The sequence below is a fragment of the Rhinopithecus roxellana genome, chromosome 12 (assembly GCF_007565055.1).
Source record: "Rhinopithecus roxellana isolate Shanxi Qingling chromosome 12, ASM756505v1, whole genome shotgun sequence".
Taxonomy (NCBI): domain Eukaryota; kingdom Metazoa; phylum Chordata; class Mammalia; order Primates; family Cercopithecidae; genus Rhinopithecus; species Rhinopithecus roxellana.
In genome coordinates this window covers 88,466,535-88,598,336 of record NC_044560.1, presented here as the reverse complement: position 1 = coordinate 88,598,336, position 131,802 = coordinate 88,466,535, and the positions used below count along the sequence as shown (strand labels likewise).

General features: G+C 48.2%; 2 protein-coding genes across 7 annotated transcripts; one reads left to right on the top strand and one right to left on the bottom strand.

Moving 5' to 3' along the window:
• Positions 1-12,637: 12,637 nt before the first annotated feature.
• MEAF6 (MYST/Esa1 associated factor 6) lies at positions 12,638-34,150 on the top strand. Of its 3 annotated transcripts, none has more exons than XM_030942289.1 (7): positions 12,638-12,795; positions 13,925-14,040; positions 17,861-17,948; positions 18,079-18,124; positions 25,677-25,869; positions 30,858-30,891; positions 32,623-34,150. In XM_030942289.1, the coding sequence occupies exons 1-7, from the start codon at positions 12,706-12,708 to the stop codon at positions 32,629-32,631; spliced, it is 576 nt and encodes a 191-aa protein (XP_030798149.1). In that variant the 5' UTR covers positions 12,638-12,705; the 3' UTR covers positions 32,632-34,150. The 3 variants fall into 3 exon arrangements, with proteins under 3 accessions (XP_030798149.1, XP_030798150.1, XP_030798151.1); XM_030942290.1 differs by lacking the exons at positions 30,858-30,891; positions 32,623-34,150 and adding exons at positions 30,042-30,071; positions 30,177-30,204; XM_030942291.1 differs by lacking the exons at positions 30,858-30,891; positions 32,623-34,150 and adding an exon at positions 30,177-30,843.
• Positions 34,151-42,598: 8,448 nt separating this feature from the next.
• ZC3H12A (zinc finger CCCH-type containing 12A) lies at positions 42,599-52,394 on the bottom strand. 4 transcript variants are annotated; one of them, XM_030942287.1, is made up of 7 exons: positions 52,275-52,394; positions 50,995-51,478; positions 46,524-46,663; positions 45,126-45,360; positions 44,430-44,536; positions 44,048-44,233; positions 42,599-43,954 (listed from the first exon to the last, which is right to left on the bottom strand). In XM_030942287.1, exons 2-7 carry the CDS (start codon positions 51,441-51,443, stop codon positions 43,359-43,361), a joined length of 1,713 nt encoding a protein of 570 aa, XP_030798147.1. In that variant the 5' UTR covers positions 51,444-51,478; positions 52,275-52,394; the 3' UTR covers positions 42,599-43,358. The 4 variants fall into 4 exon arrangements, with proteins under 4 accessions (XP_030798147.1, XP_030798146.1, XP_010350969.1 ...); XM_030942286.1 differs by having other exon boundaries at positions 42,599-44,233; positions 52,275-52,393; XM_010352667.2 differs by having other exon boundaries at positions 42,599-44,233; positions 50,995-51,481; positions 52,275-52,387.
• Between the last annotated feature and the right edge of the window lie 79,408 nt (positions 52,395-131,802).

The window sequence follows — 131,802 nt, the reverse complement described above, 5'->3', positions numbered from 1 at the left end:
GCTCATGCATGTAATCCCAGCAGTTTGGGAGGCCTAAGCAGGCAGATCACCTACAGTTGGGAGTTCGAGACGAGCCTGACCAACATGGAGAAACCCTGTCTCTACTAAAAATACAAAATTAGCTGGGTGTGGTGGCTCATGCCTATAATCAGGCAGGAGAATCACTTGAACCCAGGAGGCAGAGCTTGCGGTAAACCAAGATTACGCCATTGTACTCCAGCCTGGGCAACAAGAGCGAAACTCTATCTCAAAAAAAAAAAAAAGAAAGACTTGTGAGAGTCTCTTCCACGAAAAGCAATCTCGGTCTTGGTCTATAGTTGATTACAAATGCTTTTGGAGAAGAATTCAAAACAACAGCTGTGAATAAGAACAACTTAGAGTAGTCTTGGTTAAAATCTGATGAAAGTTCCCAGTTGGCAGGAAAATGCAGTTATGATTTTTACAAGCAGCATTTAAGATAACAGCCAGAACCATGAATGACAACATCACGTGAGGATTATCAGACTTTTATAAATGTTATATAATCTTTAGAACACTCACATTAATAACATACCCATACAAATATAACTTTAGATAAAGTTTAACATGACAAAATTATAACTGATGACGTTAGATTTATATGAATTTACATACTTTTGAAACACTGATATCAATAATATGCTTATAAATTTAACTTAAAGAAGATCCAGGTTGCTCTGCCTATGTAGTAGCCATTCTTTTATTCCAAAAAAAAAAAAGATCCAGCATCACTTATTTGACAATTCCTCCCATGAAATTAACCAAATAAATCTAATCATTTATTATCTGTACAAGTTGAGAGTTACATTCTTTGAGGTTCTCCAGGGGCCCAACTGGAAAAATCCCAAAGTTAATCCGACATCAGAAAAACTTAATCTAAGATTTTGATACTAAAAAAGCCTGCCAAAGATGTCAAAAGGTTAAAAATAATCAAAACAGAATCACAGGTCACTGTAAAATAATACTCACTTAACTATAGTGAAAATCAAAATATTTCAAAAGCAATACAGAAGTTACATGGATAAAAAAACCTTAACCCTTTTAAAGCTCAGTTTTCCAAAGTAATCAAAAACCTAATAAAGACAATGCAGGGGCTGGGTGCAGTGGCTCACACCTGTAATCCCAGCACTTTTGGAGGCCAAGGTGGGTGGATCACTTGAGGCCAGGAGTTTGAGACCAGCTTGGACAACATGGCAAAAACCCGTCTCCACTTAAAAAAAAATACAAAAATTATCCCAGCTACTTTGGAAGCTGTGGCAGGAGAATTGCTTGAACCCTGGAGGCGGAGGTCGCAGTAAGCCAAGATTGCACCACTGAACTCCAGTCTGGGTGACAGAGCGAGACTTCATCTCAAAAAAAGAAAAAAGGCAATGCAGGAATTATCTTGATAAAATGTAACGTCTTTTTTTTTTTTTTTTTTTTTAGGCCAGTTACCAGAAAGGTAAAGAAAAACTTCCTGCAGTGGAAATACTTTTCCATATGTCCATATGGGAAGCCCATTTAGGTACCCTGAAAGTCAAACCTGATGGAAAAGGCACTTGAATTTAATTAGACACAGGAAGAATGAGTCCAGTGTTTTAAGTGTACATTATTTTATTAGAGGAATGTATATGAGAGGAAGGTAAGCTAGAAAAGTAATACTGTAAGCAGGAGAGTACAGGGCTCTTAGTAACAGCGTGGGACATTTCCTGGTTACATGGAACAATTCAGACACATCAAGAAAAGCCAAGAGTACAGAATCCAGTTAAACCGTAAGAAAACCCTGCTTTTCTAGACCTTCAAGAGAAACATTTCAACATCAGACCATAACAGCAGACTTAGGAGAAAAAAAAGTTACAGGAATTGACAGGTTGAAGGAGACTGTTAGCACCTCAGCCAAGCGTAAAGCTATACCTTTGCAAGTTGAGAAAAACAGAAGGCAGTGATATATGACCTGAAAAGCACATGCAGTATGGTACAGCAAACGTTGAGCTTCTGAAATTTAAATCTGAGAAGTCTAAAAAGGCAAAATTTTACCTAACACAGCTGGGTGTGGTGGCTCACACCTGTAGTCCTAGCTACTTAGGAGACTGACGTGGGAGGATTGCTTGAGCCCAGGAGTTCAAGGCTGCAGCGAGCTATGATTGTGCCACTGCATTTCGGCCTGGGCAACAGAACAAGACCAATCTCTAAATAAATAAATAAGTAAATAAAGTACATATATATGTATAAAGAAATAAAATTATCAATCAGAATGAAAAAGACAGCATTTTTTTTTTTTTTTTTTGGTTCTTTTTCTCAGTAGACACAGGGTCTTGCTATGTCACCCAGGCTGGTCATAAGCAAAGACAGCATTTTCAATCTGAAACTAGGGAAATTAATTTTTAAATTTATTTAATTAATTATTAAAAAAAATTTTTTTTTGAGATGGAGTTTTGGTCTTGTCGCCCAGGCTGGAGTACAGCTGTGTGATCTCAGCTCACGGCAACCTCTACCTCCCACGTTCAAGCGATTCTCCTGCCTCAGCCTCCCAAATAACTGGGAATTCAGGCGCCCACCACCACGCCTGGCTAATTTTTTTTGTATTTTTAGTACAGACAGGGTTTCATCATGTTGGCCAGGCTGGTCTCCAATTCCTGACCTCAAGAGATCCACCTGCCTCAGCCTCTCGAAGTGCTGGAATCACAGGCATGAGCCACTGCCCCCAGCCTATTTATTTATTTTTTTGAGACGGAGTCTCGCCCTGTCACCCAGGCTGGAGTGCAGTGGCGTGATCTCGGCTCACTGTAATCCCTGCCTCCCAGGTTCAAGCACCTCCTGTCTCAGTCTCCCGAGTAGCTGGGAATCCAGGCGCCCACCACCACGCCCGGTCAATTTTTGTATTGTTAATAGAGAGGGGGTTTCACCCATATTGGTGAGGCTGGTCTTGAATTCCTGACCTCAGGTGATCCACACGCCTCAGTCTCCCAAAGTGCTGGGATTACAGGTATGAGCCACTGTGCCCGGCCTATTTATTTTTTTGCGATAGGGTCTTGCTCTGTCACCCAGGCTGGAGTGCAGTGGTGCAACCATGGTTCATGGCAACCCCCGCCTCCCAGGCTCAAGTGATCCTCCTACCTGAGCCTCCCAGGTTACTGGTACTACAGGGGTGTACGACCACACTCAACTAATTTCTTCATGTTTCATAAAGACACAGTCTTCCTGTGTTCCCAGGGCTGGTCTTGAACTACTGGGCTCAAGCGATACTCCCAAAGTGCTGGGATTACAGGTGTGAGCCACCACAGCTGGCCTGGGAAATTAATTAGATGTAAGGAAGAAATAGAAACTCTATAGTTTAGGAGATGGCTGTTGTAGAACTAGATTTCAGAGTTAAAAATCAAAAGTTCTTGCTATTTTACCAAGAGTAAATTAAATCAGTACTTTAAGAAAATCTTGTTGTTTCAACATAGGGGACCAAATTTTTTTTTTTTTTTTTTTTTTTTTTTTTTTTTTTTTTTTTTTTGAGGCGGAGTCTCCCTCTGTCGCCCGGACTGGAGTGCAGTGGCCGGTTCTCAGCTCACTGCAAGCTCCGCCTCCGGGTTTACGCCATTCTCCTGCCTCAGCCTCCCGAGTAGCTGGGACTACAGGCGCCCGCCACCTCGCCCGGCTAGTTTTTGTATTTTTAGTTGAGACGGGGTTTCACCGTGTTAGCCAGGATGGTCTCGATCTCCTGACCTCGTGATCCGCCCGTCTCGGCCTCCCAAAGTGCTGGGATTACAGGCTTGAGCCACCGCACCCGGCCCCCAAATTTTTTTTTAGTTTTGTATTAATATATTTTTGATGTGAAACCTTGATCTGGGCTGGGTGCAGTGGCTCACACCTGTAATCCCAACACTTTGGGAGGCTGAGGCGGGTGGATTACTTGAGCTCAGGAGTTCGAGACTAGCTTGGCCAACATGGCGAAACCCCATCTTTAATAAAAGTACAAAAATTAGCCAGGCATGGTGGTGGGTGCCTGGATTCCCAGCTACTTGGGGAGGCTGAGGCAGGAGAATCACTTGAACACGGGAGGTGGAGGTTGCAGTGAGCCAAGATAGTACCATTGCACTCTAGACTGGGTGACAGAGCAAGACTCCACCTAAAAAAAAAAAAAAAAAAAAAAGGAAAGCTCAATCTTTTTTTTTTTCTTCCCCTAGGCTGGTATTGGACTCGTGGCCTCAAATAATGTTCCCACCTTAGCCTCCAAAGTAGCTGAAATTACACCCTAAGACTGGTTGAATTGGATAGAAAAGAAAAAAAAAAAAATAAGTACCCTTGAATTAGTAACAAATCTATCCGTTGCTGGTCTGGTTTGCTTGAGTAGCTGGGCATGGTGGCGCGTACCTGTAGTTCCAGCTACTAGGGAGGCTGAGGCAGGAGAATCACTCGAACCCAGGAGGCAGAGGTTGCAGTGAGCCGAGATCGCGCCACTGCACTCCATCCAGCCTGGCGACAGAGCGAGACTCCATCTCAAAAAAAAAAAAAAAAAAAAAAGTAGGCAGAAAAAATTGAGAGAAAAAACTTAGAAGATTCTCTATGTTAACTCTATAGTTGTAGGTTTTTCAAATAATGACCATCTGAGCTCTGAATTTTCCTTCCTGTAATTGCCCAATCATTTAAAAATGTGAGTAAGAACAAGCCATAATATATAGCCAGCTGGAGTTCCTGAAAACCTAGCTTGCTTTAATATTTTAGAATCTCATTTCATTTCTTATTAATCTCTGGAGAGCAAAGAAAATCCTGTAAATCCTGTCAGGCATTATCAGAAGTTTAGACCAGTGTTTTACATGGTGGCAACTGCCCCAGTGGCTTTTTCTTTCTTTTCTTTTCTTTTTTCTTTTTTTTTTTTTTTTTTGGCACAAGGTCTCAGTTGCCTAGGATGGATTGTAGGGGTGTAATTATAGCTCACTGCGGTCTCTAACTTCTGGGTCAAGCAATCCTCCTGCCTCAGCCTCCTAAGTAGCTAGGATTACAGGTGTGTGGCACCATTCCCAGCTAATTTTTTAAAAATTTTGGCCAGGTGCAGTGTCTCATGCCTGTAATCCCAGCATTTTGGGAGGCTGAGGTAGGTGGATTACTTGAGGTCAGGAGTTTGAGACTAGCCTGGTCAATATGGTGCAACCCTGTCTCTACAAAATACAAAAATTAGCCAGGCATGGTGGTGTGTACTTGTAATCTCAGCTGCTTTGGAGGCTGAGGCAGGAGAATTGCTTGAACCCGGGAGGCAGAGGTTGCAGTGAGCTGAGGTCGTGCTACTGCACTCCAGCCTGGGCAACAGATCAAGACTCCATTTCAAAAAAAAAAAAATTTTTTTTTTTGAAAAAAATGGGAGATGGGATCTTGCTTTGTTGCCCAGTTTGGTCTTGAGCTTCTGGCCTCAAGCTATCCTCTTGTCTTAGCCTCCGAAAGTGCCAGGATTACAGGCATCATCTGCCATGCCTGGCCCAAAGTAACTTTTTGTTTTATTTTATTTATTTATTTGAGACTGAGTTTCACTCTTATTGCCCAGGCTGGAGTACAATGGCACAATCTTGGCTCACTGCAACCTCCACCTCCCAAGTTCAAGTGATTCTCTTGCCTCAGCCTCCTGAGTAGCTGGGATTACAGGTGTGTGCCACCAGGCCTGGCTAATTTTTGTATTTGGTAGAGACAGGGTTTTACCATAGTGATCAGGCTGGTCTCGAACTCCTGACCTCAAGTGATCCACCTGCCTTGGCCTCCCAAAGTGCTGGGATTATAGGAGTGAGCCACCGCACCCAGCCTATTTTTTTTTTTTTTTTAAGAAAGTGAAAAAATAAAAGAATGGCTACTCCATAGGCAGGACACCCCCTTTTAATTGGCCATCCGGTAACCACCATCCAGAATGTTTATTTTTGCCACCAGAAGATTTTCAGAAGCAAGCAAAGGACAAGAGTCAAAATCAAATCAAAAGAAACCAAGATAAGTGTATTCACAAAAATGTTAACCTAGGCTGGAAGATCAAACAAAATATCAGATTAGGTGCACAAACCAGAAAAGATACGCCTCACAGACAGAAGGTAAATTTCTGTAGAAACCAAGATTAATCAATTCAGAAAGACACTTGTCTTTATATCAGAAAGGACTTACCAGAAAAGATAAAAAGGTCTTTTATCATCCCAGGAGGAACCTATGGTCCAAAACGGATCCTAAACCATGTCAAAAGTCTGTACCACAGGAAAGAGACTCAGCCTGAGAGAAGGGTAGAAAAGGTGCGCTATTGAAGCAGAGATCTCAGAGTTCAAATGTATACTGCATACCAGTTCCAAAGATTGCTGATTCCTTCCTGTAGTGATACTGTTCAGATCTCACTTTCGACACCATATATGTCAACTTAAGTAAAAAACAGAGACACGCTTTCTAAAGGAAAAGATGTTTATTTGTGAATAGAGCATTGAAATGGGAATATGCATGCTACAAGTAGCCGATGTGTGTATTTAGGGAGGTAATGAAAAACAAACCTTTTTTTTTGTTTTGCTTTGTTTTGTTTTGTTTTTTTGAGGTTAAGAGTGAGGTTTTTCTTCTTCTTTTTTTTTTATGATGGAGTCTCACTCTTTCTCCCAGGCTGGAGTCCAGAGGCATGATCAGCTCACTGCAACCTCCACCTCCTAGGTTCAAGCGACTCCCCCGCTTCAGCCTCCCAAGTAGCTGGGACTACAGGCACACGCCACTACGCCCAGCTAATTTTTGTATTTTTAGTAGAGGTGGTGTTTCACCATGTTGGCCAGGCTCGTCTCAAACTCCTGACCTCAGGTGATTCAAGTGATTCACCCGCCTCAGCCTCCCAAAGTGTTGGGATAACAGGCGTGAGCCACTGAGCCTCGCCTTTTTTTTTTTTTTTTTTTTTTTTTTTTTTGACAGAGTCTTGCTCTGTCGCCTGGGCTGGAGTGCAGTGGCGTGATCTTGGCTCACTGCAACCTCTGCCTCCCAGGTTCCAAGGATTCTCCTGCCTCAGGCTCCTGAGTAGCTGGGATTACAGGCACGTACCCCCACGCCAGGATAAGTTTTGTTTTTTTAGTGGAGACGGGGGTCTCACCATGTCAGCCAACCTGATCTCGAACTCCTGACCTCATGATCTGCCCACCTTGGCCTCCCAAAGTGCTGGGATTACAGGCATGAACCACTGTGCCTGGCCAACAGCGGAGGTTTCATAGGTGAAAGAAAGAGATAAGCTCCCTCCTGCAGAGAGGGGTCCCAAACAGGGCTTCCTGACAAATCTTTTTAAAGGAAAAAATAATAATTACATAATGGTTTTGAAACAGTTATCCTGGTTACAAACATCAATAACGAAGGTGATGCCAGTCTGAGGTCAGACAGGAAGTTAGTTGCTGGGCAGATTTTTTTGCAGAAATATTTTTCTGTGTGGAAGACTACAATGTCCACTGTGCTACACTGTAGTTTTCGTAGAGTATTTTTTATTATCAGGCATACAAGTGTGAAAACCCTGTCTTCATAGTCATCCCTGGCTCTACTCGTCAGGGTTTTCTTAACATTTGTGACTCCATTTTGATTCTGACAACTTTCACAACATTAATACATTTACTTTCTTGAGGAAGATATATATATATATCTTTCTGGCCAGGCATGGTGGCTCACATCTGTAATCCCAGCACTTTGGGAGGCCAAGGTGGGCGGATCACCTGCATTCGGGAGTTTGAGACCAGCCTGACCAACATGGAGAAATCTTGTCTCTACTAAAAATACAAAATTAGCCGGGCATGGTGCCACATATGCCTGTAATCCCAGCTACTTGGGAGGCTGAGGCAGGAGAATCACTTGAACCCAGGAGGTGGAGTTTGCAGTGAGCCGAGATCAAGCCATTTCACTCCAGCCTGGGCAACAAGAGCAAAACTCTGTCTCAAAAAAAAAAAAAAAAAAAAAAATATATATATATATATATATATATATATATTCTTACTAAGTGTTTCTACATTTTTCCTCTGAAGATACAGTTATATTTTTTAAGCATGTAAGAAAACAAGTCACCATAGGTAAGAAGCAGCAGAAATCACACAGACTTCAGATACACACTGACTTCAGATTCTTGAATTATAAGACAGTATAAAATGTTCACGATTACTATTTTTCTAATTTAAAAGAAGTTTAGAGGTGAGGTTTTGCTATGTTGCCCAGGCTAGATTTGAACCCCCGGGCTCAAGTAATCCTCCTCCTGCAGCCTCCTGTGTAGCTAGGATTACAGGTGTGCACAACTGGCACCTAGCCATGTTACTATTTTCAAAGAAATAAATGAACTCGAAAATATCCACAGGTAACAGTTATGGGAATAAGTGAAATGGGAGTTATTTAGAAGACCAAGAAGAAGTTTCAGAAATGAAAAGTATAGTAACTGTAAACCCATCAATCAATGACTTTAACAGCAGATTAGTGCAGCTTCAGGGAGAATTAGTGAACTAATAGAACTAATGGATAAGAATAAATTATCTATCCACATTCTTTTTTTTTTTTTTTTTTTTTGAGACGGAGTTTCTCTCTTATTGCCCAGAGTGCAATGGCACGATCTCGGCTCACTGCACCCTCCGCCTCCGGGGTTCAAGCAATTCTTCTGCCTCAGCCTCCTGAGTAGCTGGGACTACAGGCGTGCACCACCATGCCTGGCTAATTTTTGTATTTTTAGTAGAGACGGGATTTCTCCATGTTGGCCAGGCCAGTCTCGAACTCCCGACCTCAGGTGATCCACCCGCCTCGGCCTCCCAAAGTGCTGGGATTACAGACATGAGCTACCGCACTTGGCCTCATTTTCTTTTTTTTGAAACGGAGTTTTGCTCTTTTTGCCCAGGCTGAAGTGCAATGGTGTGATCTTGGCTCACTGCAACCTCTGCCTCCCAGGTTCAAGTGATTCTCCTGCCTTAGCTTCCCATGTAGCTGGGATTACAGGCACGTGCCACCACGCCCGGCTAATTTTTGTATTTTTAGTAGAGACGGAGTTTCACCATGTTGCCCAGGCTGGTCTTGAACTCCTGACATCAGGTGATCTGCTCGCCTCGGTCTCCCAAAGTGTTGTGATTACAGGCACTACAGGCATGAACCACCGCCTGGCCTTTTTTTTTTCTCTGTCGCCCAGGCCGAAGTGCAGTGGTGCAATCTCAGCTCACTGCAACCTCCACCTCCTGGGTTCAAGCGATTCTCCTGCCTCAGCCTCCCAAGTAGCTGGGATTACAGGCGCCCACCACCCTGCCCTGCTAATTTTTGTATTTTTAATAGAGACAGGGTTTCACCATGTTGACTGGCCTGATCTCAAACTCCTGACCTCAGGCAATCCACTCGCCTCGGCCTCCCAAAGTGCTGGGATTACAGGTGTGGACCACCATGCCCGGCCTATGCACATTAATTTAACTTAGATGAATGGACCAATTCCTTGAAAACTATAAACTACCTTGTTATGGCTTGGATGTTTTGTTTCCTCCAAATCTCATGTTGAAAGTGGTCCCCAGTGTTGGAGGTGGGGCCTGGTGGGAGGAATTTAGGTTATGGGGGTGGATTCCTCATGAGGGGCTTGGTGCTTTCCCCACAGTAAGGAGTTCCTACAAGATCTGGTTGTTAAAAAGCGCCTGGAACTTCCTCTTCTCTCTTTGCTCCCTCTCTTGCCATGTGACACACTGGTTCCCCTTCACTTTTGTCCATGGTTGTAAATTTGCTGAGGCCCTCACCTAGAAGCGTGCACAACTATGAGCCAAATACGTCTCTTTATAACACAGTCTCAGGTATTCCTTTACAGCAATGCAGAACAAACTAATACAGGAAATTGGAATGGGAGGAGTGGGGGATTGCTATAAAGATACCTGAAGATGTGGAAGCGGCTTTGGAACTGGGTAACAGAGAGGGTTTGGAAGAGTCTGAAGGGCTCAGAAGAAGTCAAGGATACAAAGAAAAGTTTGGAACTTTGGATGGTGGGTACTGGTCACAGTGAGCTGAGATTGTGCCATTGCACTCCGTGACAAGAGCGAAATTCTGTCTCAAAAATAAGAAAAAGAAATATTGTAAAGAAATGCATAGTTTGGCAGTTCTTTTTTAATATGAAGCTGGATTTAGTGTGAAGCCAAATTTCACATCTGTGCTTGCATTGCTTCACACTATGTTTACTGTTTTGCATGGATAGTGCTGGCACTGGAGTACTTAATGGTCATGTGCCTAGAGTGAATTTCTTGATTTTGCAGTATCTTTGGTGATACTGGTGGACTTAAGGATATTGAATTGTGTGTTAGGAATAAAATATTCCTTATGTCAAGTTTTGGAGGGCTCTGGGTAACACTGTAGCCTCCAGGGTAGATTGAGTAGGAAAAATTTAGGGTTGGTTTCCTGTTTGTTTTTGTTTCTAATTTTCATTCGTTTGCTGTTTATTCTCCTCTGGGCCTTGCTTGTGTGTGTGTGTGTGTGTGTGTGTATATATATATATATATATATCTCTTCTTCGCCTTTTGGCTAAGATCAAGTGTGTATTCACATATAAAAGCCATGATTTTTTTTTTTTTTTAGTTTCTATTGGAAGGCTTTTATTTGGTTTTGTGAATAGTTACTTTGCTTCCCATGCGTTTCTAGCAGGTCATCATTTGTTCAGGCCCCCAGGAATTGGTGGAGCACACCAGCTTGTCTCGCTCTGTCCCCTAGGCTGGAATGCAGTGGTGCAATCTCCGCTCACTGCAAGCTCCGCCTCCCGGGTTCACGCCATTCTCCTGCCTCAGCCTCCCGAGTAGCTGGGACTACAGGCGCCGGCCACCACGCCCGGCTTTTTTTTTTTTTTTTTTTTTTTTTTTTAAGAGACGGGGTTTCACCGTGTTAGCCAGGATGGTCTTGATCTCCTGACCTTGTGATCTGCCCATCTCGGCCTCCCAAAGTACTGGGATTGCAGGCGTGAGCCACCACGCCCGGCATGCATTCCTCTTAAAACAGGGAACAAGTCAAGGATGTTTAATGTTATCACTTTTATTTAACAGACTACTGGAAGTCTGCACAATAAGGAAGAAAAAGAAAAAGAAGTCAGCTTAGAAAGAAAAAAAAAAAAACTCCCTATTTGCAGATGTAATTATTATCTATGTAAAAAATTCCAAGGAATCTATACAAAACCCCCCTAAAATTAGTAAGGAAGTTCAGCAAGATGGCAGGTTACAAGATCCGCACACGAAACCAGTTATTCAGAATGCAGCACAGAGGGACAAAAAGATGGAAAATATAGACGGTAGGTTAAAAATAAAGGTTTCTTTTTTTTTTTTTTTTTGAGGCGGAGTCTCGCTCTGTCGCCCCGACTGGAGTGCAGTGGCCGGATCTCAGCTCACTGCAAGCTCCGCCTCCCGGGTTTACGCCATTCTCCTGCCTCAGCCTCCCGAGTAGCTGGGACTACAGGCGCCCGCCACCTCGCCCGGCTAGTTTTTGTATTTTTAGTAGAGAGGGGGTTTCACTGTGTTAGTCAGGATGGTCTCGATCTCCTGACCTCGTGATCCGCCCGTCTCGGCCTCCCAAAGTGCTGGGATTACAGGCTTGAGCCACCGCGCCCGGCAGGGTTTCTTATGTTCGAGTTTCAGAAGGAGAGAGAATATAAGACAGGCATCTGAAGAAAAATGACTGCGATTTCCCAAAACTGGTGGAAGATACCAACCCACAGATTATAGAAATCCAAAGACTTCCAAGCAAGAAACAAAACAAAAAGAAAAAATATCTCACTTAGACTTATGATAGTGAAATTGCAGAACAGTGAAAGATGGAGAGCTGAGGAGGGAGAAATCAACAGGGGCCAAGTGAAAAACAACGTTTACATCTTGGACTTAACGATAAAAGCGAATTCGTACTTGCACAGTCATTGGCACCTGCCAAACCCCTTACACACATTAGCTGATTTACTCCTCACAGCAACTGTATTAAGTAGATTCTATTACTGCTTTCATTTTACAGATGAGGGAGTTGAGATTTGGTTATTTACCCAAAGGGGACACTTTATCGATGTAGCGATAGGATTTTGAACAAGGGAGTTCTCGCTCCAGTTTTGTGCCCTTAACCACTACACATACTTGTTTCTCCAAAGGGCAATGGGAAAATGGGAAGCCACTGAAAGGCTTTAAACAGGGGAGTGATAACATTTGTTTCTGGAAGATCCCGGCACCACTGTGGATAGTGGATTTAATGGGGCTAAAGGTGGAAATAAAGCAGCTGTTGGAATAATGTAGCCCCAAACAGGGAGGGCCTGAATGAACTAGGAAGGTGGCAAAAGGCGCAGGCACAAGCAAATGGATTCGCGAGCTCTTCCGGAGTCGAATCCACAGGGCTTGACCTGGGATCGCCTTTTACTCTGGGTGCAGAGTGAGGAAAACCGGGTTTCTGACGCAGGCAATTCGGTGGATAGTGAAACTCATTCACTGAAGTGGACTGAGGCGGGACGCACAGGAGACTCGGAGGCCTGAGGACGAGCTAGGCTTTGGACACGGTCGATTCGTGGCGTCTGTAAAGCCGGCGGCCAGCCGAGGGGCAGGAAACGGCATAAAGGGCAGAGCATCTCTGGAGCTCTCCGAGAAGGATCTTCCAGAGTCCCGGCCGCAGCGCAGCCCTGCGCGGCGCTGCACGCGCCTCCGGAAGCCGCGCGCGCAGGCGCAGTGTGGGGGGCGCCCCCTGGCGGCGCAGGGACCGCCCCCAACCTCGCGCCGCCGCCGCCCGCCTCAGCCCAACATGGCGATGCACAACAAGGCGGCGCCGCCGCAGATCCCGGACACCCGGCGGGAGCTGGCGGAGCTCGTGAAGCGGAAGCAGGAGCTGGCGGTGAGGGGCTAGGACCGGGGTTGCCCGGCATGGGGCTCCGCGCCCGCCCCGCCTCCAGGCCCCAAGCCCGGCCGCGCCAGGCCGTTCGTTACTCCGGGGGCGCGGCGCGGCGCGGCGGGCTGGGTGCTCGGCGGCCTGAGGCTGGGTGCGCATTCTGCGGCCCGCCGGCGGTTCAGCTTCCCGGCTGTGGGAATCCGGAGCTAGGAGGGAGCTGGGAGTGCGGGAGGGGGAGGGGCAGCGGCAGCCGCAGGAGGGGGCGTGGAGGGAGGACGGTGCCGGTGCTCGGGACTCGGGGAGAGGGCGCTAGGAAGGGCGAGCGTCCATGAGCCGCGGGGGTGGGCGAGGCGGGCGAGTCCGTGATCTTTGCAGGGTGGGGGTGGGGAAGGAGGCTAGTATGGGAGGGGGACCGAGTCACCCCGTCTGGACTTTGGAGGATGGTGGGGAGCGTGTTCTTTTTGGTACTAGGAGTAGATCCGTTGAATGGAGGCTTTTGATAGACAGGGTTGTGATGTGTTTGGGAATGTCTAGAAGGTGACAGGCGAGGGAGAAGAACACATTCTGGAGAATTCGGAATTGTGACAGACACCCTAGGCCCAATGCACCCTGGTGGCTAAGCTCTTCCTGCCCCCGCGTCTCGGCTTGGGCACCCCGGAGGCCCCTCTCACCTGAAGCTGCCCTTCCAGGTTTCCATAGCAACTGGCAACCCGGTGCCGGCGGCCTCTCTGAGCCTGCGGGGAGGGGAGCGAGTTGACGCTGAAAGGCTGCTCACCCTTACCTCTCCTGGTAGCGATACCTTTTGTGCGTGGGAGTGGACATCGCCCAAGTTCTGCTTTAGCCTGGGTTCTTGACTCCTGGTTTCCGTGAATCCTCTAAAGTATATGCAAAATTTCACGTGTGTGTGTATTTTTCTGGGGACGTGCTTTATACATTCAGGGGTCCATCACACCCAAAGGTCTAGACTGTCTTAGTCCTAAACGGCTGTTTCTCCCCATATCATCCATCTCTCCACAGGGTGATTTAGTGTGGACAAGCTTGCGTTTACAAATCTAATATCAGGATTTCATTTTGGTCAGACTTAAGTGTTTGCATTTAAAAGGCGTTATTCGTGTCCTTGTTTTTCATCTCTCAGGAAACACTGGCAAACTTGGAGCGACAGATCTATGCTTTTGAGGGAAGCTACCTGGAAGACACTCAGATGTATGGCAATATTATTCGTGGCTGGGATCGGTATCTGACCAACCAAAAGTGAGTGTCGAAAGCCTGTAGTGTTCCTATTGTGTGTGTTTGTAGGACTGTATGCTCTTAGTAGCAAGTTTGCTAGAGGCAATAATAAGGTGGTGGTGTGGTCTGGACTTGAACTCTTGGACTCTGGCTCAGGCACTGCCTCACTGAATAATCTTAGACAAAGCTCACATCTGTAAAATAGCAAAAGTTGGGCCTATGGCACAGGGTTGTGTGAGGCTTAAATACAGCATATGACAATATCTTTACACGACATCACTCTATTAAATTTTTTACACATTTTAATCAGTCATGAGTTCTACCCTCACAGTATTTTTCTTTTCTTTTTTTCTTTTTCCTCCTGAGTAGCTGGGATTACAGGCGCATGCCACCATGCCTAGCTAATTTTTTTATTTTTAGTAGAGACGAGGTTTCTCCATGTTGGCCCAGCTGGTCTTGAACTCCTGACCTCAGGTGATCTGCTGCCTTGGCCTCCCAAAGTGCTGGGATTATAGGTGTGAGCCACCATGCCTGGCCACTTTTCTTTTTTCTAAGAGACAGGGTCTCATGCTGTCGTCCAGGCTGGAGTGCAGTTAGCACCATCTTGTTCACTGCAGCCTCTAACTCCCGGGCTGAAATGATCCTCCCACCTCAGCCTTCCAATTAGCTGGGACTACGGGCACACAATACTGCACCTGACTAATTAAAAACATTTTTTTTTTTGTAGAAGTGGAGTCTCACTTAGTTGCCCAGGCAGGCCTGGAACTCCTGGTTTCAAGCAATCCTCCTGCCTCAGGTTCTCAGTGTTGGAATTAAAGGGGTGAGCCACCACGCCCAACTGACCCTCACAATTTTTGCCATACCTGTGTGCCAGCTGTACCACTGCTTGCTTAGTAATATTTTTAAAAAATTTCTAAACTTTTGGATTATCTTCAAGTTATAGAAAAATGATGTGTTGTGACATTTGCTTTCTCTTACTCTCTATAATATATATTAATATAAGCACACACCTATATTTACATTTCACATTTTTAAATTGTGAAATAATTATAGATTCATAGGGAGTTGGCAGAATGATCTCTTGTACTCTTCATCTGGTTTTCCCCAATAGGTGTGTTTTATGTAACTCTAATACAGTATCAAAGCCAGGAAATTGACATTGGTACAATGTATATCTGTAGTTCTGTGTCACTTTATCTTGTGTGTAGATTCATGTGACCACAATCAAGTTACTTCATGAACTATTCCATTACTACAAAGATCTTCCTCATGCCACTCCTTTGTAGTTATATCTCCCTATCCCCATACCTTTTTTTCCTACTTAGCGGTTTGAAAGTTAGATGCAGATATACTGACACTTTGCACCTAAATGTGTCAGTAATTACCTCCTGAGTATAAGGACATTTCTCCTACCTAACCAGTTATTATACCTAGAAAATCAATACTACATTAATAGTATATAATACATAGTCTTTATTAAAATTTCCTCAATTGTCCCCAAAAATTCTTTGCTGATTTGTTTTGATCCAGGATTCAGTAAGCATTCATGCATGGCATTTGCTGTTATGTCTTAAGATTGAAGAGAGTCACCCTTTTCGTGGTGGTTGTGGTGATATTCATGACATTGCCTTGTAGAATATCGCAGTTTCCTGAGATTTTTTGAGGGCAAAACTCATGACTAATTAAAAGGATCCTGAAAGATCCTTTAAACATTTTTGCAAAAATGTTACATAGGCAATTGGTGTATCTTTTGTTATCTATCTCTCGTTTATCGGGAGGCACATAATGTCACATTGACTTATTATTTGGTGCTGTTAAGTTTGACCATATGATTTATCTGCTATAAAAGTTCATTTTTTCCCATTGTGATTAACAAGTAATTTTGGATGTTATGCTTTGAGACGTTATGAAAATACTGCTCCCTCTAAATTTGTATTCAGTATTTTGTTTAGTATACACCGTTGATTCTTACCTGAATCCATTAGTACACTGGAAGTTGTAAAATGGTGATTCTCTAATTTTATTATTCCCTTTATTACTGGCATTCTGAGAAAGAGTCTTCCTTTTTTGACTTCTCTTTCTTTCATTGTTCCACATTTGTCCCAACTGTGGTCAGAGGGAGCCTCCTCAAGCTGGCTTGTTTGCCGTTTCGACATGACCCTGTTATTTTTGGAGCACTCCATTGCTTTCTGGCCTAAAAGATGTCCCATACTTACCTTGTGCATTTTTTGTCCCAGACCTGGTATCAGCCATTCCTCTAAGGAACCCTGGTTCTTTCTTTAAATTTGAGAATTTAGTTTATTTAAGAGACACTTCATATCACTAATCTGTTCTTTTTAAATAATAAGCATTAAAATAAATACATATTGGCCGGGCACAGTGGCTCACGCCTGTAATCCCAGCACTTTGGGAGGCCGAGGCGGGTGGATCACCTGAGGTTGGGAGTTCAAGACCAGCCTGACCAACATGGAGAAACTGTGTCTCTACTAAAAATACAAAATTAGCCAGGCGTGTTGGTGCATGTCTGTAATCCCAGCTACTCGGGAGGCTGAGGCAGGAGAATCGCTTGAACCCGGGAGGCGGAGGTTGCAGTGAGCCGAGCTTACGTCATTACAGTCCAGCCTGGGCAACAAGAGCGAAACTCTGTCTCAAAAAAATATATAAATAAATAAATAAGGTAACATAGGTACATATTAAAATGAAAATGTGGCCAGGCACAGTGACTCACACCTGTAATCCCAGCACTTTGGAAGACCAAGGTGGGTGTATCACTTGAGGTCTGGAGTTTGAGACCAGCCTGGCCAACATGGTGAAACCCTGTCTCTACTAAAAATACAAAAATTAGGCATGGTGGGGTACACCTGTAGTCCCAGCTACTTCAGAGGCTCAGGCAGGAGAATCACTTGAACCCAGAAGGTGGAGATTGCAGTGACCCAGGATCGCGCCACTGCACTCCAGTCTGGGAGACAGAGTGAGACGCTCTCAAAAAAAAAAAAAAAAAGGCTAGGTGCGGTGGCTTACGCCTGTAATCCCAGCACTTTGGTAGGCTGAGGTGGGCAGATCATGAGGTCAGGAGTTCAAGACCAGCCTGGCTAACTTGGTGAAATCCCATCTCTACTAAAGATACAAAAGAAAAAATTAGCTGGGAGTGGTGGTGTGTGCCTGTAATCCCAGACTACTCTGGAGGCTGAGGCAGGAGAATTGCTTGAACCTGGGAGGCGGAGGTTGTGGTGAGCCGAGATTGCCCATTGTACTGCAGCCTGGGTGACAGGGTGAGACTCCATCTCAAAAAAAAAAAAAAAAAAAAAAAAAAAATAGACTGGGCGTGGTGGTTCATGCCTGTAATCCCCGCATTTTTAGGAGGCGGATGTGGGTGAATCACCTGAGGTCAGGGGTTCGAGACCAGCCTGGCCAATGTGGCAAAACCCCGTTTCTACTGAAAATACAAAAAAACTTGCCAGGCATGGTGGCAGGCATCTGTAATCCTGGCTACTTGGAAGGCTGAGGCAGGAGAATCGCTTCAACCTGGGAGACAGAGGTTGCAATGAGCTGGGATTCTGCCATTGCGTTCCAGTGTGGGTAACAGTGCAAGACTCCTTCTCAATAAATAAATAAATAAATTAATTAATTTAAAAAACATGTGAAGCAGCTAAATCTCATGTCCCACAGTGGGCCATGTACCATATATTGGAAAACATTGCTTTCTATGTTCAGCATAAAGGTCATTTGGGCCAATCTAAGTGATATGGAGGCTTTCTGTAGTGAACATGAGTCCTGGGGCATCCCCAGCTTGAGCCATAGACATAGCTTGGTGCTCATGATGAGTTTCTTCTGTGTGTCTTAGAAACTCCAATAGCAAAAATGATCGAAGGAACCGGAAGTTTAAGGAAGCTGAACGGCTCTTCAGTAAATCCTCAGTTACCTCAGCAGCTGTAAGTAGTGGTGGTGGGGGAATCTTTCTTGGCCTGTTGTTGGGAAATGTGTTTTCTCTTTCCCTTCCTCTGGGAGTGCTCTTCTGAGGTCTGTGGTCACTTTTCTAGTAACTGGTGGCTTTTCTTTTAGGCAGTAAGTGCATTGGCAGGAGTTCAAGACCAGCTCATTGAAAAGAGTAAGTTTATATTTTTATGTTTCTCATCAGTTTATTTTTAAGCTACCATCGCCCTTATATTTAATTCATCCAATTATGTATCTGAGAACTGCATTTCTTATGCTCTTCCCTCTTCCCCCTAGAAGTTTAAAAACTTTTAGGGTATCCTTAATCATGTTTTTCTCCACTCCCCCACCCAGACAAGGTCTCACTCTATAGCGCAAGCTGGAGTACAGTGGCATGATCATAGTTCACTGCAACCTCAAACTCCTAGGCTCAAGCAATCCTCCTGCCTCGGCTTCCCAAGTAGCTAGGACCACAGGCATCCGCCACCACACCTGGCTAATTTTTAAATTTTTTAAAGAGATAGGGTCTCACTATGTTGCCCAGGCTAGTCTATAATTCCTGGCATCAAATAATCCTCCCACTTCAGCCTCCCAAAATGGAGTACAGGCATGAGCCACCATGTGTGAGCAATCATATTTTTTCCTTTTGAGGAAGAAGTTACTCTTCTTGCCTCTTCGGTCGCATGAAGATTGGCTTTAGCATCTCAAAGGGGCAAAGATATATTTTCATTCCTGATAAATCTTATAAATTCCTAGGGAATTAAAGTTAAAACAATAACTTTTATGGAAAATTTCAAATATGTCTTATAAATCTCCATGTGCCCAATTTAATAATTCTTAGAAAATGTTCATCTTGGCCTGGTGCAGTGGCTCACACCTGTAATCCCAGCAGTTTGGAATGGAGAGGTGGGAGGATTGCTTGAGCCCACAAGTTCAAGACCAGGCTAGTCAACAAAGCAAGACTCTCTCTACAAAAAATTAAAAAACTAGCCAGGCTTGGTGGCATGTGCCTGTAGTCCCAGCTATTAGAGAGGCTGAGGTAAGAGGATTGCTTTAGCCCAGGAAGTTGAGGCTGCAGTGAGCCATGATCATGTCACTGCTCTAGCCTGGGTGACAAAGTGAGACCATGTCAAAAAATAAATTAATTAATTAAATAAATGCGCATCCCATAAATAGAATGTACCTGTATATTCTTAAATATAAAATGGAAAATAGTGCTATTTACTTTGTAAACGAATTATATCTTATTTTTTATACATAAACCATACAGTCTAATTTCCAGTGATGGGTTATAGATTTGTGCATTTATCTTTCTGAGTCAGACTCAGTGTAACTGTTCTGGATGTTCTGTCTCTGTATTTCATCACCTTGAAATATGACCTGTTCTCGGTATTACTGTCTACTTCTTTCAGAAGGTATATCTCGTTGTTGGATCTAGTTCTTTTTGCACTGGTGCAATAATATGAGGAAAAGGGATTTTAGTAGTTTGGGAATTAGAATTATTTAATTATTATCTCTATGTACAGATTTCTGAATTTGTTGCTATGCCCTTAACCTCTTTCCTGGCTTTACTCCTGCATTTCCTTTTTTTTTTTTTTTGAAACAGAGTCTCGCTCTGTTGCCCAGGCTGGAGTGCAGTGGCACGAGTGGCATGATCTTGACTCACTGCAACCTCCGCTTCCTGGGGGCCTCCCAAAGTGCTGGGATTACAGGTGTGAGCCACTCTGCCTGGCCTGAATCCTGCATTTCCTTCTAGACATTTCCACTCATATTCACTCAAACATTTGATCTAAAACAGAATTGTTCTATTTCCTTCAGAATTTGTCTTCACAGATTTTTTGTGATAATACTTTGTAGATGTCTTTGACTCCTTTCTGCCAGCCTTATCAATTATACCAAGTCCTTTTGATTTTTCTTTTTTTTTTTTGAGACGGAGTCTCGCTCTGTCGCCTGGGCTGGAGTGCAGTGGCCGGTTCTCAGCTCACTGCAAGCTCCGCCTCCCGGGTTTACGCCATTCTCCTGCCTCAGCCTCCCGAGTAGCTGGGACTACATTAGCTGGGACTACAGGCGCCCGCCACCTCGCCCGGCTAGTTTTTTTTTTTGTATTTTTTAGTAGAGACGGGGTTTCACTGTGTTAGCCAGGATGGTCTCGATCTCCTGACCTCGTGATCCGCCCGTCTCGGCCTCCCAAAGTGCTGGGATTACAGGCTTGAGCCACCGCGCCCGGCCAATTTTTCTTTTACTATGACTCTCCACTAAATCTTACTTCTTTTTAATTAATGCTACTCTAGAATGTAGAGCTATATTACATTTTTTGTAGAGGAACAAAACTGGTTAAGGGACACCCTGGACCTCACTCCTATGAGTTGAGATGGAATGGTATCTTAGTTTTCTTTTTTTTTTTTTTTTTGGAGACAGAGTTTTGCTCTTGTCACCCACGCTGGAGTGCAACGATGTGATCTTGGCTCACTGCCACCTCCACCTCCCAGGTTCAAGCAATTCTCCTGCCTCAGCCTCCCGAATAGCTGGGATTACAGGTGTGCATCACCATGCCCATCTAATTTTTGTATTATTAGTAGAGATGTGGTCTCACCATGTTGACCAGGCTGATCTTGAACTCCTGACCTCAGGTGATCCACCTGCCTTGGCCTTCCAAAGTGCTGGGATTACAGGCGTGAGCCACCAGGCCCGGCCCTGACTTAGTTTTCACAAGAGCCTGTAATCCTGCCCTGGCTTAGCTGATCATTCAGTATATGGCTGTTTACCTGTCTGCCTGCAAGAATAGCTGCACCCAGGTACTTGTCAGGAAATACTCAAAAGTTACTGCTTTCAGAAGCTTGACTAAGACAAACACTTATGTACTAAAGATTTTTGGCTGAGCACAGTGGCTGGCTCATACCTTTGGGAAGCCGGTAGTCCCAGCTACTCAAGAGGCTGAGGGGGGAGGATTGCTTGAACCCAGGAGTTTGAGGCTGTAGTGAGCCATGACACTCCAGTCTGAGTGACAGACCAAGACCTTGTCAAAACAAAACAAAACAAAAACCTAAAAAAGCTGGCGAGGTGGCTCACACTTACAATCCCAGCACTTTGGGAGGCCGAGGTGAGAGGATCTCTTGAGCTCAGGAGTTCAAGATCAAACTAGGGAACATAGTGAGACCCTATCTCTACCAAAAACAAAACAAAACAAAATTAGCTGGATGTGATGTTACACACCTGTAGTCTCAATGACTCAGGAAGCTGAGGGAGAAGGATCACTTGAACCCAGGAGGTCAAGGCTGCAGTGACTGTGCCACTGCACTGCACTCTAGCCTGGGTGACAGTAAGAACCTATCTCAAAAAAATAAAAATTAAAAAAAAGTCCAATTTATGTATTTTTTCTTTTGTTACATTTGCTTTTGTGGTCATATCTGAGAAACCATTGCCTAACCCAGTGGCATCTAAATTTTTATTTTTATTTTTTGAGATGGAGTCTTGCTCAATCCCAGGCTGGAGTGCAGTGGCGTGATCTCAGCTCACCACAACCTCCACCTCCTGGGTTCAAGCGATTCTCTTGCCTCAGCCTCTCGAATAACTGGGATGACAGGCATGTGCCACCGTGCCCAGCTAATTTTTGTTCTCTCCTATTTTTAGGAGAGAAGAGGTTTCACTGTGTTGGCCAGGCTGGTCTTGAACTCCTGACCTCGTGATCCTCCTGCCTCGGCCTCCCAAAGTGCTAGGATTACAGGCGTGACCACTGCGCCCGTCCTGGCATCGGAGATTTTTAGTTTTAGCTCTTAATTTGTGTCTGTGATCCATTTTGAGTTAATTTTTTTGTGTGGTGTGAGATGGGGTACAACTTTATTCTTTTGCATGTGAATATCTGGTTGTTCCAGCACCATTTGTTGAAAAGACTTTTCTTTCTTCATTGAATCATCTTGTCATCCTTGTTGAAAATCAGTTGACTGTAAATATAAGGGTTCATCCTGGGACTCTGAATTCTAGTCCCTTGATTTATATGTTTATGCCAGTACCACACAGTGTTGATTACTGCAGCTTTGTGTAGCATGTTGTTTTTTTAGTGTGAAATCAGTTTTCTTGAACATCAGAAGGGCAGAATTGGTCAGTATGCTTTTTGTATAATAGCTTCATAGCTCTAGGCAGGGATGTCCAGTCTTTTGGTTTCTTTGGGCCACATTGGAAGAATTGTCTAGGGCCACACATAAAATATACTAACGTTTACTATAGCTGATGAGCTAAAAACAAAAAATCACAAAAAAATCTCATAATGTTTTAAGAAAGTTTACAAATTTGTGTTGGGCCACATTCAAAGCTGTCCTGGGCTGCATGTGGCCCATGGTCCTTGGTGGGACAAGCTTGCTCTAGAGTTTCCTTTTCTGTTGTTTTCCTAAAATGTGTTCAAAAATAGGGTTTCATGATTTCTGAGATTTGGCTATTTCTCTCTCCTGCTTTTCTGGAACTGTTTCCTTTACTTCTTGTACCCATATGCTACTCAATTTAAAATCTCTTCCTAGCAGATTATAATGTAAAGACCATAGGAAGAAGAAAACTGGGCCAGATGTGGTGGCTCACACCTATAATCCCAGAACTTTGGGAGCCTGAGGCGGGCAGATCACCTGAAGTCAGGAGTTTGAGACCAGCCTGGCCAACATGGCAAAACCTCGTCTTTGCTAAAAAGACAAAAATGAGCTGGGCATGGTGGTGGGTTCCTGTAATCCCAGCTACTCGGAAGGCTGAGGCAGGGGAACCATTTGAACTGGGAAGGTGGAGATGGCAGTGAGCTGAGATCGCGCCACTGCACTCCAGCCTGGGTGCAACACAACGAGACTCTGTCTCAAAAAAAAGAAAACTGGTCCCTTGGTTCTGCTACCACATGACCTTTTTTGGCAAGTTTTAGAAATTGATAATGTGTGTGTATATGTGTGTGTGTGTGTGTGTGTGTGTATGTGTGTGTGTGTGTGTGTGTGTATATATATATATATATATATATATATATATACACATTTTTTTTTTGTTTTTTGTTTTTTGAGACGGAGTCTTGCTTTTGTTGCCCATGCTGGAGTGCAATGACGCCATCTCGGCTCACTGCAACCTCCACCTCCCGGGTTCAAGTGATTCTCCTGTCTCAGCCTCCCGAGTAGCTGGGATTATAGTTGCCCACCACCATGCCTGGCTAATTTTTTGTATTTTTAGTAGAGGTGGGGTTTCACCATGTTGGCCAGGCTGGTTTTGAACTCCTGACCTCAGGTGATCCAGCTGCCTCGGTCTTCCAGAGTGCTGGGATTACAGACATGAGCCACTGTGCTCGGCCAGGTAATGTATATATTTAGGATCCTTCAACAGTTGAGTAGAGTGAAAGTCTTCCCTCACTCATCCTCACCTATTAAGAGTTTAAAGAAATTCCTTTCAGGAAAAACAAGTATATATATATAAATGAAATGCAAATATAACTGTATTAGTCTGTTTTCACACTGCTCTAAAGAAATAGCTGAGACTGAGTAATTTATAAAGGAAAGATGTTTAATTGACCCACAGTTCTACATGGCTGGGGAGGCCTCAGGAAACTTACCATCATGGTGGAAGGTAAAGGGGAAGCAAGCACCTTCTTCACAAGGCAGTAGGAGAGAGAATGCACATGAAGGAGGAGCTTCTAAACATTTTTAAAACCATCAGTTCTTGTGAGAACTCCCTCACTATCACAGGAATAGCATGGGGAAAACCAACCCATGATCCAGTCACCTCCCACCAGGTCTCTCCCTCAACATGTGGGGATTAGAATTTGAGATGAGATTTAGGTGGGGACATAGAGCCAAACCATACCGATAACTATATTCTTTTTTTTTTTTTTTTTTTTTTTGAGATGGAGTCTTGCTCTGTTGCCCAGAGCAACATTGCAGTGGCACAGTCTCGGCTCATGCAATCTCCACTTCCCGGGTTCAAGCAATTCTCCCTGCCTCAGAGTCCTGAATACCTGGGACTACAGGTGCCTGCCACAACATCTGGTTAATTTTTGTGTTAGTAGAGATGGGGTTTTGCTATGCTGACCAGGCTGGTCTTGAACTCCTGACCTCAGGTGATCCATCCACCTCGGCCTCCCAAAGTGCTGGGATTACAGGCATGAGCCACTGCATGCAGCATTTTTATTTTTATTTTTTTTTAAGAGACAGAGTCTTGCTCTGTTGCCCAGGCTCGAGTGCATTGCAGTGGTAAGATCGTAGCTCACTGCAGGCTCAAACTCATGGGCACCTCAGCCTCCTGAATAGCTGAGACTACAGATATGTGCCACCATTTCTGGCTAATTTTTAATTTTTGTTTTTATAGAGATGAGGGTCTGGCTGTGTTGTCCAAGCTGGTCTTGAACACTTGGCCTCAAGCCATCCTCCTGCTTCAGCCTCCCAGAGCACTGGGATTACAGGCATGAGATACTGTGCCTGATCTATAAATATATATATATTTATACAAGTTGTTATTGAGCTTGCTTTTATTTATTTAATATAATCTATAGTGATGTTTTAAAATTGAGAACATGTGTCAGCTGAATATTACTGCATTTTAAAAATATTCTTGGCAAAGTGCATGGCTCATGCCTGTAATCTCAGCAGTTTGGGAGGTTGAAGCAGGAGGATTGCTTGAGCCCAGGAGTTCGAGACCAGCCTGGGCAACATAGTGAGACCCCATCTTAAAACAAATAAAATTCTCCAAGTGTGGTGGCATGTGCCGGTAGTTCCAGCTACTGGGGAGGCTGAAATGGGAGGATAATTTGAACCCAGCAGTTTGAGGCTGCCATGAGCTGTGATCACACCAGTTCATACCAGTGCACTCTGGCCTGGGTGACAGAGTGAGACCTTGTCTCAAAATACAATACAATAAAATAAAGCTTTCCAGGGCTGGGTGTAGTGGCTCATGCCTGTAATCTCAGCACTTTGGAAGGTGGATCTCTTGAGCCCAGGAGTGCAAGACCAGCCTGGGCAACATGGTGAAACCCCGTCTCTGCAAAAAATATAAAAATTAGCTGGGCTTATGCTTATGGGCACCTGCAGTCCCAGCTGCGTGGGAGGCTGAGGTGTAAAGATCACCTGAGCCCAGGAAGTAAAGGCTACTGTGAACGGAGATTCTGCCACTGCACTGCAGCCTAGGTGACAGAGTGAGACCCTATCTCAAAAAAAAAAAAAAAAAAAGAAAAGACTTATCAGGTTCAAGTTCAACAGAGCTTAAAGGTTAAACAAACAAAAACAAAATGGAAAACTTAAGAGTAATTCAGGAATGGGCTGTCTTCTGTCTCTTTGGCCTTTTTTTTTTTTTTTTTTTTTTTTGATAAAAAGGATGCCCATATGGTTTGGGGAATAAACCAGGGCCAGCTATAGGCACTTTTTCCAAGATCATCCCTCATTCCCCTGGAGTCCTTCTGATGCTTTATGTATAATTATTAATCCCATTAGTGTATTCTGTGGTTAAATAACCTTTATGCAGTGAGGTTATCCTGGCTCTATGTTCCTGTCTCCCAACTGCCCTTAGAGGTGTTGTCTCTGGTTACATTGTTTCAGATGACATGCTTTTTCAGGACCTCTGCTAACTTTGATCCTTTGTGTGTATCTTCTCTGTCAACATTTATCTTCTCTGTCAATTAGAGGATGGGGAATGGTTTTTTCCTATTAGTGTTCATGTTGATGGACAGATTGCCTGAGGAGTACTGATGATGCATTTGGAAACTTGTGTTTTATTTCCTCCAGGGGAGCCAGGAAGTGGGACGGAAAGTGACACTTCTCCAGACTTCCACAATCAGGAAAACGAGCCCAGCCAGGAGGACCCTGAGGATCTGGATGGATCTGTGCAGGGAGTGAAACCTCAGAAGGCTGCTTCCTCTACTTCCTCAGGGAGTCACCACAGCAGCCATAAAAAGCGAAAGAATAAAAACCGGCACAGGTCAGTGGCAGGAATCCCACCCCCCGCAGCTCCCATGACCATTGCTGTGAAGGGAATTGCCTAGAATAAAAACTCTTTAGGATTGTTGCAGACCCTTTCTGTTGCTGATGGCAAGAAAGTCCTTAGGTCCGAGTGAATGGGCTAATTTGCTCAAAGGGAGGAATTGGTGGGCATTAGAGTAATGCTCAAGGAAGACTCCCGGGCATCCTTCTCACTGTTTCTAGTGTAGAATAGTTTTATTCCATAAAAACCTTGTTTCATGTGGTGAATATGGAATAATTTTAGAAGAGAAAAAGAAGTAAAAATGGAATCTGTGTAATAGTATTTGAAAAATGCCACTAGTACTTTTTGGGAAGCTGTAAAGTGGGCTAAAGTCTTCTGCTGGTAATCCTGATCTTTGCCTACTCTTGTTTCTTTGTGGATGAAGAGAACTGATTTGACATGCCTTTTTTTCTCTTTAAATACAAGTTTTTTTTTTTTTATTGTGATTTTTCTGTTTCTGTATTTCTCAGCAATATGCTGACTTCAGATACTGGAGGAACAGTATAAAGCCTGTAAAATATGAGAGTGTCTTCATAGGTAACGTGTAACGTTGGTGCACCGTGTTTTTTTTGCAGTACATAATGAGATAGGAATGAACGTCAGTGGACAGAGAGGCCAGGTATCACCCAGAGAGGGTTTCAGCTTTCACTCTGCCTGGGGTTTGTATGATAATGCTGGGGTTTGTTAACTCAGATAATTGGAAATTATGCAGCTTGACCTAAAGAGTATAACGTACAGTTTCTCGGGTAAGGAGTTTTGCTGGCCTCAAGCCTTCCGGGAGTAATGGAGACCCTATACATACCTGTTTCCATGCCTCCTAGAAGTTTCAAAGCCAGGGCAAGATTCCTCAGTCTAGAAACTGTACCTTTGTTCTACTTCTCCTGGAAGACTGCATGGTGAGCAGGTGAAAGGGGGCAATGCAAGGAATGGGTGGCATTCCCTGTCCTCCAGTTTGCCTCTGGATTTGGTTTACAAATCTGTAGTGTATTCCTTCATGCACCCAAGGTATTAAACTTGTTAGTTTCATGGATATGACAGTGCCTGGGGATAACGTAGAATTAACTCTACCTGATTTGAACCTCTTGGTTGGCATCAGCTGGTTCTTCAATTATTTTAAGAGTTTTTCTTGTTGATGGTAATGGTGTTTTCTAGACTGCAGAAATAGTATTTCCTTCAAATAATGACTGAGGACTGCTGCTTAACATTTTTCTGCAAACCAGAAGTCACCATCCTAATTGCATAACTGTAGTAAGAAATAGCAAAAATTGCATATCTATTTCTTTATATATTTTTGAAAGGCTATAGGTTATTTGACCAACTGTAATAAGACTCGTGCTAGCTTATCACGAATAACAGAGAAATACATTCTTAAAAATTGTTTTTAATTGTCAAGTTAATTAAATGTCATGCTCTGTATTGCTTTTATTAAATTTACTCCAGTGTCATTTATTGTTATTTTTATTTTTTTGAGACGGAGTCTTGCTCTGTCACCCGGGCTGGAGTGCAGTGACATGATCTCAGCTCACTGCAACCTCCGCTTCCTGGGTTCAAACGATTCTCCTGCCTCAGCCTCCTGAGTAGTTGGGAATACAGGTGTGCACCACTGTGCCCAGCTAATTTTTGTATTTTTAGTAGAGACACATTTCACTGTGTTGGCGTGAACTCCTGGCCTTGGGTGATCCACCTGCCTTGGCCTCCCAAAGTGCTAGGATTACAGGCATGAGCCACTGTGCCTGGCCTAGTGTCATTTCAAAGTAGTGATTATTTTCTTATTTCATAGTGTCTAGAGTAGGGAGGAAACTCTTTGAAAGTTTCTGGTACTTTTTTCCATTACTGATTAATAGACTCTCTAGGTAGCTGTTTATTTCAGGTAGTTCTTCCTTCATTTCCATTAATGACATTATTAGCTGATGACTGATTAAAAGGAGTTAAAGAGGTGCTGAACTTCACTTTCTTCTTGCAGGTTTCTAGCACATTTCCATAGGAGTAATACTTCTTCCTATCCTAGGAGGTATCTCCTTCCAGAAAAATAGTGGTAGTTGTAAAGATCTTTGATATTAGTTACTGCTTCGCAAATAGTGTTTTCTGTTTGGAAAGCAGAATCCTGCTTTTTATTGCTGTCCTTTTGTTCCCTCTGATTTAATATCTGGCTGATCTCCCTTGGCCATAGGCACTCATCTGCCCCAAGAAAGGAGAGGGAAGCTGATTTGCTTCCTTTCTAGGGAAGCAAAATTCAGTGTGCCTGAATGGCACATGAGTGGTCAGTTAAGGCTCTCGGACTCCTGCCATCTTTAGTCAGGAATTGTGTCTGCTCCAAGTCCCTTACCATGGCTGACTGATACTTCAGTAGGGCTGGCAGATTGGGGTGGGGACAGAGCATGGTGTGTATGTACGTTGTTAAGTTTGTACCCAGTATAGTACATGTTTCTCCTCCAGTGTGCCATACCTCATATAGTGAGATGAGTCAATAATAAATTATTTCAGCAAATGTTTCAGTACTTACTGTGTGCCAGACACTATTTAGTGGTGAGCAAAGCAAAGTGGAAATAAATATGGCACTTAAGCAAAAGGAAATAACTTTTGAATTTGCCTTCTTACAGGAATATGAAATTCTTTTTTTCTTGAAACAAGGTCTTGCTGTATTGCCCAGGATGGAGTGTAAAGTGAAACTATTTTGTGAGAGATATTGACATTAAGCTTTCTTCTAGCTTTACTCTTGTAAACATTGTCTAGGAGGAGAATATAGCCATTTGCATATTGTTTTAGGACCTAAATGTAGCCATTTGCATATTGTTTTAGTCTGGAAGGTGTTGGAGCCAGCGAAGCAGCAGGTGTCATGCTCCAGGTTAATGTTTGCTTTGGAGGCCTGCCCATACCATGGCCTGCTAGTGATGATGGCACAAAATGGTCTCCTCCTCTGCACTGCTCCCTCCAGATCCCTGAGACTCAGGTGCTTGTGGATGGCAGCTTTCCCTTGTTTTAACAGGGGTGCTGCAGGCTGGGTGCATTGGCTCATGCCGGTAATCCCAGCACTTTGGGGGGCCAAGGCAGATGGATCACCTGAGGTCAGGAGTTCAAGACCAGCTTGGCCAACATGACGAAACCCTGTCTCTACTAAAAATACAACAATTAGCTGGACTTGATGGCAGGCGCCTGTAATCCCAGCTACTAGGGAGGCTGAGGCAGCAGAATCACTTGAACCCAGGAGGCGGAGGTTACAGTGAGCCAAGATTGCGCCCTTGCACTCCAGCCTGGGTGACAAGAGCAAAACTCTGTCTAAAGAAAAGGGGGTGCTGCAGACTTTTGTGTTTCTCGATTGTAGCCCTGATGTAGATAGTTAATTGCTATCACCTACTTAGGTGGCAGAGCAATACTGTTCTTCATTTTCTGGAACAAGGTTCCACCACTCAAGTTTATTCATTCAACTTTGGGCTTGTAGGATGAACGCTGTAGAAAAGGAGCATGGTGTTCCCTGAACATGTTTAGAACATAGAACTTGAGGGAGGCTGAGGCAGGGAGAATGGCGTGAACCTGGGAGGCGGAGCTTGCAGTGAGCCGAGATTGCGTCACTGCACTCCAGCCTGGGTGACAGAGCAAGACTCCATCTCAAAAAACAATGACAACAACAACAAAAACAAACCATATAACTTGAGTAAAAAGTTGTAAAATGTTTTCCTTTTTCAAAGTTTAGACTCTGTTGTAGTTTTTTATTTTAGTGAAAGTATATTATGCTGAGTTGTTAGTACTGTCTTCAAAGTGCCTTTCATTATATAACTAAACCTTTCTTTCTCTGTTTCTCTACTGCCCTAATTATATTTTTCAATACAAGTAAATATTTTAAAAGTTCTAACTCCGAATTTGGCAGCTAATAAAAGGGCTCCAGGTGTCTGTAGTTTTCTAATGAAATAACTTTTTCTTTCATAGTCTAGTCTTCTGATATGAAATCCATTGAAGGAAGGGAATCTCCTGACCACAAAATCTTTGGTGCTTTGATGTTTGAAACTTTGTTGCTTAAGATTCTTAAAGCTGATTTTGTTTCTACAATTCTTGCTAGGGTGGCTAATCGACTAATTTGTTCAATTAGTATATTAATTTCTATTGCTTTCTTCCTTTCAAATGCTGCCCCTCAGCCCGTCTGGCATGTTTGATTATGACTTTGAGTAAGTTTGATTTGAATTAGTGTTTGTGCTGTGTTGTTTAGTGTGTAGACACCAGTATGCCTTTTTGAGACCTTTCTAACCCATAGTTTATCTGTTTAATTGTAGGTATGTATATTAGGTTAGGCTGGGAAGTTTTTTTTAAAAACAGAAAAACGGGATGGAGGTAACATTTTATTTAATAACTTAAGCAAAATTAAGTAAACTTCACTTTTATGCATTTTAATTTCTTTTAAAATAGATAACCTTTAACTCATATTTAAATTGATTTTCTGGCTTTGCTTCATAAGGAGAATAATAGCTTAAGATCTTGATATTTTGCTTTGGAAATATTTAAAAATTGAAATTCATTTAATTTATTTTGCGTTTCATGTCCAGAAATACAAACTCCTAGTCTCTTTCCTGTTGTTAATCACCGTGTGTCTCAGTAATTTTCAGTGATGTAGTTACAGAACTAACACATTAACATAGAGCATGCCCTCTTAATTCAACCTCTTTAACATGTAGTTCTGGAATTGTTTTAAAATTATATGGCTTTTGTAGCTGCTGTATACATTTCTTTTTAGAGTCATCTAAGTTTGCCTTAGGGCAAAAATGTGTGCTCATAGTTTTTAATACTTGCTTGATAATATCTGGGTAAACAACTAAATATGACATAGTCTAATGAAGAATGTGGATTTTTCATAACCAAATAGTCTTTGTTATAGCTTATGCCCTATGCAGTAGCTGATTGCGGGACCCATTTCCTGTAAATTAAAATGGAAATATCTTTTATCTTTTCTGTCACAGGATTGATCTGAAGTTAAACAAAAAACCACGAGCTGTAAGTATCAGCCAGACCACTTCAGAGAGGCTGGCAATTTTGTAGATGATTAGAAAAATGTATTTGTCTTCAGAGATTGAGTGTTCCCAACCTGGAGTCATAACTTTTGATTTAAAGTCTGGGATATCCATCTGGAAATACTTCAACTTTCAGGTGTTACTTTTTTTTTTGAGAGACAGTTTCTTGCTCTGTCGCCTAGACTAGAGTGCAGTATCATCACCATCAAAGCTCACTGTTACCTTGACCTCCTGTGCTTGGCCTCCTGAGTAGCTACAGGTCCATGCCACCTCGCCTGGCTAATTTTTGTACTTTTTGTAGATATGGGGTTTCGCCATGATGCCCAGTCTGGAACTTCTGGACTTAAGCAATCCTCCTACCCCAGCCTCCCAAAGTGTTGGGATTACAGGTGTGAGCTAGCGTGCCTGGCTCGTGGTTTCGTATTTTAAGGAGAGAAAGAGGTCACGTACTTTTTTTTTTTTTTGAGACAGAGTCTCGCTCTGTCGCTCAGGCTGGAGTGCAGTGGTGCAATCTTGGTTCACTGCAATCTCTGCCTACCAGGTTCAAGTGATTCTCCTGCTTCAGCCTCCTGAGTAGCTGGGATTACAGGTGTATGCCACCATGCCCAGCTAATTTTTGTATTTCAGTAGAGATGAGGTTTCACCATGTTGGCCATGCTGGTCTCGAACTCCTGACCTCGTGATCCGCCCACCTCAGCCTCCTGAAGTGCTGGGATTACGTGTGTGAGCCACCGCACCTGGCCGGTCACATACATTTTTAATGATGAAAAATTCCCTTTAATTAAATAATAAATTGTTAATACTAGCTCTTTTTTTTTTTTTTGGACTGGTGAGTTCAGATGCTCTAATAAGAACAGAATTGATGTTTCAATCCCTTTATGGACTCAGAAGGCAGACCATTTTCAGATGTGAAGTATTGTACATTGTATTTGGAGTACAATCTTTTTTTTTAGTTTGTGTGTGTGTGTGTGTGTGTGTGTGTGTGTGTGTGTGTGTGAGACAGGGTCTGGCTCTGTCGCCCAAGCCAGAGTGCAATGGTGCGATCTCAGCTCACTGCATCCTCTGCCTCCCAGGCTCAAGACATCCTCCCACCTCAGACTCCCAGGTAGCTGGGACCACAGGCATGAGCCACCACACCTGGCTGATTTTTATATTTTTTGTAGAGACATGGTCTTAATTTGTTACCCAGGCTGGTCTCGAGCTCCTGACCTCAAGTGATCTGCCCGCCTGGGCCTCACTAAGTCATGCTGGGATTATAGGCCTGAGCCACCACACCTGGCCTGAAATATAATCTTTTTTTTTTTGGAGACAGAGTTTCACTCTTGTTGTCCAGTCTGTAGTGCAATGGCATGATCTTTCTTGGCTCACTGCAACCGCCGCCTTCCAGATTCAAGCGATTCTCCTGCCTCAGCCTCCTAAGGCAGGAATTACAGGCGCCCACCACCACGTCCCGCCAATATTTTGTGTTTTTAGTAGAGACGGGGTTTCACTATGCTGGCCAGGCTGGTCTCGAACTCCTGACCTCGTGATCCGCCCACCTCGGCCTCCCAGAGTGCTGAGATGACAGGTGTGAGCTACCACGCCCAGCCTGAAATAGAATCTTCAGCTATGGAGCAATCCCCTGGCAGAGTTGTTAATGAGATATTTTTTTCCCTTAGGGTCAAACAACTGTTCTGCTGAGAGTAAGTTGGGACTTTTGTTTTTCTCTCTTTAGGACTATTAGAAGACACGTTAGTGCAGAAGCTTCCAGGCTGTAGAGCCCTGCTTCCCTTCTCTGACCTCACAAAGATAAACATCGTTCACCTGAGTTCGTGGCCATCCACCTCTGCTCTCCCAGACCCAGTGCCTGTGACTTTGAGTAGTTTGTTCTAAATGTGGTGACAAACAAGTCATTTCTGTAAGACATTGGGTCTTACTTTATGTCATTTTTAGTAACAGAACTGCAGGAAGATCAAGACAATGTTATAATCCCAGCAAGTTGCTAACTGTGCGTTTCTCCCTTCTTAGAATGAATGTCTCCCCCCAAACTGGCTGGCACCAGCTTCATCTGTGATACCCATCAAGAAATGTTCTCTGGTTTTGTTTTATGCTGAAAGTAGAACACAAGTCACATTTCAGATGTAGGCTGTAAATATGGCATTTTCTTATATTGTTTTATGTGTTCTTGTTTTTCTCTTGTTGTTTTTATCTTATTTTATTTGGGGTTTTTTTGTAATGCCTTTGTACAGCTCATACCTTCCTGCTGACATATCTGATCATCTTTTTCATGCAGTTGCCGATATTCATAACTGAAAATAATCTGGTTTATCATAAGTGAAATGGGAAACTTGGCTCTGTTTTTTTGCAAGGAGAGGTAAAGAGTGTTTATTTAGTAATTACCTATCTTAAATCTTTCTGAGTTGGTAGCAGATTCATGTTCAAGGAGCAGGAAAAATGGAAAAACATAAGTTTAAATCAATTCTTTTTAAATAGCTATTTTTATTCTTTTGTATAAATAAAATTTCACAGGCTTCAAATTCTCATGCTTTACTTTTAAACCCAAGATTGTTTTTTCACTTACTTTATTTATTCATATCATGCCTTATGGAAATTTCTTTTTCTGTATTTTCTGTCTTTGCTGGTATTCACCTGATTAAATATTGCTCTAAAAATCACCATGGCATATGGAAAGTCTCAAAATTATACCAAAAGTGATAACTTATGTCATTCTTAAGTGGAGTGAAAGGATAGCAGCAGTGAGAGCCAGTGTTGCCTAGTAGCTCTCCCTTTCTTGGAGGGCTTGATGGGCCGAGGAATTTGCTAGTAATTGTTACCTGCCTCTAGTGCTGTGGTGAATTTGAGACAGGGTCTGGCTGCACATTGGAATCACCTGAGAAGCTTTAAAATACTCATGCCTGGATCCCACTCCTAGAGACTAGGGTACAGCCTAGTTATTGGGAATTTCTTTAAAAGAGTTCCTGGGATTCTGATGAGAATCTGGGTTGAGAACCACTACATTAGAAGACTGAATGGTTTAATTTAAGTCCTATGTTATGAATTGGTCTGAGGGATAAGATTTGGGGTCTAACCTTTCCTTTGACTCTAGTTAGTCATAGTCCTTGACTTATGCCTATATCTTTGTAAGAAACAGTATTGTGATAATATTAGTAAGACCGAATATGGATGGCATCTACTGTAAAACAAGTCTACCTTGTCAGTGTGCAAAAGCTTTTACTCTTGTTCTCAAATACACTTGTGTGTGTGTGTGTGTTTTTAAACTCTGGCTATTTAGATGTCTTTGGCTGTGTCTTTGGTAGCAGAACTCCAATGTCAGGATTTTTAAGGAAATAGTTTCTTATATTTAGATTATTCCTTAAAAAAAATCCTAGAAGCATTCTGTATTTTTTGTCTGTTGATCTCCTTTGCTGGAAGGGAGGAGTGGGATGCCTGCAGTTTCCTTCCTTTTGAGGAAAGCACACAGCAGATCTTAAAATATTTTTGACTCTTACAGGTTGAGATTGCTAGATGTGGAATAGTACTGCTCTATTGCGCCACTGCACTCCAGCAGCCTGGGCGACAGAGCGAGACTCCGTCTCAAAAATAAAGAATAGTACTGCTCTTAAAAAGATTATTGGCCGGGCGCGGTGGCTCAAGCCTGTAATCCCAGCACTTTGGGAGGCCGAGACGGGCGGATCACGAGGTCAGGAGATCGAGACCATCCTGGCTAACACGGTGAAACCCCGTCTCTAATAAAAAATACAAAAAAAACTAGCCGGGCGAGGTGGCGGGCGCCTGTAGTCCCAGCTACTCGGGAGGCTGAGACAGGAGAATGGCGGGAACCCGGGAGGCGGAGCTTGCAGTGAGCTGAGATCCGGCCACTGCACTCCAGCCTGGGCAACAGAGCAAGACTCTGTCTCAAAAAAAAAAAAAAAAAGATTATTTACGTATTTATGAAACTGCAGTGCGATGCCTACAGTTTCCTTCCCTCTGAGGAAAGCACACAGCAGACCTTAAAATATTTTTGACTCTCATAGTTTGACATTGTTAGAGATAGAATAGTACTGCTCTTAAAAAGATTATTTATGTATTTTATTCATTCATTTATTTATTTATTGACAGGATCTTGCTCTGTTTCCCAGGCTGGAGTGCAGTGGCCTGATCAAAGTTCACTGCAGCCTCGAACTTCTGGGCTCAAGCCGTGTTCCTGCTTCAGCCTCCCTAGTACCTGGGACTACAGGTGCATGCCACCATGCCCAGCTAATTTAAAACATTTTTATTTTGCAATGATGGGTTCTTGCTATGTTGCCCAGGCTGGTCTCAGACTTCTGGCCTCAAGCAGTCCTCCTGCCTTGGCCTCCCAAAGTGCTGGGATTATAGGCATCAAGCGATTCTCCTGCCTCAGCCTTCCCAGTAGCTGGGACTACAGGCACACGCCACCATGCCCATCTAAGTTTTGTAGTTTTAGTAGAGACAGGGTTTTGCCATGGTGGGCAGGCTGGTCTTGAACTCCTGACCCCAGGTGATCCACCCACCTCAGCCTCCCAAAGTGCTGGGATTACAGGCGTGAACCATGGCACCTGACAATATAGAGTATTCTTGACATCTTGACCTGTGCAGTAAATAAGGTAATTAAAATGAATGAGAAATAGTCTAAGCTTGAAAGTTAAAGAGCCTAAGCTTGAAACACCCTGTGACTTAGTTTTTGCATTTATTCTGTCTTCTGTGCCCCCCAAGCCTTACTCCAAATTAATGAGGCATTATTTTATTTATTTATTTTTTTGAGACGGAGTCTCGCTCTGTCATCCAGGCTAGAGTGCAGTGGCACGATCTTGGCTCACTGCAACTTCCGCCTCCCAGGTTCAAGCAATTCTTCTGCCTCAACCTCTCGAGTAGCAGGGACTACAGGCACACGCTACCATGCCCAGCTAATTTTTGTATTTGTAATAGAGACGGGGTTTCACCATATTGGCCAGGCTGGTCTCGAACTCCTGAGCTCGTAATCCACCTGCCTCGGCCTCCGAAAGTGCTGGGATTACAGGCATGAGCCACCGCACCCAGCCTAATGAGGCATTATTGCTTAAAAAATACACATCAAGGCCGGGCGCGGTGGCTCAAGCCTGTAATCCCAGCACTTTGGGAGGCCGAGACGGCCGGATCACAAGGTCAGGAGATCGAGACCATCCTGGCTAACCCGGTGAAACCCCGTCTCTACTAAAAAATACAAAAAACTAGCCGGGCGAGGTGGCGGGCGCCTGTAGTCCCAGCTACTCGGGAGGCTGAGGCAGGAGAATGGCGTAAACCCGGGAGGCGGAGCTTGCAGTGAGCTGAGATCCGGCCACTGCACTCCAGCCTGGGTGACAGAGCAAGACTCCGTCTCAAAAAAAAAAAAAAAAAATACACATCAAGCTGGGTGTGATGATATGCACCTTTAGTCCCAGCTGCTTGGGAGGCTGAGAGGCTGCAGGATTGCTTGAAGCCAGGAGTTCAAGGCTACAGTGCGCTACGATCATGCCTGTGAATGGCCACTTAACTTCAGCCCGAGTAGCATAGCAAGACACTCTATAAAAACAACAGAAAATTGACATCTGAAACCCTGACTACAGGAGCACTATACTGGTTTATGTGAAGTGTGGGGAGAGAGCAGGATTGTGCTTCTTTGTACACGTTTGCTTGTCCCAGGATAGTGTCATAGTGCCTAGGGAGGTGATGTGTGTGTCAGATACAGTGATAGTGAAAAGAAGGGATTGGAATTTTCATACCTGTGTCTGTCTAAATGAGCGTTATCATGTCTGAATTGTCTAAGTGATAAGCTTCATGATTTGAAACAGTTTTCACTTTGAAAAATTGCTTCTGTGGATTAAAAGTTGTCACCACTGAAGTAGGCTGTGGTGGAGTCGATGCTGATCCTCACTTAGGGCAGTGGCCTCCAAGGGGAAGAGGGTGCACAGGATGGCTGGGTTGGGGTGGGAAGAAAAGATTAGGCCTTTGGTTTATATTCACTTTCAGGCTCAGCCTTATTTAGTTTCTCACTTTGAATGTATTATATATATACATCAGTATTAGTTCATTAGTACATGTAGGTCATTAATTTATAAATAAAAGGTTGAACCACAAGAAACTGCTGATAATCGTTTTTGGTCTGTAATAGTGGCAGTTATCATAGTTTAATAGCATATACATGTTGGGGGTGTATATGCTTCAAGTTTTTACCGTTTGTGTACAGAAAATAAACTTTGGAGACCCCTGGCCCCCTCCTCAGCTCCCAACCCCCACCCAGATAACTTATTTCTATATCCTGGGTGTGGGGATGGGAAGACTTTAAAATATCTAATTAATTTGAATACATGTGTCTTAGTCTGTTTGAGCTGCTATAACAAAAATATAAACTAAATGGCTTATAAACAACAAACATTTCTTATAGTTGCGGAGACTAGGAAGTCCAAGATCAAGGCACCAGCAACAGCCGGTGTCTGGTGAAGGTGTGCTTTCTGGTTCACAGACGGTGCCTTCTAGCTGTGTCCTCACATGGTGGAAGGAGAACAAGCTCCTTCAGGCCTCTTTTTAAAAACATTTTTGAGACGTGGTCTCACTTTGTTGCCCAGGCTAGGGTCCAGGGGCACAATCACAGCTCACTGCAGACTCAACTTCCCAGGCTCAAGTGACCCTCTCACCTCCACCTCCCAATTAGCTGGGACTACAGGTCTGTGTCACCACACCTGGCTAGTTTTTTTTTTTTTTTTAATGTTTTGTAGGCAGGGTCTTGGTGTGTTGCCCAGGCTGGTTTTGAACTCCTGGGCTCAAGTGACCCTCCTTGCCTTGGCCTCCCAAAGTGCCGAGATTCTAGATGTGAGCCATCAGGCCTGGCCTCAGGGCTCTTTTATTTATTTTTATTTTTTTTAGAGACAGGGTCTCACTTTGTTTCCCAGTCTGGTCTTAAACTCCTGGGCTCAAGTCATCCTTTTGGCTCAGCCTCCCAAAATGCTGGGATTACAGGAGTGAGCCACCACACCTGACTCCTTAGGCCTCTTTTATAAGGACACTAATCCATTTATGAGCATTCTATCCTCATGATTTAAGCACCCCAAAGCCACTTCTCTTAATTCCATCACTTTGGGGGTATTTCAACCTATGAATTTTGGTGGGACATAAACATTCAGACTGTAGCAACATGCAAATAGCATGTGCTCAAATGGCACTGAAGTATATTCAGGGTAAAGGAAGTGTTCCTGTCCCTCAGCTGTCAGTTCCCTTTCCCAGAGGCAACCCCAGAGTTCCATTGTGTCCTTCCCGAGGACCTTTGTACATGTATGAGCAGTATGCACGCATGCATGGGTCTGTTCACAGAAATGGTAGCATACTGTTCTCTCCTTGCTTTTTTCATCTAGCAATCTAGCACAGAAAACGTTCCACATGCATAACTGCCTCATTATTTTTATTGGCTACTTTATATTCCGTTGCGTGTGTATACCAAAGTTTACTTAATCAGTCCTCTGTTGATTGCATTAATATTGTTTCCCATCTTTTGCTGTTTCAGACAGTGTCAGAGTGAATAGCCCTAGATGCATCATTTTGCAAGTAAGAGTACCTGTAGGATAAATTTTCAGCAGTGAGGCCAGGCATGCTGGCCCATGCCTGTAATCCCAGCACTTTGGGAGGCCAAGGCAGGAGGATGGTGAGAGGCCATAGTGGGAGGATTGCTTGAGCCCAAGAGTTCAAGACTAGCCTAGGCCACAAAGTAAGACCCTGTTTCTACAAGAAATAAATTAGCCAGGCGCTGTGGTGTGGGAGGATTGCTTAAGCCCTGGAAGTCGAGGCAGCAATCAGCTGCGATCATGCCACTGCACTCCAGTCTGGATGACAGAGTGACTTTGTCTCCAGAAAAAGAAGATTCCTTGAAAAAAACAACAAGCATAAAAAAATAGCTGGGCATGTTGGCTCATGACTGTAAAATCCCAGCACCTTGGGAGGCTGTGGCAGGCGGATTTGCTTTGAGCCCAGGAGTTCAAGACCAGACTGGGTAACATGGTGAAACCCCATCTCTACAGAAATACCAAAAGATCACCCAGGCATAGTGGCACATGCCTGTAGTGCCAGCTACTCGGGAGGCTGAGGTGGGGGAATCACCTGAGCCCGGGAAGTCGAGGCTGCAGTGAGCTGTGATTATGCCACTGCACTCTAACCTGGAAGATGGAGTAAGGCCCTGTCTCAAAAAAAAGAGTGTTTATATTTTTTTCTCCTTTCCTTTTTATTCCTTCAGTTCCTGAGAGTTTTTCTTGGGATATTTGTTACCTGAAACAGTTGGAACTTTCTAGAACTTTATACTTTGTAGAAGGCATGACAGTGACCTCTGGTGTTTCTTTCCAGGACGGAGCTGCAAATGCCATTAAGAATTCCCTGTTTTTGCCTTAGCACTTTACTTCCCATGTTATTCTCCTTAAATTATTGTTTTCAGATCCTGCTGGAAGATCTTTGTCTCTAGGCCCTTCATTTCCAGGCCAGGCCTGGTGGGCAGGCCCCTGTTCCATAGGCAGCAGTATCAGGAAGCGCCAGCAGGTGGCAGGTACAGCTCCACAAGCAGCCCGGGAGCAGCCAGAGTTAGAGCCTTTGCACCATTCCTAGTGACTTGACCTCCCAGCAATGTGCCCAACTTAGTGTGGGGTGGGGCGCCTGATCCTTTCCTCCCACCTCGTTTTGCTGACATTTCTTAAATGGATGAGCAGTTTAGATCACCAGCAGCTACCTTGAGAGGAGCTTAATGAGGCCACACCTCAGGATGACAGCCTGGGGCCTCCTCCCCTTCAGGAACTAGCCAGAAGGATTTACATGCCATGGCCTGGGATGGCTTGGGTTTCCTTAGTTGTAGGGCCCGACTTCCTGCCTCTTTCAGCCAAATCTCCCACACCCTTCCCATGAACTGGGAGGTCCCCAGAACAGGCCCTTGCCACCCTCTACTCCACCCACTCTGCTATGGTCCAAGAAAAAAAAAAGCCAGAGGCTTGAGAAACCTTGGGACAAAAGTGCTAGGGTCCTTGGACTGCCTTCTTTTGGGGAAGTGTCTCTAGGGACCAGCTGGGCCCAGGACTCAGGTGATTGCATCACTTCCTTCCCTGCAGCTCCTAGATATATGCCCCCTAAGTCCCACTTTCTCTGCTGCTCACTCACTCTTGTCTTGGTAGAGTCCTGCCCAGCACCTCCCTCAGGGCTGGGGTCTTTCCCTTTTGTGTACAGAAGACAAATGCTGGCTTTTCCAGGAGGCATAGGGAAGGGAAGGCTGAGAACTTTATTGGGGGAAGAGGAGGGAAGTGGCAGCTGCAGTGAGGAGTACTGGCCCCTTCCCAGACACCACCTGTCCCCCCCCCCCCCCAACAGGAGACTACAACGATGGAGGGTATGAGCAGCACTGCGGGGGAGAAGGGGATTGGAGAGCGGCTCCCCTGGACCTCTAAAGTTCTGCTCCTAGTTTAGGTCCCAGGTCTTTAGGGACTGCTGAGTTTTTACCCCACTCTACAGAAGTGGGATGGGGACTGGGCTGGAACATCCAGAACAGGGATCTTTCATCCCATTGTGGGCTCGTTTGCCTGCTAGGGAGGCTGGAGGTTTTCTGAGGACAGATTGGCCATAGTCACCCTGGCTTCACTCCAAGAGGGGTTAACCCATGTGTGTGAGACAGAACTCACAATAAAACTCAGGGTTCGGCCCCCGCTGGTGAGAGCCCAAGGGCAAGGTGGGGGGCCTGCGGGGGTGTGGGGGAGGGCAGGCAGGAGACTGTCCTCTGTGAGCTCCCTGGGATCATTTCCCAATAGTGCCGGAATTTGCATACTCACTGGTTTCCCCATCAGCTTCTGGCTCCTGGAACCAGGAAAACAAGAGGAGGAAAGAGCAACTGGGACAGCTCCCCAGAGTTTGATCTCTTCCAGCATGCACAAATCACATTCCATCCCTGTCCCCCTCTCCGAGGGAAGCTGCCTCTGAAGAGGCAGGAAGCTGAGGCTCTGAGAGAGAAGTGGGTTGCCCAGGGCTGCATCGCTAGTGATGGGCGCTTAAATCCAGGGCCCCTCCCTCCCCTCCTTTCACAGGAACTGAGTTATTCTCTCAAATCTAGAAAGAGGCAAGGACCATCGTATCCCTTTTACAGGTGGGGAGACTGAGGCCCTGTGAGCAAATACCACCTACCTAAGCTGCTTGAATGGGCAGTGGAGCAGGAGGTGATGGGGAGAACTTTGGAGTTAGAGCCGAAGTCATGGGAAAACAGAAACAGCTGGGGCACTGGGCCTGGTAGCCTCAGAGTCACTCTTCCTGGCAGACTGAGAAAGAGGCCTGCATCTAAGCCTGCCTGGAAAGCACAGGATGCAAGCTCAGACCAGCAGGGCATGGAACTGACCAGTCCTCCCCAGATCCCAGCCCCTCAGGCACATGCCACGTGGGCTCTGCCACCCTTACTGGTGCCTATTAGTGAACCAGCAGGGCCAGACTCGACCTCCAGACATGGCACAGCCAGCCAGGACCTGCTACCCACTGCCCATCCCTCCCCACACACAGCAGAAGCAGCAAATGGCCCAGAGTTCAGCTCTGGTCAAGAAGGAAGTAAGCAAGTATGAACTCCCAAGGCTATGGCCAGCTGGCAGCTGGGATGGGAAGAGGGGTGAGAACACTCCGTTTCTTCCAGGCAGCCTAAAGCTCCACTGGTGTGCAGAGACAGGGGGCTTGGCAGGTGGGGTTGCTGGGCATCTGCTGCTGACCAGGTAGGTAGGGTGGTCCTTTCAGCTGCTATGCTGGAGGGATTCCTCTTTCTTTTTGTTTGTTTGTTTTTGAGACAGGGTCTCACTTTGTTACCCAGGCTGGAGCATAGTGGTGCAGTCATGGCTCACTGTAGTCTCTACCTCCTGAGGTTCAAGTGATCCTCCTACATAGCCCAAGTAGCTGGGACTACAGGTGTATGCCACCACGCCCAGCCAATTTTGTATTTTTTGTAGAGATAGACCTTCCCTGTGTTGGCCAGGATGGTCTCGAACTCCTCAGCTCAAGCAATCCGCCCACCTTGGCTTCCAAGTGTTAGGATTACAGGCGTGAGCCAACATGCCTGGCCTGGAAGGATTCCTTTGTGGATGTTGAAACCTAGGAGAGTTGTGAGGTGTGGGGCTGAGGGTACCTTTACCTCCCCCATCCCTGCAGGGCCCTGGGTTGCTGCAAACTATTGTCCAGACCCACCCCTCCTGTCCCCCCTGGTTTGGGGACCAGAACCAGGACTCAAGGCCCCAGTCTGTCCTTGCTCTGTGGGGCCTTGGGCAAGTCACTCAGCATTGCCAAGTGGCTGATAATGAACTGGACAGTCTGGTATTTTAGCTTCCTGTCCCACAAAACAAACAGAAGCCCAAGTATATTGTAAATAAGATTTCTTTTTGCAGATAAAACTAGACTCCAAGCCCTTTTACACTTTTGCAGCCTAACTGGCCCCTGCAGCCGCCTGCCCACTCATGCGTCCATGGGCCCCTCCTAACAAGGCCCAGACCAAGGCCTCGGGAAAGATGCCCCATCCCCAAGGGGCTAAGCATTCCTGGTGAATGTTAGAAATCTTCTTTCCAGAGAAGGGTCAGGGAGCTGGTGTGGAAGGGCTTCCTCCTGGGGTGAAGGAGGTCAGGGTGCACACCTGCTGGCCTTTCCTCACCCAGAGGCCAGCCCAACGCCCTGAGCGTAACAAAGACAATCACCTCTTGAAAGGGCTCGCATTGATTGTACTTTATTGATGTATTACAGGAGGTAAGGACTTTCTGCTTAAAATATTTAAAATTTACATGTGTACACATACACATGTTCCCCACCTGTGGGGAAGGGCGAGATGACTCTGAATAGAGGATGGAGGAGGAGGAGGAGAGTGTAGACAGAGGGCCCTTGACCCTTACAGGGGCAGTGGGATAAGGAAGAGTGGGGCAGAAGGTAGGTTATTAAGAAGCATCTTGCTTACTGACATGAAGCCACGTGCCCAGCGAGAGCACGGATGAGGCCTCATTGGCGTAGAGGAGGCCCTTGGAGGGCGGGCACACAGTGCCCAACTAGCCAGCCAAGGCCAACGTCCTAGGGGTAGAGCGGAAGTGGGGTGGCGTGCACAGGGCACCCAGCCCAGGCCTCTGCTGCCCCCACCTCTCTCCCCACCCTCCGAGAGAAAAGACGGTTTGGGCCTCAGCCATGGACTGACGCCGTTACCGGCAGCGTCTCCTTAAACTACAGAGATACAATGTGTATCAACAGGGTGATCGTTTCTGACCCACTCAGGCAGACAGCTAGAGGTGCTGCATGGGCCAGAACCAATCCTACAGTATCTTTGGTTTGTGGGTTTCCTTCCCAACTTGAATCCTCCCTCTGTCCAGTCTCCGGGGTGGGCCTCAGGGCTGGGAATGGGCTGCTCGATGGCCCAAGGCTCAGCCTGACAGCCCGTGGAGGCTGGGGGTGCTGCCCTTGCCAGCCACGGGCAGCTTACTCACTGGGGTGCTGGGACTTGTAAGAGAGGATCTCGGCAGCCAGCTGCTGGGGGTCCAGGAGCTGTGGGAAGCGCCCCATCACGGCCTCCACCAGGTGCGGGGGAAACACACCACACAGCTTGGTATACACGCTGGCCTGCTCCTTGGCCAGGCTGCCTGCCCTGCCCCACGGGCTCCTGCCAGCCCCTGGGCTCTGCACTGGGGGCTCTTGAAGGACTGGTGTGGGTGGGGGCAGTGGGTATGGTTCAGACCAGTACTCTCGAGGTGGAAAGGCAGGGGGCGGAGGTGGGTAGTCGGCAGGGACACTGAAGTGGCCAGCACCCATGGCCCGGCCAAAGGCAGAGAAGGCCGCAGTGGCTGGGAGCTCAGATCCATAGGGACTGTAGCCCGTGTAAGGGGCTCGGTGTGGGCCTGGCTCACCAGGGCCTCCTCCTCGAACCCCCCACAGTTCCGACATCTGGCTCTCCAGGGAGCCAATGCCGGAGTCCAGGCAATCCTGGGAGACGTACGGGAGTGAGTCCAGAGTCTGCGGGAGCCAGTCCGTGGGCCCGAAGCTGCTGCCACTGCCCCCACTAGGTGGGAGGCTCCTGCCTGATGGGGCATAGGTCTGTGTTAGACCCTCCTGGCGGGGCCCTGGGGATCCCTGGGCCCCCAGCTTCTTCCCATCCAGGCTGCATTGCTCACTTTCGGTTAGCAGAGGACTGGACTGGGATGAAGGTGAAGGCCGCCGGCCACTTTTGTCCTTGCTTGGGGCCCTGGGGGGTGAGAGGAGAGCATTGGCGCGGAGCTCATCTGCCACAGAGCGCTGGGGGCAGCTTGGCCGCTCTGGGTGGAAAAATCGGCACTTGATCCCGTAGGTGCATTTCCTCCCTGCAAGAGGAATCAAGAGGGACTCTAAGCAGAGGCACTTCAGAACCAGGCGTGAGAGCAGGGAAGGGGTGGCACAGGACATGGGGTTGGGTGGTCCAATGGTAGAGGTCCCCAAGAGGAAAACAGGGCACAGGCAGACAGGTGAGAGGAGGGACAGGAGTGAGGAGGGCCAGGGAGGGCAGGCTGGGTTCCGTACCATAGGGACACGGCTGCTTCCTGTGCTCCAAAGTGAGTGGCTTCTTACGCAGGAAGTTGTCCAGGCTGGGCCCGTGCCGGCCCAGTGGGTCATCGGGAGGCATAAACCTGCAGAGGGTGCAAAGAACTCTCTGGAGGTGGGAGCCATGCAGGGACTTCTAATTGCTGAGAAGGGGCCGATGGCAAGCCTTGCTGGGAAGAACAGGAGAGCGACACCTAAAACTGGGGCCTGTCCAGGACCCCCTAAAACTGCTCTCTGGGTGGGATCATACCAAGGGAGGAGAAAGGAATCCCCGGTCTAGAGGGCCACAGCCCATGGGCACCTTTAGGGGAACTCTCTCTGAGGTCATCGGGGGGATGGCAGCTCATACCCACTGGCCCATGGCTTCTGCTCGAGAGATGCCATGTTGGTTCGTAGAGAGGCCACCTGGAACCCCAACCACATCCCCTCATAAGTGCTACGGCTCTATCTCCCAAATTAGCCACTCTCTCCACCCCACAGCCTGCCGGTCCTGGTCTGATTTTGCCTATGTGCTGAGCTGTCCGTCTCACTCTCAAAGCTGCCTGGAGCGAAGACCACAACCTCCCATGGCTGCAGGGCCCCGCAGAGCCCAGCCCCCAGCTCCACCCCTGCCAAGGGCATCTCTGGCTTCCCCTGTGGACCCCAAGTCCATCAAGGCCTCTGGGAGGAACATACTTGTCATTGACGAAGGAGTACATGAGCAGCCGCTCCTCGATGAAGCGCTTCCACTCCTGCCGCTCGCCCTGGAGGTCACGGTACGTGTCGTTGGAAACCACGATCCCATCAGATTCGTAGGCCAGCTTCACGATGAATCTGTCGTCATAGCACACCACCCGCTTGCCACCCACGCGCCGCGATGGTGTGAACACCAGGATCTTCTTCTTCTCCAGTTCCCACAGGATGTGCTGGTCTGGGAGGTGACGGGAACACACAGGTCAGGGCCCAGCGGGACCCAGAGCCAGGCCTACAGAGCTCCCTAACCTGCTGGTGGCCATGCACAGGAGCTGTTAACGCCAAGGTCACGGGGGCAAGAACTAGCTCTGCCGAGGCCTCTTCCACACCCCAGCCCCTCCCTTGGCCCAGCACAGTTTGCTGCCTGAAGACCAAGAACATCTGAGCGCAGGCGGCAGGGCCTGCACGGCAAAGGCTCCAAGCACAGAGCTGACCTTGCTCTTTTTCTCCCTCTGGACATCAGGCCTGTTCAAGCCAGATGTGGTCTTGGCTTTGGCTTTCATCCAGCCTGTTCTGAGGGGTCCGTGAATGAGCCCCAGCTTGCTCTGGGGTGGGAGAAGTATTTTGGTTCTGTCCCTTGCATTGCCAGGACAAGGTCGCTAAATCCCATGGTGGGGAAAGGTCAGGCCACTCACCATGCCCCACCTGGGGAGCTGCTGGGACCACAGGGACACAGATGTGAGGAAGTGGAAAGGGCCCCTCTTCCTGGAGCCTGCAGTCCCGGACAGCCTGCTCCTAGATCTCAAGACTTCTAGAGAAACTGATTCAGTTTTTACCTCCAAAAGCTGGGGGCTCTTGCAAGAACAGTGGTAACAGCTAACATATACTGAGCGTCTATCACGTGCCAGGTACTCTTCTCAGCACTTAACCATGTGTTAACTTATACAATCTCATGAGGAAGGCGCTGCTGTCAACATCCTCCGCCGACACTGACCCCATGTTTCAGATGAGGAGCACATGGAGCAGGGCTAACAGATCCCTGCCCAGGCCAGGGTGCCAGGAGGGGACAGAGCCAGGATTCCAACTCTGGATGTCTTGACTCAGAGCCCACAGGCTTAACCACTATGTGGCACTGCCCCTCTACCACTGGGGAGGTTGAAAGACTGACCTGCCCACCAGTAGGATGAGGGAGGGGCCCCATATCTGAGGCAGAAGACTAGACAAGATGACCTCCAATGACCACCGTTCAGAGCAGGTTGCTAAGGACAGAAAAAACTGAGAAAAGAAATGCTGGTCCCTGCTTGAGTTCTAGAAGTTAGGCCACTCCCAGAGGGTCTCTCTTGGGGAGAACCAGGGCTGCTGGGGCAGTAAGACCATCCCACCTCCAGAGGCACCACTCACCTGTGATGGGCACATCGGGCCGAGGCTGCTCCTTCCTCCAGGATGGCACAAACACTGTGATGTCTGTGTGGCCCCGCTCCAGAAACCAGTTCACTGCCAGCAGGATGCCCCGGCAGGAGAAGACCTCCTTGTTCCCATGGCTGGGAGGGAGAGGAGGACAGGGTTAGCCCACACTGATGGCCAGCCTGCCACCCCCTAGGCCTGAGCAGCAGGAGGGGGGCTGTCACACCCCACCCCTGCCCTGGCTTTCGTGGTGGTGGTGAGCAGCCCCTTCCTCTTTCCCTAGGGCTCAGGCCCTGGCCCTCTGCAGGTGGGGCCCAAGGCCAAGGACTCCATTCCCAGTGCCAGTTCCCACAACTCCAGGATGGCCAGGCCCCGCTGGGACTTTCCCTGAGGCTCCATCTCCTGAAAGTGAGGAAGTGCCCAGGAAGCTGGCAGCACTGCTCCCCACAGTGGGGGAGGGCCAGGCCACTTGCAACACACCTGGGGGTGGGGGAAAGGTGCCGGGAGACTTCTGGCTCCTGCCCCACCCGGCGAGCTGCCGGGACCACAGGGACAGACGTACACATGCACACTGAGTCACCACCCCTCCTTCGCCTCTTGCAGCGTGGGTGGGGGCGGGGGAAGCACCGACTGGGCTGACTGAGGAGAAACCAGATTGTTCCGGATTAAAGTTCAGTCCTCACACACACCTCAGGGACTGAGGCCTGAGAAGGGCAAAGGGGAAGGGGCTGGCGACTCCAGCCTTCAGCGTGGGATAGAAAGCGCCAGAGTGGAGCAGGCTCCCCTTTCAGTCTGAAAGTGAAAGGGTACTACTTTTCCTCCCAAGATGGCAATTCTCCCAAACGCCTGTTCACCCCAAGGCTGAAAGACCATCAGGAAGACTGCTGGGGGACTCTTAGCAAGGACAGCTGAGTGAGGCATGGGCCCTGCCTTGGTCTCAGACCAGGCCGCGCCCCACCCACAGGTGGCTGCACCCAGAAGGACGCCTGGTGGGGTTCCTGGGCTGCTGCAGCTCTCCGTTCCTCTATCTGAAAATGGGCCCAGCAGTCTGCAGTTTCCTTAAGAGGGGTCAGTCAGCAGGACAGCTTTCCTGGTGGCTTCAGGCCAAAGATGGCCCTGCAAAGTAGGGGTTCCAACTGGATTTCCTGGGGGATGGAGGACTGGAGCTTGGGGCTCCCAGGTAACACTAAGTGTCATGGAAGAGCTCCTAGGACCAGCAGCCCCACCTCTCACTGCCCCCTCAGTGAATAGCTTAGACTCTCATATTTGGCAAATAAAATAGAATAAATGTTACGCAAAAGAGGCAAGTCCAGGGCCTACCACATCCTGTGGGTGTCTTTAACGGGAGTGGGGGAGGTAAGGGGTGATAGCTGGAGCCTTAAGAGAAGGTAGGGCAGCTGGGGGCCATGGAGGCTGTTTGGGGACAAGGCTGGGGCACCAGGGTCTGAAGGTCTCTAAATTGTAGGGGAGACAAAGTTCAGCCCAGGGCAGCACTCATCCTCCCCTGATCCCCCCGCCCCATCTGCCAGCCTGCTTATAAGAAAAGTTTCCATTTGCTGAGAGCTGTGAACCAGGCCCTGTTCTAAGCGCCTAACACTGAATCATCAGCAAGCTTGTGAGGAGGGCACTATACCACCATCATCCCCTTCCCTGTTTTTCAGATGAAAACTGTGGTCCAGAGAAGGCAGCTTAGTCACCAGGGTCACACAGCAGTAACGGTGGAACAGCGATGCAGGCCCAGGACCTGTGCCTATCACCACCCTGTACGTTAATGCTCAGGTAGGTATAAAGGCAGACATAGACCCTGATCACAGGGAATGAGCAGGGGTTCGCAGGCACCGAACTCCCACTGGCAGCCAGATATATGGCTTCATTCTTATAGGGCTTGCTACCGTGAAGGAAAGGAAGGCTCTGGGACTCGTCCAAGGTCACCTGGCTAGTGGTAAGAGACAGTCAGAACTGGAACCCAGGTCTGGGCCACTTGGTTGCCTTCCTGTCTCTAACAGAAGACCCAGAATTTGGGAGAACAAAGCTCCCAAAATTGAGTTTGAACAAAGTGTGTTATAAGAGACAGGCGGCGAACGGGAGAAACAATGCTGGGGGCAAACTCCTGCTCTTCCTTCAAAACGCTTGTGAGATGTCACTGCCTCTGAGAAGCCTTCCCTGACCTGCCACAATGGGTCAGGTCCCTGGTCTGTGTCTTCACAATGCCCAGTGCTTCCCCCATCACATCACCCCCTTCCCTGGGCCTTCTGCCCTGCCTCTCAAAACCATGGCAGCTGGGTCACCCCAGGCCTGGCTCCTTCTCTCAGGTATGCAGTGTGTGTATGTATCCACCCACCCGCCTCCCTCCAGGCACGTGATCCTAGGCTGGTATCTTGGAGCCTTGGGAACTAATGGGATGCCAGGGCTCCCAGGGCAATGCACTGCCTCTGGGCATTGAAAATCTTGGCTGGGGACAAGTCGGTTCTCAGCAGCCCTAGCACCTGAATATTCCCTCAGCAGATGGAAAAACTGTGATCAGTGGGTGCTATCAGAGCCCTCTTGGTAGAGCACACGAGGCCTGGACTGCCCCCCTACAGCTAGCTTTAGTCTGTTTCACTGCACTGGAGGAAGTGCTGCTGGCACAGGAAAACCAGACATCCCTGCCCCCACCCCAGTCCTCTTTGCCGGTAAGGTCAGGGTCCCCCAGCCTGGCGAAGCAGACACTGATAGGAAGTGTGTGTAGAAGACTCCAGCTAGACTGCTCCTTCCCCAGGACAGAGGGCAGGGCTGGGCCAGTCTCCCCAGGTGAAAAGATATGCCCGGGCTGGGCCTGGCGAGTGGAGAAAAATTCCCTTAGAAGGAAACAGAGGTGAATTTCCCCATAATTTGCATATGATGGGGCTAGCCCGCCTGCCCCCGGGGGAGGAGGGTGGCCGGGCAGGAACCGAGTAGCAGCTGAGACAGGAAGTTTGAGGCTGGAATTCCCCTCCTGCCACTACCCCAGCTCAGAAACCCCCGAGGTGGGTGCATGGCTCTGCTTCTCAGGAGCAGGCTCCTCTGAGCACCCCCCAACATCACAGCCCCTCCTCCCATGTCCCTCCTCCTTCTGGATACAAACACACACTGCACTCGGCTGCTCCCAGGGCTCAGCCGCTCCTGGCCCACGCCTCCAGAGGAAGGAGTCATACAGATCCAACCTAGCTCCTAGCCCAGCCACATGAGGCTGGACACTGAGAAGGACCCCCGCTAATCTCGAAGCACAGACTGTAACCTGCTGCCTCTTGGCATAGAAACTGGATTTTCTCAGCCTCCCACCCAGGCTCAGCCCAAGTCAGAGAGAGAAAGACTGGCCTGAAGGTGACAGAAGGAGGGAAGAGGCCTCAGCTGCATGCCTGCTGAGCCGGGCCAGGGCCAGCTGGACAGTGAACTTGTCCCACGGGGGCCACAAATCAGAGAGGGCAGAGGCCGAGGTCATGCCAGCTTTGGGTAGCCCACCTAGGAGCTCCCTCAGGGTAGCCAGGAAAGCAGCCCTTCCCAACCCCGTGTCTGGGGTCTCCCCATCCATGCCAATAGGAACTTTTCCCTGTGAGCCATCCACCCAGCACTGACTCATCGGCCTGCCTGGGAGGGAACTGGGAAAAAAGTGGGGCCAGAGGGTGGGGCCTGGATTGACAGGAGAAGTCTGGATTCCCCAAGGTCAGCAGCAGTCCTGGCTTCCCCCTCTGCCCCTACCTCCCCACCCCATTCCTGTGCTTGGGGATGGGGGTGGGAGTCACTGGGGGCTGAGCCCTGGCTCTGGCCCCAGGGAACCTCCAGACACCAGTCCAGCCCAGGCTGCTTCAGCTGAATCAGTGCGGATCCAAGTCGCAGCTCACCTGAGGCCAGAGTATTAGGCCACCGGCCCACAACCCATGTAAAACTGGACCCAGCCTTGAGGTCACTCTTGGACATAGTCGCTGGACCTGTTTTCGTGGGAGCCCAGGTCTGAGACAAGAAGGCCTCAGAAGCCCAGCCCCTGAAATAACAACAACAACAACTGCTTACTACCACTGCCTACTACCACTACTTTGGGTCCTGAACGCTTGCTCCTCTCCAGGACCCGCATAACCCCTCCTCACAACACCCACCTGAGGAGATCAGGTTCAGAGGGGTGAGTGAGCTGCTGCCTAAGGGTTGGTCCCCTTTACAGCCCTGCCTCACATTACAGGAGAGGAGCGGAGACACAGTGCTGGCCTCAGGGAGGGACCCACAGCATAAGGCGAGCTCTGTGGACAGAGGGACCTGGGCTGGAACCCTGCCTCTGTCACCAGTAGCGTGACCCTAGGCAAGCCTCATAAAAGGCTTTCCCTCCCTCTAGACCAGTCCCTAAGAAGACAGTCACTCCTTCCAGCCCACCAGAGCTGCAGACAGTCATCCTTCTATGTGTCCTGGCCACAGAAGAGATGCGAACCTCATGTGTCTTGGCCACAGAAGCGACACTTACCTCATGGCTACGTTGCTCCCATCGATGACCACTGGTCTCAGGTCACTGCCCTCCTTGTCCTCCTCTGGGAGTGGAGGTTCCAGGTTGGGAGCCTTAGGGGTGCCCCCACCCCGCGGGACTAGAGGGAGCTGAGGGCAGGGGTCCGGTGAGGCCTGGCGCTCCCGCTCGGTGGCCGTCCCGTGTTTCACCAGCTCGCCCAGCACCGTGTTGGTGTCTGCCTGGACGCCCAGCTTCTGTAGGACGCTGTGGATCTCCGTGGATGAATAGCCCAGCTTCCGGAAGAAGTCCACCTTCATTTGCAGTTCCACGGCCGAGGCCTCCTCAGCTGCCGGCTCGTGGGCTGGCCTGGGGGTGCCCTGACGGCTGTGGCTATGGCTGTCCTCAAATTCCCACAGACTCATGGTGGGGCTGGCTTCCAGGACAGGCTTCTCTCCACAGGGGCCACTCATAGCTCAGACTCCTGGAAGGCACCACGCCACAGCTCCTACTGAACAACCAACAGGATTAGGGACAGGGAATAGCGCTCTCTCCCACCCTCCCATCACCACACCCAGCAGGATGAGGGATGGTTGGCACTACACACTACATCATGTTATTAGTTCAGGGTGTCCTCTCAAAAGCTCTCCCAGCTAGGCATTCCCATTCCCATTCTATAAAGGGAGAAACTGAGGCACAGACATTAAAAACTTGGTCAAGGTCATCCAGCTGTTAGCTGGTGGCTCGAAGATCGGAACTTAGTCTGAACTAAGACTGGAACTGCCCCAGCTGGAAAGACTCGAATCCCCACGCCAACCCAGGGGACCCAGAAGGCGGGACGGGGTTCTCAGACGGAATCCTGGGGTTGGAAGTGCGTTGCGAGGCCCGGGGCTTCCCCACTGGGGCCATCGCTTTCGCCCACCCGTCCAGCACTCAGAGCTCAGGCCCAAGCAGCGCAAGGCCCGTGGCCGGACTCCCGGAGCCCGGGAGGGCAAGTTTCCGGGGTGACCCGCGGGGAGAAAAGTTGCTGGGAAACTCTGGTTGGCTGCCGGGAGCTGGTGACGCCGAGGCTGTCCCGGCCCGAGACCCGAGCCCGCTCGGCCCCCGATCCGGACCCTGGTGCTCTTCTCCGACTCTCTCAACTTGGGCTAAGTTGGAGGGGTGCTGAGGCCCGGCGGGCTGGGTAACAGGACCCCGCCCTTCCCCTCCCCTCCCCTCGGCTCGGCTCGGCTCGGCTCGGACCCCGCCGGAGCGCTCCCTGCCGTCTCCCCGCCGAGGCCCGCGCCCTCCCCGCCGCGCCTCACCCCGCCGAGCGCCAGCCGCGGCCGGCGGCGTCTCCATGGGGCCGAATCCCAGGGGTAAGGCCGGCGGCTCCTTTATATGGGGCGGCGCGCGGGCAGGTAGGGGTGAAGCGCTGACGCGGAAGCGGGCAAGGGGCGGGCCCGTCCGGAACCGCCCTGGGGGCGGAGCTTCGAGTCCCTTCCTGCTCCGCCCCTCGAGTCGCGGTCCCGCCCCCGCGGCCGCTGCGCGCCGGACGGCGCCAACCAGAGGGTCAGGGTCCTGGGGACACCGCCTCAAGGCCGCGGCGGCGATGAGCTCCGAGCGGGACACTGGCGGCCCGAACGCGCAAGATAAGCACGGACTGAACCAGGTACACGCACCTGCCGGGGGCGCACTGACCGAGGTGCGGACGGCGGTACCAGGAGAAGTAAAGCCGCGAACACTAGGACCTAAGAACTTGACAGGTACACCCTGCCTGATGAAGCTATGGTCAGGTGCGCATCGAGTGAATCAGGTGCAGAGGTTGGTCCACGCACCTTGGAGGCAGGTCCATGGTTATAAAGACAGGTACATCCAGACAGGCCCTTTCCAGATGGAGTCAGGCCCCCTCAAGACACACTGTACTTGAAGCCATCACACAGAGGTGGGCCACCCCCAGGGACAGGTACACTTTTCCTGAAATCTGTACCTTTCTAGGACCGAAAGGCAGGTTCAACCAACAGATGCACAATGACTGAGGCAGAAAACCAGGCAAAAGAGGGCCATTTACCCCAATCACCACATGAGTGTCCACACAAGAATTCTGTCACCCACACCGCAGAACTCACTGACCGCCCCCACTGGAGGAACACCCTTGCTCCGTGAAGATGCTTTTAGTTTCCCAGGTCAGACCTGATTTCTCGCACGAGCACAGCACTTTACTGTATCTACTCGTGGTCTTACAGACAGAGGTCATTATGCTGATGTTACCCTTGAGAAATTCTGCACTAAACTGCCCCAGCTGGAAAGACTCGAACCGGGATGGAGAGCTCCTATTCTAGTGCTCCTATTATTTGCCGTTTTGTGAACCACGGGTGATTGAGGGCAGAGGGGAGCCTGGCTTCCAGTATGTGTGTGTGTGTGTGTGTGTGAGAGAGAGAGGGAGAAAACACAGAGCCCACACGCGGGAGGACAGAGCCGCATGCCATCAGTGCTTACCATGTGCCAGTCCTTTCTTACATTCTATCTCATCATAGGCGTGTGTCCTATAAGTGCTAGTGTTATAATAAATACTTGTTTATTATAAAAGACACCATAGACACAACTGTACATGTACAGCTTAAGGGATAATAGTAATAATTTAAAAAGCCATGTATCTATCACTTAACTTAAAAAATAGACCAGTGCCAGTACCTTGAGGCCCTCTGGGTGCCCCCATCACAGCCTTCCCCCGACATCCTGAAGAACTAGTGTCCTGAATTTTAATTATGCTAGTCATTCTCTTGCTTTTCTTGTAGTTTTACCACCTTTGTATGCATCCCTAAATGGGATATTGTATAGTTTTGCTATTTTTTACTTTGTGTAAATGGAATCATTCCATAATTATGTGACTTCCTTTTTCATACAGGATTATATTTTCAAAAATCCATTTTGATTGCCTGCATACCGGTAATTTATTTTACTACTGAATAGTGTCCCGTTTTATGAATATACCACTGGTTACTTATTCATTCACCTGTTGTTGGATGTTGTTTCTAGGATTTTTTTTTCTATTACAAAGACTGTGCTTTGGATATTCTTGTATGTATCTTAATGAAATTGTACAGCGGAGGAAATGGATGTTCAGAGATTCAGAAAGGTGAAGTCACTAGGGGCTGGTGGAGCTGGAACTCATGTAGCTCTCTCCAAGGCAGTCCATCTCCTCATCCACACCTGCTTGTTCAGGAGGCCACCAAAGACCTCAGGGAGTCAGGCATGTGCGTCTCTAGCTGGGCCCTGAGGCTGTTCCTCTGGGCTTGCCTGCCTCTACCTAGCCGTGTTCCTGCTTTGTTGCCTGGTCATCTTTGAAGACCCAAAAGTGTTCCCTTCTCTGTGTCCCCCAGGCACAGCAGCTCCAGGGGCTTGGCAACCTGAGGAGAGAGGCCCCCTGCCTTGTGAGCCGCGTACAGCTCACATCCCTTGCTGGGCACCTCACATGCTTGCTTTCACTCCAGCTGAGTACAGTGCTGGCCGCACCCCTAATCTCACCAAAACCCCTTTTACAGATGAGAAGAGCTCAGTTATGTTAAGCGTTTATTTGCTATAGTAACTATCTTTACGATAGTAAAAATATTAAGTGATGTGTCCAGGTTAATAACGATAATGACAATACTAATCAATCACGGAGATAATGCCTCCCATTTATAGAGTGCTCACTGGGTGGTAGGCACAGGCCAGTGCCTTGCAGACACTTTTGGGCCTCTGCTCTGCTTCTTCTTTGGTTCAGAGTGTCCTTCCCTCCCTGCTACTCAGCCGCTTGCTGGCCAGTTCCATTCATCATTTGGATGATGTCACCTCCTCTGTGAGGCCAGCCAAGACTCCTTTGATGCTGGTTGTACCCTCCTAAGTGTCCCCACAACACCCTGCCTATGTCCCAATGTGTTAGGTTGTCTTTGCCAGCCTGGGACCTCCTCTGGAGCTGCAACAAGACCAGACTCTGCTCCTGCTCCCAGACCCTCTGCTGCCCAGCCCTGTGCCAGTAGGAGCCAGCAGGACCAGGCGATGAGTCATGCTGCTCCCTGCCCTCCCAGAGACAGCCACAGTCTCACTGTTTTCCGGCTCATGTTCCTTCCCAAGAAGCTGACTGTCTTCTACAGAACCCAGGGCTTCTTCGGGGAACCCCTGCTCCATTTACAGCTGGATTTTGCAAACTTTGGCCCTAATCTCTAGGAACCCTCTGATGTCAAGCCCACACAAACCCCTCCGCCTCTCATACGCCTGTCTTGTCAGCTGGACTGGCTAACTTCCTTCCTGGAGCCTGCCTGGCCTCCCACTATCTATCTGCCTGTGCCCAGGCAGCCTAGGTGGGGTCTGCAAAGCTTGTGGACTGGTCACTGTCTGAGGGTGGTGGGGGGTTGGGAGGTGAGGTTGGAGAGGGAAAGGTCCCAGAAATGACCTTGACTTTCAGTTACTTCACTGGGCAGCTCAGCCTAGGGAGGACCCAGGAACTGGGCTACCTCTGTAGAAAGGCTGGGCCGGCTGCCCTCAAGCCTTAGCAGAGTGGCTGCTGAGGTGATGTTTAAATTCAACAAGGCCTCCTGGAAGCGAAGAAAGGACCAGATCCCTCCCATGTTTGAGACTCCTGGTATATTTCAAAAAGACATGTCACAGCAGGGCTACAAAAATCAATGTGTGTTTTAAATGGTAACTGAACAAATTAACTCTTTTTTTTTTTTTAAATCATGCACTCAAATGCAGTGCAATATATTTGGACTATTGACAAGATAATTGGAGAACTTGTTTTAAAAATACATTATTTCCTTGGAGAGATAGCTGACTTTTTAGGGCTGGGACAGGGGAAAGATGAGCCGGGAGTGTGTTGTGGTGCCAGGGAGTTAGGAAGTCCTCAAAATGCGAAAGGATGGGAGTGTGTCAAAGAGATCCAGGAGCCAGAAGAGCTCCCTATGGCCAAAGCTGGAGCAAATGAGCAAGGGAATACATAATAGGATAATACTGAATTATAACCCAAAGTATAAATAAATATTTATACTGATATAAATATATTTTTTTTGTTTTCAGAGCCAGGCTCTTGCTCTGTTGCCCAGGCTTGAGTGCAGTGCCGTGATCGTAGCTCACTATAACCCTGAACTCGTGGGCTTAAACGATCCTCCTGCTTCAGCCTCCTGAGTAGCTAGGACTACAGTTGTGCACCACCAAGCCTGGCAAATTTAAAAAATTTTTTTGTGGAGATGGGGATCTCGCTATGTTGTCCAAGCTGGTCGTGAACTCCTGGGCTGAAACAATCCTCCACCTTGGTCCCCCAAAGTGCTAGGATTACAGGCATGAGCCACCACACCCAGCCCCGATTTAAAGAAATTGTTGAATCAATAACCAACTGAGGGAGAAGAGGTAAATCTTCCTTACAGAAGAATTTCCAATAATGAATGCAGATTCTTTCTCCTCTAGGAGGTGGAGCTTAATTATTCCTTTCCCTTCCCTTTCCTGTACACTGGACTCAGGACTTGCTTCTAAATAATAGAGTAGGGAAAGAGAAGAATAGTAACTATGCAATGGAGAAACCTACAGACACCGCTTTAACCAAGGTCTCAAGGTTAACATCACCAGTGATAAGTCTAGTGGCTATCATGTAGCTAACTCTGCCCCATCCACACCATGACATATGACCAGAAGGATACTTCACCTCTGTGGTATTCTTTCTAAAAACCTATAACCCCGGAGAAAAAGATCAGACAAACCCAAATTAAAGGATGTTCTGCAAAATACCTGACTAGGACTCCTCAAAACTGTCAAGGTTGTAAGAAGCACAGAAATAATTAAAGCATTGTGAAAAAGAAAAAAATCAAAAGCACAGAAAGACAGCAGCAGCCATGGACCAGAGGACAGTGGACATGGTGTCTAGATGCAGGATGCCACTCTAGGTCATGTCGTGGAGCAGAGAGAGCAGGAACAGAGAGGCTAGTGAAATCCAAATAAGGTCTGCAGTTATGTTACTAATGACGGACTAATGTGGGATTTTTGAGTTTTGAGAAATGTACCAGGGTGGTGTAAGATAACATTAGGGGAAACCGAAACTGGAGGTTGGATATTTGGGAACTCTCTGTACTATCTTCGCAACTCTTCTGTAAACCTAAAGTTAATTCCAAAATTCAGAAATTAGGCTGAGGCAGGCGGATCACCTGAGGTCAGGAGACCAGCCTGACCAACATGGTGAAACCCTGTCTCTACTAAAAATACACAAATTAGCTGGGCGTGGTGGTGGACACCTGTAATCCCAACTACTTGGGAGGCTGAGTCAGGAGAATCACTTGAACTGGGGAGGCAGGGATTGAAGTGAGCTGAGATTGCACCACTGCACTCCAACCTGGGCGACAGAGCGAGATTCCGTTTCAAGCAAACAAACAAACAAAACACAAAAACAAAAACCCTGAATTCAGAAGTTTATTTGGTAGCTATATATATATATATACACACACACACAGTTACCAAGAGAAATGTACCAGGGTGGTGTAAGATAACATTAGGGGAAACTGAAACTGGAGGATAGGTATTTGGGAACTCTGCACTATCTTCACAACTCTTCTGTAAACCTAAAGTTAATTTCAAAATTCAGAAGATATATATATATTTACCATATATAATATATATTTACCATATATTATATATATTTACCATATACATTATATATATCTACCATATATATTTATGTGTGTATATGTGTGTGTATCTATATAATTTTATGGGCCTTACAGATGGTGTGTTTTGGTGTTTTGGTGATAGGCCAACCATCTCTGTTCAGTTCTCTTGGTCTGCATCCTGTGTCTGAGGACAGTCCTATTTGGAGATAGCATCCGAAGTCTAAACTTGCAGCCTTTTTGTCTATGGAGCCCTGGCCAGCTCCTGTCTCTCCTCTTCTCTCTCAACCAACCCCCATGCTGCTACCCCTCCTCCCTGTATCTGAACCCTCAAGTCAGACTGTTAGAGCTAGGTCTCATAGAGATATAGAGATTGATTAGGCTAAATCTTTTGTTTCTTTTTGTTTTTTTTTTGAGACGGAGTCTCTCACTCTCACCCAAGCTGGAGTGCAGTGGCACGATCTCAGCTCAGTGCAACCTCCACCTCCTGGGTTCAAACAATTCTCGTGCCACAGCTCCCCACATAGCTGGGACTACAGGTGTGTGCCACCACACCTGGCTTTTTTATTTTTGTATTTTTTTAGTAGAGACGGGGTTTCACCATGTTGGCCAGGCTGGTCTCAAACTCCTGACCTCAAGTGATCCGCTGGCCTCCACTTCCCAAAGTGCTAGGATTATAAACATGAGCCACCACATCTGGCCTTGAATCTTTTGTTTCATAGATGAGGAGACTGAAAGAGAAAGAGGAAAGGGACTTGCCCCTGGTCACGTCCAAGTTAATTTGGGCAGAGCCGAGAATGGGACTAGTCAGGCTTTCTCTGTCCCGGGATCCCTGGCCCCATTTGCCACAGAGATGTGGGTCAGACCCACACACGTGCTCTGAAGTATTGGTGACTCACCTGGGGACCTGATTAGGGCAATGTTAAATTCAAAGGAAGGGCTGAATGCCAAGTATTAGTTGGGAAGAATGGTTTGGAGTGGAAATTTCTGCTTTGATCTCACTGTGCATGCCTTAACAGGTGAATCCCACCGGTTTTGAAGATCCAGGAAAAGGCATGGCCTGAAAATGGATAAAAGATTGAGTGTCTCTGCCCCCTACTCTTACCCCCAGAGCTATTGCAATAAAGGGCCCAGAGAGGATTCTGCAAAGCCCTGAGCATGTGAAGGGGGTTGGGTCCCCAGTTTTGGGGTTGAACACTTCCTAATGTGCACTGGGGACACCACTCTGGTGATAGACTCAAAGCTGCTGGAGAACCCACATAGCCTTTCCTGAAGCCTAGAGAGTAGGGGATGGGGCTGAAGTGGCCCTGCCGCTGAGGCTGCTATGTGGACATTCCCGTCTTCTGGCCTAGGAGGGGGAAGTGCCTCCCTTTCTGTGTTTCCATAATGAACTGGGATGGTCTGTGCCACCATTGTCTCCCCATCTGACTGTGGCTTCTTGAGGACGGCCCTGAGTCTCACTGTCCTCTGCATTCCCAGCACAGGACCTGGCACGGATGTTGGTAAATGTTTGCTGAGTCAATGCATGCCTGAGCTGAAGTGGTTCCAGTTATGTTTTGCTGTGTACATGTCTGTTGTACCCTCTTTGCCATGTCCAGCTTGTGGACCTCCCCTTGCATTTGAAAAAAGCAGTCACAGGGAAGTTGGCTGGAAGGGAGCTCAAGGCTCACCTGGGGTCTCCAGCTGAGCCGTCTGTGAAGGTTCAGATGGGAGTGGAGAACTAAAAGCTGAACATAGATGAACTTGCAACCAGGGCAGATCTAACCAGTCAGGAGCTTGCAGTGGCTGGACTGACGTCAGCTCATGTGGTCAGTGTGGCCACCCACAGATGGAGTGGTCATAGTGAGCACCTCACAAGATATGGGGATCACTAATGCGCCGTTCACATGGTGGTCATCTGTTCTGATGGCAGTTAGAGATACAACTGGCCAGTAAACATGTTGTAGGAGACTTGCTGGTGCTGGTTGTCTCTCCTGCCCCCTTTGCTGGATTCCCTATTCCTAACGGTACTGGAAATTTCTCAGCCGTGTAATCTGGTCAGAAAGGACCCTATTCCAGGGGTGGGGCCTAACTGCCTGAAGCAAATCAGAATATTTCTTTTTCTTTTCTTTTTTTTTTTGTTTTTTTGAGTTGGAGTCTCACTTTGTCGCCCAGGCTGGAGTGCAGTGGCGCGATCTCGGCTCACTGCAACCTCCGCCTCCCAGGTTTAAGCAATTCTCCTGCCTTAGCCTCCTGAGTAGCTGGGATTACAGGCTCCTGCCACCATGCCCGGCTAGTTTTTGTATTTTTAGTAGAGATGGGGTTTCACCATATTGGGCAGGCTGGTCTCCTGGCCAGGCTGGTCTCAAACTCTTGATCTCATGATCCGCCTGCCTGAGACTCCCAAAGTGCTGGGATTACAGGCGTGAGCCACTGTGCCTGGCCTGCAAATCAGAATGTTTCTTAGTTTTTTTTTTTTTTAAATGAGATGGGATCTCACTCTGTCACCCAGGCTGGAGGGCAGTAGCATGATCTCAGCTCGCTGCAGCCTCCGCCTCCCAGGCTCAAGTGATCTTCCCACCTCAGCCTCCTGAGTAGCTGGGATCACAGGTGCATACCACCACAGCCGGCCATTTTTTGTATTTTTAGTAGAGATGGGGTTTCCCCATGTTGCGCAGGCTAGTCTTGAACTCCTGAGCTCAGGCAATCCACCTGTCTTGGCCTCTCAAAGTGCCTGGGATTACAGGCGTAAGCCACTGCACCCAGCCCAATCAGAATATTTCATCCTTTAGGCTACAGTAATTGGTCAGAAAAACGTATAGGTCCCAAATCAGGCCAACCAGAGTGAATAAGTCTCGATTCTGAGTGTTTTCTTTGAGCTAACTGGGAATCCAACTATTTCTTGCTAATTACAAATGAGAAAAGCAAGTATTGCCAGGAGCTTCTCGCAGCCACCTTGTGACACATCATAGAAGATAGAGCCAAGAGACTGAAAGAAAATAGGTAACAGCTGCTAGATCAAACCTTACCTAAAGCTACCCCTGGTTCTAGGCTTGTTGGTTATCTAAGCCCACAAGTTCTGTCACACCAAAGATATCCCTTTTAATGGTAATAATAATTACTTAATTACTAAGTATATAATAATTACCTAAATACAGCTTAGGAGATAAAATCTTAGAAAATATGAGATCTGTTTGGCAATAATAAAACACTCATAGTGAAAAGGTCAGCAGAATGCTGAATCAGCTCAAGCTCAGCTACCTGACACATGACAAATATAAGACCTAGAGAGGCCGTGAGACTTGTTCAAGGTTTTACAGCTGCTTAGTAGGGCCTCCTGACCCACAGTCCACTAATTTTTTTTTTTTTTTTTTTTTGAGATGGAGTCTAGCTCTGTCGCCAGGGCTGGAGTGCAGTGGCCAGATCTCAGCTCACTGCAAGCTCCGCCCCCCGGGTTTATGCCATTCTCCGGCCTCAGCCTCCCGAGTAGCTGGGACTACAGGCATCCGCCACCTCGCCCGGCTCGTTTTTTATATTTTTTAGTAGAGACGGGGTTTCACCATGTTAGCCAGGATGGTCTCGATCTCCTGACCTCGTGATCCGCCCATCTCGGCCTCCCAAAGTGCTGGGATTACAGGCTTGAGCCACCGCGCTCGGCCTACTAATTCTTAATTGTTTTTCTTTTATTTCTTTTTTTGAGACAGGGTATCACTCTGTTGCCCAGCTGTAGTGCAGTGGCGTGATCTTGGCTCACTGCAACCTCCACCTCCCAGGTTCAAGCAATTCTCTTGCCTCAGCCTCCTGAGTAGCTGGGATTACAAGTGTGTGCCACCATGCCCAGCTAAATTTTATGTTTTTTTTGTAGAGATGGAGTTTCACTATGTTGTCCAGGCTGGTCTCGAACTCCTAGACTCAAGTTAGCACCCGCCTTGGCCTCCCAGAGTGCTGGGATTACAGGCGTGAGCCACCATGCCTGGTCTAATTCTTAATGTTTAATGGTAATTGGAGTGCTTGAATTTCTTTGCATTCCCAGTGAAATCATCACTACATGTTTTCTCTCTTGTCTTGCCTATCTTTCCAAGAGGCAGAGAAGGAATGTTAATATTTCTCTTGATTTTGTAAATAGGGAGGTAGAAACCCAGAAAGGCTTAAAGATTTGCCAAAGATTACAGCAGGGTAGTGGTGAAACTGGTCCTAGGAGCCACATGTGCTGAATGCCATTTAGGGTTCAGCCCCTCTATCCCACCCCTTATGCCAGCCACCTCTGCTTCCATGAGAGTAGGAGTAAAGATTAGGGGTAGTGTGGGGACCTTTCTTGGCCTTGCTTCTTAGTGGCCGAGTGATTAAAGAGGACATTGCCTTGTACAGGCCAAAGAAGTGATTATGGGCCTTGAGAGACAGGTTCTTCCCCCCAACCTTAGGAAAACCAAGGTTATAATATTTCTGTTGCCAGAGCCTCCAAAAGGGAGGCCAACCGAGAGAGATGGGAGGCTGTATGCATGGGATTCTGGTCTCACAATCCCTGTGACCCCAGCTCTGACACCTACCCTCTCCTGCCCCCAAAGCCTTCTATGGCTCCCCAACCTTTTCAGCAGCCACAGGGCTGATGTGTTTGGCTGCACAGGTGTTGCACTGAACAATTTTGGATTCTGATCTGTATGGCGCCTCTGGATTGTGCAGTTCACAGCTTGCACAACTGTACACGGCAGGCCTCGGTTGCCTTTCTCGGTGTTTGGACATTCAGATCATTTTCACAGCAATCAATGACCTTACAAACCCTTTTAAAAAATAAATTCATTTCATCATTTTTACAAGATATAGAAGATACATTGAGAAAATTTATTTTGTTTTAGATCAGTCTGATCCCAAGGATTGTATTAGAAAGTGTATATGTAAAAAGATGCATTATTTTTAAAGGCTACTTTTGACCATTTTCTACTTAATAAAGTGATGCCTACTGTTTAATAGAATTTATATCTGTCAGGGGAGTTTTAGGGAAAAAAGAATTTAATTTTATGAGGAAAAGCAAGGTTTACAGACAAATTCATTAAAAATAATTTGTCAGGCTTGATTTGGGAACTGAATGTATACTGAAATTATTATTGTAGATTGAAATTTAAATACATGCTATGAATTACAAAAATAAATATACTTTCAGGCCGGGTGTGGTGGCTCACACCTGTAATCCCAGCACTTTGGGAGCCTGAGGCAAGTGGATCACTTGAGGTCACGAGTTTGAGACCAGGCTGGCCAACATGGTAAAACCCCGTCTCTACTAAAAATGCAAAAATTAGCTGGGTGTGGTGGCTCACGCCTGTAATCCCAGCTACTCAGGAGGCTGGGGAAAATCACTTGAACCCGGGAGGCGGAGGTTGCAGTGAGCTGAGATTGCACCACTGCACTCCAACCTGGGTAACAGAGCGAGACTCTGTCTCAGAAAACAAACAAAAACAAAAATAAATATACTTTCAATACATAGGGGTTTAGAACATTTGCATCTTATACTTCATTTTTGTGATTTATTTAGTTATTTTAAAAACAAACTTTGTGCTTGGTTCCTAAATGAAGAGATAAGAGAGAGGATATCAGTCCTCAAACAACCCATTTCAACTTGAATAACTGTTATTTCCAAAAAATGAAAAGCTAAAATGACCACATTTTCTCTTAAAATGTTCATTTTTGAAGGTCTAGATTTTTTTTTTTTTTTTTTGGTCAGGCGCGGTGGCTCATGCCTGTAATCCCAGCACTTTGGGAGGCTGAGGTGGGTGGATCCCCTGAGGTCAGGAGTTCAAGACCAGCTTGACCAACATGGAGAAACCCCATCTCTACTAAAAATGCAAAATTAGGCGGGTGTGGTGGCACACACCTGTAATCCCAGCTACTCGGGAGGCTGAGGCAGGAGAATTGCTTGAACCTGGGAGGCAGAGGTTGCAGTGAGCCGAGATCACGCCACTGCACTCCAGCCTGGGCAACAAGAGGGAAACTCCGTCTCAGAAAAAAAGAAAGAAAAAAAAAAGTTTTGATCCATTAGCAATGTAGAGGTTCAAAAAGTGCAGGGATGTTTATGGTAGAAACAGAATCCCTTTTCCCTGGTCTTTAAAGTGGCTCTGCTATCTAGGAACATGCAAAGTTAGCAGTTTCTTATGTCTCTTCTCAGATGGAATTTCTGCGTCCGGGAGCAAATGTTTGCACATATATATTCGGCTTTGTTTCTTTCTTTTTCTTATTTCTGAGGATATCTTGCTCCAGATTTTTTTCTCTCTTTTCCTTTTTTGTTCTTATTTCTGAGGCATTGCTCTTTATTTTTATATAAACGAAGCTCTTTCTATAACCAGCTGCACCTTGCTTTTCTCACTTAAAAATAAACCTTTGAAGTAATTCCAATCAGTACATGTTAAGCTGCCTCGTTATGTTAACAGCTGACAAATATTCCATCGGAAGAATGTACCATAATTTATTTAGGCAGCTTTTGACTGATTAAACATTTTGTTTTATTCCACTCTTTGTGTGTGTGTGTGTGTGTGTGTGTAGGGTCTTCTGTCACCCAGGCTGGAGTGCAGTGGTGTGATCTTGGCTCACTGCAGCCTAACCTCCCAGGCTGAAGCCATTCTCCCACCTCAGCCTCCTGAGTAGCTGGGACTACAGGCATGCACCACCATGCCCAGCTAATTTTTTTTTTTTAGATAGAGTCTTGCTCAGTTGCCCAGGCCAGAGTGCTGTGGCACGATCTCTGCTCACTGCAACCTCCACCTCCCTAGTTGAAGTGATTCTCCTGCCTCAGCCTCCTGAGTAGCTGGGATTACAGATGCCCACCATCACACCCTACTAGTTTTTGTATTTTTAGTAAAGACAGGATTTCACCATATTGGCCAGGCTGGTCTTGAACTCCTGACCTCAAGTGATCCACCTGCCTCAGCCTTCCAAAGTGTTAGGATTACAGGCATGAGCCACCGCTCCCGGCCCTGGCTAATTTTTGTATTTTTTGTTGAGACAGGGTTTCGCCATGGTGCCCAGGCCGGTCTCCAGTTTTTGGGCTCAAGTGATCCTCCTGCCTTGGCCTCCCAAACTGCTAGGATTACAGGTGTGAGCCACCACACCCAGCCTCTCGTTACTGTTTTTTTTTTTTTTTGAGATGGAGTCTTGCTCTGTTGCCCAGGCTGGAGTGCAGTGGCCAGATCTCAGCTCACTGCAAGCTCCGCCTCCCGGGTTCACGCCATTCTCCTGCCTCAGCCTCCCGAGTAGCTGGGACTACAGGCGCCCGCCACCTCGCCCGGCTAGTTTTTTGTATTTTTTAGTAGAGACGGGGTTTCACCGTGTTAGCCAGGATGGTCTCGATCTCCTGACCTCGTGATCCACCCGTCTCGGCCTCCCAAAGTGCTGGGATTACAGGCTTGAGCCACCGCGCCCGGCCTCGTTACTGTTAACAGCTGAAAAATATTCCACTAGAAGGATGTACCATAATTTAGGCAGTTTTTGACTGATAAACATTTAGTTTTTTTCCAGTCTTTACTATCACAAACAATACTGCAACGTCTGCCTCCGTCTGTGTATCACTTTGCAACTGTGCAAACATGTAGCAGGGTAAATTCCTCTTACTGAGTTAAACAGTTTGTTGATTTGGTAGGGCTGCCATCACAAAGTACAAACTGGGCAGCTTAAGCAACAGAAATCTATTGTCTCAGTTCTGGAAGCTGGGATCCCAAGGTCAAGATGTCAGCAGAATTGGTTCCTTCCGAGGGCTGTAAGGAAGAACCTGTTCCATGCCTTTCCCACGGCTTCTGGTGGTTTGCTGGCAATAGTTGGCATATTTTGACTTGTAGAAACATTACCCCAATGTCTACCTTGATGTTCACATGGTGGTTTTCCTGTGTATTTTTCTATGTCCAAATTTCCTGTTCTCATAAGGACTCGTCATATTGTATGACCTCATCTGAGTGAATTACATCTGCAATGACCCTATTTCTAAATAAGGTCACATTCTGAGGTACTGGGGCTTAGGACCTGAACATATGCATTTTTGGGGATGCAATTCAGCCTATAACAAAGGGTATATAACTATTTACTTTTAGAAAAATATTGCTAAATACCCTCTTCATAGAAATTGTACCATTGGCTGGGTGCAGTGGCTTATGCCTACAATCCTAGCACTTCGGGTGGCTGAGGTGCGCAGCTTGCTTGAGTCCATGAGTTCAAGATCAGCCTAGGCAACATGGTGAAATCCTGTCTCTACGAAAAAAGAAAAAAAAAAAAAAACAAAGAAAAAAAAAACAAAAAAACAAAGCTGGGCATGGTGATGCACATCTGTAGTCCCAGTGACTTGGGAGGCTGAGGTGGAAGGATCGATTGAGCCCAGGAGGCTGAGGCTGTAGTGAGCCATGATCACACCACTGCACTCCAGGCTGTGACAGAGTGAGACCAAGAAGAAAGAAATTGTACCGTTACCTTCCCAACAGCCTTGCCAACACAGTAATATTTTCATTACAAATTTCCTAATAACTTGTATTGAAGCATCACACATTTTGATTTTTGCCAGGCTGGTAGGTGGAAAATGGTGTCTCATTGTATTCCAATGTGCATTCCATTTCTAAGTGTGGATGAGAGTTCTCTTATATATTTAAGACCAATTTGCATTGTTTTTGCATCCAGTTGTTTATATCATTTTCTTTTCTTTTCTTTTCTTTTCTTTTTTTTGAGACGTAGTCTTGCTCTTTCGCCTGGTCTGGAGTGCAGCGGCATGATCTTGGCTCACTGCAACCTCCGCCTCCTGGGTTCAAGCGATTCTCCTGCCTCAGCCTCCCAAGTAGCTGGGATTACAGGTGCCAACAAACACTCCCAGCTAATTTTTTTGTATTTTTAGTAGAGACAGGGTTTCACTATGTTGGGCAGGCTGGTCTCAAACGCCTGACCTTGTGATCCGCCTCCCTCGGCCTCCCAGAGTGCTGGGATTACAGGTGTGAGCCACTGTGCCCGGCCTCATTTGCTTATTTTTCCATTGAATTACTGGTCTTTTATCCTTATTGATTTGTAGAAGCTCTTTAAATGTAAAAGAAATTAGCTGTCTGTGATATGTTTCAGATGTTTCTTTTCCTGTCAATTGTTATTTGACTTTGTATATGAATTTCGTTTTTCTTTTTCCTTTCTTTTTTTGTTTTTTTTGGAAACAGGTCTTGCTCTGTTGTCTGTTGGCCAGGCTGGAGTGCAGTGGTGTGGTCCCAGCTCACTGCAGCCTTGACCTCCTGGGCTCAAGCGATCCTCCCACCTCAGCCTCCCAAGTAGCTGGGACTATAGGCACACACTATAGTCCCAGCTAATATATAGACCCAGCTAATTTTTGTATTTTTTTGTAGAGATGGGGTTTCATCATGTTGTCCAGGCTGGTTTCAAATTCCTAGGCTCAAGCAATCTCCCCACTTTGGCCTCTCAAAGTGCTGGGATTACAGATGTAAACCACCATTCTCACCTTTTTTTTTTTTTAACCAGGAAAAAATGTTCAATTATTTTGTATACAAACATCATTTGCTTTTATGGTTTTGGGGTTTTCTGTGATATTTAAGAAGGTCTTGTCTTGCCGGGTGTGGTGGCTCACACCTGTAATCCCAACACTTTGGGAGGCCAAGGCTGGGGGGATCACCTGAGGTCAGAAATTCAAGACCAGCCTGACCAACATGGAGAAACCCCGTCTCTACTGAAAATACAAAATTAGCCAGGTGTGGTGGCGCATGCCTGTAATCCCAGCTACTCAGGAGGCTGAGGCAGGAGAATCACTTGAACCTGGGAGGCGGAGGTTGCCGTGAGTCAAGATTATGCCATTGCACTTTAGCCTGGGCAACAAGCGCGAAACTCCATCTCAAAACAAATAGACAGACAAAACAGAAGGTCTTCTCTATGGTTATGATACAAATTCTCCTATTTTGTTAAACACACTTACGGTTTCATTTTTATGTATAATTTTTTGACCCATTGAAATTTATTTTGGCATAAGGTAAAAGGTAGGAACCCAATTTAGTTATCCTGGTGGATACTTGGTGGTCCCAATGGCATTTATCAACCAATATGTGAGAACTGTAGTTAGATATAAATAGTGTATAGATACGGGGAAGTTGCAGAAATATTTTCATTACAAATTTCCTAATAACTTGTATTGAAGCATCAGTGTGGTTTTAGCATCAGTGTGGTTTTAGAAGTTTTGTCTTTGACAAGTGATCTACTACGAGTATAGACTATACATTTGTTATTATAATAAAAGTAGTTTAGGCGATGTGTGGTGGCTCACGCCTGTATTCCCAGCAACTTGGGAGGCCGAGGCAGGCAGATTACTTGAGGCCAGGAGTTTGAGACCAGCCTGGCCAACATGGTGAAACCCCATCTCTACTAAAAATACAAAAATTAGATGGGTGCAGTGGTGCATGCCTGCCTGTCCCAGCTACTTTGGGAGGTTGTGGCCTAAGGACTGCTTGTGCCTGGAAGGCAGAGGTTGTGGTGAGCTGAGATCTGACCACTGCACCCCAGCCTGGGTGACAGAGTGAGACTGTCTTAAAAAAAAAAAAGAAAAAGACCTGAATTCCGTGGGAAAACTCTGAAAACTTTGGGTTTCATCTAAGGCAAGCTTGTCCAACCCACGGCACATGGGCCACATGTGGCCCAGGACAGCTTTGAATGCAGCGCAACACAAATTTGTAAATTTTCTTAAAACATTATGAGATTTGTGCGTGCGTGTGTGTGTATGTGTGTGTGTTTAGCTCTTCAGCTATCATTAGTGTTAGTGTATTTTATGTGTGGCCCAAGACAATCCAGTTCTCCCATTGTGGCCCAAAGAAGCCAAAAGATTGGACACCCCAGATCTAAGGGGTTGAGAGCTTCAGTCCTAACCATGCTACCTCCCGGCGCTGCCGCCTTGAGTAACTTGCTTTACCTGTGTCGCATTTCCCTTCGGTTATAAAATGGGGGTAATAACAGGGGAAGCTTTTGTAGGGCCTGAAGCTTCTGCAATTTGGAGGGCTCTCTTACAAATTCTAAAAGGGAAACACTTCCCCTGCAGGATCTGGGAAGGGCCCCTGCAAGGGAGAGGCCCTGAAGGTTTTAATGTCCTCAGCATCACTGAAAACCCACCTCTGATCATGGTATTTACTTCACAGGGCCCTGGGGAGTACGGGATGTGTCTTAAATATCTGGCATCTGGTGGGAATGTGGTGAGTTCATTCCCAGACTCCAAACTCAGGTGTACAGGGAACATCACTCCCCCAACCCCATGCTTCCTTTTTTTTTTTTTTGACAGAGTCTTGCTTTGTCACCCAGACTGGAGCGTAGTGGCACAATCTTGGCTCACTGCCATCTCCACTTCCCGGGTTTATGTGATTCTCCTGCCACAGCCTCCCAAATAGCTGGGATTACAGGCATCCGCCACCACACCCAGCTGATTTTTTGTATTTTTAGTAGAGACAGGGTTTCACCATGTTGGCCAGGCTGGTCTCGAACTCCTGAGCTCAAGTGATCTGCCTGCCTTGGCATCCCAAAGTCCTGGGATTGCAGGCATGAGCCACTGTGCCCAACCCCATGCTTCCTTTAAATTAGGAACATCACTTCCTTTACATGCCATAACCTACCTGAAGTTCTGACACCAAACCCCTACTTTCACTGAGCTGGCAAACACGCTCCCTTGTGTCACTCTTGAAGTTTTAAGTCCACCTTTCTCTGAAGTAGAGTCAAGGCCTGGGAGTGAGGGGAAGGATTTGTTGTGCCTTGGTTGTCTGTTCACCCCGGTCATGGCTGAAGCATCTAATGTCCCTTTCTGAAGGTGGCCTCAAATCTTCAGCCCTCCACTGCTTCTGAGCTGTGCATGGGACTTGGGGATCTTTGAGGGGTGCCCAAGGAGTGCCACGTAGCACTCCTGCTTGTGAGGACAGCTCTGTTGGTGGGTCTACTGGCTCTAACTCTAGGTCACACCAAAGATCCTCCCCTGAGAATAAACCATGGTGGCTAATCCTGCAAAACCTGTTTTCCTCATCTGCAGAATGGGGAAGATGCTAACAATACCTCCCTCATCAAATCGGTGTGAAGAATTCAATGTCTTGGTGTTTGTAAAGGGCTTAGGATAGTGACTGACCTATAGTCCATGGGCTGTCTTGATGCAGGTCATCATCTCACCCTTATTCATTATTGGATGGAGAAACCAGGGTGCCAGAGACACTGGCTGGCTGGGGCAAGATGACCACTCATGCCTATCAACAGCTGGGTTAAAGGTGCCGAAGATATGCTTATTCGATTTGCAGGTGACCCAAAACTAGATGCAGTGGCTGGTATTTTAAATGACCAAACAAGGGCCCAAAAGCCCCTAAAGCAGATGAGATGATGGACTAACCCCTCTAGGGATGGATGTAAAATTAAAAGGTTTTGCATGAAAGAGATTTTGGCTGAAGGTTCATTGTACATTGAGATAGTTGCCCCAAATGATTGTGATCTCAGGCTGAGTCTATAGAGGTATAGGTTGACGATGAGGGAGATAATAGCTGGAGGGTTGTGCTCAACTCTGGTTGTCATACATTTGAGGAGACAGGAAGAGACCAGAGTCCAGTTTGTGGAGGGTAAAGGATAGTGAGGAACTAGGGATACTGATCTTGCAGAAGAGAAGACTCAAAGGGGCAGAGGCAGGAACAGTGGTATAACCCTGCCTGGCTCCAAGGGCAGAACTGGCACCCATGGAGATAACAGGGGAATGAGAACCAGCTCTGTGGCTGTCAGAACTGTCCCACAGTGAATCAGAGTGCCTTCAGAGGTAGTGAGCTCCCCATCACCAATTGTATGCAAGCAGAGTGAGGAAAGGATTCCTGTTTCCAGCTCTCAGATGGTTTTATCAACAACAAAAAAACTAGACCCTACTGATAAAAATTTCTGTTGGCTATATATATACACATATAGTCAACAAATATGGAATCCATATATTCCCTATTTTAAGGTTTATTTTATTTTATTTTTGAGACAGGGTCTCACTCTGTCGCCCAGGCTAAAGTGTAGTGCAGGATCTTGGCTCACAGTTTAAGCCATTCTCCCACCTCAGCCTCCTGAGTAGCTGGGACTACAGGCCCCTGCCAATACATACCTGGCTAATTTTTGTATTTTTTGTAGAGACGAGGTTTCGCCATGTTGCCCAGGCTGGTCTCAAGCTCTTGGGCTCAAGCAATCCACCTGCCTCGGCCTCCCAAAGTGCTGGGATTACAGGTGTGAGTCACCACACCCAGCATACTTTAAGAAAATTAATATTATAGAAATTGGAACTAATTTACAATTAATGCATAGGTTTACTGTATCCTTCCTTCCTGAAAAGTTGTTATTTGAATCAAAATGAAGTATATGATTGAGCAGGTTTTTTGGACAATCTGTTTTTCATCTTTCAATCTATTTTTCACTTTTGTGATTAGAATGTATGTCTTGAATTTAAAAACAAATTATCTAAATAAACAACAAATATTTAAAAAATCCAGCCTTCTTAGTGAAGGCCACACTCAATCTATTGAATACATCTTCCGCTGACATTTCTCCTTGTCGCTGCTGCCCTGGCCTCTGAAATAGAATGCAGACCGGCTATTAAACCAGTTTTTAGCAAATTTGTAGCAGCAGGTTCTTGGCTGGGGGAAGAAAATTCCACTTATCAAGAGATGTTATTCCTTCAAAGGATGAGAACCTACTTCTTCATAAAGAGAATTTGGAGGGAGCTTTTTGTTCTGCGGGGACAACATCTGGATTTGAATACATCCATGCTCAAAAGGAGATTTCTCATAATGGACCCAACTGAAAGCACTCAGAGTACAAGGACCAGTGAGCTTTCAAAAGGAGACACTTCAGGAGACTTGCCAGGGGCCCTCGTATCCCCGGCAGCGCGAGTTTTGGAGGTCAGTGGAGGGCTCTCGCGTCATGCATGTAACTTTCATACTCAAATACTTATTTTCATCCTCTACTCCTCACCCCCACTGCAGAAACTTGGGGCTTGAATTCATTTAAAAACATTTGTGGTTTCAGAAATCTCCTTTTTATTATAAAGCTGCCAAGATCTTAGAATGAAAGGCATTTTTAGAGATGAGAAAGAAGGAAGCCAGGTGAAGGCAGGCCTGGCTCTCAGCCGTGGGTCTGTAAAGGTGACATGTGGGACATGGCCACCTGCAGACCCTGCAGGCAGCTGGGCGGAGGCACCGACAGGGCCCTGGGTTTGAATCCCTGCTCTGCCAGTCATTTCCACGGTGATCTTGGGGGAAGTTTTGTAACCTCTGGGCCCCGCGACGCCCCTTCCTGGAGCCTGGAGCTGGAACGAAGCCCCTTGGAGCCCTGACATCAGAGGTGACGCTACTCTTCGCAGGCAATGACTTGGCAGAATGTGATGCCACTCCCTAACCCGCGTCCAGGCTGACAGGGTGTGTGCCGCCTCCCACCAGGTGGTCTGGCTGCTTTGATGGATCTCCTAACATCCCTGCACCCCAGAGCCCTCAGTGCTGGCCAGACCTTCACTCACTCCTCGGTTGCAACCTGTTCTCATGTAGCGGGTCCCACAGGCTGGCCTATGGCGCCCCCTGCTGGTGACTGCAGGGAGAAGGGTGCCCTAAGTCAAAGGAAGTCCTTCCTGGGGTCTAATCTGTACCTTTTGCCTGATGAGGCAGCTGAGGTGGTTGGCTTTCTCCTCCACCCCAGAAAATAAAGTCATATGGAGTCCAAGCAGTTATTTTTCTCTGCTAGGCCGGGCCATCATAAGCCCCAAACGGAGGGGTCCCCTGGAATGAGCCCTATGCGGGCTTTCTATTCAGGGAGTAGGGCTGTGGTGAGGATGGAGTGCATGTGTGGGGGCTCTCACCTGGGTGTGGGAAGATCAGAGGGACCCCAGAGGTTAGCGTTTGCAGATGAAAAAATGAAGGTAGGGGCCGGGCGCTGTGGCTCACGCCTGTAATCCCAGCACTTTGGGAGGCTGAGGCAGGTGGATCATGAGGTCAGGAGATTGAGACCATCCTGGCTAACATGGTGAAACCCCTTCTCTACTAAAAATACAAAAAAAAAAAAAAAATAGCCAGGTGTGGTGGCGGGAGCCTGTAGTCCCAGCTAATCAGGAGGCTGAGGCAGGAGAATGGCGTGAACCCGGGAGGCAGAGCGTGCAGTGAGCCGAGATCATGCCACTGCTCTCCAGCCTGGGCCACTGAGCAAGACTCTGTCCCCCAAAAAAATTAAGGTAGGAAGCTTCAGCCTGAAGGTAAAGTTTTGAGGCAGCCCTAACCCGTTGCCCTCCTGGGACCGGTTTTATCAGCATTTCCATGTAATTGGTGAAGGGCCTTCAGTTAGCCATTTCTCTGAAGATTAGAGGAAGCAAGAGAGATGTGAGTTAAACACAAGGCAGGACTTCTCAATGATGGGGGATGTCAGACCTCAGAAAGGGGAGCAAAGGAACCTTCCCATTGAGGGCAGCCTCCAGTGAGGTGGGGTCCAGGTCAGGCAGGTGAGATGGCCCCCAACACTGTCCATCTGGAGGGGCCTGGGACTAGGGTATAGTCTACGGGGGTCTCAGGATGGAAAGGCCTCTTGAGAGGCTCCTGGTGGCTAGGACTTTTGTGGATGGGGTGGTGAGGACGGGCAGGAGGAAAGACTGAGTTCCAGAGGCATTGCTACCCCCATCCTCCCCCGCCTGGTAAACTCATCTTCCTGACCCACTGGCTTGCCTTCTCCGTGGACACTGCCTGGTCCCTGTGCAAGGTCATGTTGCTTGCCCTCCATGAGCTCCCGTCCCCCTGCTGAGCTCATGTTCTGTGATGGCAGCCTCCGTGTCCATCCTTCCTGCTGGGCTGTGGGCTTCACACAGGCTGAGACCTGTCTGTCTTGCTGCAGCCTGGCTCTAACTCCAGCACCTGGCACATCTAATCCCACCTGGCATGTCCTGATGCTCAGTGAGTTCAACTGAGAAGAGGCCCAGGGTCTTCCTTGGTCCAGCTAAGCTTGGCTTTAGAAAGGATTGGGGCAGACGCAGGGCAGGCAGGGCCCTGAGTCTTGATGGATGGGTGACCTGGGCACTCTGACTTTCTGCACAGGGCTACCCCTTTCCCCCACTGAGACACCCTCCTTACTCAGCTGTAGGCTCTGACATCCCACTTCCGACTGGCTCTGGCTTCCCACACTGGAGCCATCCCCCACATGGCTGCCTTGCTTTGTCTGCCTGGGCTCTGACACCCACATCAGGCTGACCCCATAGGGGTGACAGCCCCTCACTCATTTGTACTCTGACACCCCCGGGCTCGCCTGCCTTCCCCAGTGGTCCCCCTCCTCAATCTGCTAGGACATCCTGCTGTGTTCATCCATGGTTCCCCCGTTCCCTTGCTTTCCTGCATGTAATGGATTTAGGACTGAATTGTTGAGGAAGGAAAGGAGAGAGGAGGAGCAGAACTGTGTTTTTGAAAAAATTATTTTAACTGTGGAAATGTTTATGCAATAAAAATTTTGGACAGAATAATAAATAGAGCTGCTCTGGTTGAAGAAAGAGTGAAAGAGAGAGAGAGGGAGAAAGAGAGAAGAGATGGGGAGAGAGCAGAGAGGACAGGGAGACGGGAGAGAGAGGACAGGGGAGGGGAGAGGACAGGAGAGGAGAGAGGACAGGGGAGGGGAGGGGAGAGGAGGAAGCCCTTCAATGCCCCTGGAGTCCCGCCCACTTGGTCCCGCTCCCTCAGAACTCTCATCTTTCATTAAGCCCTTGGGGTCCCTAGGTGTGCAGTTTGGGGACCACCGGACAAGAATTCTGCCTCAAATAAAATGGGTGCCACTTAGCAGCTGCTAAGATGTCTTCTCTGAGCTTTTCTGAGAAGCAGCCCGGGAGGTGGCAGGCTCACCATCTACCCTGAGTAGCTTCTGAAGCCAGGCAGGGGTCATGTGGAGCTTGAGGGCAGCAGCTGCCCCTGCCTGGAGAAAGTGTCTCTGAGCAGGGCCAGGGGGCCCTGGACAGGTGTTGGAGGTGTCCTTCCGGGCCTGGTGGAAGTGGGCTAGGGGCTGTGAGTTGGAAGACTTTTGTAGGCCGAGGCACTGGGTAGACACCCCACCCCCAGCCATCTGTGGACCCTCTGTGACCCTTTATGCTCCATCTGTCCCCTCCACAGTCACCGGAGAAACAGGACCTGGGAATTCTGCCTTGGTGGCCAAAGCAGAAGTCACTGCCCTCCTAACGCCACTCATTGAACTGCACACTTTCACTGCCAGTCCTTGTGTGATTTGATCTTTGCAAACCAGAGATAGTACTGTTACTAATTTCCCTGCAGGAAAGAGGAAGTTAAGGATATGAGGTTGAGTAAATTGCCCTCAGGATCAGAGGTGAGGCCCGGAATCCCGACAGACTCCCACTCCCAGCACCTTCCAGGCACCCGCCCGCCTCTTCCAGGCCTTTCCCCTCCCTGCGGCTTTCTAATGCTAATTGAGGGAATGAGTTTCCTTGGCCTAAGAGTGGGCTGGGTCTGGGACTGGGGCCCAAGGTTTAGGCAATCCCAAGGGACTGGAAAGGAAAACAGGTCAGGAGTCGGGACCCTTTCCCAACACCATGGACCAGCTCCCAGGTCCCCTCTTGGGCGTGGGGGATTTGGAGTAGGATCACTATATAATTAGTCATCCAGATTAGGACACGTTTGGGAATGAAAGGGAGTGTCATTAAAAGTTACCCTAGGGCAGCTGGGCATGGTAGCTCACGCCTGTAATCCCAGCACTTTGGGAGGCTGAGGTGGGTGGATCCAGAGGTAAGGAGTTCGAGACCAGCCTGGCCAATATAGTGAAACCCCATCTCTACTGAAAATAAAAAAATTAGGCCAGTAGCTCACGCCTGTAATCCCTGCACTTTGGGAGACTGAGGCGGGTGAATCACCTGAGGTCAGGAGTTTGAGACCAGCCTGGCCAACATGATGAAATCCCATCTCAAAAAAAAAAAAAAAAAAAAAGAAAAGAAAAAGAAAAATTAGCCTGATGTGGTGGTGTGCGCCTGTAATCCCAGCTACTCGGGAGGCTGAGGCAGGAGAATTGCTTGAACCTGGGAGGTGGAGGTTGCAGTGAGCTGAGATGGTGCCACTGCACTCCAGCCTGGGCGACAAGAAAAAAAAAAGTTAGTTGGGATGGTGGCGTGCACCTGTAGTCCCAGCTACTCAGGAGGCTGAGGCAGGAGAATTGCTTGAATCTGGGAGGCGGAGGTTGTGGTGAGCCAAGATCGTGCCACTGCACTCCAGCCTGGGCAACAGAGCGAGACTCCGTCTCAAAAAAAAAAAAAAGTTACCTTAGGGCAACAGCTGAGAACCCCCACGAGGTCATCCTATGATGGAACCCCCGCCCTGCTCTCCCCTCCGCAGCTTCAGACCCCCACACCCTCTCCTGCTGCTGTGTCTCCAGCTGATGCTGAAAGGGAAAGCAGCCACTCCCTGGCCAGTTACCTGCCCAGCACTCCACAGATCTTGTGTTTTGGGACCTTCATGACACTGTGAGTCCCATTTTATTATAGAGACACTGAGGCCCAGAAGAAACTTGCCTGAAAACACACAGGTGGTGAGTGGTGGAGCTGGGATTTGAACCTAGGGAGGCTGGCTTTCCTTGGAAGGATTATAAGAACATTTTAATTGGTTTGGCTCACAAGAATTGAACTGCCAAGGAATGAGGCTTCCCAAGCCTTTCATCAGACCTTCCGCAGTCTCTCTTAGCTGTCTTCAGTTCAGGAATATCATTAAAAGGAACTCTGCAGCCTGGGCAACATGGTGAAACCTTTCTCTACTAAAAAAATTTGAAAATTAGCCAGGTGTGGTGGCACGAACCTGTGGTCCCAGCTACTACTTTGGAGGCTGAGGTGGAAGGATCACCTGAGTCTGGGAGGCAGAGATTGCAGTGAGCCGGGATTGTGCCACTGCCCTCCAGCCTAGGCGACAGAGACAGAACCTGTCTCTACAAAAGTATTTAAAAATTACCTGGGCGTGTTGGCACATGCCTATAGTCTCAGCTACTCAGGAGGTTGAGGTGGGAGAATTGCTTGAGCCCCAGAGTTTGAGGCTATAGTGAGCCATGACGCTCCAGCCTGAGTGACAGAGGGAGACTCCATCAAAACAAAACACAAAACAAAACAAAAACCCAAAAAGGCTGGCGAGGTGGCTCACACCAGTAATCCCAGCACTTTGGGATGCTGAGAGATGGGAAGATTGCTTGACCTGGGAGTTCTAGACTAGCCTGGGTAACATAACAAGACCCTGTCTCTACAAAAAACAAAAACAAAAACAAAACAAAAACAAAAACAAAACAAAAACAAAAACAAAATAGCTGGGCGTGGTGGCATATGCCTGTGGTCCCAGCTACTCGGGGAGGGGTGCTGAGGTGGGAGAATCCCTTGAGGCCAGGAAGTCGAGGTTGCAGTCAGCTGTGATTGTGCCACTGCACTCCAGCCTGGGTGACAGAGCTAAACCCTGCCTCCTAAAAAAAGGAAGTGAATGGCAGGTATGAGGGAGGGGGATGTGTAGGGGAGGGGGATGTGTGGGGGAGGGGAATGTGTGGAGGAGGGAGGGAGGTGCACTCAGCAGGGGCAATGTGTAAGGAGTACGCAATGGAAGGGAGGCAGCCGGATGTCACTAGTCAAAGTTAACATTTATTATGGACCCACTGCATACCGGGCTCTATTTAAAGTGTTTTCAAGGTACTATTCTATTTAATCCTCCCACCAACCCTATAAGCTGGGTTGTTTTACAGATCATCACTACGATGAGCAAAACAGGCCACTTGCCCACCATGACGGAGCTGGTAAGTGGCAGAGCCAGGACCATCCAGACGGCTCAGCTTCCAAGCCAGCAAGCCTCATCACCATGCAGTTTCTCCCCAAGGAGGAAGGATGCTTCTGGCCCAGGGTCCAGGATGTCTACCCTCCTTCCTCTAGGATATCCAGTGGGCCAGTCTTTAGTAAGGGGAGAGTGCATGGTCCAGCCTTCTGGGGGCACCCAGAGTGTCCCTTTCCACCTCCAGCTTCCCGCTTCTGCTCCACCGCCTCCCTGCAGGAGGCTCCGGGAAGGTAGAGATGGAGCTGTGGTCCTCACCGCCCTCTGAGGCAGCTCATTTTCATTCATTTTCTTTAAATGCTTCTCGCTCTGTTTTTAAATCTAATTTTTCAGCTTCTTTTTTATCTTCACTCAAGTTGCTTTAATGAAACGAAAATGTCTGTTTCCCTCTGCTGGAACTGCCCGGGGAATTTCAATATAAAACAAACAAGTTGGCTTTTAAAATTAAAATTTTATGGGTGGCATTTCCTCATTTAATGGGTGGCACAAAAGACTGGAGTAAAACCAATTAACATGGGGTTGAGACTCGGTGTTCAGAAAAATTAAACAACAGAAGCGTGGTGCGCGGGGAGCCAGGAACAGTTGGAGCAGAGGCTGGGGAGGTGCACGGGTGAGGCGGTCATGGAGGCTCCCCCCACTCCCTGGCAGCCGTGTGCACCCAGGTCGGGCACTAGCACGTGTAGGCACGCCAGTCTCAGCTCCCCACCCAACTCTACCCCCAGGACCCATGCCCAGGGGTTGGTGTGCACATCTACCTTGCACATTCAGACAGCAGGCGATAGTGGGGGCTGAGAACATGGAGGGGCAGGGGAGGCTGCCTTGGAGCCCTGGGGTCCTGGACACTGGAGTCTGGAGAGGCATTAGGAAGTAGCTGAGGTCTCTGCTAGGGCCAGAATTCACTCGGATAGTTATCCTCTGACACAATCTGAGTCCTACTCACAAGGGCCTCATCTTCATCACAGCTATGCCCCAGGGCCCAGACTGCACCAGGAGTGTGGCAAGTGCTGCCTAGACGCTGGATGCCTGGACCAATGACTTCATTCCTGCAAACAAAACTAATGGAACTCCTGCTCTGCTGTGACACCCTCAGGGTGCGTGTCACCCCGCTCAGGGTGTGTTTGGGGGTAGAAATGGTGAAGATGCCATAGGAGATCTGAGGAGCAGGGGCATGCCTGGGTGGGGCTGAGGGGAGAGAATGGCTCTGTGGAACTGGCAAGGGCAGAGTGAACAGGGCTGGAGGAAGAGGCAGTCCGGGCAAGGGCAGGGTGGGGAGGGAGCTGAGAAATGGAGGTGGCTGAATCTGGCCTGGAAGGAAGTAGGTGGAAGAAGATGGGTCTGGAGAGACCAGTCGGGGCTGGCTTGTGAAGAGTGGCAGGTTGCTTTGACTTCATCTCAGGGCAATGGGGACTCGCTGCAGGTTCGGAGCAGGGTGATGTGATTCCAGGTGGCTTGGGGACACTGACTCTGGAGGCTGGTGGGAGGGAAGGGAGAGTCCCCGCCAGGTGTGCTGGCGTCCCTGCAGGCTGAGCTGAGGACTTGAGGCTGGTTGGTTAAGGTGACCTGTGGCTGCTGGGGGTGGGGAGGGAAGGCAGGGATGATGGTGGGACCATTCTCTGAGCTGGGGAGCCTGGAGGAGGAGCAGGTTGGGAAAGCGGAGGGGTTCAGTTGTGGCAACATCAGCAGCCCCCCAATATAGACCCAACTGTGCTAAGGATATAGGAAGGAGATTCCAGACTGGCAGTGACAACTAGATCCCGTAAATATAGGGAGGGATATGGTGCCACAGCCCCCTAGGACTCCCCCCAACCCCAGGAGCCTCCCAGGAAAACAGGCCTCCCAGCTTCTCGGCAAAGGGCTCAGGCCACCTCTTTTGTTCCCTACATCTCTTTTCTTCCCACACTGGCCCTTTCTGTCCCCCACTGGGGCAGCGTTCTCCCCACCCTTTCTGTCCTCTTACCTCTCATTCAATGGGAAGGACCACTCTGATTACAGGAACCCCCAGGGTAGCAAAAAGATGGGGGAGGCCAAGGGCATCACCTGCCCAATGTCAGGGGATTGAGCTGGTTGCCATGGCCACCGCCAGCATCCTTGGTCCTCCCCAGTCAGGTCTTCAGACCTGAAAATACACTCCCCGAGTCCTGCAGACTGTGGGCCCCAGGCTGACCGCCGGCAGGGGCGTGGCCAGGGGGTGCCAGTACTAATGGAACTCCTGCTCTGCTGCGACTCCCTCAGGGTGTATGTCACTCAGGAGGGTGTCTTTGAGGGAACATCTGTGGTCAGAGGAAGAAGGGCTTCCTAATTCAGGTCTGTGCTGATCCATTCCCATCAAAGTCCCTCCGAGGCCTGTCAGACGACCCAGGTGACGGTCTCTCTGAGAGCAATCTGAGAACCTGTCTGAGTTCCTCTCTTTGAGGCCTGTTGGAAGGCCTACAGACTGTCTGGGTTGGCCTAAGGGCCAGTAGCATAAAACCAAGATGGATGACCGAAGGCCAAGGCTGGCATTGACCCTTCTCCCTTCATACAACAAAAAGTGAACGTGGCCAAGCTTGAAGTAGGTTCTTGTGGCCAGGGGGCTGGTGGAGTAGCTGGTGTTTTTCCTTTGATGATGGATTTTGTTTATCCCAAACCACAAAAAGGTTGGCCAGAACCCCCCCTTCCCCCCGACCATTTATCTGTACAGCTGGCTGGCTGACCTTGACATCTGGCAAAGGCAAAACACTTCTTGAAGACCTCACTGCCTGCCCACACCTCCCTGGGGAAAGAGACACAGTTGTGCCCTGTCTGAAATGGGCTTTTAAGTATGAATAGGGAATTCACCTGGCGAACAAGCCCAGGAGGAACCGTATTGACTGAGTGACACCAGTAAAGACACAGAAATGCGGAACAGTTCTCTGTGGGCCAAGAGAACAACTACGTTGGTTTTTCTGGAGTCCAGAACTTGCAAGAGCTAGACATTCGAGTATCACATGAAATCACGTAAGAGAAAGGGTCTTACAAACCAGTGCACTGCACAAAACGAGGACTCACTGTTACCGCCCATCTCTCCTGTTTGTTATGGGAACCAAATGAGTCGAGATGTGTGAAGTTGCGTTGTAAGCTGGAAGAGTGTTTATGAAAATGTTAATTAATACATTTAGAGAGTAGGTAGATTAAGTGTGAGAATGTGAAGATAGAACAGACAATTAAAATATCTGCTAATTTTTCTCTTGAATTCACATTTTAGGAAATGTTTATAAGCTGAGAATTCTAATTACTTTTCTCCTTCACACCCTTTTCGGATGAGTACATTGTAAGAGAATTATAGTATCTGTTAAAAATACTGCCAATCCCAATGTATCAGTTGGGACTCCTTATAGAGAAGGGAACAGGAGATCCACTGCAACTTGGCTTAACCAGTAAATAGAATGTGTGGTCCGTGTGATTTGGAAGTCTGGAGGTGTATTAGTCTGTTTTCACACTGCTGTAAAGATACTACTTGAGACTGGGTAATTTATAAACAAAAGAGGTTTAATTGACTCACAGTTCTGCAGGGCTGGGGAGATCTCAGGAAACTTACAATCATGGTGGCAGGTGAAGGAGAAGCAAGTAGTACCCTTTTCACAAGATGGCAGGAGGGGGAAGGAGAGAGAGAGAGAAGGAGAAAGGGAGGAAGAGAGGGAGACAGAGAGGGAGAGAGACAGCGAGGGAGAGAGAGGGAGGGAGAGAGGGAGGGAGGGAGAGAGGGAGGGAGGGAGAGACAGGGAGAGAGAGAGGGAAGGAAGGAGAGAAGGAGAGAGAGAGGGAGAGACAGGGAGAGAGAGAGGGAAGGAAGGAGAGAAGGAGAGAGAGAGAGGAGGAAAGGGAGAGAGACAGAGAGAGAGGGAAAGAGGGAGGGAGAGAGGGACAGAGGGAGAGAGGGACAGAGGGAGAGAGGGAGGGAGAGAGAGAGGGAAAGAGGGAGGGAAAGAGGGAGGGAGAGAGGGACAGAGGGAGAGTGGGAGGGAGGGAGAGAGAGGGAGAGAGGGAGGAAGAGAGGAAAAGACAGGTAGGGAGAGATGGAAAGAGGGAGAGACAGGGACAGAGGGGGAGAGGGAGGGAGGGAGAGAGAGGTAGAGAGGGCGGGAAGGAGAGAGACAGGGAGAGAGGGAGGGAGAGAGGAAGAGAGATGGGGAGAGAGAGAGGGAAAGAAGGAGAGAGAGAGGGAGGAGGGAGGAGGGGAGGAGGGAGGAGAGGAGGAGGGAGAGGGAGGAGGGAGGGGGAGACAGGGAGGAAGGGAGAGAGGAAGAGACAGGGAGGGAGAGAGGGGAAGAGGGAGAGAGAGGGACAGAGGGAGAGAGGGAGGGAGGGAGAGAGAGAAAGAGGGAGAGAGGGAGGGAGGGGGGAGGGAGAGAGAGAAAGAGGGAGAGAGGGAGGGACGGAAGGAGAGAAGAGGAGAGGGAGGGAGAGAGGAAAAGAGAGAGAGGGAGAGAGGGAGAGAGGAAGGGAGGGAGGGAGAGAAGGGGGAGAGAGAGAGAAGAGAGATGGGGAGAGAGAAAGGAAAAGAGGGAGGGAGAGAGGAGAGAGAGAGAGAGGAGAGAGAGACAGAGGGAGAGCGTACAGAGGAGGGGAGGGAGAGGAAGGAGGAGAGAGGGAAAGAGGGAGGGAGGTAAAGAGAAGGAGAGAGGGAGAGAGAGTGGGAGGGAGCAAGGGGGAGAGAGGGAGAAAGATGGGGAAGGGGGGAGAAGGAGAGAGGGAGGGGAGAGGGGAGGGAGAGGGGAGGGAGAGGGGAGGGAGAGGGAGGGAGAGGGAGGGAGGGAGGGAAGGAGGGAGAATGAGCAGGGGAAACTGCCACTTTTAAACTATCAGATCTCGGGAGAACTCCCTCACTATCAGGAGAACAGCCTGGGGGAAACCATCTTTATAATCCAATCACCTCCCACCAGTTCGTAATTGACATGCAGGGATTACAATTAGTAATGAGTTTTGGAGGCTGGGCACCATGGCTCATGCCTGTAATCCCAACACTTTGGGAGGCTGAGGTGGGCGAATCACGAGGTCAGGAATTCGAGACCAGCCTGGCCAACATAATGAAACCCTGTCTCTACTAAAAATACAAAAAAAATTAGCCGGGTGTGGTGGGACATGCCTGTTGTCCCAGCTACTCAGGAGGCTGAGGTGGGAGAATCGTGTGAACCTGGGAGGCAGAGTTTGCAGTGAGCTGAGATCGTGCCTTTGCACTCCAGCCTGGGTGACAGAGTGACATTCGGTCTCAAATAAAACAAAAAAACAAAAAATAAACAAAAAAAAACCCAGCCGGGTGTGGTGGCTCACACCTGTAATCCCAGCACTTTGGGAGGCTGAGGCGGGTAGATCACTTGAGGTCAGGAGTTCAAGACCAGCCTGGTCAACATGGTGAAACACCGCCTCACTAAAAATACAAAATTAGCTGGGCATGGTGGCACATGCCTGTAATCCCAGCTACTTGGGAGGCTGAGGCAGGAGAATCACCTGAACCAGGGAGGCGGAGGTTGTAGTGAGCTGAGATTGTGCCATTGCACTCCAGCCTGGAAAACAAGAGCAGGCCGGGCGCGGTGGCTCAAGCCTGTAATCCCAGCACTTTGGGAGGCCGAGACGGGCGGATCACGGGGTCAGGAGATCGAGACCATCCTGGCTAACACGGTGAAACCCCGTCTCTACTAAAAAATACAGAAAACTAGCCGGGCGAGGTGGCGGGCGCCTGTAGTCCCAGCTACTCGGGAAGCTGAGGCAGGAGAATGGCGTAAACCCGGGAGGCGGAGCTTGCAGTGAGCTGAAATCCAGCCACTGCACTCCAGCCTGGGCGACAGAGCGAAACTCTGTCTCAAAAAAAAAAAAAAAAAAAAAACAAAAAACAAGAGCAAAACTCTGTCTCAAAACAAAAAAAAAAAAAAAGTTTTGGGTGGGGACACAGCCAAATCATATCAAGAGGTAAGACGAACCTCAAAGGGGATTTGATCCAGAGTTTGTTACTCTGGCTCAGGCCGGCTTCTCCTGGGCTTTTCCCTCTAAATCCTGGGAGAAAGAGGCTTCTCCTTGGCCAAAAATTCAGCACAATTCCCGAGCTGCACTTCTGATGGGACTAACGTGGGTCAGGAGATGGGGAATGCCAGCCTTAGCTCTGCATAAAGTGCCCATCACTGAAAGAATCACTGTGGTACCAGAGGCAGGTGAAATGGGTGCTGGGAGCCCAGCAGGATGCCTACTATTCCTGGTTGCTCAGGTAGACCACTGGGTTTCAGATGTGCCACCCTGGAGTTGTGTTCAATTTCCTGCCCTCATTGCTGATTCATCATCTAGAATTGCTTTTCTCTGTAGCTCTTCCTTTGCGGCCATGATCCTGGGCCAGGCCTTGTCCCATCAAGCCACACTCAAACTCCTACCATAGTGTTTTTTTTTTTTTTTTTTAGCTACTTAGTCACTAGCCTCTTTTCTTGCCAATACATCTTCTTCCCCTATAGCTGCTCAAAAGCTTAACACATTTAATCACAGCAAAGAACACACATCACAGCTGATGTGATAAGACAAAAAACACAATTTCAAAATTTATGGAAAGACTGTCATCATGTGCCAGAGACACAATTTTATAACTAGAAAACTCAACAAAAGTAACTAAAAACAATTAATTATAGCAAATGAAAAAGTTTAGGTCAGGCATGGTGGCTTATGCGTGTAATCCCAGCACTTTGGGAGGCCCAGGTAGGAGGATCGTTTGAGGCCAGGAGTCAGAGGCCAGCCTGGGCAACATAGCAAAACCCCATCTCTGTAAAAATGAAAAAAGTTAGCTGGGCACGGTGGTGCACATTATTCAGGAGGCTGAGGTGGGAGGATCACTTGAGGCCAGGAGTTGGAGACCAGTCTGGGTCACAGAACAAGACTCTGTGTCTATTTTTTTTAATTAATTTTTTTTTTACACTGTAGGAAGAGACCCTGTCTCTTAAAAAAAAAAGTTTAGTAAGATGTCAGATACAAAATAATAAAAATTTAAAGCTCTTTTCTTTTTCTTTTTTTTGCAATGGCACAATCTTGGCTCACTGCAACCTCCACCTCCCGGGTTCAAGCGATTCTCCTGCCTCAGCCTCCTGAGTAGCTGGGATTACAGGCACGCACCACCATGCCTGGCTAATTTTTGTATTTTTAGTAGAAATGGGGGTTTCACCATGCTGGTCAGGCTGGTCTTGAACTCCTGACCACGTGATCCACCTGCCTCGGCCTCCCAGAGTGCTGGGATTACAGGCATAAGCCACTGTGCCCTGGCCAGCTTTTTTCTATAATGGCAATAATCAGTTTTAATATATTGTAGCAGGTTATCTGAAGAAGAGGGCCTTTTTTTTTTTTTTTCAACTTAATGAAGCTTAGTTGGGGATAGTTGTTTTCTGGAAATCATGTTAATTTTAGAGGTGTAGACACGTGAACTTGAAGCACACCCCTTATTTTATTTCATTTTTAAGTTTTCTGTTTCTTTTTTTGAGACAGCCTTGCTCTGTCACCTAGCATGGAATGCAGAGGTGAGATCATAGTTCACTGCAGCCTCAAACTTCTGGGTTCAAATGATCCTCCCCCCTTGCCCTCACAAGTAGCTGGGACTACAGGCGTGACCCACCACACCTGACTAATTTATTTATTTAGTTTTGTAGAGATGGTGGTCTCACTATATTGCCCAGGCTGATCTCAAACTCATGAGATCTTCCCACCTCGGCCTCCCAAGGTCCTGAAATTACAGGCATGAGCCACGGTACCCAGCTTCTTCTCCCATTTTAATAAAATCACCAGGACAGGTCCTTTATAGGAATAAGGCAAGCACCACCTGCTTGTCTGGGAAGAGCCCTGGAAGAACTGTAAGTGGTGGAATGCAACCTGAGCTGTTAAAATATTCTGTTTCATAATGACTGCATTTCAAGCAGAGTTTGCTATGGATGTGACCTGGTTTTATGGTCTGGGGTGGGGGCAGGGGAGAACAGGGATTTTCAGGTGTGGGGAGGCCTGAGGAACATTTCATTGGTAGCTGTGCTCTCCCATACAGTAGGGACCCTGAGAATGGGTGTACAGTCTGGGGCCCCAAGGGAACACTGTGTAGCTGTTTGTCAGTGTAGCCGTGTAGGAACCCTGACTGCAGCAAATGAAGACAGAAGGAGGAAAGACAGTGGTGGGGGTTGGGGAGCGGGGGGGACAGAGAGAGAGAGAGAGAGAGACAGACACACACACAGAAACAGAGATACAGACAGACATACACACACACACAGAGGCAGACACACACACAGAGAGAGACAGAAACACAGAGAGAGGGAGAGAGAGAGAGAGGCAGACGGAGACAGACACAGAGAAAGAGAGAGAGAGACAGAGAGACAAAGACAGAGACAGAGAGAGAGACACAGAGAGACAGAGACAGACACACACAGAGACTCACACACAGAGAAGACAGAAAGACAGAAAAAGACAGACACAGAGAGAGACAAAGAGAGACAGAGACACAGACAGAGAGACAGACAGACACAGAGAAAGAAGAGCCAGAGAGCCAGAGAAAGAGACAGACAGAAATAGAGACAGAAACACAAAGAGAGGGAGAGACAGAGAGAGAGACAGACGGAGACAGACACAGAGAACGAGAGAGACTGACAGAGAGAGACAGGGAGAGAGAGAGACAAACACACACACACAGACAGAGAGGGGGAGAGTGGAGGGGATGCAAGAGAAGCCGGCAGGAGAAGCAGCGGTGAGACAGTGAGGTGAGAAGTGGCCCCAGGACTGTGTGTGGAACACACAAGCACCTGTCTAGATCCCCTATATGCCAAAGTATAATTTCTCAAGATATTAAAACCATAATTCTCATGCAATACACAGTGAGCACCATCAAAACATTATTTAGCTCAATGAGAGAATCTTTGAACAAGGTGGGTCAAAGAATGAGAAACTCGCATGAAAAATGATGATGGAATAAGATACTAAATTAGATATGAAACCAGTTGATAGCCTATAGGACATTAAAACCGTAACGTTTTGGGATTATTTTCTCTAGTGGATGGAAATCACTTGCTCCTTACCAGTTTTCTACAAGTAAACATCTAATTTTACAGAGCCTGGGCCCTAAGCAATAGTCAAATAGACTAGTCAAATAGAATGTCAAACATTCTCATTACTCCAAACAGGCTTGTTGGCCAATGCTTGGGGGCGTGGAGAGGATTTAAACCATATTTTTGCCTGTTTTGGAATCTCATGGAGAAATAAACTACATTTGGTTTGGGTTTTGGGGGTTCAGAGTCATTTTTAGTGGACTCTGAGAAGAAATATGAGCCACACTTGGGTCCCAACATGGTGAAGTGTGGCACATGGAAGCAGCTTCACATAGTGCCTGTGGCCTGGGGGGCAACTTGTGGGGGTGAGGAGATGGCCTGTACCCACCACTGTGCCGGACTTGGAAGCATCTCTCCTTAGACTTCAGAGTCACATCAAGCTTTTCAATTTCTGGAGGTTTTTTTTTTTCTTTCAAAGCTTTTATTTGTATGTATTTATTTATCTATTTACTTTTTAGTAATAGATTTACCCTGTCTCACTCTGTCACCCAGGCTGGAGTGCAGAGGCATGATCACGGCTCACTACAGCCTCGATCTCCTGGGCGCAGGTGATCCTCCCACCTCAGTTCCCTGAGTAACTGGGGCTATAGGCAGATACCACTACATATTTTTCTGTTTTTAGTAGAGATGGGGTTTCACTATGTTGCCCAGACTAGTGCTTTTTTTAAAATTAAAATTTTTAAATTGTGTTAAAATTATACAAAACAAATCGATCGTTTCAGTTTTTTTTTTTTTTTTGGTGACAGAGTCTCGCTCTGTTGACTGGGCTGCAGCAGCCTTGAACTCCTGGGCTCAAGCGATGCTCCCACCTCAGCCTCCTGAATACCTGGGACTACAGGTGTGCACCACCACGCCCAGCTAATTTTTTGATATATATATATATAGATAGATAGATAGAGATGGGGTTGTGTTGCAATGTTGCTCAAGCTGGTCTCAAACTCCCGGGCTCAAGTGATCCTCCTGCTTTGGCCTCCCAAAGTTCTGGGATTAGAGGCATAAGCCACTGCGTCCAGTCTACATTGCGTATTAAAAGGTTAAGCACAGGAGGAAACAGAGTAAAACAGGGTGAGGGGGATTGGGAGCGTGTGGTGGGGTACTGGGTCAGGGTTGCATCATTGGGAAGACATTCAGTAGTCTTGAAGGAGGTGAACTGTATTGGGAGAAAGGGTTCCAGATGGGTGAGAGTACATCAGTTATGTCGGAGGTCAGAGTGAGTGAGAGGGATGGGTAGTGGGAGAAGAACGTGACCTTGGAGCCCATTTTAAGAACTTAGGTCGAACTCCAAGTGAGATGGGAAACCATGGTAGGATTTTGAGCATAGAAGGAACATGATCTGACTTATGTTTTATTTTGTTTGTTTGTTTGTTTGTTTATGTTTTTGAGACAGAGTTTTGCTCTTGTTGCCCAGGCTGGAGTGCAATGGCGCGATCTTGGCTCACCGCAACCTCTGCCTCCCAGATGCAAGCGATTCTCCTGCCTCAGCCTTCCCAAGTAGCTGGGATTACAGGCGCCCGTCATCAAACCCAGCTAATTTTTTTTAATTTTTATTTTTAGTAGAGATGGGGTTTCTCCATGTGGGTTAGGCTGGTCTCAAACTCCCGACCTCAGGTGATCCGCCCACCTCGGCTTCCCAAAGTGCTGGGATTACAGGCATGAGCCACTGCGCCTGGCCCTATTTGTTTATTTATTTATGTATTTTTGAGACAGAGTCTCGCTCTGTCACCCAGGCTGGAATGCAGTGGCCGGATCTCAGCTCACTGCAAGCTCTGCCTCCTGGGTTTACACCATTCTCCTGCCTCAGCCTCCTGAGTAGCTGAGACTACAGGCGCCTGCACCTTGCCCGGCTAGTTTTTTGTATTTTTTAGTAGAGACGGGGTTTCACCGTGTTAGCCAGGATGGTTTCCATCTCCTGACCTCGTGATCTGCCCATCTCGGCTTCCCAAAGTGCTGGGATTACAGGCTTGAGCCACTGCGCCTGGCCTATTTATTTTTTGAGAGAGTCTCGCTCTGTCACCTAGGCTGGAGTTCAGTGGCACAATCTCAGCTCACTGCAACCTTCACCTCCTGGGTTCAAGCAATTATCCTGCCTCAGCCTCCTGAGTAGCTGGACTACAGGCAAGTACCACCATGCCTGGTTAATTTTGTATTTTTAGTAGAGATGGGGTTTCACCATGTTGGTCAGGCTGGTGTTGAACTCCTGACCTTAGGTGATCCTCCTGCCTTGGCCTCCCAAAGTGTTGGAATTACAGGCATGAGCCACTGCACCCGGCCTGACTTATGTTTTAAAGGATTCTCATTGGTCTGTGTGTTGAGAATAAATTGAAGAGGGGTTGGAGAGGCAGGGGCAGAAACAGGGATACCAGTTAGAAGCCTGCCACAGTAATCCCAGGTCACGGGTACTGTGGTTCCAGTGGCTGGTGGATCATTACAGCTCAGAGCCTGGCCCCTACCCAGGCTTCTCAGCAAATCTTCTACCTCTACCCCAGCCGTCCTCTGCTTGAGGGGAAGCTTGGAAGAGAACCTCTGTTACTGAGGACCTCCTAAGTGCCAGACATTGTTTTAGGTGCCTTGTGTTGATGATCTCATTTAATCTTCAAAGAGACTTGTGAAGAAGGGGTGGTTCCACAGACATTTCAAAGCCCATGCTATGGACTGAACTGTGACCTCCCTAATTCCTAAGTTGAGGCTCCAATCCCCAGTGTATTTGGAGATGGGGCCTTTGGGGTATAATTAGTTTAGATGAGCTCAGGAGGGGGTCCCTTGTGATGGGATTAGTGTCCTTATAAGAACAGATACCCTGGAGACTCCCACCCCCCACCATGTGAGGACACAGCGAGAAGGTGGCCATCTGCAAGCGAGGGAGAGAGCCCTCCCCAGGGACTGTATCTGCTGGCACTTTGCTCTTGGACTTCCCAGCCTCCAGAACAGTGAGCAATAAATGTCTGTTGTTTAAACCCCCCAGTCTGTGGTATTAGTTATAGTAGTTGGAGCTGACTAATAGAGCCCATTTTACAGATAAGGAAACTGAGGCTCTGAGGTGTTAAGTGATCTGACCACTCAGTGGCAGTGGGAAGTGGCAGAGCATTGGGCTGGGCTGTGAGGGGAGACTGGGGAGTCAGAGAGAATAGGGCTTGAAGGAGACCTGCCTGTGGGGTTGGGGGACCTGGCATTGAGGAGTTGCAGAGGGACAAGACCAAGTCTCAGGGGTGTCTGGGCCTGGTGGACTCCTGCCTGGGGTGGGGCATGGGAAGGAGGAAGTATCTGGGAAAGAAAGCTTCGATTTGGGTGGGTTTGGGGGCAGTTCCTGGCTCAGCCTTTTTATGCGGTTTCCCAGGGCCTGGCTCTAGCTTTTCCAGGCATGTTAGGGGGTCTGCCTGGGGCCTACCGAGGCCCTTCCTTCTGCCTCTTGGCCTTGCTGGTGGCTCGAGCTGTCCAGGCTGGTGGTCCTGGAGGTGGCAGGTGGTGGTGGTGGGGGATGGAAGGGGAGGAGGGAGGCACTAGGGGTTGAATCATGACTCCCTGGGGCCTGTTCATTGCTCACTCTCAGAGAAGGTGGTGAAGAGGGCAGAGTGTTAATGACAGTAATTGCTTTAATTATTTTTTTGGTTTGGAGAGTCATAAAATGTGGCAGCTCGCTTAGTGCTAATCATGTTAATTAGGATGGGCTGGGGGCTGTGCGTGGACGGAGATTGTTAACTAGGGGGAAGTAACAGCCTGCAAAGACACAGAAGCAAGTGCTCAGTCCTCCTTTCTCCTCTCCCCCTTTCCCTCCTATCCCTCTCCTTTCAGCCTTTTATCTCCCCACCTTGCTTCCCTCCTCCCTCTGCCATGCCTCCTCCGCCCCACCCCTTCAGAGGGAGGCCTCTTTGATGGTGGTGGCAGTGGGCAGCTGAAGGGACTGACCTCAGGTCTGGGGAGAGCAGCTGTTCTGGGGAGAGGGGGAGAATCCGTCTCAAGCAGAAGTCTGTGCCTCCCCTGGGCAGCCTCCTGCAGAGCTCCCTTCAGGTCTGAGGGCTTCAGATGGCCTGAGACAGACCAAGTGCCTGTGCCCTTCCAGATGAGCCGGGAGAGACAGCAGAGCTGCTCCCTTGGGCACAACTGGGGGCAGATGCAGGGAATGGATGTTGGGCTACTCTCTTGCTTCCCTTTACCCATCGACAACCAAGAAGCACACACTGAGCCACTTCCTGAATACCTACTGTGTGCCAGGGTGGAGATTCCTTGGAGGAATTGGACTCTGCGTTGTCCTCAAGGAGCTGGTATGGAAGAAGTAATGACCATCCAGGGTGGCATCAGAGGCACGGAGCCCAGGCTGATGGTGTCAACTCTTGGTAAGCAGGGAAGACTTCCTGGAGGAGGTGGCAGGATCATCAGGGAAGACTTCTCAGAGGAAGCGAGGTCATGCAAGGTGAATAGTGTTTTCCTGGATGTGAAGGGTGGGGATTCGGGTGAGGTAACAACATAGGCAAGGGACTGGAAGGAGGGCACAGGAGAGAAGAATGGGAGATACAGCAGGAGAAATGGCTTTAGGCTAGATTGTGAGGGGCCTCAAAGACCCCGCCATGGGATCTGGGCTTGACCTGCTAGCTTCTGAGACTCTATTTGCCTGGGGTTTGGGGAAGCGTTGGAGTCAGGAAGCTTTTTTTATGAGGAGTGAATGAAAACATGTAGGCAAAGCACAAAGAGGGTCCTCTGTGGATGATACTGACAATCATAACAAGGTGCTCAGCCAGGGATAGTGTTCCAGGGATACGTGGACAAGCTCTGCAGAGACACAATTAGACACAGACATGGCAGCTACAATTACACAAAGCACACAGACAAACACACACCTATCCTCACCCCAGAGACATGTACAAAGTCAGGCTTGACACACCAGATCCACAACCGTGAGTTCACCTTTGGGGGCTTGCTAAGGCCAGAGGTGTGCCCGGACTCCTTGGCCTTGTAACTTTGCTCCCTGGGACTGTGGGCTGCATGGCTGGGGCCGAGTCAGGGAGAACTTCCTCTGCAGGTCACCCCAGCATTCCTTCTGCTCTGTCAGAACAGACCCTTGGCACTGCAGCTAGAGAGCCTGAGGCCAGCTATCAATAAGAACTGTCCAGCTGAGAAGCCAGTGGTGGAGCAGGTTTCTGCAGTTAGGGCTGCCACTTACCACCCCAGGCCTGAGTGAGTGGTGAGGCAGACACACCTGGTTTGGGGCAGGGAGCTGTTCCACCCCAGGCCAAACTCTTATCCTCTCCAGGGACCAGGGTCTCAGAGTCAACAGGGGCCCTCCCCTGGTGGGCTTAGGCAGAGATGTGAGCTCAGTGTGATGCCTATTAGGGGTGGTGCTTGTAAATATCTGCTGTGGATGATAAGTACCTCGCAACGGGAGGGATAGTGGTTAGACCTCAGGGGCTACTTCTAGATTGTGAGGGGGTGTGAGGAACAACAGAGGAGTAAACGGAACCAGCAGCAAGGAGGATCCTGGGATTTGGTGAGGGGCTGCATTCCTAGGAGATGTGGGAGAAGGAGCTAGCTGTGTGCCAGGCACGATTCCAAAGCATGTTACATGTGTTAACTCCATTAATCCTTCTAACACCCTGTGAAGTAGGTGTCTTGAGCATCCCATTTTACAGATTCAGAACTTAAATACTTTGTGCAATTCACACAGCTTGAAAGTGGTGGAGGCTGATAGGAACCCAGACAGATGGGCCTCAGAATCTGCTCCATCATGGCACTCACTGATGGTCTGGTCCTGTCTGTTTCTCCAGACTGGGAGCTCCTTAAGTACAATGCTAGTGACTCCTTCTCCCTTGTGTTCCCAGGAGCCAGCACAGGGGGAGTACCTGGTAGTTGCTCACCACGTCTGGAAGGAAGACAGGAAGGACATAAGGAAGGGAAGAGAGGGAGAGAGGAAGGAAGAAAGTATTAGAGGGCCAGACGTGGTGGCTCACACCTGTAATCCCAGAACTTTGGGAGGCCGAGGCAGGCGGATCACTTGAGGTTGGGAGTTGGAGACCAGCCTGACCAACATGATGAAATCCCGTCTCTATTAAAAATACAAAAATTAGCCAGGCATAGTGGCGTGTACCTGTAATCCCAGCTACTTGGGAGGCTAAGGCAGGAGAATCATTTGAACTCAGGAAGGGGAGGTTGCAGTGAGCTGAGATCGCGCCATTGCACTCCAGCCTGGGCAACAGAGTAAGACTCCATCTTAAAAAAAAAAAAAAAAAAGTATTAGAGGCAGGGGCTTGTCCAGAGGGTCTTGGGGCATCTCAGACCTCCCATCCTGTCCCTGTATTCATTCCCTGGCTGTTGGGAGCCCTCCTGTGCCTGCCACCACCCCTGGATCCTCCAAGTCTCCCGAAGCTCAGCTGCCTCCTTGTCCAATTTCATTTTCTCACCAGAAAAATGAGGGTCTGGATCCGCCTTTTCATTCACATAGGCAGTTGTCAGCTGCAGTGGCATCTGTTCTTGTTGGAAAAATTAAGAAGGAAGTGAAAGAAGCCACAGCCCTAGTGCTGCTGGCTAGGGAATCTGGGTCTGGCCTCTTCTGGGAAGACCCTTCCTGTTTTCCATAGGAGGTGCCTGGGAGGCAGCTCAGGGCCGCAATAGACATGGGTTCTCCACCAACATTCTCTTCCCTTGAGAGGGAAGTGTGGGCCGGATGCGGTGGCTCACATCTGTAATTCCAGCACTTTGGGAGCCAAGGCGGGTGATTGGGTGGATCATTTGATCCTAGGAGTGGGACCAGCCTGGGCAACATGGCAAAACCCTGTCTCTACAAGAAAATCAGCTGGGTGTGGTGGCACGCACCTGTAGACCCAGCTACTCAGGAAGCTGAGGTGGAGGATCGATTGAGGCCTGGGAGGTGGAGGCTGCAGTGAGCCACTGTGCCACTGCATTCCAGCCTGGGCAACAGAGTGAGACCCTCTCTCAAAAATAAAACAACAATAACAACAACAAAACAAACAAACAAAAAACCAGGAAATGTGGTTAACATGGTTAACAGTATGGCCTCTGGAGCCAACTCCTGGGCAGGATCCCAGCTCTGGACTGACAGCTGTATGTTTGCTTGGGCAAGTTATTTAACCTCTCTGTGCCTTAGGTTTCCTGTCTAGCTCATAATAATGTTGTGAGGGTTAAATGAATTGATATATGTAAAGCATGTGGAATCGAATATACATCTGGCACCTAGTAAGCATGTGCTTTAGTAGTGTTGTAGCTGTTATTATTTCTTTCCTTGCCCTAGGGATTGCTGCTCTGAGTGAGGCACTCAGCCTACTGGTGTGGTGCAGCCAGAGGCGGAAGAGCTTTCCTTGGACTGGGCAGGTTGGAGAAGGCTTCATTAATTCTACAGACCTTTATTGATTCCAGGTCCCTGGAACCCCCCACCCCACCGGGAACCCCCAGTCTAGAGGGGAGGGAGGCAGACACATAAACAGAGAATTAGCATAAGAGGCAAGTATATAATGTTCAGGGGAAAAGAGGAGGAAGTGGCTAATGGGTGTGAAGGCTGGTGGAGGGAGGAGGTCCTGGAGGAGGCTTCCTGGAGGAGGTGGCATAAGTAGAAAGTGGAATTGCGAATGACAGTTTGCCAGGCAGTCCCAGGGTGGAAGGCCTTCTGGGAGACTGAGAAGAGAGGTGCTCTGGGCAGCAGGAGCCAGGCTGTGAGGAGTCTGGGCTTTATCCTAAGGGTAGGAGGGAGCACCAAGGGTTGTGGAGTAGCAAGGATATAGGCAGCTGGAGGAAGGTGGCTTGGGCAGCTGTTGGCGGATGGCTGGGCATGGGAGGACTTGTCAGCTCCCTTCCTTATTCATCTCTGCAGCCCCAGCTGCCAGGACTGTTCAGCCCAGCACAGCATCACTGGCTACCACTGAGTAAATGAACAAAGGAAAATACCTGTGATCATCTAGGCCTGAGATGGCTGGGAACAGACAGGTAGCTGGGGCTTGGCAGGAGGGTGCAGAGCTGAGGGTTTATGGACTCTTGGAGAGGGTGTGGGGACTTCTCTTGAGGGCCATGTGCTTCTGGCTGCCCTAACATCTCAGCCTGGGGCTGCCCTGTGTGGGAGAGGCGAGCCATGCCGGCAGCTGGGCATGACAGGCTCTGTCCAGCAGGGGGCAGCCGCAGTGCGCAGATGGGCGCACCCAGCACCTTTTCTAAGTGCCACTAGCACTTAGAAAAGGGTCTTCGTGGTGGGGGCGGGTCGGACCCAGTGTGGAAAGGACTTCCTTGGCGAGCTGAAGGGCAGAGAGGGGGCACCTTGATGCCCTCAGGATCTTGTCGATTGGGGCAGTCCAGCGGAGACCAGGGATGCCTGCAACACCCTAGGAGGCCAGATTGGTGCCTCAGTAATTTTCAACCCTGGGAGCACATTAGAGTAGCCTGGGGAGTGTTAAAAACCCACCCAAGCCTGGTGCCCTCCCCAGATCCATGGATCGGAGTCTGAGGGTGGGGCTCAGGCATCAGTCATTAAAAAAAAAAAAAAAAAAAAAAAAAACTCCCCTGGCCAGGCGCAGTGGCTCATGCCCTTATTTCTAACACTTTGGGAGGCCGAGTCGGGCGGATTACCTGAGGTCAGGAGTTCAAGACTAGTCTGGCCAACATGGTGAAACCCTCTCTCTACTAAAAATACAAAAAGTTCTCTGGGCATGGTGGCTCATGCTTGTAATCTCAGCACTTTGGGAGGCCCAGGCGGGCGGATCATGAGGTCAGGAGATCGAGACCATCCTGGCTAACACGGTGAAACCCCGTCTCTACTAAAAATATGAAAAATTAGCTGGGCGTGGCAGCGTGCGCCTGTAGTCCCAGCTACTCCGGAGGCTGAGGCAGGAGAATGGTGTGAACCCGGGAGGTGGAGCTTGCAGTGAGCCGAGATCGCGCTACTGCACTCCAGCCTGGGTGACAGAGGGAGACTCTGTCTCAAAAAAAAAAAAAAAAAAAAAAAAAAAAAAAATTGGCGGGGTGCAGTGGTATGTGCCTGTAATCCCAGCTACTTGGGAGGCTGAGGCAGGAGAATTGCTTGAACTTGGGAGGTGGAGGTTGTGGTGAACCAGGATTGCACCACTGCACTCCAGCCTGGGTGACAAGAGCGAGACTCCGTCTCAAAAAGAAAACAAAAAGAAAGAAAGAAAGAAAAAAAAATCTCCTCGGCAATTCTTTTCTGTTTGTTTCTTTTTTTTCTTCTACTTTATTTTATTTTATTTTTTTGAGACAGGGTCTCACTCTGTCACCCAGGCTGGAGTGCTGTGGCATGATTCTTTGGCAATTCCAGCACACACTGAATTGCCCAGTGGCAGGGGTTTGAGAGGAGTGAACCAACAAATGTCAGGGCCCTCTCTTCCCTCCTATGGGGTAGGTCTGGGTCATTTAGATCTCATGCCTACGACCGTCACAGCAGGGGGTCTGAGGGCCCTTGGCCCCTAGCCTCAAGGCTGAGAAAAGGTGGTGAGCAGGGTCGCCTGCAAGGAGACCCCTGCTCCCACCTGCCAGGGAAGAGGGGCTCAGAGTGGCTGTGGGGTGTGCTCGGGAGTGTGTCTCAGTACCCCTGCACATGTGGGGACACATTCCCATGTGCAGGTGCTGGGTACCTAGGTGCATGCAAGTGTGTCTCTCCGGCATGTGCAGGGGCTTTTGGGGCTGGTTCTGTCTGCCTGGCATGCTGGCTTTTGCCTCTGTGCTTTGTGTATGTGTTGGGACACGAGTGTCACTCTGCGCCAGCGGCCGTGAGCTGTCTCTGACTGCAGATTGTCTCTGCACACATGTTTGCCTCTGTGCCTTTTGTGTGTCATGGTGTGTGGCTATCTCAGGGCTGGCCCATGCATGTCTGTGTTCTTGGGTCTTTTAGAGTCAACGATGAATCTGAAGCTCTGCTGTTTGAAGGTGTTTTTCCTCTTTCTTTCTCTCCTTCCAGCCTGATCAATATGCTGCTCCCATACAGCCTCCCCAAAGACCACACACAGGCGAGTTCTGTGTGGACAGAGTCAAGTGTGGACTTAGAAAGATCCACCACAGCCCCTCCAGGAGCAATACCTCCAGTCAGCCTCCCTCTAGGTGTGCAGCCTGTCTTGCTGGCCAGAGCCTCCTTGCGGCTGATGCACCAGGCACCGCGGGCCCACCGAGTGTGCCAGGCCCACCGCCCATCCCTGCCCACCATGTTGGAAAGGCCGTAGGAGGGATCTGAGCTAAGCAGGGCCAGATGGAGACACAAGGACCTCCCAAGCAGGCCAATTTGATGCCACTTTATATCAATATTCTCTAAATATTTGTCCAACAGTTATTTAGTGGATAAGGTAAAATGATATTCTGTTAAAAAAAAAAACCCAGTATATCTGCTTATGATAAAAAATGGAATTTATTGCATGCACCAAGCATCAGATACATGTTAACTTAGCTTTTGATATCAGAGTTTTTCCATCATTTATAATCAGATGTACATTGTCATTCACTAAGGATGGAGGTAATTATTACATAGATGTGGATACACAGTTTGTTCCCAGAGACATAATTTTTTTTTGACACGGAGTCTCGCACTGTTGTCCAGGGTGGAGTGCAGTGGCGCAGTCTCGACTCGCTGCAATCTCTGCCTCCCTAGTTCAAGTGATTGTCCTGCCTCAACCTCCCGAGTAGCTGGGATTACAGGTGCCTACCACCAGGCCCAGCTAATTTTTGTATTTTTAGTAGAGACGGGGTTTCACCATGTTGGCCAGGCTGGTCTCGAACTCCTGACCTCAGGTGATCTGCCCGCCTTGGCATCCCAGTGCTGGGATTACAGGTGTGAGCCCCCAAGCCCGGCCCCAGAGACAGAAGTCTTTATCAGGCATTGTTTGGTTTGAAAATTTCAGCCAACTCTGCAAGGCCATGTTTACCCTAAACCAGTACTGCCTTTTCATGAGTCAGACAAAGGTGCCTCGTTCAGGGAGCCCCAGCCCTGTGGGCATGGACATGTAGGTTTGGGAGTGGAGGCTGGCTGGGGCCTCAGCCCTGTGCGTGGTGTGTAAGACACACCTGCCTGTGTGTGTGTGATGGGCAGGCCAGCTTAGATGTGGGAGGGTGGGTGGTGTGTGCTGGGTCTGTGTGTTTTCATGGTGTGTCTGACGTTTGAGTACAAGGAGTGTATATTGTTTTGGGTGGTGTGGGGTATGTGTTGCATGGAGTGTGTGATGTCTGGGTGTTTCGGGGGTAGTGAAGAATGGGTTTTGTGTGAGTGGCGATCAGTTTTGGGGACATGGAGGTCGGTATGATATGAGTATCCAGCTGGTGGGATGTCAAGTGTGTGCAAGGCAGGTGCCACGTGTGTGATTGTGGTATGCGCCTTCTATTGGGTTGGGTGAATTGGGTGTGCCTGTATGTATGAGGGTGTGTGGTGTGTAATGTATGCCCGTGTGCATGGCTATGAATGGGATTCCCTGGGACAGGTTCAAGGTCTCAGCCCTCCAGTCCAGCATTTGCAGCCTTGGCCAGGCCTCCCCGGGGCCCCTCCCAGCCTCCCCAGGGCCCCTCCCAGCCTCAGGCTGCTGCTGAGGTGGGGTGGGCTCTGAACTGCTGCTGCCCCAACCATATTGCCCATGGGAAGCCAGCAGGGTCCTGTCTGTGGGCTTGAAGGAAGTAGTCCTTTAGAGTGGAGGGACAGTTGGATGGCAGTTTGCACAGGCGCTGTGCTCTGGCCCAGGAGACCACCTGGCCAGGGCACTGCTCCTGTGCCTATCTGGGAAGCCCAGTTGAGATTTCACTTCCCCACCCCTTACCCCAGACCATCGTCTGGGACACCATCACCTGAATGATTGCAGTCACTTTTAATTTGGCCTCCTTGCCTCTCCCTTGCACCCCTTCCCCTCCTTCTCCTGTCCACTCTGCTAGCCACCCTATGGCCAGTATGGTTTTTCAACATTCAAATCTGGGCACAGCCTCTTCACTGAAAACCCTTCTGTGGCCTCCCTACTGCCCACAGGATGAAGGCCAAGCTCCTTGACCCGGCATTCAAGGCCCCTACAACTGGCCCTCATCTGCCTATCCTAACTCCTCCCTCCACCCACACCATGTCCATGATGCTAAGGGCCACCTAGCACCATCTCCTTGGATGCCAGTGCAAGGTCCAGCCTTCAGCTCTTTCCTGCGCTGAGCCTCCTACCCCTCTGGCTGGTGCCCTGTCCCCACTCGGCCTGGCCAAGCCCACAGCTCCCATCCCTGGAAACCTGCCCTGCCCTTTCCAGGTCGTGCTTCTGGCTCCTTACCCAGAGCTAGCTTCAATCCTGGATGGAAGTTGCCCACTGTGCATAGTTACAGTCAGTTGGGGTGTGTGTCCTCACTGAACCCTGGCCTCCCCTGGGGCTATCTCAGGGATGCGCCTGGGTCAGCCTAGCCCCTCAGAATCTGACTCCAGCTTCTCAGGGATCCACCCTGGGTGGGGCTCCAGGGCCCACTCGCACGCTGGTGAGGACGATGCTTGGAGATGGTGATGTTTTCTTTCTTGTCTCCGTTCAGGCAGGCTGCTGGCCTGAGCTGCCTCGAGACTAGAAGAGACTTTGTCTGCAAGACACTTCTCCATTCAGGTTTTATTTCCCTAAAGCTGAAGCCTTCCCTGGGAATTAAGCTGTGTGATCTGGTAGGAAAAGTCAGGGAACGGTGGAAAGAGAAGAAGGGATTCCCCTGACTGCAGGGAGGATTGTTAACCACTCCAGAGACTGCGAGGGGAGGAACATCTGGCATTGCCCAGGCAGAGGGGCTTGTGTCTGTTCTCTCGCAGGGCCTTGGAGGAGGCAGGATTTCCAAGGGGCTGTTTGGGTCCCAGCCTTGCCAATGTGCTAAACTAGCCCTGGGATTCGGGGTCAGTGGGTGTCTGTCTCAGTCCATTTGCATTGCTGTAAAGGAATACCTGAGGCAGGGTAATTTTAAAGAAAAGAGATTTATTTGGCTTATGGTTCTTCAGGCTGTACTGGAAGCATGACAGCGGCACAGCTGCTGCACCAGGTGAGGGCTTCGGGATGCTTCCACTCATGGCAGAAGGTAGAGGGGGCCTGTGTGCAGAGATCACATGTGTAGACAGAGAGAGAGGAAGACTGAGAGAGAGAGGGGTAGGGGGAGGGATGGAGAGAGGGAGGAAGACGGAGAGAGAGAGGTGGAGGGGGAGGGATAGAGAGAGAAAGGGAGAGAGGGAGAGAGAGGGAAGGAGGGAGAAAGAGGGGGGGCGTGGGGGAGCGTGGTGGAGGGAGGGGCGGGGGAGGGGAGGTTTCGTTTAGTTCTGGAGGTATGGTTGTGGGATTGGAGCGTTAGTCCGGGGCTTTTGGAGCGTGTTGGTGTTTTTTTTCCTGGGACCCCGCATTTGGGGAGAGAGGAGGGGGAGAAAGATTTGGGTCTCCCCACTCCCCTCTTTCTCCCCTCGTCCCTTTTGCCCCTCCCCTTTTTCCCGCGTAGTCTCTTCCTTTTTCGTCCCCTAACGAGCGTTATAGCGAACTTCGCGTTTTATCCTTGCATGGCGCAGTGACGTTTTGGGTAGAGGGAGCGAGAGGGAGAGAGAAACAGGGAGGGAGAAGAGGAGACGCTAGATTCTTTTCAACAACCAGTTCTCAGGGGAACTAAGAGTGAGAACTCCCTCACTCCCACGAGAATGGCACAAAGCCTCACGACCCAAACACCTCCCACCAGGTCCCACCTCCAACACTGGGGATGAAACTTGGTGGGGCCAAACAAACCCTATTTAAGCCATAGCAGCGTCTCACAGCATCACTGTTGAATAATGGCCACCATAAGCGAGTCCTCCCCACCTGAGCCCTGGCACGACACTGCCAATTCTTGAAACCCAGGGTGCAGTGGTGACGGCAGCTGCGTGTGGCGGGAAGTAGGCTGTGAGCAAGTCACTGTGCCTCATCTGTAAAGCAGAGATAAGAATACGTTCTGCCTCTTGATGTCAAGATTAATGAGAAAATAATGGTCATCTCTTAGAATATTGTATCTACCAAGGGCTGTCCACAGAATAACACGTCTAATCCTCTTGACAATCCTATGTGGTAGTTGCTATTATTACCCATTTTATAGAAAAGGAAGCTGAGGTATTGACTCATTCAAGTCTTAAATGGGGGATTGGATACAGGTGATCGGGCCCCGAGCCTGGATTCTTAACCATTGCCTCTCTGGTTGAGGGAGGCAGAATCCTTAAACATAGTAAGTGCACAAGAAGTGTTAGCGCCGGGCCAGGGAGAACATCCACTTTCAGCAGCACTCACCTATGATGGATCAAAGTCGAAGGCTGTTGTCACCATGTGACAGGTGCCAGATCCTTTCTAGACTGAACTGGAGACCCTGGACCTATGAGCACTGGGATTTGCTGTGTCCAACTGTGTATAACCACTGGATTCATCCTCCATCCCGCCCTTGGCAGAGTGCTAGTTTTAATCTGAGTAAAAGAACCACAATAAACTGCCTTCACCCTTTCTGGCATTGAAAAACCTTCAATTTTCCCCTTCAGTGAACTACTTGGTGAATATCTTCACTGGCACATGAACCTCTGGTACATTAAAATACTCAGGGTTTTTTTTTTTTCCTTTTTTTTTCTTTTTGAGATGGAGTCTCATTCTGTCACCCAGGCTGGAGTGCTGTGGCATGATCTCAGCTCACTGCAACCTCCACCTCCCAGGTTCAGGCGATTCTCCTACCTCAGCCTCCCGAGCGGGTGGGATTATAAGCGCACACCACCACACCCAGCTGGTTTTTGTATTTTTAGTAGAGACAGGGTTTCACCATGTTGGCCAGGCTGGTCTTGAACTCCTGACCTCAAGTGATCCACTTGCTTTGGCCTCCCAAAGTGCTGGGATTACAGGTGTGAGCCATTGTGCCCAGCCTGTTTTTGTTTTGTTTTTTAAAGAAATGGGGTCTCACTGTGTTTGCCCAGGCTGAAGTGCAGTGGCACGACTGTGGCTCACTGTAACCTCGAAACCCTGGGCTCCAGAGATCCTCCTGCCTCAGCCTCCCAAGTAGATGGGACTATAGGTGCATGCCACCACACACAGCTCATTTTTTAAAAACACTTTTGGTAGAGATAGGGTCTTGCTATGTTGTCCAGGTTGGTCTTGAATTGCTGGCCTCAAGCAGTTCTTCTGCCTTGCCCTCCTAAAGCTCTGGGATTACAGGTGTGCACCACCATGCCTGGCCTTTCAGGTTTTGTTCTATTTTGTTATTATTTAATTTAGTTATTCTGGTCTTTGTTTTGCTCCTTGACATTTTTCAATAAATGTTAGTTATGGTATAGGAATCGCAATCTGCATACTTAGATATGTAAGAAATACCATATTTTGTGCCTTTCTCTCTCTCTCTCTTTCTCTCCCCCTCTCCCCTCCCTCCCTCCCTCTCTCCTTCTCTCTCTCTCTTCCCCTCCCTCCCTCCCTCTCTCTCTTTCCCTCCCTCCCTCTCTCTCTCTTCCCCCTTCCCTTCCCTTCCTTCCTTTCTTTTCTTTCCTTCTCCCTCCCCTCCCCTCCCCTCCCCACCCCTCCCCTTTCCTTCCTTCTTTTTAGACAGATTCTTGCTCTGTCACCCAGGCTGGAGTACAGTGAGTACAGAGTACTCCGGGCCTTGTGATCCGCCTGCCTTGGACTCCCAAAGTGTTGGGACTACAGGCGTGAGCCACCTTGCCTGGCCTTTTTGTTCCTTTCAAACCAATTTTACTATCTAATATTGAACCCCCATTTGTTCCTCTAGGAATGTGTGAAATTCAGCCTCAGACCCTCTTAGGGATAAGTCAGAGATGTGCATGTGTGTGTGTGTGTGTGTGTGTGAAAGAGATGCAGGTGGGGGTTTCTGTAATAGAAGTAGTGTGAAGCTGGGAGCAGACAGGGACCCGAGGGTGGGGATGCCCCCTTAGGAGGGTGGGGTGGAGTAGATAGACAAGAAGCAGTGAGTTGGTGTAAGGCATGCCACTGAGTGGGAGCTATGAGTTCATGATCCCGAGCCTCATGAACTGTATCACTAAGGAAGGTGTGGCCCGGTGTTTCTCCTTGGGGATGTGTCTAGGACGCTTCTCCAGACTCGTCCATCAGAAGCACCCTGCCCTACTCTGACCCCCTCAGAGGACTGTATTTGGGCCTCTGTGAGGGCACTGACCACAGCCTTTGTTAGTGTCTTCCGTGGTGGTGTTCATTCTATTTAATTCAATTCAATTCAGTTTGATTGGATTCAATTCAACAGTGCTAGACTCTGTGTCAGACACTGAATTAGACTTGACTCCTGCCTTATGGGGCCTGTGGTTAAGTGGGGCTCTAGGTAGGTAGACACGGATTACCATGTACAGTACTGCCAGGAGAGTGGGGTACTGGGAGCATCGGGCAAGGGTTTCTAACCCAGGCTGCGGGTCAATGAAGTCAGTGAAGATGCCAGATAGATGTAGTGTCTCAGCCAACACCCAAGAGATGAAGGGGAGAAGGCTGTGGGTGATGAAGGTGTTTCAGATATTTCAGGCAGTGATGGTGTGCAGTGGAGACTGGAGGCCAGAGAGTCTGGGGCCTGGAGATAACTTCTCTGGGTCACAGAAGGATCTGGAAGGTCATGGGGAGATGGTAAAGGAGGAATTCAGAGGGTTGGGCTGGGGCCTTGGCATGCGAGGCTTTGGAGGCCTTACATTTAAGAGTTTAGGCTTTACCTGGGGGCGACGCAGAGCCCTTGAGGGAAAGTGATACATTTGCAGGCTTTAAAGAGCACCTTGTGGCTGGGCATGGTGGCTCACGCCTATAATCCTAGCACTTTGGGAGGGCGAGGTGGGCAGATCACCTGAGGTCAGGAGTTTGAGACCAGCCTGGCCAACATGGCGAAACCCCATCTCTAGTAAAAATACAAAAATTAACCAGGTATGGTGGTGCGTGCCTGTAGTCCCAGCTACTCGGGAGACTGAGGCAGGAGGATCACTTGAACCCAGGAGGTGGAGGCTACAGTGAGCTGAGATTGCACCACTGTAATCCAGCCTGGGCAACAGAGTGAAACATCATCTCAAAAAAAAATAAAATAAAATAAAAAAATAAAAAACACCTCGTGTGTATTGGTGTATTGTGAAGGGTGGGTGTGAGGGTGTGCTGGTAAATGTCTAACAATGGTCACTTCAGAAAAAAAGCTTTTGGCCAATTGCTGTGGTGTAAAATACTCCCACTGTGACTGATTTCGAGCTATCAACGTGATGTTGCTGAACACAGAGTTGGGATGAGATGCTAATGGTCTGATCTCCTGAGCTAGCACAAGCTGGCTTCAGCGCACCGCTGGTTGGAGTGGACCAGGGAGGCCTTATCTATTTCCGTAGAGTGAGACAGTGAGGGAGCTCCTCTCTCATTCCCTGTATCCTCTCCCAGCAGCGACCACAAACCCTGCACAGAGTTAGCACTGAGGCCAGAAATATTCTGGAAGGACAAACAGGGGAGAAGAGCCCTCAGGAATGTCCTATCCCGTTTCCTGAGGGGATCGCTGAGAACTGGCTCTCAGGAGGAAGTCAGAGGCAGGAAAGGGTCCCCATGTGATCAGATTTCAGGGCTGAGGATGGGAGGAGGGCGTGCTGGGATGGGAAGCTGATGAGCTGATGATAATAATTATGACAATTATGCAAAATACACAAATAATAATTACAGAAAATCATGATTATTATTTGTGGGTGTGAGATGTCTCCAGCTTTTTGGAACTGCACAGAAATGTTGGATGCCCCTTTTCTTGTGGGTGTGTGAGTGTCACAGTCAAGCTTGGGCTGTCTGGCAGGAGCTGGGGTTGCCATCCCTCTCCAGACAGCTGTCTCCTGCCCTGGGTCTTGGTGGGATCCAACCTTCTTCACACAGTGCCAGCCTGAGTGAGCCAGATCAAGTTCAGGAAAGGCAGGGCCTCCTACTTCTAGTTCCCATCTCAGAACCTCACTGAGGACACAGCCATGGGAGGGCTGAACCGGGATAGGGCAATGATTAACCTAGAAGAAGAATTCAAAGGCTCAGGAGCTGTGTGTCTCCCTGATGAGCTGATCTCATGATTCATGGCTGATTAGATATCTGACCCAAATAGTGTCAATTAGACTCTCTTTTCTGGAAATATAGAGCTGGGACTGGGAGAGAGCAGGGTTTGTCTGTGAGTGATTGCATCTCTCACTGGGAGGCTGGGAGTGGGCAGGTTCTACCCAGCAACCAAGTGGACTGTGGAGGGGGAGAGAGAAAAGACTGTCATTCCCGGTGGCCTTCTGCATTCTAGCTCCAGTCCTCTTCCACGAAGTTCCTAGTATCTTTGTAGTAAAAGCCCCCGTGATGTCAGTTTGAGGGGGTGTCTGTTACTTGCAGCTAAGATTCTAAGCAGGGCTGTATTGCAAAGAGCCTTGAATGTTTTAGTTTTATGCATCAGAGGTCCTTTCGAGCTAGCTCACTCGAGACACCAGTAGCATAATAAGGGCACTCATGTGGAAATCCTACAAGAGAAACTGTCGGGGCTGGGACCCGCAGGAAACTGAGGCAGACTGGATTTAAGATGGCGCCAGGACCTCAGCATCGGGAGGGAATTTATTAACTTGATTAACACAACTTGCGGTCAGTTTCTTGTGGCTCCCTTTCCTGTCCTGCTGGCAGCTCACTAATTCTTCTCTTTTTCCTTCCATTCAACCACCTGAGAGAAGACATTCGATTGGCTCAGCTGATGACTATTGTCTCTTTGTGGAGCCTTTTGTGTCAGGTCATGTGATAGGCTATGAGATAACCTAGGGATGAGCTGCCCTTATTTCAGGTGCTTATGCATGGTTCAATCAGATGCCATCTCTGAGCTGGCAGTCTTGGACAGGGTAGTTTTAAACGGAAGTTGATTTTGTCAGCGTGGAGGCTGGTGAGTCCTGTGTGAATGCCAGTCTTGGTACGTAATTCAGTAGGTGATGGTGAGTCCTCTAAGGTTCTTGAGGATGTGATATGGTCAAAGCTGAGACTTGGGAATATTATCTGGTTGCGGGGAAGAGGTTGGTTGGAGGGTGAGAGGATAGGCAGGGAGGCAAGGTAGGTGGTTGCTGCCTTAGTCCAGTGAGAGAAGATGAGCTGAGCTGGCCTGATCCAGAGGGTGGGCCAGGCCAAGCAAGTGAGGCTCTGGGGACACCACATTTAAGTGGCCCTGCTCCCTCTCAGGGCCATCCCTTGCAGGAGCCTCCTGAATTTTGCTTCACTTACCGCATCCTAGACCTGGCCCTGGGCAGGATGATGGAGAAGACACCTGAATGTATGGGCTCAATAACTGGTGGGTTGCAGGTGGTGAGGAGAAGGGACCCTCCTTTCTCTGGGGAATGCTGAGGCTTTTGGTGGTGTGGCCTGGAGATCAGGAGGCCAGGCCCAGAGATGGGGAAGCAGGAGGAGGGAATTTGGGTTTGTGGAGGAGGCTGATAAGTTCACTTTGGGGTCTGAGGAGTTTGCAATGCCTGTGGAGGTTGAGGGCAGGGTTTCTAGTAGACAGATGGGAATATGGGTCTGAAGCTTGGAGAGAAGTCAGAGCTGTAGAGGTGGGCTTTGGCAGTGTCAGCAGAGAGTTGATCATGAGGCACCGTGTGCAGAGTACTGGGCACCGTACCTGGCACAAAGCGTGTGCTCAGGAAATGTTTCACAAGTAATATGGGAAGTCATGGGAATCCACTTGATCCTCCGGGGAGTGTTGTAGGGAGGAATGGGTCTCTAATGGTGAAATGTCAGACAGCTGACAATAGCTTCTGGGTTAGGGGGCATTTGTGAGTAGGAGGGGATTCTTTTGGAGCTCATTACATGACCCCATGCTTGTATCCACGGATGCACCCTGTTCTCAGTGATTCCTGGAGCACAAATGCTGGCTGAAGGGCTGAGGACTGATAGGGTTTGGCTCGTGTTCCCACCCAGATCTCACGTAAAATTTAATCTCCAGTGTTGGAGGAGGGGCCTGGTGGGAGGTGATTGGATCATGGGGTCCCCTTGCAGTTCTCGTGATAGTGAGTGAGTTCTCACGAGATCTGGTTGTTTAAAAGTGTGTAGCACCTCCCCCTTTGCTCTCTCTCTTCCTCCTGTTCCTGCTATGTAGATGTGCCTACTTTCCCTTCGCCTTCTACCATAATTGTAATTTTCCTGAGGCCTCCTCAGCAGCGTGGAACCATGAGCCCATTAAACCCCTTTTCTTTATAAATTACCCAGTCTCAGGCAGTTTTTTATAGCATTGCAAGAGCAGACTAATACAAGGACCAAGAATCAGGGGACCTCCACCTTTGTCTCTGACTGTGACGGTTGCTGCTTCTTTAAGAAGTGGCTTCCTGGTAATTACCCAGAGGTTATGCCTGGTCATCAGTGGAACTGGTAGCATAAACCCCCACACTTGTGTGAAGTCTTAGTGTTTTTTTTTTTTTTTTCCCAGGGTGGTTTCACATTCATGAATTCATCTGAGGTCTATTACTCCCTTGTGAAGGAGAAAGCCCAGTGCTCATCATTCCCATTTTACAGGTGAAGCAACTGAGGCTCAAGAGGTTAAGGGGCTAGCTGAGAGCCACAAAGCTCTGGTCAGGGAAGTCTGGCTTGCAATCTAGGTCTGCTAAAAAAAATACAGTCTCCTGAATCTAGAAGTCATTATGTACTCTAGGCTTTCCTTAGATATATAATAATAAGATAACATCGGAGTTACATAAATGGCTAATGTTTATTAGAGACTTAAATGACGGATCCTGTATTTCACATTTAAACCTCACGACGGTTCTATGGGATGGGTACTATCATCCATCTATTGGCAAGAATGCAAAAAGAATGTCCAGTTCTGGCCATGATGTGGGAAGAGGGCTTTTGCATCCATCACTGGGGATTGAGAATTGCTGTCAGTGCTAGGGAACAAAATCAGCAGTGGCAATTAAAATTTAAAGTACGAATACCCTTGATTCACAAATCGCTCTTTGGGGAATCTAGCCTGTGGGAACAAAAGCATCAGAACACAAGGATAAATGCACAAAGACATTTACTACCCTGCCATTTGTAGTCATGAATGAAACAGTCTAACATCTATCAGGAGGGAAATGGTTAACTGACGTCTGCGGATGGTGACCCAGCTAATGACAGGAGGGAGAACCTTCCAGATGCACTGACCTCAAGGGTGGTCCATGATGTGTTAAGTGAACAAAGCAAGTTTGGAGTAATGTGAATCCTATTTTTGTTAGATAAATAAATATAAATTTATTTTTTATTTTTATTTATTTTTTTGAGACAGAGTCTCCTTTTGTCACACAGGCTGGAGTGCAGTGGCTCGATCTCGGCTCACTGTAACCTCCACCTCCTGGGTTCAAGAGATTCTCATACCTCAGTCTCCCAAGTAGCTGGGATTACAGATGCATGCCACCACGCCCGACTAATTTTTTGTATATTTTTTAGTAGAGATGGAGTTTCACCATGTTGTTCAGGCTGGTCTCGACAAGTGATCCATCTGCCTTGGCCTCCCAAAGTGCTGGGATTACAGGCATGAGCCACTGTGCCCAGCCAATAAATAGAAATTTAAAAAGCCCACATTTTTTTGTGTCTGTAAGGGTCTAGAAAATTACAGCTGGCCCTCTGCATCAGGGGCTTCTGTATCCATAGATTCATTCAACCAACTACAGCTCAAAGATGTTAAAAAAAAAAAAAAAAGAAAGGGAAAAAATATATAACAGTAAAAATGAATACAAATAAAAAAACAGCATAGCTACACAGCATTTACATTGTATTAAGTATTATAATTAAGATGATCAAAAGTATATGGGTGGGTGTGCGTAGGTTAGTTGCAAGTACAATACCATTTTATATCAAGAACTTGAGCATCTGCAGATTTTGATATGGGAGGGTGGTCCTAAACCAGTCTCCCTGTGGATACTGAGGGATGACGGCATATGAAAAGATACATGTCATCTGTTGTGACCTCAGGGAGATGAGATTGAAGCAGGGAGGAGAAGAAAATGAACTTTTCCTACATATCTGCATTACTCAGCTAGTATAGCTGCAGAGTCATGGGTGACTCCATAGAGCTGGTGACATTTGAGTTGAGTGTTGAAGAATGGATGGGAGTTTACCAGCCAATGAGGCTGGGAATGAGGGTAGGGGATGGCATTTTAGGCAGAGACACAGAGATGTGGAAGCACATGAGTGGAGAAAGGACAGCAGTGTTGTGTGGCTGCTCACTCATGAAGAATGTTGCTATGAAGATTAAAATGAGAGAATGCAGGCCAGGTGCATTGGCTCACACCTGTAATCCCAGCACTTTGGGAGGCTGAGGTGGGTGGATCGCTTGAGCCCAGGAGTTCGAGACCAGCCTGGGAAATGTGGTGAAACTCTATCTCTACAAAAAATACAAAAATAGCCAGATGTGATGGTGTGTGCTTATAGTCCCAGCTACTCGGGAGGTTGAGGTGGGAGGATCGCTTCAGCCCAGGAGGTTGAGGCTGCAGAGAGCCGTGATGGCACCAGTGCACTCCAGCCTGGGCAACAGAATGGGATCTTGTTTCCAAAAAAAAAAAAAAAAAAAAAAAGAAGAAGAAGAGGAAGAAAAAAAAAGAATGCATGTGCAACGCCTCAGAAAGGCCACTGGATCTTAGTTCTTGCTCCTGTGAAGCAGTCTAATTCCTTTCATATATTGGTATATGGATTAAGGATCATGTGTGGCAAATGCACATTAGGTATGGAGTGGGCGGAGGGTGGTGGGGTGTGTGGGCCTCCTCTTCCTTTGTCTCCTCCTTTATTCCTTTCTCCTCTCCTTTAACTGTTTTCTCCCTTAATCCCCTCATCCCCTCTTCCTTATTTCTCTCTCCTCCAATTCCCTTTCCCTCCCTCCCTTTTGCTGTCTTTTTTTTGTTTTGTTTTGTTTTTGTGTTTTTAGACGGAGTCTCGCTCTGGTGCCAGGCTGGAGTGCAGTGGTGTGATCTCAGCTTACTGCAACCTCTGCCTCCGGGTTCAAGCGATTCCCCTGCCTCAGCCTCCTGGGTAGCTGGGACTACAGGCACTCGCCACCACACCCAGATAATTTTTGTATTTTTAGTAGAGACAGGGTTTCACCATGTTGGCCAGGATGGTCTTGATCTCTTGACTTCGTGATCTACCTGCCTCAGCCTCCCACAGTCCTGGGATTACAGGCATAAGCCACCATGCCTGGCCCCTTTTGCTGTCTTAAGTCCACTCCCCTCAGGTGCCTATGTAGGGAGAGGACCACAGTGGAGGGAATGTCTTGCTGCGGAACAGTCAGCTGGGCATGCCGTGACCGTTCTCAATCCCTCGATCTGGCAACTCAGGCAGGACCACAGGCTGTGATGCCAGATCAACCTAGGTTTCAATCCCAGTCCTACCACTTACTAGCTGTGTGACCTCAGGCAAGTGATTCAATGTCTCTGAGCCACTGCTTCTACATTTATAAAATGCACGTAATGATTCTTTCATAAGGTCATCGTCAAGATTAACTGAGAAAAGGTTTACATGTAGCATTTTCAAAGATCGACACACAAAAATATTTTCTTATTTCTTTATCTCCTTTTAGCCTAGAGAGGATTCTGGCATACTCTTTGAACCTCTGCTGTTTTGTTACAGGGACTTCCTTCCTTCCTGGCTAATACTGGACCTTGAATTGTAGATAAGCCATAGTCAGTGTTCAATTCTCTGCATGTTGCAGGCTGCTTCTGCCCTTTCTTCCACTCTAACCCAAAGAAGCAAGTGCATCAAAATAACTCCAGGCAGCAGAACCAATATGGAGGAGGACAGCTCTGGGATGGCTGGAGCCCGGCCCATCTCCCTGGGGTGGATAAAGGGCGTAACTGCAGGGGCTGGGGCAGACAGCTGAGGATTTGGAGGCACCACTCTCTGATAAGGGGGTTGTTTCCCCAGCACTCATAGGGGTCCCTCCCTGGCTGTGTGTGTGTATGTTGTCAGGGACATACACACTGGAGAAGGCCCCTTCGTGGTGATGGAAAGAGTTATGAGTTATTAATGGTGTTTGTAGTTGTAAGCTCCACTAACGACCATAATCATGTGCATTGTAATAATGTGTGTAATGAAAGCTCCAGCAATGAATTAATAGATCCATCATGACTTTGATGACCATGTGAGTGTAAGCTAGAGTACGACTTTATGTTAACAGGCCCAGTACAACCTGGCCGGGAGATGGGTGGTTAAGGGAAAGAAAGGGCCTGGGACTAAGAGGCAGTCCTGGAATGGGAAGACCCAGGCGTGCATCTCTGCTCAGTATCTTCAGAGCTGTGTGACGTAGCACTGTTCCATTACCTCTCTGAGCCTCAGTTTTCTCATCTAAATTAGAGATGATAATATTCCATCTCCTAGACCTGTGGCGGTTAAATGAGATAATGCACCTGAAATAGGCAACACCTCTCGGCACCTCCCTTGCTTACTCTCTCCAGCTAGGCTGGTTGCATTGCTGCTCTGAGGAATGGCACCTGTGCACCTGCTGCAGGCCCTTTGCACTGGCTGTTCCCTGCACCTGGCACGCTGTCCCCACAGTCATGGTCATGCGTCACTTACTGATGGGAATTGTTTTTTTTTTTTTTTTTTTATGTTTTGAGACAGTGTTTCACTCTGTTGCCCAGGCTGGAGTGCAGTGGCGCGATCTTGGCTCACTGCAGCCTCCGCATCCTGGTTTCAACTGATTCTCCTGCCTCAGCCTCCTGAGTAGCTGGGATTACAGACATGCACTACCATGCCTGGCTAACTTTGTATTTTTAATAGAGACGGGGTTTTGCCATGTTGGCCAGGCTGATCTCAAACTCCTGACCTCAAGTGATCTGCCCCCCTCAGCCTTCCTGTGTGCTGGGAATTATAGGCGTGAGCCACCATGCCTGGCCCACTACTGTAGACTTTATAAACATCATACACTTAGGCTACACTAAATTCATAAACTTCTTTCTTTTCTTCAATAATAAAAATGTATCTTACTGTAACATTTTTACTTTATCTTTTTTTGATTTGTAAAAACTTTTGGACTCTTGTAATAACACGTAGCTTAAAACACAGACATATAGAACTATATAAAATTATTTTCTTTGTTTATATCCTTACTCTATAAGCTTTTTTCTTTTCCTTTTCATATATATCTTTTGTAAAAACTGTCAATATAAGCTTTTTTCTATTAGAAAATTATTTCCTTTTCCTTTTCCTCCTTTTTTTTTTTTTTTTTTTTTTTTTTTTTTGAGACGGAGTCTTGCTCTGTCGCCCAGGCTGGAGTGCAGTGGCCGGATCTCAGCTCACTGCAAGCTCCGCCTCCCAGGTTTATGGCCATTCTCCTGCCTCAGCCTCCTGAGTAGCTGGGACTACAGGCGCCCGCCACCTCGCCCAGCTAGTTTTTTTTGTATTTTTAGTAGAGACGGGGTTTCACCATGTTAGCCAGGATGGTCTCGATCTCCTGACCTCGTGATCCACCCGTCTTGGCCTCCCAAAGTGCTGGGATTACAGGCTTGAGCCACCGCGCCCGGCCTCCTTTTTTTCCTTTTTAGACTTTTGTGTTAAAAATGAAGACACACACACATTAGCCTAGGCCTGCCTAGGGTCAGGATCATCAATATCACTGTCTTCCATCTCCACATCTTGTCCCACTGGAAGGTCTTCAGAGGCAATAGCACACATAGAGCTGTCATCTCTTCTGATAACAATGCCTTCTGGAATAGCTCCTGAAGGACCTGCCTGAGGCTGTTTTACAGTTAGCTTTTTTTTTTTGTAAGTAGAAGGAGTACACATTGAAATAACAATAAAAAGCATAGCATAGTAAATACGTAAGTCAGTAACATTGTCGTTTATTATCAAGTATTATGTACTTGTACATAATTGTATGTGCTGGAGTTTTTTTTTTTTTTTTTAGACAGTTTTGCTCTTGTTGCCCAGGCTAGAGTGCAATGGCACGATCTTGACTCACTGCAACCTCTGCTTCCAGGGTTCAAGCGATTCTCGTGCCTCAGCCTTCCGAGTAGGTGGGATTACAGTCATGTGCCACCATGCCTGGCTAATTTTGTGTTTTTAGTAGAGAAGGGGTTTCACCATGTTGGCCAGGCTGGTCTCGAGCTCCTGACCTCAAGTGATCCACTCTCTTTGGCCTCCCAAAGTGCTGGGATTACAGGTGTGAGCCACTGCACCCTGCCCATTGTGCTAGACTTTTACACGACTGTGGCAGCGCAGTAGGTTTGCTTATACCAGTGCTACCATAAACGCATGAGTAACCTGTTGTGCTGTGACATTCCCAACACCTGAAGTGATGACGGCTACTGTGTCACTAGCGATAGGACATTTTCAGGTCCCTTATAACCTTACGGGATCACTGTTTTTGTGTGTGGTCTGTGGATGACCGAAACGCTGTTATGTGACCCAGGGCTGTATTGACATGGCTTGCTTCTCCTTCTGGCAGGTCACTTGTTAAATGTCACCTTATCAGGGAGAACTTTCTGACCTCCTTGTCTAAAACAGCAACCCACGCTCTGTGCTCTCTGTCTGCTTTATTTTTATTCATAGCTCTTAGATATTCATATGTGGTGGTTTGTGACTTTCTGGTCTGTCTCTGCCTGTAGACAGTATTGCACGAACAGGGACTATGTTTTGCTCATGGTGGAACCTCAAGTACCCAAAACAGCACCCAGGAAATACTGAGTCAACGAAGGAATATCTCCATGACAGACATGGAGTCATTTATTGACTGAGTCAATAAATGGCGACTGGGGTAAAGCCATGTGAGCAAATGAACAGACACCATCGCAAGGGAGAAGCTATGAGGAAGCTCCTCTGCAAAGACTGCCTCTGCACAGGAAAGCCCAGGGCATCTGGTTTTCTGCCGTTCTCTCCTCATTGCCTTCTTTGCAATCATTGAGAGAACTGCAAAGCTGCCAGTGACCTTGGATAAGACTTCCCCCTACACCATAGGGTAGGTATGCCAGTCTTTGGGGGTGGCAGAGTGGCAGTGCAGAGGTTTCTGAAGAATGAGGTTCCTGGACCTGAGCAGTGAGGAGAAGGGGTCTTAACGTCCTCCTGCCAGACTCCTGGATTCTGTCTAAAGTGTCTCCAAAACTGGTGTGTGCTTGTGTGTGACTATGGCTCTTTCTGCCAACAGAAGGGGGTAGTTTGCCTCACTACTTAATGAGGGTGATTAACCAGTGATATGACCTTGGAGGAGTCTCCTTCTCTCTCTAGGCCCTGACTTTCTCATCTGTAAAGTGGAAGAAGGGAAGGACCACTACATGACCTCTGTAATGCAGAACAGTGACAGTGAGAGCTGCCTCACATGAGGGTGATACCTGCCCCTGAGAAGTGTAGTATTTGGGATCCATGATCAGTGCAAACTTCCAGCCCAGAGAAAAGACCACAGGCCTGAGAGTCCAGGGCATTATGGACCACCTGCTTTGGAATCACTTGCTTAAGTGTGGGAGAGTGTGGTGAGTCACCGTGCGGATGCTGGGCTGTGTGTATATAAGTCTGTATCCTGTGTTTGGTTCCTTGTGCAAGTGTGTGGCTGTTTAGCATGTGCTTGCTTATATGTGTTGGGTGAACAATCGTGTGTGTAACTGTACATACGTGCTGGGTGCAGGCCTGTGTAGAAGGTATGACAGGGTGTGAGTGTGCATGGGTGAGTATGTGTGCCTTTGAGGGTGAGCTGTGCGTGTGTGTGCATGAAGTCCATGGAGAGGTGTGTGTGTGTTTCTGTGTGAGAGGTTTCAACATGTTTTATGTGTGTATTCTAGTTGTGAGAGGGTGTGGACAACCAAGTTTGCACACATGGATTGTGTGTGAACTTACCGATGAATGAAACTCTGTGATTGATGGATGAAGGGGTTCAGGGGCCAGGAGTAGTTTGTCCATAAGGACTTGGGCTACTGAAGACACCAGTTGTATCATTTTGCTTGTGCTTGTGTTTCTTTTCTTTTCTTTTTTTTTCTGAGACGGAGTCTCACTCTCTTGCCCAGGCTGGAGTGCAGTGGCGTGGTCTCGGCTCACTGCACCTCCACCTCCAGGGTCAAGTGATTCTCCTGCCTCAGCTTCTCAAGTAACTGGGATTATAGGTGCATATCACCAAGCCCGGTAATTTTTGTATTTTTAGTACAGACGGGGTTTTACCACGTTGTCCAGGCTGGTCTCAAACTCCCGACCTCAAGTGATCCACCCACCTCAGCCTCCCGAAGTCCTGGGATTACAGGCGTGAGCCACTGCACCCAGCCTGTGCTTGTGTTTCAAGCTATCCTGACACAGGGCTGTGGAAAGAGGGGTGGGTCTCTTGGGAAGATCTCTGCTGATTGCCACTGTTTCATTAGAAACACAATTATTTCGTAAGGCCGGGCTGACGGTGTTAGAAATAGCCAAGTGCAGTGCTGGAGTGACAGGGACCACATCCCATTTGATACTAATTGGTTTGATGATGGTAATTGTTGTATTGCAGACAGTTGTGACTATCTCCTAATTTAATATAATCAATAAGGTAACAACAGCTCAATGCAAATGAGATGTGGAGACCCATGGGGCCATTTGTAAGTTATGTTCTTAATGCATTTTCCTAATTAGCTGTAGCAGATTCCCCCCGCCCCCACCTTCTCTGGAGTGTGAGAGAAGTGATCATCTGAGATGCCATACTTTGCTTTCTCCAAACCTTCCCTTTCAGAGAGGCTCAAGGAGAGCTCATCCTGGAGCTCCCTGGAACCCCAAAGGCTTTCTTAGGACCAGCTGAAATGGAGTCAGGGAATCAACAGTTCAATAGGATACTTCCCTTCAGATTCATGACACCCCCCAGCTTGAACCCATGTAGTTTCTCTGCTTCTTCCATCTGATTGGAAGGTGCTCCAGGACAGGAGTTTTACTTCTTCCCATCAGACTGGCCACTCTGTCACTCAGGGATCCTTGTCTCTTTCACTGAGTAAAGGCTCCCAATGCCGCTGCTGGTGTTTTATTCATGACAAGCCCTCATGATGTGCATGTGTGCATGCATGTAGATTGCAGTGTAGCCCAGATAGTGTGTCAGGCATGCAGCATGCCAGCAGGGATGTAACTTAGGTAGTGGTTAAAAGAGACTCTGGGCCAGGTGTGGTGGCTCACACCTGTAATCCCAGCGCTTTGGGAGGCCGAAGTGGGAGGATCGTTTGAGCACAGGAGTTTGAGACCGGCTTGGGAAATATAATGGGACTCCATGTCTACAAAAAATTAAAAAATTATCTGGGTATGGTGGTGTGTATCTGTGGTCCCAGCTACTCAGGCTGAGGTGGGCCGGGAGGTTGAGGCTGTAGTGAGCCATGATTGCACCACTTGCACTTTGGCCTGGGCAACAGAGCGAGACCATGTTTAAAAAAAAAAAAAAAAAAAAAAAGACTGGTTCCAGACTGCCTGGGTTCAATTCTCAACTCTCTCACTTACTAGCCGGAGTGACCTTGGATGAGTTACTTGCCCTCTTTGTGCCTCAGCTTCCTCATTCTATAAATGGGGAAAATAATAGTACCTACTCATAGATCTCTTGTGAGATTTAAATGTGTTAATATATTAACTAATTTTAGTGTTTATTAAAGTTAAAAAAAGTTCCTTAGTCCCATTAGTCACATATAAAGTGCTCAATAGCCACATGTGGGCAGTGACTAGAGTCTTAGAGCAGATAAAGAATATCTTCATCATGGCAGGAAGTTCTATTGCACAGTGCTGCTGTAGACCTTTGATGTGGAATGGGTTGAACTCCAAGGAGGTCCCACACTCTAAATTTGAGTATGGATGCATCTGTGCTTTCCCCAAATTCTTACTCAGCATGTTGCTCAAGCTCCTCTCCTGTTGGCAGAAAGAGCCCAGCTCTGTGCCACCTCTTGTCACGTTCTCTGCACCTGATGCCCAGATCTGGAGCCCCAATTGCTGTTGTACCAGATGGCCCAGGAATTATTAATGAGAGACTGTGTGTATTCCTATGCTGAGGCTGTGTGCTGTCATCATCATTTTGGGGCTTTCCTTGGGGAAGTAACAAATGGCATCCCTGCCCAGGAGTCCTCTAGCAGGGACCACCTCATAAATCAGTGTGAAAAGCTCCTAGTCCCTGTGGAGTCATCCCACAGCCCCACAGCTAAGTGACCCAAAGGCTCTGTGGCTGCCATGGCTTCAGTTCCTACCACTGCCTCCACAGATGTCTGGGCCTCCTGGGCACTGGGCTGCCCTGACTGTCAGCAGCCCCAGGCCCCAGTCCTGGTTCCACAATTAACCAGTGGCCTGCCCTTGGAGGAGTCTCCTTCTCTCTCTAGGCCCCAACTTTCTCATCTGTAAAGTGGAAGAAGGGAAGGACCACTACATGACCTCTGTAATGCAGAACAGTGACAGTGAGAGCTGCTTCACATGAGGGTGATACCTGCCCCTGAGAAGTGTAGTATTTGGGATCCATGATCAGTGCAAACTTCCAGCCCAGAGAAAAGACCACAGGCCTGAGAGTCCAGGGCAACATGGACCACCTGCTTTGGAATCACTTTCTTAAAAATCCAGATTTCTGGACCCCACTGTGGATCTGCTGACTCAGGATCTCTGTGGATGATGACTGCATTTTCATTGCATTGCCCCAGTAATTCTTGTGCATTGTAATGTTTGAGAACCTTTGGCCTAAGGCCACGTACTGCATCTCCAGTGCCCTTGCTTCTGGGGAGGGAAGGGCTGGAGCACATCACTGGGTGGAGGGTTGAGGGGAGAGACTGGATAGGGGGGTGGTGAGGAAAGCTGTGTCTTCAAGTGGGGGGCTAGTCTAAAGCCACATTCCAGCCAGTTTGGCAAACTGGGGTCAGGTCTGGCTCAGAACAGAGCACAAGCCAGGAGGTCTGATCTGAGGGGACATGTGGGAGCAGAGGCCTTATTTTGAGGTGGGGTTGTTTCTCTGGGTTTTTGGAAACAAGGTCTGGCCCTGGTGGGGTGGGCTGCAATAACTACGCAAGAGGGAGGTTGGTTAGTGTAATGGTCAAAATGCACAGTTTTGGGAGCTACACAGCATTTGGCTCAGATCCAGGCTATGTAGCATCTTAGCAGTGTGGCCTTGGGCAGGCCGCTTAACCTTATCTGTGGAATGGTGACAGTGACATCTACCTCACTGGATTAAATAAGACAACATGCAGAGAAGCCCCAGGCACATTGAAATACTTACATGCTCTTCTCTTTCCCCAGCCAGCCTCCTGAATCTCCCTGACAAGAATCAGAGTAGCATGGAGGCCTGGGTAGGATTTAGATAGTAATGGTAACTGCCCCTTGTACCACATTCTAGAACTTACCAAGTACTTTCATGTCCTTTATCTCATGGTAGTGTGGGGCAACCCTGATGGGAAAACTGAGGTTGAGAGAAATTCAGTGAGTTGCTCAAAGTCACTCACTGGGACATAGGAAAGGGGAGGGGTACGCTTCTGTCCTGAGACCCACTGTGCCAACTGATTGCTGCTGGTGACAAAGCCTTCTGTGTTAGCCCATTTTGCATTACTATAAAGGAATACCCTGAGACTGGGTAATTTATAAAGAAAAGAGGTTTATTTGGTTCACAGTTCTGCAAGCTGTACAAGTGTAGTGTCAGCATCTGCTTCTGGTGAGGCCTCAGGAAGCTTCCAGTCATGGCAGAAGGCAGAGGGGGAGCTGGCATGTCACATGGCGAAAGAGGGAGCAAGTGAGGGGGGAGGTGCTGTCTCTTTTAAACAGCCAGCTCTCTCATGAATGAATAGACTGAGAACTTACTCATTACTATGGGGACAGCACCAAGCTATTTACTCGGGATCTGCCCCCATGACCCGAACATCTCCCACTAGGCCCACCTCCAACACTGGAGGTCACATTTCAACATAAGATTTGGAGGGGACAAAACACTCAAACCGTGTCTCCTCCCGAACCCCTTAAAGACAGAATTTGTGAGCCTGCGTGTGGTGGGGTGGAGCAATAAGGAGACTCCCAGGGAATTTCTGCTTGGTCTGGGCTCCTGTTTAGCTAGCTGATGTATAGGCAAGGATTTCTGGACTGGGAAGCTGTTCTCTGCCATCCTGTTTAGGGTGCACTGGTCAGGGTGGGGTGTGGAGGTGTGGCTCTGTTTCTCCTGCATCTGACCTTTTGGCCTGGCCTCCTGGGTGCCCAGCCAAGGCCCAGTGCCCCTCCCTGTGGCTGATTCACCACCTCCAGCTGTGTTTTTGGGAAATGAATGGAGAATCAGGCTGCCAGGCTGGAAAAGACTGGGGCAAACAGAACACACGTGTAGGTAACAGTTAGCATAACTGGCTGCACGCTTCTGGGCAGGCAGCTGGCAGAGGTGTTAGGTCAGGGCAGTCATGAATTGGGGCAGGCTGGGGGGAGTCCTGGTCAGGCAGGAAGTGGAGCTGGGCGGGCAGCTGGCCCTGCGGTTGGTTGAGGTTGGAGAGGACATAGTGTGGGCTGACAGCTGGTGTGGAGGATGGAGGCTGTCAGGAGCCAGCCTCAGGCAGAAGCTCCAGCACCACGGACAGCTCTGGGGAGGCTTCGTTCTGTTGTCCAGATCCGGATGCAGTTTGAAATCTTTACCTGAGAGTCACTTAATCCCCTTTGTTTCTGTGGTTGTTCAAGAACCTTCGCACACCTCCTTCTTAGCATGGTCTTTAAGAAGTCACTCCAACAGCTCTCCAGCTCTGTTTCCAGAAGAATGCTCATGACTTTGACCAATTTGGGGTTTCCCTGAGGGGTTCACATCTTTCAAGAGTCCAGTTTGTTGGTGGCTGATGCTGTCATCCTCTGGGGTGCACATATTTTAGGTCCAAGGCCTAGCCAGGGACCCAATCTTGATTGTAAGCAGGCTAGTGAAGTTTGTCCTGGGTTGGGGGAGGGATTCTTGCTTCCCCTCAGGCGAGTCATGGTCCCGACCTCCATCATGTCCCCAGTGCCCCGTACACGTGCATCTCCCCCAGATCCCCTTTTTCCTCTCCTTTTGCTTGTGACTGCTTGAGTGATTCAGGGCTGAAGATCAGAAGTCCTCAGTCAAGGAGCTTTCCCTACTAATGAGCTCTCTGAGGGCCTCAGACAGCCCCTCCCTTTGCCCCGCCCCACCCTGTTCATTTATTTATAACACAGAGCACCGTCCCCCACATCGCCAGAGGAGAAAGGGCCAATCAGCTTGCAGTACTGCCAATCAATGTGTGAACGGGGGAGGGCAGAAGAGGATGACTCAGAGAACTTGTGTGGGGGCAAAGTGAGAAGTACTATAGGCTCTATAATTTATCTCAGCATAGTATCATCTAGCCCAAGCCTCTCACATTGCAGATGAGGTGTCTGAGGCCCAGAGCAGTAAAGTGACTTCTTAAATCCACACATCCAGTGATGACCAAGGCAAGAACTGGAACCTGGGTTTGTTGATTCCCAGTCCAGCACGATTTCCACTACAGAATGTCTTTAGAATGCATTTGTCTTGAAGACGGAAGTGAGGTCTCTGTTTCAATTGACAGCTTGGCATTTTTCTGTCTGTCAACACTTTGATAAATTTAGAAGAAATGGACTTATGTTGGCACATCTGGGAACTAGCAAAAAGATCAAGATTGTCACTGTGATAGTATCTTCACTCTACCACCTTGGAACAAAATGGCAGGTGACATGAACATTTTCAAGGAGATATGGTGTCTTTAACTTGTAACAGATTCCAACATAATTTGACTTGTGGGTAGAAGTTAACCCACAACTGCATTGAGTTGACCTGTAGATGAGAGTCATTATTCTTTACATAAGGTGTATAACTTTTCCCACTATTGACAAGACACTTGGAGGAGGTGGAGAAGTCAATCTGTGCTTTGAGGGGTTATCATTGTCATTTATAATGGTGGATTGAGAGGCATTTGGTGGTTAGTGTTCTAGTTGAACACAGGCCAGGAGAAGCAGAGTATGGCATAGTCTATATAAGCCTGACACCCTAGACCTTCAAAATCTCCTTTTCCACCCATGGATGCATTTCCCTTTCACCATCAAACACTGGAGGACTGGAGATACCCAAGTATCCCAGGCCTAAAGAGTCTACTGGGGCTGTTTGAAGATGATATTGATCCAGTTTCCTGTACTCATTTTACCCCCTATACAATCCCAAAGGCCAAAGGGTAGGAGACTTGGGGGCTGCCTCTGGGGGTTTCTCTGGTGGATTAGTGCCCATGATTCTGGCAGGAATCGAGGAGGGAGCAGAAGGGGCCTGAGTTCAGCAGCCTGAGTGCTGGAGTACAGACCACTTGAGTGGAGAGCACTTAGAGGGTGTTTTTTTCTTATATTGTTTCCTTACATCTGAGAGCAGAACTGACTTTCCCCAGCAAGATTAAACCCATTGAAATCTTCCTGAACTCAGGCTCACCTGCTGGACACCCCCATGCAGATGTCCACATCAGTGTCTCAAAATCAGCTCATCTTCCTCTAATCTTGCTCTTACCCCTGTGAACCAAAACAAACAAACAAAAAAACTCAACCAACCAAACAAAAAACAATCACTGTTGTCCAGGCCTGGTCAGTACCCTGGATGGATTTGTCTAAGGTGCCATGGGTGAGCCACTGGCACCTTAGAAGATGACATTGAAGCCCCCATTTCTCATTTTTTGCTTTCAGCTCCCTTGCTACCCTCTGCATCCCTTTGCCTTCTATCTAGATTCTCCATGTATTTTTTTAAGCTTCTTTGACTTACTGCCTAGTGCTTATGATGTGTCAGGTACTATTTAAGTGCTCTAGATGTTTCAATTCATTTAATCTTCATAGTAGCTCTATGAAGCTGGAACTATTATCTCTATTTTACAGATGAGAAAACTGAGACAGAGAGGTTAAATATTTTGCCTAGGTTCATATACTAAATAAGCAAAGTCTGCAAACTGTTCTCTGAGCACTATACTACATTGCCTCCCAAATGACAAACCCATGAGGCATTTGGTTTAATTCTTTTTTTTAAGATTCTGCCTTTCAGATGGATGACCTTGGCTTGCCTAGCCACCCACCCACCCATCCATCCATTCATCTATTCATCTATCCATTCAGCTACCCAGCTCTTCATTCAACAAATATTTATTGAATATATCTACTCTGTGCCCAAGATTCTGCCAGGTGACAGTGGAAGCAAAATCAGACACAGTCCTTGCTGTCCTAGAGCTGACAGACTTATCGGGCAGACAGATAATACATGAACACACCAATGAGTGTGTATTTATAAGTGGACATAGGTGCTCTGAAGGACAGGGTTGCAGTGCCTTTGCATCACAGCTATGGCTGCAAACCCAGGCCATGCATCCCATTTCCCAACTTTTTTTTTTTTTTAATGACAAGGTCTCTCTGTGTCACCCAGGCTGGGGTGCAATGGTGTGATCAAAGCTCACTATTAACCTCAAACCCCTGGGCTCAGGCAATCCTCTGGCTTCAGCCTCCCAAGTAGTACACATGTGTGCCACCATGCCCAGCTCATTTTAAAAGTTTTTATGGAGATGAGATCTTGCTGTGTTGCTCAGGCTGATCTCCTGGTCCCACGTGATCCTCCCGACTTGGCCTCCCAAAGTGTTGGGATTACAGGCATTAGCCACTGCATCTGGTCCTATTTTCCAATCATGACCCAAATCTCTGAACCTTCATCAGATACAATTTCCTAAGCCTAATAGTTTTCAGGAGCTTCCACCAGTCCAGAATCCCAATGTAATGTCCAAAGTGTCTTCCTTACCTGCCACAGTTTCCTTGGGATGAATAGTGTCTTCAGGTGTGGCCAATCCTAGCTCTTCTCCCAGCTCAAGGGAGGTAAAGTTTTATTGCCACAAACCTCCTTGGTTATTTGATTACAGATAGCATTGTTTTCCACTTCGAGCACTAGTAGAAGCTTTTTTTTTTTTTTTTCTTTCATGAATCTCTTTGAGAGATTAGCAAAAACTAAGAACATTCTTTGAGGAAAAAATGCCTCCCCGGATTCCCAAGCTAGTCAAAAGTAGCCCCAACTTTGCATCCCAGATTTTAGGACATTTTTTTTGGAGACAGGTCTCACTCTATCACTTAGGCTGGAGTGCAGTGGTGCGATCTTTAGTTCACTGCAGCCTCAACCTCCTGGGCTCAAGTGATCCTCCTGCCTCAGCCTCCTGAATAGCTGGGACCACAGGTTTGCACTACTATGCCTAATTTTTTTTTTTTTTTTTTTTTTTGAGACGGAGTCTCACTCTGTCGCCCAGGCTGGAGTGCAGTGGCCAGATCTCAGCTCACTGCAAGCTCCGTCTCCCGGGTTTACGCCGTTCTCCTGCCTCAGCCTCCCGAGTAGCCAGGACTACAGGTGCCCGCCACCTCGCCCGGCTAGTTTTTTTTGTATTTTTTTAGTAGAGACGGGGTTTCACTGTGTTAGCCAGGATGGTCTCGATCTCCTGACCTTGTGATCTGCCCGTCTCGGCCTCCCAAAGTGCTGGGATTACAGGCTTGAGCCACCGCGCCCGGCCTACTATGCCTAATTTTAAATTTTTTTTTTTTTTTTTTGTAGAGACAGGGTCTTGCCATGTTGCCCAGGCTAGTCTTGAACTCCTGGACTCAAGTGGTCTGGGGGACACTTTTTAAGGCTAAGTGGATTGGGCTGGCTGCATAATCAGGTGAAACCCCTGGACCTTCTGTCGAGATACAGGTGCTTCACCTCCCTCACCTTAGCAGAATTCACTAGTGTTACTTCATCTTGAGTGGTGATTAAAATCATTTTTTTGCGGGGCGGGGACCTCTTTGAGAGACTGACAAACATGCACATACTTAGAACAACTTGTGCATGATTTTGAGGGGTTTACAGACCTCCTGTAGCTCATCCATGGATCCTAGGTAAAGAATTTCCAACCTGAGTTTTCTGGCTTCTACTTCTTGATACAACTTCTGTACCCTTGGGTGGTATCAATGCTCAAGTAGCTGGTCAGTGTCTGGGGCATTGCGTGGGTTTCCCAGGAGGTTCTCTAAGATACCATTCAGGATGCCAGGGACCAGTCATGCAAGGACCAGCGCTGATTCTCAGAGATGGAGATGCTGCCTGGTGCTCCTATAGACTCCACTGGCTGGAGGTCCACATAACATGGCTGTCAGCTTCATGTCTTCCAGCATAGCTGCTCATCTCCTGTGTGCATCTGCTGCTCTCTGTTAACTGGGCTGATTGAGAGACACCCAAGACTCATCTCACTAATACTCAGCAGGCAGTCTGAATATGTAGTACAGAGAAAGCAAGCATGAGATACATGTACTACCCCTCCCGACCCGGCACCCATGACAGATGCTGCTAATCAATCACAGGGTTCATCCCCACTGGGCCCAGACATGGTCTTATAATCCTTCTCAAATAGTAATTTAGGTAGACACCACCAATCCATCAGAGTTGGCATGTAGGATGAAATATATTTGCCATCCTGGCTGCAGGTGATATGGGGTTGGGCACTGGGCTCTAGGCCCATCCCTTACCAGTCTCAGATCCCATGTCCTAGCTGGCCTAGAATGCCAGGTCTCTCTGTTGGTCTTGGAGAATCCTCAGACACCATCCATCTGGTTAGCCAAGATGTACCCCTGACGGTGATCCTGGGTCTCCTTCTTTATTCCCCCACACTAATTTGCCCATTCTTCAGCTAAAATGTCTGCAGCATCTCTGTTCTCATCCCAGGCTCACTTTGGGGATCCCAGATCAGACCCTCATTACCTCTAGTCTGGAACTGTCAAGAGTCTCTTAACTATTTCTTGTCTCCATTCTTACAACCCTTCTAATCCATGCACTATACTTCCTCAAACATACGATGCAAGATATTACACCCCTTTTTGAAATCTGTCAGTCCTTTAAAAGAGGAAATCCATATATGGATGAAAACCATGGCATAGATAGCCATTTGCAGTCTGACCTTGACTTCTTTTCCAGTTTCACTCCTTCCCATTCCCCTGTGCTCTAACAAGATCTTGCAATGCAACATTTCCTGGTATTCTAGGCTTTCCCAGGCAATCTTGTCCTGGTGCATGCTGTTTCTTCTGTCTAGAATGCCTCATCTACTTCCCTCTCCCAGCCTTTTTCTCTGCTGGTGGACTCTTCTTTCAAGAACTTTCTGAAATGCTGTCTGCGCTGTGAAATTCTATCTGTTCCATGTTGGGTTTGGGATTTCCACTGCCCCCTCCCTCACTCCACCAGCTTCCTGTGCATGTCTCTATCCTGACACCTTTAACTCTGTTTTACTCTGTCTAGTAATTACCTGTTCACTTGTGCAACAGTGTTTGATGCATCCCTACATCTTAGCACCCAACATAAGACAAGTCACAAAGCAGGGAACTTGCTGACATGCACTGTGTGTAACTTGCAGTGGGTGAAGACCTCCAGCCCCCTCTTCCTACCCAAAGGCAGCATTTGCTCTATCATCATATCTTGCCAAGTGAAAGCAGCCTCCACCTTTTAAACGATGGCTTTTCTCCTCCCCGCAGAAAGGGTTCCTCATTGAAATTCACCAGGAATGGGCAGTTTCTGACAGAGTCTCTTGGCTGGCCGGTGATACAGCTGCCAACACCCAGCACTCCTGGAAGCAGAAGGGCTTTTGTTCATAAGCTGCATGCATACATTTTACCACTCCCTGAGGTCCCAGGGGAAAAATAACCCTTCCCCTTTTTCCATTGGCCTCTCCAAGGCCCCTGTGGCTTCCCTTTTCTTGGCTGGAAAAATGAAGGGTCTCGGGGGCCCCCAATGATGGTGGAAATGGGAGTGTGTGAGAGGCCTGCTCAAAGTTGGGGTTGGGGAAAGAGCTGGTGGACTGGGAGGGGTAGGGGACTTCAGTTTAGACCAGGGGTCCGCAACCTACTGGTCCATGGCCTATTAGGAACCGGGCCACACAGCAGGAGGTAAATGGTGGGCAAGTGAGCATTACTGCCTGAGCTCCACCTCCTGTCAGATCAGTGGTGGCAGTAGATTCTCATAAGAACACAAGCCTTATTGTGAAATGTACATTCGAGGGATCTAGGTTGCACGCCCCTTATGAGAATCTAATGCCTGATGATCTGAGGTGGAACAGTTTCATCCTGAAACCAACATTCCCACCCCAAGTCCATGGAAAAACTGTCTTCCACAAAACCAGTCCCTGGTGCCAAAAAGGTTGGAGACCACTGATTTAGATGAAACTCCTGCAGGGCAGGAGACTCATCTGCATTATTTGACATAGACAATGGGCTCCTCGGTGAGCCTAAGTGGTCTGCAGGATTATGGCAAGATGGTGCTCTTGGAAAAAATAAAATAACATTACTAAAAATAATATATCATCCATATAGCCCTGACTCTGAATGCTTTTCAGAGTGCTGCTGCTCTGAATGCTTTCCATGTATTAACTCCTTTAGGTCCTTAGTGCCACCCTTTGTAGTAGGTTTTAGTATTATCCTCCTCTTACAGATGAGAAAGTGAAGACCACAGAGAGATTACCATGTGCTAATCTTTCTCAGGGTAAATGGGGAAACTGAGGCTGACATCACTGGAGGGAGGTCATGGATGAAACTATTTTTTTTTTGAGACAGAGTCTCACTCTGTCACCCAGGCTGGAGTTCAATGGCATGGTCTCAGCTCACTGCAATCTCTGCCTCCCAGGTTCAAGCGGTTCCCCCACCTCAGCCTCCCAAGTGCCTGGGACTACAGGCGTGCGCCACCACATCCGGCTAATTTTTGTATTTTTAGTAGACATGGGGTTTCACTATGTTGGTCAGGCTGGTCTTGAACTCCTGACCTCATGATCCGCCCGCCTCGGCCTCCCAAAGTGCTGGGATTACAAGCATGAGCCACCGCGCCCGGCCGGATGAAACTGTATTGTGAGCGTAGGAAGAAGAGGAGGAGTGTTAGAAATCTTGGCAGCCTGGCTGTAGCTTTGAGAAAGTCACTTCTGTAAACCTATGTTTTCTACTATGCAGTATGGTAATTATGCCTTCTTGGAAGGCTTAACATAAAGATTGGATGAACTCATACAAGTAAAATGCCCAGCACATTAAAGATGATCAATAAACCATAGTTGCCCTTATTAATCACCTAATTGCTCCCTCCTTTGTGCCCTTTCTGTCTCATACACTTCTTTTCTAGAAGCTTATTAGACTATTTTAATTGTCTTGCTGGTATTCTCTGAGCCTCTCTCAAAGGCAACGACCAGCTCTTATCTACCTCTGGGCTCTCTAGCTGGCAAATGGAGGTTTCATATGAGAAAATAGGCCTGGGGAGGAAGTCATTTGCCCAAGTGGACAAGCTGGGAAGTGTCAGGACCCAGGTCCTGCTGTAAGGTGCTGCACAGACTATTTCCTGATCCATGATCAGTGGGGCAGGAGGTGGAGGATCCCATTCCTGGGAATGCCTGGGTGGGAAGCCCCAGGTTCCTGGCACCTGCCAGAGGGGAAAATGGGAATGAGAGTCAATGAGCCCTGTTAGGCTCAGGGAGGAGAAAGCTGATAGAGGCTGGATGAGACAGGGCTTAGTGAATGGTCAGATGTGAGACGGAGGGAGAGAGAGGAGTCGAGTTTGACTGCCAGGTTGCCTTGGAATACAGGACACAGATACAGGAGTTTGTGGAGTGCAGGAGAAGATGATGAATTAGGTTTTAGAAATGCTCGTGGGAAACAGTTCATGAGGCAGGCCCTTAAAGGTCTCTAGCAGGCATTTGACTCTGAGGGGATGTGGGCAGGGCATCGACATCTGTCCCAACCTGTGATCCCATGACATGGTGCTGCACTGAGCTGGGTGAAGTACAGCACTGAAGTTGGATTGTAGGACTTAAATCCTGGCTCTATGTTAACATACTATCTGTGTGACCTTGAGCAAGTTACTTAACCTCTCTGAGCCTTAGTTTTATTTTTCTGTAAAAGGGTGATTAGAAATTACCTCCTAGCATGTTACTGTGAAGGCCAAATGAGATAAAATGGGTCAATGATGGAGCTTAGTAAGAGTTCAATATGTAATGACTATTATTATTATTATTATTGACAGTGTCTTGCCTTGTTGCCCAGGCTGGAGTGCAGTGGCGTGATCTCGACTCACTGCAGCTGCAACCTCTCGGGTTCAAGTGATCCTCCCACCTCCACTTCCTGAGTAGCTGGGACTATGGGCACCTGCCACCATGTCTGGCTAATTTTTCATATTTTTTATAGAGATGAGGTTTCTCTGTGTTGCCCAGGCTGGTCTTGAACTCCTGGGCTCAAGCAATCCACCTGCCTTGGCCTCTCAAAGTGCTAGGATTACAGGCATGAGCCACCATGCCTGGCCAATTATTTTTTTGATTTTTAGTAGAGATGAGGTCTTGCTGTGTTGCCCAGGCTGGTCATGAACTCCTGAGCTCAAGCGATCCTCCTACCTTGGCCTCCCAACATGCTGACATTATAGGTGTAAGCCACCACACCTGGCAGTGTTCATTACTGTTATTAGCTGCTTCTGCTGCCCAGAATGCTGACTTTCTCGCCATTGGCACCCTTTTCTATTTCAATCTCTCCCATCCCACCAGCACTAGGTACCCAGAGGCCCATAATAGGTGCTCTCAACCTCTTCATCTTTCAGAGACTCTTGTCCTTAAAACATCGCCTCTGGCCCTTTTGAGCAACTGACCAAGGAGGAGCAGAGAGTTGTTATTGTTCTCTTCCAATGAGGTGTCACTTGAGTTTTAACTGTGCCTTCATGCCTTGACCCACAGGTGTGACTAATGGTAGGAACAAAGCTATTTCAGGAGCAGAGGGGTCTTTCTGGTGCTGGTCAGACCAACATATCCAGAAGTTGTCTACTATGCCTTCATGTGTGGACATTGATGATGAGTATAAAATTCATACTAAGAGAGCTGGAACTTCTCCCTTGGGATTACAAGTGGGGTGCTTTATGCTCCTTTGGTTGAGAGGTCTTTTGGAGAGGTCTCCATTTCTCACAATAGGACTAGGGTACCCAGGCGTTGTTCCATCTCTCCCTCTCTCCTGCCCCTAGGTTCTGGGAATGCAGGGAGACAGTGGACAACTGCCTGATGCATAGCACGTGTTTAGTAAATGTGGAAGAGAGTAAAGAGAAAGCCATTACCTGAGGATCAGGAAACCCACATTCAAGTCCTGCCCCTGCCTTTACCAGGCGTCCTCTCTTAGACAAGTGATTTCTCTTTTCTGGGCCTCAGTTATCTGTAACATGGGGATGATAATACTTGACCCCTTTAGCAGACCAAACACTCAGACCAGTATGTTCACTTGGTTAATGCAGAAATAGAAACCTAGACTGCGGAAGAGGCTTGCTCTGGGTCATGAAGCCAGAGTTTGGCTGCAAAGTCAGTTATGTGGAAAAGCCTAGTCAAGTATTACAAGAGGATAGGGATCACCTATCAAGGTACTTAGGCTTTTCGACCCAGGGAAAGGAAGGAAAATCTCCCTCTGTTAGATGACTTACGGCTATACTTTCTTTCTTTCTTTTTTTTTTTTTTGAGATGGAGTCTTGCTCTGTGGCCCAGGCTGGAGTGCAGTGGCGGGATCTCAGCTCACTACAAGCTCTGCCTCCTGGATTTACGCCATTCTCCTGCCTCGGCCTCCCGAGTAGCTGGGACTACAGGTGCCCGCCACCTTGCCCAGCTAGTTTTTTTTTTTTTTTTTTGTATTTTTTAGTAGAGACGGGGTTTCACCGTGTTAGCCAGGATGGTCTCGATCTACTGACCTCGTGATCTGCCCGTCTCGGCCTCCCAAAGTGCTGGGATTACAGGCTTGAGCCACCGCGCCCGGCCTCGGCTATATTTTCAAAACTAGTGGGAGTTTCTGAAGGTGGCTGTAAGGCTCAGGGAACCTGATGATGTGTATGTGTCTCAGGGGTCACGAGCCCTGGTCATATTAAAGATGTAGGCTATCTTGGAAGCTCTTCTCAGTGACTCTCCTGCAAAGTTTTAGGTCTCAACTCAGCTGCAAAATGAATGAACTGCTCATCTCACCAGCACAGAGCACATTTGGGCCAAACTCTTCGCTCAGTTTTATGGGGCCAATACATCTGCAGAATCACTTACCCGTCACTCTGCAGACAGAATGCATGATTTCGGAAAACTTTCTTTTCCCTTTTCCCAAAAAACTTTTATTCCCTGGCGGAAATGGTTTATCAACGTCTTTAAGAAACCGCTCAGATCTTCTTGGCAACCCCTGATACCATAAAAGAGTGGCTGTACGAATGCAAATGAATTGGAGGGCATTAAAAAACTCTCTTGCTTCGGCAGCTGAAGTGGAGAAGGACCGGATGATGGATAGCACACGGCTTTCTGCTGAGCGATTTTGCTCTTTTTACGCCTGCCAATGGCTGATGTATTTCATCTTTTGTTTCCTTTACTGCCGCTTAAGCAACCACCCTCAGGCTGGGGGTATGTCCCTGAGCACCCACTTGTTTCACCCCCTGGGGAGGACTCCAGTCAGCTGTTCTGCATTCACCCCTGATTCAGGGAAGGCAGGGATGGCCCAGCTGGAGGGGGCCTCGAGGGATCACCCCTCCTGGAACTGCTGAGCTCGGTAGAAGGGGCTGCTGAAGAGGTGGAAATCCTTTCTGCTTTCTCAAGGGGCATACGCCTCATTCCACACCACCCTACTCGTGTTTATTGAGGCCTACTCTGTGCAAGGCACTGTTCTGGGCTCTGTGAGGATACCAAGAAGTGAAGGACACAACTCTGCCCTCCATGATCTTATCACCATTTTAGGGAAGAAACTCACCCCAGTTATACACACGGACATGCACATAGTGCAGCCTTCCCACAGGGACCCACGCTTACCCCCATGTGCACAGGCACATGCTCACACTCACCCACAACACTTACCCCCATGTGCACAGGCACGTGCTCACACTCACCCACAACACTTACCCTCATGTACACAGGCACGTGCTCACACTCACCCACAACACTTACCCCCATGTGCACAGGCACGTGCTCACACTCACCCACAACACTTACCCTCATGTACACAGGCACGTGCTCACACTCACAACACTTACCCTCATGTACACAGGCACGTGCTCACACTCACCCACAACACTTACCCCCATGTGCACAGGCACGTGCTCACACTCACCCACCCACCATACAAATGCATGTGGAAACCTCAGCCCACACAGGAAAATAAGTGCGCACATCTGAGCATGCATAGAAACACACACACACAACCAAGACCCACCAACTCTCAAACCTGTGTGCATTCATACGCATGCACACAAACACACACATGCTCCTGCATACCCAGAGATGAGGAAGTTAAGCAATAAAACAAAATTATGTGTGATTCAAAGCTGGAATGAGTGGGCAGATGAGAAAAGATTCAGGCAGGCTTGTAGAGGAAATAATGCTGCTGTGGGAAATTTAGTCTCAGTTTAGTCTCTTAGTACCTGTGTGGCCTTGGTTAAGTCTCTTAGCCTCTCTGAGTCTCAGTTTCCTTAATTGAAACTGAGGTCCTCCCAGATGCAAGACCCCATGACTTTGTGAAGTCAGTTCAGAAGTCAATGTGGGTTGCTCTAATAGTAGTAATAATAATGACAGCTACTCTGTATTGAGTACTCACCAAGTGCCACATCCTGTGTTAAGCACTTTATATACTCTATTTTTTTAATCCTCACAGCAATCCTAGAAGATGAGTACTTTTATTAGCTGTGTTTTGCTGGTGAGAAACTGGGGCTCAGAAAGGTGTAGTTACTAGCCTACAGTTATACAGCAAATAGAAGTAGAGTCTGTGTTTGAACATGGACAGGTTGGCTACAGGGCCTGAACTTTTAGCTTTGTTGAACATACACTGAATTGAACTTGTGCTGGCATTGGGGACCAGGAGATGAACAACATCCAGTCCCAGCCCATCAGAGGCCCACAGTCCAATGCGGAGGTGGCTACCTACCAAACTGTCAGCATGAGCTGCGTGGCTTCATGCTGGGGAAGCTTGGGCTCCTGGAGACTCAACTCTCCCTGAGCCATGTGAGAGAGGCTTATTCCGCTCATCCAGGTGATGGGGCAGCTACCTCACAGAAAGAAGGTGATGGGGAAAGGCTGTGTAACTGGGGCTTTTGCCCTGGCCTCTGTCTGAGCAGCTGGGTGCTCCCTGGACAGACTCCAGAGTGCTGGGATCTGGCCCTACCTTGGGGGACCAGGCAGGTTCCTGCCTTTTCCTGGTGTTTTCAGGACAAAGTCTGCCCAGACAAGGGGATTGTGAGGAACACCCTGTGATTGCTCTTTGAGTGATAATCACCTCCTCTGGATCAACAGGTTCTCTCTGTGCAAACTCTCCTTGACTCTCTCTGATGCTGGGCAAAGCCGACTGGTTCCCCTCCCCAGGCTCTGTTCCCTCTTGCTCAGTTTCCCAGGTAAAGAGGATGCGGCTGACTCTCCTCGCTTCCCTGAACGTTCATCTACCTGCCGGTCCCCACAGCCTTCTCACCATGTGGTCTCTTTCTTGCTGTCTCTCCACAGCCTGCTGACCAATGATCCTGCCCAGTCCCCCTCCATTCTCAGCTCCCCTTCACCACGGATGACCTTCCTTTTAAAAAATTTACTGAGGTCGCTGGGCGTGGTGGCTC

Coding starts and splice junctions, on each gene's coding strand:
- ZC3H12A (XM_030942286.1), bottom strand. CDS start 51,443: ATGAGTGGCCCCTGTGGAGAGAAGCCTGTCCTGGAAGCCAGCCCCACC. Junction 45,361..46,523: donor GCCCGATGTGCCCATCACAG/GTGAGTGGTGCC, acceptor GTCACCTCCCAG/ACCAGCACATCCTGTGGGAA. Junction 44,234..44,429: donor GAAGCAGCCGTGTCCCTATG/GTACGGAACCCA, acceptor TTCCTCTTGCAG/GGAGGAAATGCACCTACGGG.
- MEAF6 (XM_030942289.1), top strand. CDS start 12,706: ATGGCGATGCACAACAAGGCGGCGCCGCCGCAGATCCCGGACACCCGG. Junction 12,796..13,924: donor AGCGGAAGCAGGAGCTGGCG/GTGAGGGGCTAG, acceptor TTCATCTCTCAG/GAAACACTGGCAAACTTGGA. Junction 17,949..18,078: donor CCTCAGTTACCTCAGCAGCT/GTAAGTAGTGGT, acceptor CTTTTCTTTTAG/GCAGTAAGTGCATTGGCAGG.